At 41.4% G+C, this 144,179-nt stretch overlaps 2 protein-coding genes and 1 pseudogene across 3 annotated transcripts; all 3 read left to right on the top strand.

Moving 5' to 3' along the window:
* The first annotated feature begins 28,499 nt into the window (after window positions 1-28,499).
* Window positions 28,500-140,215, top strand: POC1B (POC1 centriolar protein B). 2 transcript variants are annotated; one of them, XM_070409608.1, is made up of 12 exons: window positions 28,501-28,640; window positions 29,224-29,308; window positions 55,191-55,362; window positions 59,381-59,560; window positions 80,921-81,028; window positions 81,158-81,273; window positions 82,390-82,523; window positions 84,696-84,764; window positions 86,006-86,158; window positions 94,881-94,961; window positions 134,325-134,543; window positions 138,720-140,215. In XM_070409608.1, exons 1-12 carry the CDS (start codon window positions 28,626-28,628, stop codon window positions 138,822-138,824), a joined length of 1,437 nt encoding a protein of 478 aa, XP_070265709.1. In that variant the 5' UTR covers window positions 28,501-28,625; the 3' UTR covers window positions 138,825-140,215. The 2 variants fall into 2 exon arrangements, with proteins under 2 accessions (XP_070265710.1, XP_070265709.1); XM_070409609.1 differs by lacking the exon at window positions 134,325-134,543 and having other exon boundaries at window positions 28,500-28,640.
* On the top strand, window positions 29,829-34,856 carry GALNT4 (polypeptide N-acetylgalactosaminyltransferase 4). The gene has a single exon (XM_070409607.1). It carries the CDS (start codon window positions 29,829-29,831, stop codon window positions 31,575-31,577), a length of 1,749 nt encoding a protein of 582 aa, XP_070265708.1. The 3' UTR covers window positions 31,578-34,856.
* On the top strand, window positions 69,744-69,846 carry LOC139007712 (small nucleolar RNA U3; annotated as a pseudogene).
* Window positions 140,216-144,179: the final 3,964 nt, after the last annotated feature.

Below are 144,179 nucleotides of genomic sequence, written 5' to 3'. Positions count from 1 at the left end.
AAGTTTAACCCAGGTTACCCAAGGGCTCTAGATAATGTATTTCTGTCAATTCAGTGACCCCGAGCCCCGAAACTGTAATTAACATGCTTAATTCTGCTTCTGTAATCTGCTTTTTTTGTGAGCCAGGTTCCTCATTCCAAACCCTAAGATGTAATCAATACCTGTGTGATTTTTTGCCTATATAATCCTGGAACTGTGACTAAATGGTTGCTATGAGATTTGGGAACGCCCCCTCATAGTCCCGGATTGCAATAAATGTGACTCTTTAATTAGACTTCTTGAGGTGTCCTTCTGTGATTCGAGGGGGTACATTACAACACAGTCACATTTTGGGTTGGCACATGCTGGTATCCGATAGCACCTAACATTAGAGTACATTTTTATTTTTTATTTATTTATTTTTTAAATATATTTTATTGATTTTTTACAGAGAGGAAGGGAGAGAGAGAGAGAGTTAGAAACATCGATGAGAGAGAAACATCGATCAGCTGCCTCCTGCACATCTCCCACTGGGGATGTGCCCGCAACCCAGGTACATGCCCTTGACCGGAATCGAACCTGGGACCCTTCAGTCCGCAGGCCGACGCTCTATCCACTGAGCCAAACCGGTTTCGGCAGAGTACATTTTTAGTTGTTGATGTATTCATTGCCCGCCTTCCTGGCAAGTAAGGAGATACTGACTTAGTTTTATTGAAAGCTCTACCTCCCATTTCTGGTACAGAAGAGACATAAATAATTGTTGAACAGACAAATGAATAAATGAATGAATGAGGATGAGAGGGTAATTCAGGTGATCAATAGAAGTTGAGGTTGCAAAGGAAAGAAATGAAGTCAGAAGGCAGCTGGCACACACTTGCTTTTATTCATTGAAAACAACTTCTTTTTTAAAAAGTGTGTTTTTTTACTTTTTATGATGATGATGATGATGATTTCAGAGAGGAAGGGAGAGGGAAAGAGAGATAGAAACATCAATAATGAGAGAGAATCATGGATTGGCTGCCTCCTGCCAACTGGGGATCGAGCCCGCAACTCAGGTATGTGAATGAATCAAACCATGACCTCCTGCTTTATAGGTCAACACTCAACCACTGAGCCACACCAGCCAGGCTTAAATATGTTTTTTATTGATTTTAGAGAAAGGAAGAGAGAGAGAGAGAGAAAATCTATGAGAAAAAGAAACATCAATTGGCTGCCTCCTGCAGGCCCCCTACTGTGGATAGAGCCCGTAACCTGGGCATGTGCCCTGACAAGGAATTGAACTGTAACCTCCTGGTTCATGGATTGACACTCAACCACTGAGCCACACTGGCCAGATTCAAAGCAATTTTTTCTTGTGCATCTATTTCATGCCTACTCCTTTATAGGTGCTGAAGCCAGATCAATGAAGACAATAGACAAAAATCCCTCTTCTCTGGGGTTTATATTCTACTGTGGGAGAGAAAACATAGCAAGATCAATAATTATGTACTGAGCTAAAATGGGAAAATAAAGCAGGGCAAAAGGAATCTAGAATGCAGGGAAGAAGGCGAGTGGTTATAATTTTAAACTGAGTAGCAGGGGAAACTACTGAAACGGTAGTGTTTCAGCATAGACTGGAAGTTGATCCAAGAAAGAATCTTGAAGCTGTCTGGGTGAAGATGTTTCCAGGCAGAAAATACAGCTAATGCAAGGGGCCTGAGGTAGGAGGATGCCTGCAGTTTACAGGAATCTCTGAGGCAGTGTGGCTGCAACAGAGCAAGACATGGGAGAAGTCCTGGACATGAGGAGGTGTATTTGTTCTGGGAGTTGCCAGCTTGTGTAAGGATTTGAGATGTAATTTTGCACAATGGGAAGCCATGCAGAATTTAGGTAGTAAAGATAACATGGTCTTGATTTTGTTTTAAACAACCTAAGCTAGAAATGTTCCCATTTTATAACTAAAAAAATGTGAAGTTCAGAGGGTGGGAGCTATTTATTCAAAATCACAAACCAAGTGGCCATCCTGGGATTAGAACCCACGACACCCTCACTCATGTTCTTAGCCAACCCACCCACTGACTCCCCAAAAGACACATGCAGCAGAGGCACCTCCCATTCTGGACAGCAACATTCCTGAGGGTGCCCAGCCAGCAGCAAGGGCTATGTTCCGCCGTCTGTCTTTGGTAGTTTGTCCTTCCAGCCTAAAGAGAGCCAGTGCCCTTGTCCACCCTCCGTCTGCCGTGTAACATGAAAAGAAGAGAATCACTCAAGCACTATCAGCCCTGGCCCCCAACTCCAGAGGAACCTCTGTCCTGGAATGACAGCTCCTGCCCCTCACACACCCATGTGAAGGGAACTGACCCAGCCCCAGCCCCAGACTTTCGGTGGCACCTTTGTATCTTGTGATCCCAGGGACAGGCACGTATGACCCAAGGGCAGCCCATCCATTGGCTAGGCTGTGACATATTACTATGACCCAGGAAAATTCTGTAACCTGTCGGAACTAGAAAATTATTTTTTTTTGTTTTTTGTTTTTTGTTGTTTTTTTTTAAAATATATTTTATTGATTTTCTACAGAGAGGAAGGGAGAGAGATAGAGAGTTAGAAACATCAATGAGAGAGGAACATCGATCAGCTGCCTCCTGCACATCTCCTAGTGGGGATGTGCCTGAAACCCAGGTACATGCCCTTGACTGGAATCGAACCTGGGACCTTTCAGTCCGCAAGCCAACGCTCTATCCACTGAGCCAAACCGGTTTCGGCAGGAACTAGAAAATTCTAAGAGATCTCTCTGATTAGTGTCCCTGCTGCTCCCAGAAGCTAATACAGAAGCAGATGACCCTGTGGAGAGAGAGAGAAAAATGGAGCAAATACTTGAGCCCAGCAGATGTGCCAAGACGGTGCCGGTCTAGGCTGGAGTTGCCTCTGATCCTGGCTGTTTCCTAAAGTAATGCACGTGTAGTCCTACAATAGTCCCTGCCTTTCCAGAGGTAACTTGAAAACTAACTAAACTAAGGTACAGCAAGATCCAGCTCACTCCTGATGTTTTCAAAATATATCACCTTCTGCTTAATGTTTGTGACCATCTCTGCCTGCCTGTGCCACCTTGGTGGCCCTCTGCTCTGTGATCGCCCAGGCTGGAGCCAAGGCCAATCCTCCTGACTCACATGGCTGGAATTCTAGATGATGCCTCCCCTTTTCTGGTCTGGAACATGATGTTCTAACCACGAGAAGCATTTAACCAAGACCCTCGCTTTTCTACCAGGTATCTTACTCTTGTTCTTACTATGACTGCTAACCTAGTCTGGAACTAGGGATCCTAAAACCATCCTAGCAAGTTAAAGCCACTTTCTAATATTCAATTCAATCCAGTAAACACAAAGTGAACATCTATAATGTGCTCATATTAGGAACAACTGTGCATAAGGCAAGTAAGATCTCTGGAAGCATCAGTCTACACGCCGCCCCCCCCCCCCCCGCCCCCGCCGCCCCCCCTCCACAAATCAACAAACCTATAGTCTTACTTTGGGCTTGGTCGCGCAGTTCTGTTGTATATAGAGTTTTGTTTTGAGGAACATAGAAAGGTAATGGTTCTCTTTCACAAGCTTCAGAATGTGAAGTGGGTCATTTGCAGACCCAGCAAACCCTTGGAACATAGTGGAGGAAAAGCGGATTAAAGCTAAAGCATGTCTCCTTGTCTTGGGGACTGAATACTTCCATTAAGGTTTGAATGTCCTCCTTGTTCCTTGAAACGCTGGCGTCAGGCCAAGTCATTAACTTTCTGATAGCCTGTCCTTTCCCCGAGCTATCTGATCCAGATCTGCACTTGATGACTCAAGTTGCAAGCATGCTTTGATGGACGTTGGGACTGAACAAACATGTAGAATATTAAATCTGAAAGTACATTGCCTGCACTGTTTTCTGTCCCAGATAAATGGAAAAGAAAAATTGAGTAAAATGATGATGTTCTGCCTGTGCAATCTTTAGTGCTTTTTCTAGTCTGATTTTTTAAATTCACATAGAGTAAAATCGACCTTTTCTGTATGTATAGTTCTGTAAGTTTTAACACCTGTATAAATTCATATGACCGCCACCAGGATTGAGATACAAAGAGTTCTATCACCCCCAAAACTCACTCACTCAGGTTATCCCTTTGTCATCACACTCTCCCTCCAATTCTCATCTCTAAAAGGTCAGTAATCATTTATCTGTTTTCTATCCCTATGATTGTGTCATTTAGAGTGTTTTATATAAGTAGAATCATTTAGTATGTAACCTTTGAGACTGGCTCCTTCTACTCAGCTTAATGCCTCTAAGGTTCATCCAAGTTGTTGTATGACTCAGTATTGTTTCATTATATTGTTGAGTAGTAGTTCATTATTTAGATGTACCACAGTTTATCTGCTCACCAGCTAAATGACATTTGGGTTGTTCCCAATTTTTTGTGATTATGGTTGGATCACTCTATAAATAATTGTGTACAAAAGTTGTGTATTTTTTCAGAAACATATTTATTTCCCTATGATAAATACCCAGGATCAGAATTGCAGGATCTGAGGAATGTAAACATGTTTGGCTTTATTAAACAGTTCCAAACATTTTCCAGAGTGCTTGTATCATTTTGCATTTCCACCAGCAAAATATGAGAGTTCCAGTTGCTCTGCATCCTTGCCACCACTTAGTATTTCAGTAATTTTTATATTAGTCATTCTAATAGATGTGTAATTGTGGTTTGCATTTGCATTTCCTTCATAGCTAATGATGCTGGACATCTTTTTATGGGCTTATTTGCCATCCATACATTCTCTTTGATGAAGTATCTAGTCAAGTCTTTTGCCAATTTAAAAAGTTGGATTCTTTTCTTTTAAAAAAATTTTAAATACATATTTTTATTGATTTCAGAGAGGAATGGAGAGACAGATGAAAGCATCAATGATGAGAGAGAATCATTGATCAGCTGCCTCAGCCCAAAACCCGGGCATGTGCCCTGACTGGGAATCAAACCGTGACCTGTTGGTTCATAGGTCGACACTCAACCATTGAGCCACACTTTCTGAACAGATTATTTTCTTATTGTTGATATTTGAAGGTTCTTTATATATTCCGGATAAAAGTTCTGTGCTGGAAATATGATTTGCAAATATTTTCTCTCAATTTGCAGCTTGTCTTTTCATGCTCTTAATGTCTTTTGCAGAGCAAAAGTTTTTATTTTGAAGTCCAATTTATTAATTTTTTTCTTTTATGAATCATGCTCTTGGTGTCATGGGTTTTTCACTCGTTAGATTGTTAATATAGTGACTTGCATTGACCGATATTCAATATTGAACTGGAGTTGACTTTGCAGGATAAATTCCATTTGGCATGGTATATATTATTCTTTTTACATATTATTAAATTTTATTTTGTTGAGGATTTTTACATTTATTTTCATGAGGAATATTGATCTCTAGTTTTCTTTTCTTGTACTATCATTGGTTTTTGTGTCAGAGCAATGCAGGAAGTATTACTTCTTCTGTTTTCTGTAAGAGATTTTGTATAATTGGTATTATTTCTTCTATAAATGTTTGGTAGAATTCACCAATGAAACCATCAGCACCTATAAATTTTCTTTTTTGAATGTTTTAAGCTGGAATTTAGTTCTTTAATAGTTATAGGACTACATATTTAGTTTTTCTTGGGCTTGTGTTGGTAGTTTTATTTATTTTTCTATGAATTGATCCACTTTTATAATTATTTGTATATGTAGATTTGCTCATAGTATTCCTTTGTTATCCTTTTAATGTCTTCAGATTCTGTAGTGATAACTTTGATAATAATAACGTCTTTTTTTCAGCTTGCTAGAGGTGTGTGTGTATATATATATGTGTGTATCTTATTTTAAAGAACTAGGTTCGGATTTCATTGACTTTTCAATTGTTTTTCTGTTTTCAAATTTTATTGATATGTACTCTTATCTTTATTATTTCTTTTCCTTCTGATTGCTTTAGATTTATTTTTCTCTTCTCTAATTTCATGAATTGGAAACTTAGATAGTTGATATGAAACCATTTTTTCCTAACATAAGGTTTTAGTGCTATAAATTTCCCTCTAACCACTGCTTTGCTGAATCTCATATATTTAAATGCATGTACTTTTTGACATTTGCTTAGAATCAATAATTTACTACTTAAAGTAGAATAGAGAAACCTGTCCACCACATGGAACACTTTTCCTCCCTGTTTTGTGTTGTAGTTGTTTAATGTACATTGAAAACATCAGCAAAAAATGTTATAATTTTTACTTTCAACCATTAAGCATGTTTTAAGTGTTCAATAAAAGAAGAATAGCATATTTTAAAAGATATTTCTTGTGTCTATTGCTTTTCCTTTATTACTGATGTTATATGTTTCCTTTGGTATCATTTCACTTGTCTGAAGAAATCCACTTAGCAGTTGTCTCCCCTCCTCTCTTAATTCCTGAAGAATATTTTCACTGGTTATAGAATTACAAATTGACAATTCTTTTCCTTCTGTGCTTTAAAATATTGTTTCATTTTCTTTTCCATGATTTCTGGTGAGAAATCTGTATTCATTCAAATCATTGTTTCTCTGTAAGTAAGGTATTATTTTTCTCTGATTTCTTTCAATATTTTTTATTGTCTTTAATTTCTAACAGTTTGATTATAATGTATCTAGGAGTGGATTTATTGGGTATTATCTTTCTTTGGAGAGAGGTTGCTGTAAGTTTATTTCACTTGTCAAATTTGGGAAGTTGTTAGCTGCTTCTTCTTCTTCTAATATTTTTTTCTGCATCACACTCTTCTTACTCTCCTTCTGAGACTTTGAGGTTTCAAATGTTAGACTTTTTACATTTTTTCTTTGTTATTCAAAATGGATAATTTCTACTAAATTATCTTCAATGAAGTTCACTTTTTTCTGTTAACCTTTTTTGCTGTTGAGACTATCCACTGAGTTTTTATTTTTAAGTTGTTATATTTTTCAGTTCAGACCTTTCAAATGATTCTTTATATATTCTATTTCTTGGCTGAAGTCATCTATCATCCCATTATACGAGTTAAATTCTTTAGTTGGTGGAGCATGTTTACAATAGCTTCTCTAAGCCTTTGTCTGATAATTCCAACATCTATGTCATCTTGGTGTTGGCATCTCTTGATTGTCTTTTCCTAAATGAGTTGTGGTCTTCCTGGTTCTTTATATGCTTCATACCTTCGGAGTACATTCCAGACATTTTGAAATTGTGATGAGTGAACACAAGAGACAGACAAGTGTGATGACAGAACGCAGAGACAGACAGAGCCGCCGCCACGTACCTCATCCCCTGGGGACCACAGAACCCCAAGCAGAGAGGAATGTTCCCCTTCCTCAGAGTTTTGGCCCCTGCACGCTCTTGTTATTGCCACCACTGAGTACTCCTTGGGGGCTAAAAGTGAAAGAGAGAATTAAGAAAAGAAAAAAATAATTAGAATAATGGTTTTCTCTAGTCCAAGCATGTCAAACTCGTGGCGGGCGGGCCACATGCCTCGTTTAAATAAATGAGTTTGACATGCTTGCTCTAGTCTCTCCAGTGTTAGGAATTATTTTTCCCATTTTTGAGTGAGAATTAGAGAAATTCTCCTGCAGTTCTCTTCACCTGTGCCTCAGTACCCACTCTGGGTTTCAGGCAGCCTTGAGTTCATGTTGGTCATCTCCAATCTACCTGCTACCATTTACTTTTCAGGTCCACAGATGCTCCACAAATTCTGTCCAGGTTTTAGAGCTGCATTTTAGGGGAAGGAGAAGGGTGGAATTAATGTGCTTTCTCTATTGTATCTACAATTGTACCTCTTCAATATTTTAAAAATTCCTTCAAGAGGCAACAAAATGATAGATGAAGTTCCATTTTCTAAATTTTCTGCCTAACTGAATGTTTTCAGACCTATTAATGCCAGGAAGAGGGAAGATGTAAGTGTGGGTGGATGAGGTGGGACTATCATGTAGTCATGTGAAACATTTTAAAGCCAAAAAAAGAAAAGAAAGTCTTTTAAGCTTTACTTTTACAGGCTTATGTTTTACCCAGTGCCATCTGTGGGAAAGGAAATAAGAAGTGAAAGGCAAGAATTAAAATAAGTTTTGGAATCAGTAAAGGGCTAAAGAAAGTTTTGCTGGGCAAGTTAGTATGGATTCAGGAAAGAAGGAAATGCATTATACTTACTGAGGTTGTTTTGTCCCATCTCCAAGCCAGGGCTTGCCAGGAATTTTCCTTTTTCCATTTACCCTGCTCATAAGCCCACCACAAAGAGCACGTCTTGGGTTTGCCTAGGCCTACGCTTGAGACAGAAATAAAACCCTTTTATCTCCTAACAGGGGACTGAGCTGTGAGACTCTGAAAGCTTTTCTTATTGCTTATCTTCTTATTTTTTTGTTCCTTTATAATGTTGTATACCCATAATATCATTACCTTTCCCCATACAAATAGCTGTTTTTGGCTCTCATGCCCATAATCCATGGAGTTAGGTCACAATAAAGATCAACCTCTACACAATGTGCCATTCTGTTAGCTGGTTTTGGTCTGAATGTATTAATTCTGGGGTGTGTGTGTGTGTACTTTGGGGACTTTTCAAAGTCAGCGTTTAACCAAGGATATAAGATCTTGAATTGGGAGTCTTCTGACAAGGGAGTGAGGGCTTCTCTCCAGACCCTTTCCTACAAGTGTCTATTAAATAAACTCCCGTCCTATAACTGGTTTGCTCAGAAATCCCATTTCCGCTACACTTCAAGGGCCAAGGTTGAGGAAAGCATTGCTGGGTATGGTTTAGGAGACAAAATACAGACTATTCATCCCAGATGAGAAGCTAAATTTACTTTGAAAATCCGCTCTGTTTGCCGGGAGATGACTCTCACTGAAAACACCCTGGAATCTCTGCTAAAATGAGGTTGTTTTTACGCAGAGCTCTGTCCTCTCTCAGGAGCCTAGCAAGAAACAGGATTTAGAGCTTTAGGAAGTGAACTGTCAGTCTTGCAGAGCAGCCTGACTCAGAGCAATCAGACTGCGGGCTTTTTGTGGACTGGGGACCACGTGTTTGTACTTTGACTCATGCTGAACATAGGTCCTTTCACAAGGTGGGTAACAAATATAATTATGTAATTCGGTGGTATCTCGACCATATCTGAGAGAGGAGATTTATTCATTGACCTTTAATGAGTTGCCTGCCATGGGTGAGGCTGTGTTCTAGATCTATATAATGAAGATAAAGAATGAAAGATTCCCTGTTCTAAAGACACTGTTTTAGTAGGAAAGGCAGAAGGTAACCAACTGTATTAGTTAACTCAGGCTGCCATAACAAAATACCACACTGGGTTGAGTACACAATAGAAATTTATTTCTTAAAGTTCTAGAGGTAGAGAAGTGTAAGATCAAGGCGTTGGCTTATTTGGTTTCTTGGAGTGTGCTCGCATGGAGAGAGAGAGAGAGAGAGAGAGAGAGAGAGAGAGAGAGACAGAGTGAGAGAGAGAGAGAGAACTGGCTCTCTGGTGTCTGTTCTTACAAGGACACTAATCCTATTGGACCAGGACTCCATCCACCCTTCTGACCTCATTTAGCCATAATTGCTTCCTCACTCTAAGTTTAGCATACTTGGGGGTAAGGCTTCAACATGAAAATTTTAGGGGGGGGATACATTAAGTCCATAGAACCAACCAAACAAATATGACAATATAACAGCAGGTACAGTCAGGGGTATAAGGAGAAAGATAAGTGGAAGACTAGTGCAATTTGAGGCTGAAGGATGGTAATTGGCTTCTCTGAAGAGGTGACTTTAAGCAGAGGTATTAGTGAAGGGAGGCAACTAGCAGTTCTCAACCTGTGGGTCACGAACAATGAAAATACATCCTGCATATCAGATATTTACATTATGATTCATAACAGTAGCAAAATTACAGTTATGAAGTAGCAACAAAAATAATTTTATGGTTGGGGGTCACCACAACATGAGGAACTGTATTAAAGGGTCGCAGCATTAGGAAGGTTGAGAACCACTGACTGTTCAAAGGGGAAATGGTCCAGACTGAGGGGCCAGCAAGCCAGAAGCTCTGGGGCAGAAGAATGTTTGATTACAGTAGAATAGATGTTTAAGGACCACAAAGAATTGATTGAGATAGAGTTTATCAGGGTGGAAGAATACATGCTTTGGGGGAAGGGAGGGAAGTAGCCTACAAGCTTCCAGCTTAATCTCAAGTAGGAACTACCTTGACCCATCTTCCCCCTGATATGCCTGGTGGCTATAAACAAGAGAAAGTCTAAATGTACTTATAATACCAAGTCTCTCTAATAAGGGCTCAAGCCTCAGGAGATTGTGGGCTATCCCCAGAGCCCTGAAATAATTCATTCAACAATTTGCAATAATTAGGAAGCTCTTCCTGTGTGCCAGGTACTCATGATCATGGCTTGGCAAAGAAACTGGAAAATGTCCTTGGACTTAATTTTCCTGGGAGGTTATTATTACAATGGTAAGTAGTGTTAAGTCAACTAGCCCTGTTGCAAGCTGGGAATACCCTAGGACAGAACGGGCTGTCCCTTCTTTCTCTCTGGCTGGGTCCTTTTACCACTATTTTATGCTCTCTTCTTGGTTATCTCACTCAGTCTTATAAATATAACTGTTGCACTTGCATCCACACATTTATCCTGGACTCCAAACCCATCCATACTTAACTGGCCACTTGACCTCTCCCTTAGGATGTCTACTGGGCATCTCAAACCTGATGTGCACAGCACTGACCTTCTGCTCTTCCCCCCTAATCCTGCTCTGTGCGCAGCCTTCCTCGTCTGAATGGGTGACAGCTTCTCCCTTGTTCAGGCTTCAAACCTCAAAGTCACACTGTGCCCCTCTTTTTACTTGAATGTCATATTCAATTCATTCTTAAATTGTGTAAAATATGTTTTTATTGATTTTAGAGACAGGGGAAAGGAGAAGGATAAAGAGATAGAAACATCAATGAAAGGGAAACATAGGTCCGCTGCCTCCTGCAACCCCCCTACTGGGGATCGAGCCCGCAACCCAGGTGTGTGCCCTGACCAAGAATCAAACCATGACCTCTTGGTTCATGGGTCGATGTTCAACTACTGAGTCACACCAGCCGGGCATATTCAAATCCTGTTGGCTCTATCTTCAAGATATAGCCAAACCTGGGCATGTCTACTGCTGCCAGCCTGGTCCCAGACACCATCACTTTTTATCTGGATTAATGCAGTAACCTCCTGATCGGCCTCCCTGCTATCACTCTTCCTCCTCAATGATCCGTGCTCAAAATTGCAGACAGATATTTTCAAAATGTAAGTCAGCTGATGCCATTCCCTGCAATGGTGCTCCATTTCATTGAGAGTAAACACCAAAATCTTGCAACAGCTACAATTATCTTTCCCCTCATTAACTTCCTGCCCTCACATCAGTTCCTTTTCCTTTTGCTCACCTCGTTCTAATCACACTGGCTTCTTTGCCTTGATTTTGTCAGGTTCTCTTCTGCCTCGCAGTTCCCTCTGCCGGATTCTCCTCCCCCAGCTATACGCATGGCTAACAGCTTCTCCTTCAAAGCTTTATGAAGGTATCACCCTCTCAGGGGTGCCTGCCTGAACATGCTATTTAAAATTGCAAACTGGCCCCCACAGCACTTCCTATCTCCCTTTCCCTGCTCCGTTTTTGTGAGTAGACTTTATCACCTTCTAACATATCATGCAATTTCCCTACTGTTTGTTGTTAATTGGGTGGCTGTCTCACTGGCCATCAGTTCCACAACGACAGGAGTTCTGCCTGTTTTGCTCACTCATGCAAGCAAACAGGTGCCTAGACTAATACGCTCAACAAGTATTTGTTTTGTGTGGATATGTAGATACGTTCCCCTCCCCACAAGGCTATAGTTTACATCTAATGCAATTCCTTGCATCTAGGCCTTGAATAAACTATTTTGATGAGCTGGCTGTTTCGCTGGAAAAATGCATTAATTGTGTAGCATTTCACAAAATTTTCTAATTTAGTTTCAAGTTCATGGAAACTTTAGCAAGAATTTTATCATTATATAAAATGTACTGAATTTTTTCTTCTCATTGAAGTATAATATACGTACGTATAGAATAGTACATCTATTAAAAGTGTACAGCTTGTGGTTTCCCATGTAACGGATACCCAGAGGAGGAAATTCAACATTAGCAGCCGTTAGATGTCCCTTTGAGCTTCCCTTCCTGACTTCTAGTATCAACGGTTAGTTTAAACACATTTTATTTTAAAGACTCCATCATGGGGCCTGCCCGGCGTGACTCAGTTGTTGAGCATCAACCTATGAACCAGGAGGTCACGGTTGGATTCCCGGTCAGGGCACATGCCCAGGTTGTGGGCTCGATTCCCAGTATGGGGCATACAGGAGGCAGCCTACAATGATTCTCTCTTATCAGTGATATTTCTATCTCTTTCTTCCTCTCCATTCCTCTCTGAAATCAATAAAAACATATACATTTTTAAAGACTCCATCTTGGGATTTCAACAGTTTCAATAATGCTTGTATAAAACTGATTTTATAGAATTGATCTGATTTTACCCCTCACTGACAAAGGAAGCATAGAACTTGTTTTTAAAAGTACACACATGAGGAATTTATCAAAATTGTACATGTCAAGATAGACTGTCTGGCAAAAGTCAATTAAGCATAGATATTGGATGTATTTTTCTTTACCTCACATACATTTAAGGAGAACTATGAAATATGTTGTCAGAAATATATGTAGAATGCCGAGATATTCCTTTATTGCCTTACTGACTTGTGATATGGATGCTGTTATATCTATAAGGATTTTTCTCACATAAAGTAAGAGGAAACTTGTTGAAGAATCATTCTATTTAAACTTAAGGGTATAGAACTTGCACATACGTGGGTGAACTGTTATTTGTTATCCCCTCACAACCCCAGTTCTATTCTCATCACTTCTCTTCCCTGCAAAAGCAGATGACTCAGACTTTCTATTACTTCCCACCTTTCCCTCAAACTGTACCTCGGGCTTTATGGGGAATTCCCAGCGAGCAATTGATGAGAAGACAGGGGGCTGCTGGCCGGTTTAAGTAAGTGTTTGTATTGGGTGGCTCCGTAAGTCAGGGGGGGATCTCCCAGTGAACAGAACTTGGGGCACTACATCTGGTTGGCCACTTGGCATGAAAGAAGAGAGAACCTGAATTTTCCTGGAATGTGCTGATTCATGGATGGTAGCTAATGAATTAGTCAACTGATCAGAGACTTGGTAAGTTTTAAACATGATTGGAAGATTGGTGCCAAGATCACCTGAAGGGAACTTGTATGATGGACCTATGAGAATTGCTACAGGATTAGAAGCTATTTGAACCTCAGGTAAATGCCCGCCCCCCCTCCCCCCTGCCCCCCAGAGTACACTCGCTGTGTGGAAAGGCAACTAAGAGGCGGCCAAGACGGCCTATGCTTTGTTGTCAGTGAGCCTCTTCCCTGCCCATCTCTGCTTGCACAGATGGCCCGTACACCAAGTAGCTATGGGAACCGAAATAGAGGTAATATATGAGCACAAAAACATGGACTTCTTGTCACCATGTTTGATCTGGTCACTGCTGTGAGTGCTCAACTTTCTAAAACAGAAGCCAACACTGAGCCCTTATGCAGCTCTGTTTCCTGGGGGCACCAGCCATCCAGGTTGATCATCTTGGACCGATTATTATGGGAGGAGCAGTAACTTGCCTTCATAAGGAGAGTTGCATATCCTGGAGAGTGATTTTCCTTTCTTACCCATGAAGTTTCTGCTAGCACTATTATTTGTGGTCGATAGATTGCCTTAGTCACCTCCATGGTATCTATCACAAACATCATTACCATTGACTAAGGAACTCATTAACAGTTAAACAACTGTGGTTTAGGGGCTCATATCATAGAATTCATTATTCTTACGTCACCTAGAACCTCTTGGTTTGATGAAACGATGGAATGGCCTATTGAAGGCTCCATTTTGGAGCCAGCACAGAGACAACATCTTATGAGGTTGGGGTGCTGGTCTTCATATGGTCAGATCAGTGGTCAATACAGGGTACTGAAGACATGAATGACTTCAGGAATACAGGCATGGAGGTAGAAATGGCTTACCTCACTTTTATACTTGATAACTCACTTCAAGAGTATCTCCTCCATGTCCCGGAAACATTATATCTAGTGAATGGATTCTCCTCTCAAACAGAGAGGAATATTTTCACCAGGAAACACTGAGAATGTCCCCTGGCCATTTTGATTGTTCGTGCCACTCATCAAGGACAGAGAATTGGGTGCCAGCAGGAGCCAGTGTGATTGATTCCACGTTTCAAGGAGCAATTGGACTGTTGCTACAACACTATGTCTGGAGCCCATGGGATTTATTACACTCCCATGTCCAATAGCAATAGTCAGTGGGAAACAGCAGCAACTCAGGACTGAACTGCTCAGCACCGGGGTCTGGTGGGAATGAACTTTTGGTGAGAACGTCTCCACTGCCAGGGTACTAGGGGGAGTAGGGAATCATGGAATGAGAGGTGCGAGAAGGAAGTCAAATTACCGGATTAGATTTGCTCAGATGTGGGACTGTGTCCGCTACATTTTACTGTAACTTTCTTTTTCTTTCTTTCCTTGCTGTCTTGCAGCCTGGTGGTGGTGGCCATGACAGTGCGGGTTCCAGGAAGGCGTATGAGAGCTCTGTCACCCCTCCGTGATGAGGCTGATTCCCAGTGTCGGGACCTGAGTTTCTTCAGCTGAGTGAAGAGGGAGCAGGGCCTGGGCCGGCTATTCTAAGATCTCTACTCTGCCTTTTCTTGCTTCGCTCTGTGGCCTGGGGGGCTGACCGCTACCAAAGCTGTCATTTCACTAAACCTGTCATTTCACTGCTTCTGCTTGCCATTTGGCAAGAGGCCAGAATGCAGGAGGCGGGGTCTGGGCTCTGTCCTTTCTCCTCCCTCTTCCCAGCAGAGGCCCTAGCTCTGCTCTTTCCCAACTCCAGCTCTTTCCAGACTGGGACAGCATTCCCTCTCCTGGGCCCTTGGCCTCCCTCGGTGAGGGCTGATGCCTGGGCGTCTCCCAGACCTTGCCGGTTCGGGTAACCCTGCCCATGCCTCTGTAAATAATCCCTGCCTGGGATGCTTTTCAGTTAAACCCCTTTCAGGCTGCCCTCTGCTCCCTGCGCAGAGTTCCGTGGACAGAGCAGGGGAAATGCTGAGAAAAGAGAGAGGCTAGAAGGCTGGCCTGTGACAACAGAATACAATGCATTTTCACAGGCTGACAGTGGCCAAGATCAAAACAATAATCTCTACTGCTCGGAGTTTATGGTTTACTTATTCATTTATTCTTTCTGAAAAGGTGTTGTCAGGTAGAAAACATTTGTGGCGCTAATTGGGTTGTGCTCCAGACTGAGGGCTTTCCTGGGATGCAGGGTTTCGGTGCTAACGGTTACCTCAATCCGTGACTATAATCAGGACCTCCAAGTCCTGCCCAGATGCCCTGCTGATGTGAACTTCCCTGGCAAAAGAACACTGTTCCAGTGCGGCTCCCTCAGTCCTCCGTCAGTGGCAGACGTCACGTATCCCTCATTCTTTCTCAGTAATTCTGCATGCAGTCTGCGGGTCTCTCTGAGTACAGTGGGTCAGGCAGCCAGAATGACTGATCACAATGCCAGGCAAGAGCCTGTCAGTCCCCTCGGAATGAGAGCTTTGACCCTAAATGCAAAAGCTGAAGTAGGCCAAACAGAGCCTCCTTATAACCTTGGGCTTTGCCAAAGCAGCAGGCAGTAATGGCCTTTTTGGTCCTTTGAGCTTGGCCAGGGACCAGATCTTGTCCCTCTCTGTGTCTCTTCACTACGGTACAAGCTTCAAAGGCTGAGTGTGTGTTATGACAGTAGCGGCTCATACATTATCAACATGCCAGTCATTGTTCTAAGTGCTTTATATTTATTTATTCCCTTATTTGAGGGATGAGGAAACAGTTACATGACGTAAGGGACTGGCCCTGGGTCACACAGATAGCATGTGTAGACTGGGACTCAGATCCACTCAGTCAAGCTCTGAAACCTCTCAGGGGCTGTGTTGGTAACGTCATTCCCCTGGTTCACCCGGGGATTCCTGGCATCTGGCTCAGAGTTTGTCAGGTGGCCAGTACTTGATCACTAAATACGTGCTTAACATTTTTAAATGAAGATAAAGCCTAGCATAGAGAGTTCACTCTTTTCTCAGGTCTTCTTTTTCCTAGAAACTGCATTTTCTTTTCTTTTCTTCTAATCCTTATGTGAGGATATGCCTTTTAATTCATTTTTAGAGAGAAAGAGAGAGAGAGGGAGAGAGAGAGAGAGAGAGAGAGAGAGAGAAAGATCAACGTGAGAGAGAAACACCGATCAGTTGCCTGCCTTAGGTGCCCGGACCAGGGATCAAACCCACAGCCATGTGGTGCACAGTCCAATGCTCCCACCAGCGGAGCCGCCAGGCCAGGACCCTGCCCTGATTCTGTCGGGCCTCCTAAGCAAAGGCAACCTTTGACCCCGTTGACCATACCAGGGAGAAAAAAAGAGCAGAGAGTGGTCTGGTGTGATGTGGGCTCAAATTGATGCTCTATCAGTCCTAATCTATAAACTGTGAATTGCAATGGTATTTACCTCCAAAAGCTGTACTAAATGAGAATCAAGAACTTGGCAGACAGCAATACTTAGTGTTAGCTTTGATTATATTAAATGCTAGTGTTACAAATCAATCCAAATGGAGTAAATATAAATAAAATTGGGTCATTTCTCATTGCGGGAACCATCCCTTTCACCTCCTGGCTCCATCCCCTCGCGGAGGGCTCTTTCCTTGGTCGGTGTGGTCCTTAGCCTCTGTCCTTGTTCTCCTCAGAGTGAAAGGAGAGGCGGAGAGAAAGCCTCGAGCGCTCTCTAGAGGCCAGAAACTTGAATGACGCCTCAGGACCACGGGCCGCTTTCTGTTCTTTTCTGTCTGTCCTTCAGCTGTTGGTCCCTCCTCTGTGCTGGGTGTTTTCTGTATGTCCCTGGACCTATCTCCACTCCCTTGCACTCTGCTCTGGGCCTGAGCCCGCTGGCCTGTGTAGACTGCACTCGGGAGCTCCCTGCCCTCTGACCTCCCGGTTATTGTAACTAGTGGATGTCACCAGCCTTGGGGGTGGGAGGTGGAGGGTGCATTTGTAGGTCAGTTTCACTCCTTCCCCTGTCGGGTGTATGGCAGCTCTTTGGGCTCTCAGGTTGCGACCTGCTCTCCCTCTGTCCCATGCGGCGCACATCTGGCCCCGAGAGACATCCCTGCACCTCCCCGCTGTCTTCGCGGGAGGCACTCTGCTCCGGGCAGTCTGGTTTCTGCTCTCTCTGCCCTCAGAGCAGCCGGCCACTCACAGGCTCTTGATTTCATAGGCGTGTGCCACCTCACAGTCACTGTGCTCAGCAAACACCCAGACGTGCGTGTCTGAAAGACAGTCCCTCCTCTCAGCAGGCCAGAGGGGGGGCGGAGACAGCCCCCCGGGCGCGGGAGGAGGCTTGACAGCACAAACACACCGATGGAGAATTTACATTCTGGTGGGAGATAGGTGGTTATTTGTGTTTGTTTAAGGAAACAAACTCCTTTTATTTTTAAGTATTAAAAGCAGTGGTTTTTAGTATATTCTTCAAGTTGTGAAACTATCACCGTTATTTAATACCAGGACATTTTCAGCAGCCCCCAAAAGAGACCCCTTTCCCATTAGTAGTCACTCTTCATTCCTCTCCCCCCCCCCGCCCCCCACTCCCCATTCCCTGGCAACCCCTAATCTACTTTCTGTCTCTATAGGTTTGTCTATTCTGAACCTTTAGTACGAATGGAATAGTGTCTGGCTTCTCTCACTTTGCATAATGTTTTCAAGTTTCATCCATGTTGTAGCATGAATCAGTACTTCATTCCTTTTTATTACCAGGTAATATTTCATTGTATGAATGTCCCGCATTTCATTTACCTATTCATCAGTTGATGGACATGTGGGTTGTTTGAGCTTTTGGCTGTTGTAGTGCTGCTATGAACATTTGTGCTCAAGTTTCTGTGTGGCCATACCTGTTTACTTATCATGGGTACATGATAACTGAGTGGGATTTCTGGGTGATATGATAACTCTATGTTTAACTTTTTGAGGAGAATCCACCTCTAGGTATGAAATAGCTGCATCATTTTACATTGTCACCATCCACTTATGAGAGTTTCAATTTCTCCACATTCTCACCAACATTTGTTATTAGCCATCTTTTTTGGTCCAGCTTTATTGAGATGTCATTGACATGTTATACTGTGTACTGGTATATGGTGTACATTGTGATGATTGATGCATGGATATATTGCAAAATGTTTACCACAATAAGGTTAACACATCCCTTTTCTTACATAATTACCATTTTGCTGTGGTGGTGGTGAGAACATGGGAGCGTTATTCTCACAGAAACTTTCAAGTATACAGTATAGTATTGTAAATTATAGTCACCATGCTGTACATCAGATCTCCAGAACTTATCACTGAAAGTTTGTACCCTCTGACCAACATCACCCCGTTTCTCCCACCCCTTAGCCCCTGACAAACGTCATTCTATACCTGTCTCTCTCTCCCTCCTACTTTTTACTTAATTTGACAATTGACATAGAATGGCTTGGTGAGAGCATAAGCAACACACCTAGGAACTTTGTATAAATGCCTGCTGAAACAGAAACTCGGGGTGGACCCAGTGGTTTCCATTTTAACAAGCCCTTCAGGTCTGTCTAATGCCCACTAAAATTTGAAAACCACTGTCCTGGCTAGGCGGCTCAGTTGGCTGGAGCATCGTCCCCTACACAAGAAGGTTGTGGGTTCCTGGTAAGAGCACACACCTGGGTTTCAGGTTCAATTTGGGGCATGTATGGAGCAGCCAATCGATGTTTCTCTCTCACATTGTTATTTTTATCTCTCTCTTTTCCTCTCTCTCTAAAAATCAATTTTTTAAAAAATCCTCTGGTGAGGATTGGGGAAAAAAGCATTTGAAAACCATTGATCAAGTCTAATCTGACCATTTTACTTTATGTTTCAATCTTTTTAAAGGCTTTTATTTTTTTGTTCCTTTTCCCCCCTTTTTATTGAATTCATTGGGGTGACACTGGTTCACAAAATTATACAGGTTTCAGGTACACAATTCTACAACACATCATCGGTACACTGTTTTGTACACCATCCCAAGTCAAGTCTCTGTCCACCACCACTTATCCCCCTTTTACCCTCCTCACCTCCCTCCGCCCCACCCCCTCCAATCACCACCCTCTTGTCCATGTTCATGAGTTTTTTCTTTTTTTGCTCAATCCGTCCACCCCCTCAATGTCCATCTTTCCCTATAATATTGCCCATCTTCTCCTATAACCTTCTCTGATACAAGCACATCATCTCCAAGGACCTCTCACACATCTTAAGAATATTTGGCACTATAAAAATACAATCTTATGTGCACAATACAGATACTTTGTAGCATTCTTGTGGTCATTGTGGACTTGCTGCTTCACATAGTTTTTACGTTGATTGGTTTCACGAATTGTTTCATGTGGGAAGTCTTGTCTTCACAATTAGATTTTAAACTGTTTGAAGGCAAAGAGAATGTTTTCTATTTCCTTTGTAGCCTTTTCCGTGAATACAGAGCTGGCCAACCAGAAAACACTGAACCTCTGGGGTTAGGAGTTGTGGTGGCTGCAGTGACACCAAGATGAGTACAACACAGTTCTTGTCTTTATGGACTTTTCACTACAGTGAGAACTGTTAGAGACAAAAATAATATAGATATAATGTAGCAACATAAAACATTGCTAAGGACCCTGGCTAGTGCTGCTCAGTGGTTAGAGCATCAGCCTGCAAACAAAAGGGCTCATACCTGGGTTGCTGGTTTGATTCCCAGCTGGGTCAGGGTGTGTGCAGGAGGTAACCAATCCATGTGTCTCTTTCACATTCTCTCTCTTTCTCCCTCCTTTCTACTCTCTCTAAAAATTAATGAGAAAAATATCCTCGGGTGATGATTAATGAAACAAAAGGAAGGAAGGAAGGAAGGAAGGAAGGAAGGAAGGAAGGAAGGAAGGAAGGAAATTACTAAGGATAATTCTAAGTACATAGCATGCTATGAGGGACCAAAGGAAGAGATGTTATCTATCCTATCTTATAAAGAGGGAATATGCAAATTGACAGTCACACTGTCACAAAGATGGCGGTGCCCACAATGGAGGCTGGGTTCCTGTAACGAGCCTTAAAGAGCAATCAGCAGGGACCTGAGGCTGTGTAGTTCTGGGCAGGGGACCTGAGGCTGTGTCCCCCGCTCAGTGGGGCTTGACAGGGGACCTCAGGCCATGCTCTCTGCCTGGTGGAGTTTGATGGGAGACCTCAAGGCACGCCCTCCCCCCCCCTCCCCCCGCCCCAGTGCCAGGCCAGGGGACTTCAGGCCATGCTGCTGCCCTGGTGCTGGGCCGAGGGACCTCAGGTTGTATCCCCCGCCCCAGCACTGAGCCGGGGACCTGAGGGTGCACTGGGAGACCTGAGGCTGTGCCCCCCACCCAGTGGGGCTTGACAAGGGTGGGGCCGGCCGGGTCTGGACCTCACCCAATGGAGGTGGGGCCAGCTGGGTCTGGGTCTTGTGCGATTTTCAGGCACCGTGGGTGGGTGGGGACTTGACTCTGGGTCCCGCGGTGTGCCCCAGACTCTGACAGGAGGAAGATTTTCATATACATTTTACTAATTTTCTTTCATCTCTGACACTTCTATTATAGAGAAAGGGTAAATAGCAATATTAAAATATTTCCTCTAATTAAACCCCTTTTAATGTGCATGAATTTCATGCACTGGGCCACTAGTCTATATATATAAAAGCCTAAATGATCTTTACGACTGGTTGCTATGATGTGTACTGACCACCAGGGGGCAGATGCTCAATGCAGAACCTGCCCCCTGGTGGTCAGTGCACTCCCACAGCCAACCTCCCCCGCTGGCCCCGATCAGCCGCAATCGGCCCTGATCTCCGGGCACCGGGTCTCTAGTGTGTGTGTGTGTGTGTGTGTGTGTGTAAGTGACTGACCGTCCATCCAACTGTCCGACTAACCAACCAGCTGGTACATATGATGCACACTGGCAATTTAAAAATAAATGTTGACTCATGCATGTGTGATACATATAAAGCTCTGAAGTATTAACAGGATCTGCAGAAGGAGAGGTTGCTCTGATTCTAAGAATTGATTTGTCCCTGTCTGACACTGGCCTCCCATTTAAATTAATTTGAAGACAGTTTCCCGTGATGCCAGCATTTGCAATGACTATTAATAAATCACAAGGACAAATTAGACAGAGTAGGAATATTCTTACATGAACCCGTTTTTGGTCATGTCAGTTATATATTGCTTTCTCTCGAGTTCGAAGGGCGTGTGACGTTAAAGTTAAAGTTGTAAATACTTTATCACAAGGGAAATTAGTTAAGCACTCTGAAAGTGTTTTACTCTTAATGTGGTATACAGGGAGTTATTAGAATAAGTTTAATCAATTTATCAGTCATTGTATCAATGTTGTTTTTATATCATGTCTTTGTTTTATCATGTTGTTATTGTTTATTTATTAATCAATTTATATATTTTCATATACATTTTACTAATTTTCCTTCATCTCTGGCACTTCTATTACAGAGAAAGCATGAATAGTGATATTATAGTACTTCTTCTAATTAATTTCCTTTCAATATACATGAATCCACGCACCAGGCCACTAGTCTACCCTAATAAAAGACAAAGATGCTAATTGACCATACCTTCACTATGCCCTAAGCCATGCCCACAGGCCAATCAGAGCGATTATATGCAAATTAACCCAACCAAGATGGCGGCAGGCAGCCACAGAGCTGGAGCAAACAAAAGGCTTGGTTGACCGGGCGATGGAGGAAGCCAAGCTTCCCGCCTGCCCTGAGCTGGCTGTGGCCTCTGCTCATGGCAACAAAGTTTCAATTATAAAAGACAAATAAATCCCAGATACCTGCTTCCAGCCAGCCTCCACTGGGAGCTTGGGTGGCTGGGGTTGTGGCCAACCTGCATACAGCCATCAGCCCCTCACCCAGGCTGGCCACACCCTCATGGGGTGAGGGTCTCTGCTGGGGGGCTTAGCCAGCCTGAAAACGGCCCTCAGCCCCTCACCCAGACTGGCCAGGCACCCCAGCAGGACCCCCCACCCTAAAGGGGCTGTGGCCAGCCTGAAAATGGCTCTCTGCCCCTCACACAGGATGGCCAGGCACCCCAGCTGGACCCCCCCCCCTCCATCCTGAAGGGGGTGTGGCCAGCCTGAAAATGGCCCTCAGCCCCTCACCCAGGCTGGCCAGGCACCCCAGGGGGAACCCCTACCCTGAAGGGGCTGTGGCCAGCCTGCAAACAGCCATCAGCCCCTCACCCAGGCTGGCCAGGCACTCTTATATAATAAATACCCTTTTATATAATAAAAGGGTAATATGCAAATTGACCCTAACAGCAGAATGACTGGGAATGACTGGTTACTATGACACACATTGACCACCAAGGGGCAGATGCTCAACACAGGAGCTTCCCACTGGTGGTCAGTGCACTCCCACAGGGGGAGCTCTGCTCAGCCACAAGACAGGCTAATGGCTGCCTGTACAGCAGTGGTGGTGGGAGCCTCTCCTGCCTCCTCAGCAGCGCTAAGGATGTCTGAATGCAGCTTAGGCCTGCTCCCCGCTGGCAAGTGGACATTCCCCAAGGGCTCCCGGGCTGCCAGACGGATGTCTGACTGCCAGCTTAGACCCAATCCCCCAGGGAGCAGGCCTAAGCCAGCAGGTGGTCATCCCCTGAGGGGTCCCAGACTGCGAGAGGGCACAGGCCGGGCTGAGGGACCCCTCCAAGTGCACAAATTTTTGTGCACTGGGCCTCTAGTCTCTATATATAAAAGTCTAAGCAACCAAACAACCGAATGACCGAACGCCCAGTCAACTGGTCGCTATGATGTGCTCTGACCACCAGGGGACAGATGCTCAACGCAGGAGCTGCCCCCTGGTGGTCAGTGCACTCTCACAGTGGGAGTGCTGCTCAGCTGACTGACCCTTCCCGGCAGCCCACCAGCCCAGCAGCAGGCACTCACTCCCTCAGTAGTCCTACAGGTCCAATCTCCAGAGAACAGGCCAGGTACTGACGAACTGGCACTGGGGGTATGATCCCGACAGCACCGCCGGGCTCCTGGAAGTCGGCCTTGGGCACCGAAGCCGATTCCCCTCCCTAGATGCTCCTCAAGGAAGAAACGATATAAAAGTGGCCACCAGGTGGCTCCAAACAACCCATGTGAACGTCAGTGGGACTTATCCGGATCCCAGGCCAGCAAGGGCGTACCACTGCCCACCCAGAGGGCCGATTGTGTCCCGGCCCCCCATCCTCTTGGGATGGGCACCAGACAAAGGGTTCTCCCGATCAGGACTGACTGGGTGAGCCTGCGGCAGGCACAGCGGAGCCGGGATGAGCAGGAGTGGCAGGCAGGAGTGGCAGGCGGCGTTGGACTGCTGGTTTCAGCCCAATCCCCGCAGGCCACGCCAAGGGACCCCACCTGTGCACAAATTCCTGCACCAGGCCTCTAGTACTTTTATGAGGGGTTAGGGGATAGGTTTCAAGAAAGGCAATTGCTCAAAATTATGGCATCTTCTCAAATCCTGAGAAGGTTTCTTTGTGCAGAAGTTGGAATTGGTAGTTGTACAGGCATTCACACTATAGGAATAGTTCTAGAAAAGGCTCCAAAGTGTGAATGTGTACAGTTGCCTGTAATGGCTTAAGAATCAGCCTGGGGAGATGTGTGGTTGAATATAAAATAGGAATTTGTTTTAAGACTCAGACAATAAAGTGACAAAGTGAATTTTAAAGAAGGCTTGTGGTATGATTTACCCAATGGCTTCCAAATCTTGATGCACATTATAACCACCTGGAAAGCCTGTTGGAGAATACAGATTCCTAGTATTCACACCAGACTTTCTAAATCAAATCTCTGAGGTGAGGCCCAATAATCAGTACTTTTTCGCAAGCTACTCTGGTGCTATTGGCAGTATGCACGACAGACAGAGGTAAGTCTTGAAGTCAGAAGTAGATTAGGGATTAATGAAATCCTTTTGGGGGGGTGGGGGTGGTGGGAGGGTGGAAGAAGAGGGCCTAGCTCTAGACTAATATAAATTCAAAGTAAACATCATTACATAAAAGGGTACAGTCTTTTTTTTTTTTTTTTTTAGTTTTATTCATTTCAAACGGCCGGATCCGGCCCGCGGGCCATAGTTTGCCCATGGCTGCTCTAGGCCCTAGAGAGAGCCCATAGGCCCAGGAACAGGAAGATGGGAAGACAAAATCAATTGTGAGGATATAGTTGATAGGATTTGAAGAATGAATGTTGATTGAAATAAATCATTGATAGTCGTAATTTAAAAAACGGTAATGATTTAGCCCTGCTGGGTGACTCAGTTAGAGCATCATCCCATACACCAAAAGGTTGCGGGTTCGATTTCCAGGCACATACCTAGGTTACAGGTTCTATCCCCGCTTGGGACACATATGGGAGGCAACCAATCTATGTTTCTCACATTGATGACCCCCTTCTCCTCTCTCTCCCTTCCTCTCTCTCTAAAAATCAATAAACATATCCTTGGGTGAGAATTTTAAAAATAAAACAGGTTAATACTTCAATGATTCAAACATATCTGGAAATACCCTGACTGGTGTGGCTCAATTGGTTGAGCATCGTCATATCAATGCATCTCTCTCTCTCTCTCTCTCTTCCTCTCTCTGAAATCAACAAAAATATATTTTTTAAAAAACATATCTGGAAAACTTTCTATGTACTCTCCTATATTTTGGAGCAACTGTGTCCAAAAGAGAGTTACACAGCCTGGAAACAGGCGACAAAATATTTTCACTCCAAGTGCCAAGTAGGACTGTGGACAGTAGATGGCACTTTTGTGCTCTGCCTGAAATTTCAATGTTTGAAAGTGAATTAATCTAGGAATGATTCGAGCTATAGTACAAACAACCCTTTTTAGTACTCAAGTATATATATATATATATATATATATTCTGATTTGAGGGGGATGTGTAAAAGGGGGGCTACTGAAAGGATCAGTTTGCCCTGCCTAGTACTTGGTTTTCAATGATACCTTGCACATTTTTAAATATTGTGAAATAGTGTGGCTCCCATACAGGTTAATAAGTTTGTAGTCTGAGGAGGTCCCTAATAATTACTGCAGCAAGTAGAATTACATGAACTCAAGCACACTTGAGGTTAGGAAAAATATCCCCAATTTGGCCATATTTCCAAATGTCCATCTGCAAAGGTGAGGAATAGCAAAAAGGAATAAAATCAAATATGGAAAAGAACCATAGGAAGGGCAGTTTGAAGTAAGAGATGAAGACAGTAGAATGAAAACAAAGCAAATGGTCTGGCTGGTGTGGCTCAGTGGGTGAGCGACCAGCCAGAGATGCAGGTCTGATTCCTGGTCAGAGCACATACCTTTGCTGCCAGCCCTATCCCCAGAAGGGGCATGCAGGAGGCGGCCGATCTATGATGTTTCTCTCTCATCAATGTGTCCCTCTATTCCTCTCTCTCTAAAAATTAATAAACATATTTAGAAAATAAAGCAAATGTTACTTTTTTTTCTTTTTGTAAAACTTACTCTTAGGCTAAGATACAGGATTCTACATATTAACAATATGCTTGCAATCATGCAAAAGGCATGATGACTTACTTAGTGATTAAGAGAGTGGAGTCTGGAGGCAGCTGTGCCACTTCCTGTGTGCGGGGCAAGTAACTCACTGTCTCTGCACATCAATTTCCTTGTCTATAAGATTGAAATGGCAATAACAGCATCTCTATAATAAGATTGTTATGAGGATTAAATGTCAGAATTTGTAAGGTACTGAGAGGAATATCTGGCATGTAGTGAGCCTACAATGAGTAGATGATGAATTTTGTAAAAGTCAACTTTAGGTGATGGGACAATAGGTGATTTTTTTCTATTTGATTAAAAACATGTATTTTTTGGTATTTGGAAAAAGTTTAATATTTTTTACTAAAAGACAGAGAAAATCTGCACTTAAAATTTTGTTTCCTTTTGAGCTAGTTTCTACATCTCCAACTGTTTCTTTTTCTGTAATCTTTTGTACCCCATATTAGACATATCTTGGCTGTGAGAAATCCTAAGGTTTGGGTTATTCCTCAGAATTCCCAGAATTATTTTTTATTGTAGTCAAATGCACATAACATAAAATTTACCATTTTAACTATGTTTAAGTGTACCGTTCACTGGCATTGAATACATTCATAGTGTTTTGCAACCATCACCATTATCAATTTCCAGAACTTTATCAGCTCAAACAGAAACTTTGCACCCATTGAACAATAACTCCCCATTTTCCCTTTCCCCAGCCCCTGGTAACTCCCATTCCACTTTTCATTTCTATGAATCTACCTATTCAAGGTACCTCATATAAGTAAATCACAGAGCATATGTTCCATTGTGTCTGGCTTAGCATGACATTTTCAAGCTTCACCTATGTTGTAGTATGTGTCAGAACTTCATTCATCTTTATGACTGAATAACAGTTCATTGTATGTATGAATCACATTTATTTTTCAACTCGTCCGTTAAACATGTGAGTTGTTCCCACTTTTTGGCTATTGTGAATAAGGCTGCTATAAACACTGGTGTACAAGCATTTGTTCCAAGCCCCTACTTTCAGCACTTGTGGGTACACATACCTAGGAGTTAACATTTTTTTTTTTAATATATTTTTATTGATTTTTTACAGAGAGGAAGGGAGAGAGATAGAGAGTTAGAAACATCGATGAGAGAGAAACATCGATCAGCCGCCTCCTGCACATCTCCCACTGGGGATGTGCCTGCAACCAAGGTACATGCCCTTGACCGGAATCGAACCTGGGACCTTCCAGTCCACAGGCCGACGCTCTATCCACTGAGCCAAACCGGTTTCGGCAGGAGTTAACATTTTTAGGAACAGCCAAACTGTTTTCCACAGTGCTATGCCATTGTATATTCCCACCAGAATCCAGCATTATTTTTAAGTATGTAAGGCTTAAAAAAAAAGTCATACCTAGATTGGGAATAAATAGCAAGGCTGAGTCTTGCCACTTTGCTGACAAGTTGCGGGTATCAGCACTCTTGATGCATCACCTCCTAGACTAGAGCAATGTTTCTCATTGTACACAGCTGAGACGCCCATAGCAATCATTAAGGGGCTTATTACATCTGAAGGACTCTGATTCCACCCCATATATGTTGAATCAGCATCTTTGGGAATGGGGTCCCCTAAATCATCGTAATGTGTGCTAAAATATGAGGCTCAGAAACCTAGATTGTTAAGTGGGCAGGGAAGATATCTCAGTCACCTTTTTATTCCTCAGATATTCAATAAATTTATATTGGAATTTAACTACTGAATGTGATAGAATTTAGTTTTAATGAACACTGTACTGAGCAATTAGGCAGATAGGAAATAGCTTTAGATTGCAGTGTTAAACTGTAATTAAGTTATGTAGTATACCTTTCATTTGCATACAGTATGTATTTTACCAGCTGTGATCTATTATGCCATCTTATACTGCCAAGAATTCTTATTTTGTATGTAATTTTCAGATTGAGTCCTTCATGCTTTAAGGCTGGGTACAAAAGATATGGACTTGGAAGAGCTGTCTCTGTGATTTTTGACAATTATATATAAAATATCTAAGAATCAAGTTTGTAATTTGTAAACTTTGGTAACATTTTGTAACTCTATCACCTGCATACTGTTGCTGAAGCTCGAGTGATATTATGTGTAAAGAAGCTTGCTGCAGAAATGGCTGTAGTTACTACGTAGCCTTAATAATTTAAACAAAACAAAAAGGTTATTCCTACGTCTTGCTAAAGACTAGATATGCTGCTGTATAAGTTGGTTGTTCTAAAACATACAAAAATGAGATTAGAATAGAAAAATAGAAAAACATTAAGTGGATGCACAACATTCACTTAATTCATTCATCACCTTTATCCACAATCTATATTTACATCACGCGGGGCATTGTGTGAAAAATAGAAATTAAGTAAATTTAAATCTGTTCTCCAGAGGCTTAGTTCCTTTGCGCACATTAAAGACTAGCAAGCTGCTCCCACTTTGATCAAATCTCTCTCCTCCGTCTTAACAAGCAATAGGGGACCCGCTAGAATTCGCGGGCGCTGTCTCTTTAAGGAGTAATAGAACTCCGATTGCATCGATCACAGACTCTTTATTTACCCTCTCGCTCCAAGCGGTTTCATTCCCATCACAGTGACTACTCTCCTTCTGGGTGCCAAGCCTGGAGGGGCGAGAGTGTGAATACATTTTGGCTTTGGCGTGTGGTCGCACCTGACCGTGGGGCGTCCGGCCTGCCAGCTGGAGGACGCCCGGCGGTGCCCGGCGCCGCGGAACCTCGGGGCTCGGCTGGCCACGCCTGGAGCGCGGGTGTGAGTGGGCCGCCGTTGTTGTAGTGACCGGGAGGCGCCGCCGCTCCCGGCGGACGGTTCCGGGCGCCGCATGGTCCCCCATCGCATCTCATCCCCTTCTTTTCCCCCGTTTCCCCACCCGCAGGAACCGGTGGCCCACCGCTCCCCCCATGGCCTGCGCCCCGGTAAGGACGGGCTGGAAGCGACTCTCCGGAGCCGGTTCTGCGGGCTGCGGGGCCCGGTCGGGGCCGCGCCCCCACCTGCGGGAGGTGGAGGCAGGTGTCCGCCGCCGGGTCCGCAATCTCTAGCCCCTCGCCCCGGGCGCCCGCGTCTCCCCCGCTGCTGCCGGGGCGGCGGGGAGCGTCCAGCCCTGGCCCGGCTCGGGACGGAGCCCACGCAGGCGCACCGCCTCCGGAATTCTCCGAGGTTCCCGTGGAGCGCCTGCGTCAGAATCACCGGGAGGTTTTAAAAAAGCGCCGAAGCCGGGGCCCCGCGCGCACCGGTGACCGCGCGCCGCCGGGGGGCCCGGGAGCCTGCATTCCCAGCGCGCGGCCCGGGCGGCTTCTCAGGTCCGCGCGGTTCTGAGCAGCGCGGACCGAGGATGTGGCCGGGAACGCCCCGCGGCTCCCCGTGGGGCCTCCCGCCCGCGGACCCACCGCCCGTGGCCGCTCCCGGGACGGACCCCGCGGGAGGGGACCGCGCGCATCCCCGACCCCCCGAGCTCGCACTCTGCACCTGCTTTCACACCTTGACAACTTTCCTTCCCAGGAGGACCCCGTTCTGGAGCGTTACTTTAAGGGCCACAAAGCTGCGATCACCTCCTTGGACTTTAGTCCCAACGGCAAACACCTGGGTAAGTTGTATTCGCGCGCGCTTTCTCTCTCTCTGTTTTTTTTTTTTTTTCCTTTTTGTGACGGGCAGCGCTCAGGTGGTTGGAAACCTTGCCTGCTGTCCACGCCGGGCCCCCCGGGGACCACCGCGGTCCTAGGTGGGGGTTGAGGGCGGCCGGGAGCGCGGGGAGCTCGGGAGCGCACGGTCCCGCCGAGGCCCCCGGGCCCTGCCCGAGACTTTCTCGAACTCGCCGCCAGGAGGAGCGAGCGGGAGGGGGAGGGCTTTGTCCGCGCCGGGAGGGAGGGCGGGCGGGTGGGTGTGGGCCGGGAGTTGGTGAAAAGTTGTGAGCGGCGCGGGAGGAAGTGCGGACCGGAGCTGGGGCTGCGCCGCGGGCGGCGACGGAGGCTCGGCGACCCCAGGAGGCCCCGGGCGCCGAGGACCCGCCTGCGGGGGAGCAGGGCCCCGCTGGGAGGTGCGCTCCGCCCCGAGCCCCGCACGCCTTGCCCCGCGCCGGGACCCGGGTCGGCGCCCGCGCCCCGGCCATGCGGATCCGGGTGGCCGCGAGGTGGACCTGGGCAGGCAAGAGCTGCCTGCTGCTGGCGCTCCTGACCGTGGCCTACGTGCTGGTGGAACTCTCGGTCTCCACGCTCCATGCCGCCCCGGGAGCGGGCCTGGCCTGGGAGCGGGGGCCGAGGCAGCTCCCGGACCCCGGGGCCGGGGCAGAAGATCTGTTCCGGCCGCTGTACGAGAAGCCGCCCGCAGACCCCCAGGCCCCGGGGGAGTGGGGCAAAGCCAGCCACCTCCAGCTGAGCGAGGCCGAACGGAAGCAGCAGGAGGAACTCATTGAGAGATATGCCATCAACATCTACCTCAGCGACAGGATCTCCCTGCACCGCCACATCGAGGACAAGAGGATGCCCGAGTGCAGGTCCAAGGCGTTCCCCTACCGGCGGCTGCCCACCACCTCCGTGATCATCGCCTTCTACAACGAGGCCTGGTCCACGCTGCTCCGCACCATCCACAGCGTGTTGGAGACCTCCCCCGCGGTCCTCCTGAAGGAGATCATCTTGGTGGATGACCTGAGCGACCGCGTGTATTTGAAGGCGCAGCTCGAAACGTACATCAGCAACCTCGAGAGAGTCCGCCTGATCCGGACCAACAAGCGGGAGGGCTTGGTCCGGGCCCGCCTGATCGGGGCCACGTTTGCCACGGGGGACGTGCTCACCTTCCTGGACTGCCACTGTGAGTGTAACTCGGGCTGGTTGGAACCCCTTTTGGAAAGGATCGGCGAGGACGAAACGGCTGTGGTTTGTCCCGTGATAGACACCATTGATTGGAATACTTTCGAATTCTATATGCAGACCGGGGAGCCCATGATTGGTGGGTTTGACTGGCGTCTGACGTTCCAGTGGCACTCTGTCCCCAAACATGAACGGGACAGGTGGAAATCGAGAATCGAGCCCATCAGGTCGCCCACCATGGCCGGGGGACTGTTTGCTGTCAGCAAGAAGTATTTTGAGTACCTTGGGACGTACGACACTGGGATGGAAGTGTGGGGCGGTGAAAACCTGGAGCTGTCTTTCAGGGTGTGGCAGTGCGGAGGGAAGCTGGAGATCCACCCGTGTTCCCACGTGGGCCACGTGTTCCCTAAGCGGGCTCCCTATGCGCGGCCCAATTTCCTACAGAACACTGCTCGGGCCGCGGAAGTGTGGATGGATGAGTACAAGGAGCACTTCTACAATCGGAACCCTCCGGCCAGGAAAGAAGCTTACGGAGATATTTCCGAAAGAAAGCTACTGCGAGAACGGCTGAAGTGCAAGAGCTTTGACTGGTATTTGAAAAACGTGTTTTCGAACTTACACGTTCCAGAGGATAGGCCAGGCTGGCACGGAGCTGTTCGCAGTATGGGGATCTCTTCTGAATGTTTAGATTATAATGCTCCTGACAACAACCCCACAGGTGCTAACCTTTCACTGTTTGGATGCCATGGTCAGGGGGGCAATCAATTCTTTGAATACACTTCAAACAAAGAAATCAGGTTTAATTCTGTGACAGAGTTATGTGCAGAGGTTCCTGAGCAAAAAAATCACGTAGGGATGCAAAATTGTCCAAAAGATGGGTTCCCTGTGCCAGCAAACATTATTTGGCATTTTAAAGAAGATGGAACCATTTTTCATCCACACTCAGGACTCTGTCTTAGTGCTTATCGGACACCTGAGGGCCGACCTGATGTGCAGATGAGAACTTGTGATGCTCTGGATAAAAATCAAATCTGGAAGTTTGAGAACTAAAAGAGCACAGCAGCACTTTGGTCCTGAGCTGACGGTATATTCCGGAAAGTCAAAGAGCCTCAATGGAGATTATATTTTATCAGAAATCACCCAGTGGTCATCTGTGAGAGGGCTGTATAACCTGTGGTTCATCTTGGCATAGAACACAAACTGATGTGCACAGAGCTGCTGTTTCACGTTTGAAAGTGCCTTACTTAGAGGTTGTTTTATTTCAGAGCTCTGTCAATATGGTTTCTTCTCCTTAAAGAAGTTGACTGTGAATTGAGATACACAAAACGCTTAGGTGCCAGATGATATTACAGACTGTAAAAGTCCCATGTAAAATAAGAGATGATTTTTGTTGATGGGTGAGTTCACTGCACATCCCCCCCCCCCCTTTTTTTTTTTTACAAACTCTTAAATGTGCAGTTTGAGCTAAAGCTGTTTTGATTATACATAGAATTTGGATTTCTTTAGCCAACACATTAACTTTTAGGGTTTGTTTATTTTTCCTAATTTTTTAAAATGAAATGGAAATCAAAGAAAGTTGATTTTAAGGAGAAAGGCCTGGTTTGAATATGTGTGTCATTAGAAGAGGGAATTAGTTTGAATGTGAGTTTGGAGGTCTTTTTTTTTTTACATATAGACATCTCAGAAAAATATACCCACATTTGAATGAAATGGGGAGATCTTTACATTCCACACTTTGTAAACTTGAGCTATTGGACTTAACTGATCTATAGTGATACCTCAGATAGCTTTGATTTCATAACCTGTCCTGTCTGTGAACTTGTTTGTGTGTTAGGGCATTTTCTGATTGCACTTCCTTAAGTTATGAATGTACTAGAGAGGGACTCACTCAGAATACTGTACTTCTTCCCTTTGTTAATGCTTAATCACTTAAAGTAAATACAATTGAGGCCTCTCTGAAGTTAAACCCAACTGTGTTTATTGAAATGTGTGAAACCGAAAGTGGGTCCTGTTTTGCAAAGGCTGTGGAACTCTTCTGTGAGTTCTTGCTGCTTAGGGCATTTCAGGATTAATCTTAAGAAGATAGGGAAAGAAGCCTGTCTTGACAGTGGTGAATGCTGCTTCCAGCTTATTTCCACTGAGCCTCGCACTTAGGCAGCTTTCCGAAAATGGGAAAATGACTGAGTGAATGAATGAATAGCTCAGCCCAGGAATGTGACTGGTCAAGTCATTTGACCAAATGACTCAGTTTGGCCCTCACTTTCCTGATCTGTAAAATGTGGATGCTGGATTAGATCGATCCTGAAGATCTCTTCCAGCTCTGAAGTGTTATGATTATACATTATATCCATCTCAATTTCAATCATTGTGCAATCTTTACAACACTTTTTATCTCTCCACTTTTAACATAGGTCATGTTTTTGAGCAACGTTCAGTCCAGTTATGAAGCTGGGAAAAAGAAGTGGTTTTATGTGAGCTGAGCTCACGTGCTGCAGTGGTTTATTTTGGGATTGAGTGGAAAGTTGTTGTATTCATTTCATTTTGACAATTGTTGAACCAATTTTTGTTTTTATCTTTAATCTTTCAAACTGTTAGTAATCTTTTGGGGCAAGGATGTAAATATTTCCCAAACTAAATAATTGGAGAAGTAAACATACTTGAACAAAAGTATTTTTACTGGTTTTATTGCAATGTTATATCTAGAAATCTAAATTTAGAATTAAATCTCAATTTGGCCTAGATTTTTGAAAAATACATGCTTGATAAAGAATTAATCTACAGTCCTTATATGAAAAGTTGTTCTCAGTGTCTATTTAATGACCTAGCAACTTTGCAAAATCTGAATTTAAGAAAAAAAATTTAGGATAGTTATTTCAAAGAGTGAAATTGCTTGGTGTCTTGAATATTTTTTTTTAATTTTGCTTCTTAAAATGAAAATGTGTTATAACTTTCTGTAAGTTATCTGGCAACCTTAAAGTTTATCAAAGAATTGCCCAGATCCCATGTGCAATTGTGCATGGCCCTGGGTATAGTTTAAAGAGGACTTATCATAGTGCTCTGAATTTTACAGAAGGGTTGACTGACAGCAGATCTCCTAAACCCACCCTCTCCCCATGCTCAGTCTGCCTCTTTTTAATTATTAAGTTACCTTTTCTTTTTTAATTTATTTTTATTATTCTTAGCTCCCTATCAAATGGGAGAACTAAAATTGATATATTCTGGAAGTACATACTGAAATTATTTTTTTCTAGTATCTTGCTGCTCATGTCAAGAGGGAAAGGGAGCATTAAAAAGTAGAGTAGTACTTAATTCTTTATTTACTTTTGGTCTAAATTTCAGGGCTTTTTGGAAGAAATTTTAGGCTAGTGCTTTATTTACATCAATAATTTGGAAGAGTTAGGTTGTTCATTCCTTACAATCCTGTACATAACTGAAGAATGAGACTTTCACTTTTCATGCATAGGCATTTCCAATTTAATTAAAAAAACACACTATAAAACTGCAAACAAAATATATTTGGATGCCCTACTTCTAATTTATTGGTACCAAAGCTCCCTTTTGTTGGGAGCAATTAAGAGTTGACCTTTTAAGTTAATTTATATGCTTAATAATAACGTTAGTAAAATATTTGCTAAACAAGTTTCAACTTTAAATGGCCAGACACTATGTCATTTAGTATATGAGTCTCTGAATAGTTAGACCATCTAACTAGGCAATTTTATAAGTCATTAAAAAAAAAAAAAGATAAGCTAATCATATGCAGGATCTCTATAACTCAAAGTAACTTGTTAATAAAAGAAAATTTGTATTCATTATACGTTGGCAAATCAAGCATTTCTAGATTGAAGACAAGGTTATTTTTAAGTTGTGTAGTCATAGTTGATTTAGGATCTCAATTTGAATTGATAGAACAGTTCTCACTTGTTTGTCTTTTTGAGTTCCTGTTTTAAGAATATTTTAAAATGAGCACAAAGAATGTTGAGATTCAGCCAGGCATGGTTGAGTGTTGACCTATGAACCAGGAGGTCCCGGTTCATTTCCCAGTAAGGGCACATGCCCAGATTTCGGGCTCAGTCCCCAGTGGAGTGCATGTAGGAGGCAGCTGATCAATGATTCTCTCTCATTTATATTTCTATCTCTCTCTCCCTCTCCCTTCTTCTCTGAAATCAATAAAAGTATATTTTTTAAAAAAGAATGTTGAAGTTCAGATTAATCTGTTTTGAATGATGAATTTTTTTCTGTGTGATGAGCAGTTTCCGTTCTTTTTTCCCCCCTTTGTTAATGTATTTGCAATATTGATTAAGACAAAATAAAATGTGTGCCTAATTATTTTTGCAAATGGATTTTGATTGTTATTTTAGTCTATGGGATCACTGTTCCTGTGTACACGTTTGTTGGTGGTGCAGAAGTAAGTTAAGCTTGTAATGCTTTAACTTAATTGGGAATGCAGGCAGTAGACTATAAAAAAGTCAAGTTTTCTATATTATTTTGCAAAGTGTCATAAACCAGCAAGTATTCTGAAATGGTGGTAGCACTATTTATGCATTAACTACTCAAACAAACTGGGAATAATTAGGGATCTCTGGGACCCACTGAGGGCACTATAAAAGAAAGCAAGTGGGCACCTGTGCACATTAGCACTAATTTCACAGCCCTGGGCTAAAAAAAAAAAGTCCTATAAACCTCGTTATGTCACACTTTCTCAACCTTCTCTCTCTCATCATCCTGTCCTTATGGGCAATTCCTGTCCAACAGTAGCATCTCTTCTTTAGTGATCCCTGCCTAACACCCTGCCCTCCTGCCTCCACCCAGCCTGACACACTGCTGAGAAATACTAGCCTAAGGATTGAGCTTTATGCATCAGGAGTCTTATAGCCACGTTGAAGATATGTATAGTTGAGCTAAACATATTTTCACTGATCTCTTGTATTTTATACTGTTTAAAAAGTTGCTATAAATACATGTGTTATAATCTTGCTTTCTTATGAGGTGGCTACAACCCTGTGCAAATCATTTCATGTCTCTATATTAGTTTCATAAATATGGAAACAAATGGGAAAATCTGTAGAGATGATACATTAGTGGTTGCCAGAGACTGGGGAAGGGAAGAATAGCAAATGATTGCTAATGAGCATGGTTTTTTGCGTTGTTGTTTTTGGGGGGGACGGGGGGGGGGGGGGGCGGAAAGTGGTGGTGATGAGAATGTTCTGGAATTAGATAGTGACAATGGCGGTACAACTTTGGGCAAAACACTGAATTGTACACTTTAAAAGGGGGAATTTACAGTATGTAAATTATATCTCAATTTAAAAAATAAACTTCAGGGTAAAAAAGAAGCTGGAGAATTTCATGTGTCCTAGAAAATATTTCTCTTTTCTGAGTCCCTCTGTGCACAATAGATTTTAAAACAGGCCAGCAGTATTTATTATTAATACTTGAATCATTTTGTGATTTAGTAAAATTGAGAACCTTATATATAATGTGAATCTCCCAGTTAAGTATTAGGCTGCAGTAGGAAATCAGTTGTTATTGGAGTTTTTCCTAAAATTCAGAAAAACCTCAATTAATCCTTTAGAACAGTAGGTAGAGATTATTATAAAAGGTGAATGAGTTCCCGAGATATACAGTCTGTTCCTGGCAGAATTGAGTAGAGAAAGAACTTGCTAGTAATCAGGTTCTACTTTTCCTTTTTACCCAGCTTGGCCATTCTATCAGGCTGGCCTGGGAGAGAGATCTGCTGCAGGCCTCATGTCCTCAGCTGTCTGCTGACCCTTCTAACCCATTTATTTGTACTTATCTAATCCTGTTCAAAGGAGAATGGGAGGTGCTGTTTTAACTCAGTACTCCTTTATTTAGTTATTGCCACTGTGCCAGGTGCTGGCCCACGCTTGGGTATAGGAAAGGAAGTTAACAAAGCAGGTGTGCCAGAAGTGGTATGAAGAATTCACAGTCCAGTGATAAGAGACAAAGAATAACAAGCAAACACACAAATTATATGCAGGTTCAACTTGGAAACAGGAAAATTAATTGAATGCTGTGAAGAAAAGGAACAAAATGCTTTGAGGGATGATAACTGTGACAGCATAAGTGTATAGGTCAAAAAACACTTCTCTGTGGAAGTTAGATTTAAGTCAAGACCTAAAGGAGGAGTTAGCTAGGCAGACTAGAGAGCATGGTATGGAATAGCATTTAGCAGAAGGATGGGAAAGAGCTTGTCCTCAATCAAGGAACTAAAAGGCAGCCAGCATCGGTAAAGCCGTGCACCAAGAAAGAGAGCTTTGGGAGATGAAGTTGCTGGGAGAGGCAGAGGCAGCGTGGGTAAGGCCTTGGAAGCTAGGAGGTTATAGTGGGTTAAATGATGGCCCTCCAAAAGATATGCCTATGTACTAATCCCCAGAACCTGTAAATGTGACAGTATCTACACTAATAAAAGAGAAACATGCAAATTGGTGTCACTCCGCTACGCTCGCCAGCCAATCAGAATGACTATCCAAATTAACCCAACAAAGATGGCGGTTAATATTTATACACAGGCACGGAGCAAAGACTGAAGGCTCCAGCCAGACTGAAGACTGAAGACTGAAGACTGAAGAGGCTTGGCTTCTCTGTTGCGGCCAGACCAAAGGCCTGGGTCCCGAGTGCCGGAGGAAAACCGGTGCCGGCAGCCAGGGGAAGGAAGGCCTATTGCGCAAATCTTCATACAATGGGCTTCTAGTTTATAAATAAAGGTCTTTGCAAATGCAATTAAGGATCTTGAGAAGAAATAATCTAGAATGACCTGGGTGGGCCCTAAGTCCAATGATTAGTGTTCTTATAAGACACAAACTAAGGAGATAAGAGAAAGCCACACGAGATAGAGAATTGGAGTAATTGCGCCACAAGCCAGGGAGATCCCAAAGGCATTAGAAGCTGGAAGAGGCAAGGAATCTCTAGTCTTTAGAGCAGGGTAGGGAACCTTTTTTCTGCCAAGGGCCATTTGGATATTTATAACATCATTTGTAGGCCATACAAAATTATCAACTTAAAAAATTAGCCTGCTGTATTTGGCCAAACATTTAATTAACTCACCCCTAACGCATTGACAGGGCCAGACCAAATGTTTTTGCATGTCTTATGAGGCCCATGAGCTGGACGTTCCCACCCCAGCTTTAGAGGGAGTGTGGTACTGCCAGCACCTTGATTTTAGACTTCCAGTCTCTAGAACTGTGAGAGAATAAATTTCTGTTGTTTTAAGCCTCCAAATTTTTGGTAATGTGTTATGGCAGCCTCAGGAAACTAAGAGGCCATGTTTTAGGATTTTTTTCTGAGAGTTGTAGGAAGCCGTTGAGAGTTGTAAGTAAGGGAATAACATGATTTGATTTATACATCAGATCACTGTGGCTACCATGGGGAGACTGAACTATTAGCAGAGAAATTAAGAGCTGTTATAGTAATATCAGCAGAAGATGATGGTGGTTTTAGCCAAAAATGGTGATCTTGAAAGTAAAGAGGTGGTCTGGGAAAGAAAGAGATTTGGGAGTTATTAGCATAGAAGGTATTTAAAGTCATGAGAATAGATAAAGTCACCTGGGAAGAACATAGAGCAATGAGGGCAAATGGCCCATATCTGAGTCCAGAAGATCTCCAACCTTTAGATCAGAAGAGGAAATAACAACAAAATCTAAGAAGGAATAATCAGAAAGATAGGAAGGAAAGCCATTATAGTAGGTTATCATGAAAGCTAGGGTCTAGAATAGGGTAAAAATGTTGAAGAGAATGTAGAAGATATCAAATAGTCATTATTGAGCACTACTGGGCAGTGTAGAAGTTCATATGAAATTAGTGATCATGAATTTGCAGTGTTCCCAATCTGGGGTTGTGTCTAGCATTTCTGACTGGCACAGATATAGTCTCAGAAAAAGGCAGAATGATTGGGATTTTGCCAGGCTAGCCTGAAGGAAGACAGGGTAGTCAAGGGATTAAATATATGTGTAAGAGGGGAATTGTAAATTGGATGGTTAAACGAAGATGGTAAAAAGAGTCTTAATGAAGAACATAGATCTATGGATGAGACTTCGGATGAGGTGAACAAGTGACCTCTAAGAAAAGCCAAGTTGTCAGAAGATATGCAAGTTTCAGGTGGTGATGAGATGTGTTCAGGTTCTGCTGGTGACAAGTTCTAGGGTGTGAGCACAAGAATAGATGATGGAGGAGGCAAAGAAAGCCTCATTATGCCCTTGGTCTGAAATGTTCTTCACCATCTCACTCTTTGCTTGACTGGCACCTTCTTACCCTTCATACCCCCCACTTAAAAATGCCTCTGATCACTTCATTTGGAGTGAGTATTCTGCCCCACACAAAATTCTCATTATGACTTCCTACTTTATCTTCCTACTTGCTTGTTTGTTTTCCTCTTCTCCGTGTGAATATAGTCTCAGATTTTGGCTATTTTTGTTACTTAGCACTTCCCCTGACCTACCCACAATGCCTTACATGTCATAGGGGTGAGATATCTATTGAATCTTCCCTATAATAATAAAAGTGTAATATGCTAATTAGACTGGTGTCCTTCTGGACGACCTTCAGAGCCGGGGCTGCTGCCTCGGCCCTCAGAGCCCCTTGCATGAATTCTGTGCATCAGTCCTCTAGTGAACTAATAATATCGAGTGTTGGAATGGAGAGGAAGACTGTCCTGCAGTAGGTGAGGTGTGAAAGAGAAAATAGTCGTTGCTTGAAAGGGTTTCGGCAATCTTAGTGTCGCCAAGCAAGGTTAAGGTTTAAATAGTTAAGGACGAGGAGGGTCTAGTGGTAACTTTTGGGAAGGAGAGAAGGCATGGTGTCAAGTTCAGCTAAGGAGATACCTAGAGCATTATGGCAGTGAGAGTACATGATCATTGATGACCAACGGGGCTTAAGGCTTAAATTTCTGGTTATGATTGGAGAAAACAGAATATGAAGCATGATGGATTTTAAAAAAAAGTTTTGTCTTTAAATTAGATTTGACACACAAAGTTATATTAGTTTCAAGTGTACAGCATAGTGATTAGATATTTATATACCTTACATAATATTACAATATTATTGACAATATTCCCTTAACTGTATTTTACATGATTAATTTCTTCTTGATAGCCTTTTCTGGGTTTCACAGGATAGGTTGAGAGGTGATCAGAGGAGAGAGGGGAGAGGGGATGGGAGAAAGCAATATCTGTGAAGTGTTATCATCCCTTTTTGTGGATGCAGAAGCTGAGAGTTCAGTAACTTTCCTGAAGCTGTGGCGCAAATGAACAGCAGGGCCTGGCTGAGCCTGGTCTGGAGCCAGACTCTGGGGGCACACTCAAATATACAAACATTAGAAGAGGTTAGAAGTATTTTCACATAGTTTTCAGAATCCGAGCTGCACTTCAGAAGTTTCCATTAAAAATTATAAAATTTTAACATTGAAGTTGTCAGTTTTCCCCCTTTTTTCCTTCAGAGTTACCGTGCATTGACTCAGTCACTGTTTAGCGTGCATGGGTTGTTTGTAGAATAAATGATTGTAACAAATAAGTTAATTTTCCCTGTTTCTGACTGAAAAGAAGCAGAATTAAATTTGGAATTTTTAAGTTATTTTCTTATCATGAAACCATAATAAAAGTTTGCCAGAAATTCTTTTCCTAATATAGTTGTTGATGGCAGCCATGTAGTGCTTGGTTGAAGCTTCTCTTATTGTTACAGTTTTAAAAATTACTCCAAGTGCTAAAGTAATCTTATGTTCTCACTGAGAGGTTGTAGCAGAGTGCAGTATTTCTCAAATTTCAATAATATACACCCAAAGAATGTAAACAACTAGAAGTATGCATTTTCAGGTCCCCAGTAATTCTAATGGAGATAATCCGTAAATCCCCAGCGCTTTGAGAAACACTGATAAATGAGAAACATTAATAAATGCCCAGGCTTTGGAGTCTGATAGGCCCCAAAATGGGCTCTACTACTTTCCTTCTGTGTGACCTTGGACAAGTTACTTAACCTCACTAAGACTCATTTCCTCATTTGTTAAAGAGGGATAATTATATCTACCAGCCCTGTTGTGAGGATTAAGTAAAAGAATGCTTATGAAGTCTTTAAAGGTACTTGGCCTTAATAACAACTCAGTAAAGGCTTGTGTTGATATGATTATCAGTCCTCATGGAGATGTGGAGTTGAGTAAGTTAGATTAAATTTCTCCGGATTGATTATTACTAAAGATTATGTTTAAAGTGCCTGTAGCTTCTTTTAGACCATGCTTAAGCTAGCAAGCTAATTACTTAGTGTGAGCTAGTAGGAAAACATGCTAATTATTCCCTCATTCAAGGCAGAGAATTTTTAAGTTTATGCCCTCATCTAATTATACTATTATACAGTTCTAGGATAGTAATAACTACTTCTGAAAGTATTAGGGTAGTAAAGTTTATATAGTTATGATTAGAATATTGTCTCTTTATTGTGCAACCCTCTTCTGTCTAGGTTTGTAGATGTGTAAGCCTGGGGATTGTATTTTATTTGAAAATATTTATAGAAAACTCCTTCTCATAGTTTTCCTTAGAAGGTTTCCTTGTTTATTTTTCCCTGAAGAAGGAAGGTAGTCTGGGGCTCTTTTGTGACCCAAAGACTAGCATGAGCCTGGAAATGGAACAGAAAGTACAGAATCAATGGTGCTTCAAACTAGAAAGCTGACATTAATTCTGGTAGGTGGCTTTTTAAAAAAAATATTTTTATTGATTTCAGAGAGGAAAGGAGAGGGAGAGAGAGTTAGAAACATCAATGATGAGAGAGAATCATTGATCGGCTTGAGCCCCCTACTGGGGATCAAGCCTGCAACCCAGGCATGTGCCCTTGACTGGAATCGAACCTGGGACCCTTCAGTCTGCAGGCTGACGCTCTATCCACTGAGCCCAACCAGCTAGGGCAGCCGTGGGCAAACTACAGCCCGCGGGCTGGATTCGGCCCGTTTGAAATGAATAAAACTAAAAAAAAAAAAAAAAAAGACCGTACCCTTTTATGTAATGTTGTTTACTTTGAATTTATATTAGTTCACACAAACACTCCATCCATGCTTTTGTTCCAGCCCTCCAGTCCAGTTTAAGAACCCATTGTGGCCCTCGAGTCAAAAAGTTTGCCCACCCCTGAGCTAGGGCCTGGTAGGTGGCTTTTAAAGCAGGGCATAATGAGGGTAGAAAATATGGAGAGGGACTTCTGAAATAACTGAAAATTCAGGAATTCTATATGAAGGTAATTGAATTATTAGGACTTCCTTGAATATGTGATGAAGACTTGAGGGGATATAATCCTGATTTATAAAGTTGTGAAAGATACTACTATATTGTGAACACAAACCTTTTTAGTAAATTCTAAAATGTTTGTTCTTTGACCCATCAATAATTCTTTTGGGAATCTGTCACAAAGATACATTTGCACATGTCAGAAATGACAAATGTACATCACAGCATCGTTTGTAAAAGCACTGTAAACAACCTAAGTAACCTAGACCAGCGGTCAGCAAACTGCAGCTCGAGAGCCACATGAGGCTCTTTGGCCTCTTAAGTGTGGCTCTTCCTAAGCCTTAGGAGTACCCTAATTAAGTTAATAACAATGTACCTACCTATATAGTTTAAGTTTAAAAAATTTGGCTCTCAAAAGAAATTTCAATCGTTGTACTGTTGATATTTGGTTCTGTTGACTAATGAGTTTGCCGACCACTGGCCTAGACTGGTTAAATTAAGGTGCACAGCAAAATACTATGCAGCTGTTAAAAAGAATAAGGCAGACCTGCCTGGAGCTATGACAGAGTAATTGATTACCAAACTTGCCCTCCAGCTGAAAACAACTGTGAACTAAGACAAAGTATATGAGACAGCTGTTTTCAGAGCAACAAAGAGTACAAAACTGGTCATTTCAAGAAGGAAGGCGTAAGGTGAGCCCCCCATTACTGGGCCTTTTTCCTAGGAGCACTCCACCTGCTACACAGCAGAGAGGTAGAGCCTAAGCAGTGAGAGCCTGGCTGCACTGAGGCAGCAGAGGTATAGTTCTGGCTGATGGGGTGACCTTTGTGTGGCAGGATACCCGAGATGTTCTTGCTGAGTCAGGTAAGCAGCCACAGAAGTCTGTGGGGGATTGTTATAGTTTTGGCTGAGGGCCTGGCACATTTGTGAAGGTTTAGAATCTGTGAAGTTTAGCAAAGATTGCTTAATGCTGGGCTGGGAGTGGATTGATGATTCCAGTGACCATGCAGGGCTGGGTGTCCTTGTATCTTTGGCTGAGACAAACTGGGGAAATCTGGTCAAGCACCACAGACATGTGGTGGAGACACCAAGGAGGCCAAGCCTTAGGAATCAGGACCACACCTGATATAAAAGGCATGCCCTAAACCTATATTCAAAACTGAAGTAGATCCACTTTCAAAGAATAAAACCAAGTCTGACAAGACCAGAAAGGAGCAAAACTGAATTCTGAACTACTGATAGTGAGAGTGCTATTTGCAGAGGTGTGGGTTAGTGATGATCACCCTACTATTTGTGTATTCTAGATTTTAATAAAATATATTGAGCATAATGAGAGCCAAGTTTTTTTGTGCGGGAAGAGTTATGAAAAGAAGTGGGGCGCCGAAACCGGTTTGGCTCAGTGGATAGAGCGTCGGCCTGCGGACTGAGGGGTCCCGGGTTCAATTCTGGTCCAAGGCATGTACCTGGGTTGCGGGCACATCCCCAGTGGGGGGTGTGCAGGAGGCAGCTGGTCGATGTTTCTCTCTCATCGATTTTTCTAACTCTCTATCTCTCTCCCTTCCTCTCTGTAAAAAATCAATAAAATATATTTAAAAAAAAATAAAAATAAAAGAAGTGGGGCTAGAATGTATTCTGTAGTTTTAGGTTGGAATTGGAGTTATGATTATGAACTCATGGTTTTTAATATTTTTATATTTACACTAGGGTCCCAGTGCAGGAATTTGTGCACCTTGAAAGGAACTGTGGGCCGAGAGGCTGTGGTGGGCATAGGGGTGGGTATCGACCCATCCTCTGTGCCTCCACCCGGCCCCTCCCGCTGTGGTCCCTGGTCCCCTGCCTGCCGGCAGCCCCGCCCCCACTGCTGTCGCTCCCACATGCTGACGGTGCTGACCCTGCTTGCACTTGCTGATGGCGCAGAGCGATTGGGGCCAGCGCCAGCAACAGGTGTGAGCAGGGCCGGCACCAGCTGAGGGTGTGAGCAGTGGCTGCCAGCCCCAGTCGCCCCTCAGGAGCGGGGGGAGGTGGAAAAACCTTGAGGGGCGATTGGGGCCGGCAGCCGCCGCTTGCACCTGCTGACGGCACTGAGCGATCCGGGCCGGTGCCAGGCACCAGCAGTGGGTGCAAATGGTGGCTCCAGTGCCAGCAGTAGGTGTGAGCAGGGCGGGTCCTGGCAACAGGTGCGAGCACCTGGCGGGACCGCGGTAAGCAGGAGCAAAGAATTTTCAGTAACCACCAGAGGCTTGCCCCAATGACAGTGACTGGTGCCCCGCCTTGTTCTGGTGCCCCCGCTCACCTGCTCCACCATCCTGCCTCGGCCCATGCCCTCCATGTTCCACGCTCTGCTGCCTGCTGCCAAAACCTGCCATGTTCTGTGCGCACCCCCTGGTGGTCAGCACATGTCATAGCGACTGGTTGTTTGGTTGTTCCACCATTCGGTCTATTTGCATATTAGACTTTTATATATATAGATAGTACAGCCTTCTATTTCTATCTAATCTCTTAGTTCTGCCCACTGAAACTTCCACTTATATCTTATTTCTTAGCTCTGTTCTCTGACACACTGGTAGCAATAAGCAAACATAATCCTCAGATCTTGGTTTCTAAATGTCATTCTCCACTAATAGGCATCAGAGCATCTTGGGGGAAAAGGCCAATTCTAGGGTTGGGGCAGAGAAAATGCATCTTGGAACATTGTGTAATTGTAGAAATAAGGAAATACTCAAAGAATGATGAATTTATATCAGAAGGTCAGCTTTAAGGACGCTTACTAGCCAAATATGGAACTATATAAGAGTAAAAATAAATGTTAATAAGGATGGATTACAACCCCAGTAAAATAATCTTGAGTTCACACCGATATAAATGAATGAATAAATAGATAAATGGATAAGGAAAGGTTTTACCTTATAATAACAAATTAAGAAATTAAATATTAGTTCATTAAATAATTACTAATTAGTAAATTATAGAAATAATAATGGGTTGGAAAATTATTAAAGGATACTAAAATTAGTGTGTGATAAGTTTGTTGAGGAAGAGGATATTTATATAGTCTTAAAGTATGTCCCCACAAACTACTTATTAATTATTAACTTTATAAGGAAAAGCTCACCTAAACCAAGTGATTAAAGTGAATCTCATCAATATTGGGACAGAGAGATATCACATGCATCCTAATATGATGCACTGATAAGAGAACAATATAAACTTCATGGATTTCTTATTAAAAAATATATCATGAATCTGACCCACAAGGTAACATCAGGGGAAAAAAATTGTTAAACATATTACAAAAATAACAGGTCTAATCTTCAAGAGTATCAAGGTCAATAAAGACAAAGAATGACTTAGGAAATCTTTCTAATTCACATGAGACTAAAGATTCATGGAAGTTAATGCAGTGCATATCTGGCTTACATGGTGGGCGGGGAAATCGCTGTAATTGGCAAATCCATATATAGACTATGGATAATAAAAACATATTAAATAGTACTTAATTTCCTGACAATTTGTTAATTGTACTATGGTTTATGTCAGTTAATGTCTTTGTTCTTAGGAAATACATACTGATGTATGTGGTGGTAAAAAAATGTTTCTAACGTTCCAGTTAGCTAAGGAAAAATATCCTATATAATAAACAGGGAATATGCAAATTGGCCATCACTTCATTGCAAAGATGGCGGCTCCCACAGCAGAGGCAGGGTTTCTGTAACACAAGATGGCTGCACTCACAGCAGAGGCCGAGTTCCTGTATGAGCCTTAACGAGCAATCAGCAGGGACCTGAGGCTGTACCCCCCAACCCTGGCAGGGCTTGACGGGGGACCTCAGGCCACACCCCCCACCACAGCAGGGCTTGACGAGAGACCTCAAGGTGCGCCCCCCACCCGGCGGGGCTTGACGGGGGACCTTAGTCCATGCCACCTGCCCTAGCCCCAGGCCAGGGGAACTCAGGCTGCGCCCCCTGCCCAGCGGGCTTGATGGGGAACCTCAGGCCGCGCCCCCTGCCCTGGCACCAGGCGAGGGGACCTGAGGCCGCACCCCCCACCTGGAGGGGCTTGACAGGACCTCAAGGTGCACCCCCCCGCCCCAGTGCTGGGCCGGGGGACCTCAGGCCGTGCTCCCCACCCAGCAGGGCTTGACGGGGGGTCTCAGACTGCGTCCCCCACCCAGCGGGGCTTGATGGGGGACCTCAAGGCATGCCCCCTGCCCCAGCACCAGGCCAGGGGACCTCAGGCCACGCCCCCCACCTGGTGGGGCTTGACAGGGGACCTCAGGCTGCGCCCCCCACCCGGCACCGGGCCAGGGGACCTGAGGCTGCGACCCTGCCTGGTGGGGCTTGACAAGGGTGGGACCGGCTGGGTCTAGATCTAGCCCAATGAGGGTGGGGCTGGCCGTGTCTGGGTCTCGCACGATTCCGTGGCACACATGGGTGGGCGGGGACTTGACTCTGGGTCCCATGGTGTGCCCCAGACTCTGACAAGGAGGAAGATTTTCATATATATTTTACTAATTTTCTTTCATCTCTGGCACTTCTATTATAGAGAAAGGGCAAATAGCAATATTAAACTACTTCCTCTAATTAATCCCCTTTTAATGTGCACGAATTTCGTGCACCAGCCTCTAGTGCATGTATAAAAGTGTTTATATATAGAGAGAATGATAAAACAAATGGACAAAATGTCAACAAGAGCAAAATCTAAAGTAGAGAATATAAGGATGTTTTTATTAAATGTATTGAGGTACATTGGTTAATAACATATAAATTTCTTGTGCTACATTGTAATTGTATTATAAGCTTGAAATTGTCAAAATAAAAATTTATTAAAAATGGGGTGGGGAGAATAAGGCAGCTCTATGTACTAATAAAGCATAATCTCCAATCTATATATATAAAAGGCTAATGTGCAAAGTGTCCCCTCAGAGGTTCGACTGGGAGACTGGGAGTTTGATCGCTTGCTATGATGTGTGCTGACCACCAGGGGGTGGCATGGAATGAAGGGAGGCCCCAGCCAGCAGTTGGCAGCTTGGGGAAGGAAGGCCACAGGGACCCTACCTGTGCATGAATTTTGTGCACCGGGCCTCTAATGTATTATATATTAAGCAGGCTGGACAACTGGAGGATGGAGAGGCCAAATGCAGAATAGTCGGAGTAGCATGCTGCTATTTGTATAAGGAATACATGTGAATTAACACACATTTGTTTAAGCATGTAGGAAGATACTCAAGAAAATGGTTAACACTGGTTGTCTCTAGGAAAGGAATCAGGGGCCAAGGGCTGGAAGGAGATTTTGATAAATACTTTTTAGTAATATTAGAATTCTATACCATGTAAATGTATTTACAATTGAAAAGATAATTTAACTACAAATCCAAAAATGGGAGACAGTACCATTTCTTTTCAGAAAATACTGGTAGTATTCTTGACAGAGCAGATCTCTAAGTAGTTGATTTTGGTTAAATTAACAAGTAAGAGAGCTTGTGTTGACTACAGAAAGTTATTGCTACTTAGGGTAACACAGTAACTGTTGGCTTTTTGACATTATGGAGAGCAAACATGTTCTCCATTAGTATGTTCCTTGTGCTATCTCCAGAGCCTAGTTGAACATTGTTTTGTTCTTTCTTTTGTCCTAATGTAGATGTCTTGAAACAATGAATTACTTCATTCAGACAATAAATGTTTTTTTAAAATGGGTAGGTAACCTTTTCTCTTAACTTCCCCCTTTGACATTTTATCTTGAAATAGGCCAGCCAGATGACCAATTGTATGCTTTGACATTTTAAATTACGTGGTAATGTTTATATAGGGTGTTGCTCAATGGAAATGTATGAAAGCAAATTCCAAGTTGGCACTATACAGCATTGACATTGGTAATCAAACACCTTTCATTATCATGGTATTAGGGTTTGGTGGTAAGAGATTAAGGAAGTAAGGAGGAAAATTCAGTGTTAGTTTTCACAGTTTTTAATAAAAATGCATTCATGGGGTTTTTAGAGATTTTTGGTCCATTTTTCTGTTTTTCTAAAATTTTCAAAAAAAAAAAAAGTAGAGTCTACCCTGGGCCACGCAGTTGTAATTGGGACATCTATGCTTCTGGTGTTTTATAATTAGTAGGCCCCTGGAATGCCACCTTACCCTAAGGTTAGGTTGTCTCTGTCCTTTAAACTATTTGTTCATCCTGCTCTCTGTCACTTCTCTTTAGCAGGCCTCATTGCTAATAATAGCAAGTATTGCTTTAATGTGGGTAATGTGCCATCAACTCTAAAGTTATGTTTTGAGTGTCCACTCTAGGTCAGTTGTCCTTTTCCTCTTTTGACAAAACATGACAAAGCCCCTCTTCCATTTACATTTTACAGTAGGCCCCACATTATGTAGACGGTCCTGTCCAGGCCTGATCTTAATAAATCTCTTGGCAGCATTTGACACAGCTCATCACCCTCTGGGAATACTTCCTGAACCTCTGGACACCACAGTCTCCTCCCTTCTTCCTACTTCATTTATGGCTCCAACCTTTGGTCTTTCTTCTCTCAAGGGTGAGTACCTTCACCTTCTTCTTATCTATACTCACTTCCTGGGTGATCCCACTCAGGCCCCAGTCTTTAATATATTATCTAGACCGCTGCTGCTGCTAACAGCAACAAAAACTCTAGTAATCATGGCCACATGAATTCCAAGTGTTATTTCACTTGATACTTTAAATACTTCAGTTTGCAGATGAGTGTCCCAGTCATAGAAAGTTTGGATAGCTTATTCAAGGGCACACAGCTGGTAAGCCTGGATTTCAGTCACAAGTTGAGTTCTATCATTTTCTTTTTAAACCACCACACTGTACACTTAAAACCTCTTCCTGAGCTCCAGGTGAGTATGTCCAACACCCTACTTGGCATTTCAACTTTTAGGTCAAATGGGCATCTTAAACTTTATATTCTAAAAAGAACTCTTAATTCTCCACTCCATTCTGCCTCACTCTCAACCTTTTCCTCTTCTGGTCTTTCCAATCTCATTAAATGGCTCTGAAATTTACCTGGGTGGCCAGGCCAGAAGCCTGGTATCTTTGCTGCTTCTCTTTGCTTCTCCCTCACATCTAATTCATCAGCAAGCCTCATAGGCTCCACCTTGACCATGTACCTTCCCCTTCCACGGTCTCTAATCCAGACCACCACCTTCCCCTGACTTGATTATTGCAGTAGCAACACCCAGAGAAGAGACACAAGATTACCGTATCCTCAGAGGCCCCCATTGTGTTCCTTCCAGCTACTGTCCTCCCTTCCTGCCACTCAAATAATCTCTATGCGGACTTCTGACTCCATAGATCAGTTTACTACTTCTTGAATTTTATATAAATGAACTTTAATTACACAGTAGGTACATAGTGTCAACGTATCACAATTTATATATCCATTTTACTTTGATGGATATTTGAGTTTCTAGTTTTGGTCTATTTTTAATAGTACTGCCACAAACATTATTGTACGTCTTTTGCTAAACGTATCTTCTATACATATAAAAGGCTAAGCAACCGCCCGATCGTCCGACGGGCCAGTAGGTATGACGTGTACTGACCGCTAGGGGGCAGATGCTTAACACAGGAGGTGCTGAGCTGCAGTGACTTGGCAGCAGCTATTCTCGGGTAACGCACCTTGGAACCAGAGGAGGAATCCTGATTCTTTGCGTGGTCACGTGATTCCACCTTTGCCTGTGGGTTATGTTGTTGCTGGGGCACTGCCGGCTCTGATTCTGGTTTACTGCTGAGATGTGGTGACCGCAGACGCCCTTCGAGCCACGGTGCTGCCCCAGGTACTGTGGCTGGGGAGGGACCGCTGGAGGTTGGCTCTAGGGCGTGTCCGGGCCTGTCTTGCCTAGTCCTGCCCCACAGACCATCTTCTAATTAATTTCCTTTCGATGTGCACGAATCTGTGCACTGGGCCACTAGTCTACACTAATAAAAGAGAAACACGGTAATTAGCATACGACCGCTACCCTTCCCATTGGCTAATCAGCATATCCTTATGCAAATTAACTGTCAGCCAAGATGGCGGCCGGCAGCCAGGCAGCTGGAAGCGAACATGAGGCTTGCTTGCTCCAGTGACTGCAGACTCCAACGTTCCCCGCCTGACTTGCCAGCCTCTGAGCTGGCAGTTTGAAACATTCTAACAACTATAGAAGCTAAACAAAACCCCAGAAACCAGCTTTCAGCCAGCCTGGATCTCAGAGCTGGAGTTATACATTGTTTCGATTATAGAACGCAAACAAACCAGATATCTGCTTTCAGCAGCGGAAGCCTCAGAGCTAGAGCCAGAGCTAAAGCTGGCCCAGAATAAAATTTTAAAAAAGAGAAAAAAAAAGGAGCGGTTGGGAGCTTCAGTCAACAACCGCCAGCCTGAAAGCAGCCCTCAGCCCCTCACGCAGACTGGCCAGGCACCCCAGTGGGGACCCCCACCCTGAAGGGGGTGTGACCAGCTGCAAACAGCCATCATCCCCTCATCCAGGCTGGCCAGGCACCCCAGTGGGGACCCCCACCCTGATCCAGGACACCATTCAGGGCAAAGCAGCCAGCCCCCAGGCCTCTATCCTATATAGTAAAAGGGTAATATGCCTCCCAGCACCGGGATCAGCAGAGCTGCGAGGCCTCCTGGCACTGGATCAGCGTGACAGGGGGCAGCGCCCAAACCCCTGATCGCCCTGCGGCTCTGTGTGTGACAGGGTGTGGCGTCCCAACCTCCCCCCCACACACACACACACACAAGTCCTGCTCTGTGTGTGAGAGGGTAGAGCCATAACCTCCCCATCGGCCCTGCCCTGAGTGTGATAGTGGCGGCGCCCCAACCCCCTGATCGGCCCTGCTCTGTGGGTGATAGAGGGCGGCGCCCCAACCCCCTGATCCGCCCTGTTCTGTGTGTGACAGGGGGCGGTGCCCCAACTCCCCTATCGGCCCTACTCTGTGCGTGACAGGGGGAGCACCCCAACCCCTTGATTGGCCCTGCTCTGTGCGTGACAGGGGGAGCACCCCAACCCCCTGATTGTCCCTGCTGACACGGGGCGGCGCCCCAACTCCCCAATCAGCCCTGCTCTGAGCCCGACCAGGGGCTGCACCTAGGGATTAGGCCTGCCCTCTGCCACCCAGGAGCAGGCTTAAGCCAGCAGATCGTTATCTCCCGAGGGGTCCCACACTGCGAGAGGGCACAGGCCGGACTAAGGGACCCCCCCCCCCCCCAGTGCACAAATTTTTGTGCACCGGGCCTCTAGTATTATATAAGAGTTTTTGTCAGGTATGTGCCTAGGAGTGGAATTGCTTAATCAGATGGTAAGTGTATATTCAGCTTTAGTAGATATCTCAAAAACAATTTTTCTAAGTGGTTATAACCATCAGCATTATATGAGAGTTCCAATTGTCACATCCTCACCAAGATTTGGTATTGCTTTTATTATTATTATTATTTTATTATTATAGCCATTATGATGAGTGTGTAGTAATATCTCATTGGGGTTTTAATTTGCATCTTTTTCTGGTGACTAATGGAATTGAGTACCTTTTTATGTTTATTGGCCATTTGGATATTTTCTTTAATGAAGTGCCTATTTAAGCTGTTTGCCTATTTTCCTGCCTTTTCTAATTGATTTGTAGGAATCTTTATAGATTCTTTGTTAGATGTTGGCTGTATGTATTGTAAATATCTTCTTCCACTCTGTGGCCTGCCTTGTCAGTTACTTAGTGGTATTCTTCCATGAGCAAAATTTCTTAATTTAGTGTAGTACCAATTATTATTCCTTTCCTTTAGTAATTTAGTAATTTTCGTGTCCTGTTTAAGTAATTGACTATCACAACGGCCATGGAAATACTCTCCTATGTTCTCATCTAAAAGCTTATTGTTTTACCTATCACATTTAAATGATTTTTTTTTTTTTTGTCGTATGGATAGCATAAAATGTAGGAGTCAAGTTCCTTAAAAATATATATATCCAGTTGACCCAACACTATTTTTTTGAAAAGACCATCTTTTTCTCATTGTCAGAGAGGCAATTTTCTTAGATCCGTTCATGAGATCTCTCTGATTAAAATCCTTCAATGGTTTCCCCTTGCACTTAGGACAAATATAATAGTACACCTGTTACCATGGCTCCTTGGCTGGCATCTTGCTTGCTTGCTTCTCCGCTTTCATCTCAATGTTCTCTTTTCCTCCCCTCCATTATGGACACCCTGGCCTCCTGACTGCTCCTTGGCCTTCAAGTGCATTATTGTATCAGGCCCTTACATGTGGGGTTTCCTCTGCCCAGTGTGCTATTTCTCCATTTCTTTGCCCAGATCACACCTCCTTTCACTCAAATGTCTGCTCATGTGTCCTTTCCTTGGAAAGGACCACTACCCACCTCTTGTAATATTAAGACTGAATAATATATAAAAGTCCTTTGAACATGTATGATATTACTAATGAACTTTCTCCCCTACAATATTGTGATTCCTTGAGGATTGTGTCCTATTTTCCTTTTGTAAATCTTTTTTTTTTTTTTTTTATTTTTTACAGAGAGGAAGGGAGAGGGATAGAGAGTTAGAAACATCGATGAGAGAGAAACATCGACCAGCTGCCTCCCGCACACCCCCCACTGGGGATGTGCCCGCAACCCAGGTACATGCCCTTGACTGGAATCGAACCTGGGACCCTTCAGTCCACAGGCCGATGCTCTATCCACTGAGCCAAACCGGTCTTGGCTCCTTCTGTAAATCTTATTTGCAACATAATACACTAGAACTCAAATAGGGCCCTAAGTATAAAGCATATGATAAGTCATTGTTTTCCCTATTTTGTCTACATTTGCCTCAGATAATTCAGACCCTGATATAAATATTTAATAATTTGATGAGCTGTGGTGGAAGATCAACTCTTTTTTTTTTTTTTTTTTTTTAATATATTTTATTGATTTTTTACAGAGAGGAAGGGAGAGAGATAGAGAGTTAGAAACATCGATGAGTGAGAAACATCGATCAGCTGCCTCCTGCACATCTCCCACTGGGGATGTGCCCGCAACCCAGGTACATGCCCTTGACCGGAATCGAACCCGGGACCCCCCAGTCCGCAGGCCGACGCTCCATCCACTGAGCCAAACCGGTTTCGGCAACTCTTTGTACTTTTTAAAAAGGAAATAGTAGACAGCATTACAGTTTGAAACTTATAAAGTCACTTTCATTATTTTATGTCTTACATGAAAGCAATACATAGGCTAAGTAAGCCCAAATGAATTTTATCTGCAGCTAAAGAATTTAGAAGGTTTTTAGTGACTTTATATATTCCATCTGCAATAATATTAATTGCATCTAACTTTTATAAAGTTGCATTTTTTTCTAAGCATTCTATAGTCTAGACTTAGTGATGCTCATTGAGCTGGTTGCTATTGTTGGGGCTATTTGGGGGGTTACATGTATATGTAAAATTTAGTTTTGGGCCAAGAGTTAGACTGAACTTTTATTTTTTTATTTGTTCCTTCTTCTTTTTTTTTAAATCCTCACCCAAGGATATGTTTTTATTAATTTTAGAGAGAGAGGGAGAAACATCGATGAGAGAGGAATATTGATTGGTTGCCTCCCTTACTCACCCACACTAGGGATCAAACCCACAATCTAGGTATGTGCCCTGACTGGGAATTGAACCCCAACTGTTTCTTGGTGCACAAGACGATGCTCCAGCCAGCTGAGCCACCCGGCCAAGGCTATTTGTTCATTCTTTGTCTAAGGCATCTAGTTCCACCATTGATTGCATTTGTTTTCCTTTTCCTAAAGCTGTAAGGTAATGTCTGACACATAATTCTTTTATTAATAGTAGAATGTCATAAACTAACAGAGCAGAAAGAGACTTTAAACTTAATCTTGTCTAGCTATAAAAGACATTAAGGGCCCTGGTTGGGTGGCTCAGTTGGTTGGAGAGTCGTCCCATGTATCAAAAGGTAGTGGGTTTGATTCCTGGTCAGGGCACATACCTACCTACGTTGCAGGTTTTATCCCCGGTTAAGGTGCTCATGGGAGGTGACTGATCAATGTTTCTCTTTCATCTCTCTCTCTCTCTCTCTCTCTCTCTCTCTCTCTCTCTCTCTCTTCCTCTCTCTCTCTGTTCCTCCCTTCCTCCCTCTCTCTATACATATCCTCACATGGTGATTGCAGGGGTGGGGGTGGAGGGTGGAGGTGGAAGAGGCCATAGAGAGTATAAATGGTGATGGGAGGGGAAAAAAGACATTAGTGGGTCAACTGACAAAATTGGAATACAGTTGGCAGATTAAAGTATTGTCAATGATAAATTTCCTGAAGTTGATAACTGTGCTATGTAAGAGAATACCCTTATTCTTAGAAAAACACACTGAAGTATTTAGGAATCAAAGTGCCATGATGATGTATATACTTACTCCCAGATGGTTCGGGGGAAAAACCTGTGTTTGTGTGCATACTTGAGGAGAGAGAGAGAGAGAGAGAGAGAGAGAGAGAGAGAGAGAGAGAGAACACAAGCAAATTATAAACGAAACCAGAGGCCTAATGCATGAATTCGTGCACCAGTGGGGTCCCTGGGACTGGCCCGCGGGATTGGGCTGAAACCAGCTTGCTTACATCCCCCGAGGGGTCCCAGATTGTGAGAGGGCTCAGGCCAGGCTGAGGGACCCCACCGGTGCACAATTGGGGCTGGGGAGGGATGCAGGAGGTTGGCCAGCCGGGAGGGACTATGGGAGGGCTCCAGGGTGTGTCTGGCCCATCTCACTCAGTCCCAATCGGCCGGACCCCAGCAGCAAGCTAACCTACCGGTGGGAGTATATACCCCTTGGTGGTCAGTGCACATAATAGCGAGCGGTTGAGCAGCCTTAGCATATCATTAGCATATTACACTTTGATTGGTTGAACCTCAAACCGGAGGACCAGACACTTAGCATATTAGGCTTTTATTATATAGGATATGTCAAAATATTAACAAGAGGTGGATCTGGTAGTTTGTATTTAATGTTCTTTATATTCTTTTAACTTTTTATAAATGTGAAATTATTTCCACATTAAAAAAAACAAAAAACAGTTTTAAAAGAATCATCTCATCCAGCTCTCTCCAGAAAACCATTCAGTCCTCATGACAGAGAGGTTAAGTAACTTTCATCAGTAACTCTGGGAGTTAGAGACAGCACTGACTCCTAGTCCTGTGTTCTCTGTTACGCTGTGCTGTGTTCTCTGCTATGCTGTGCTGCGTTCTTCTAATCATTGAACTCTAACCCAACACGGGCAGGGACACAGCCACGCTTGCATATTCATGGCGTAGCTTTCCGTTTCTGTTAAAAATATTTTTGCCCTTACCCTGTCAGCCTTTCAACCTTCAGCCCCTCTATTACCTGGACATCTTGTTATTACTCTGCCCATTATAACGAGACATGCCTACGTGTTACGTTTTAACAAACAATGTTTTTATTCTTCTGTTTCTTGATAGCTACTGCTTCTTGGGATACATTTCTCATGCTATGGAATTTCAAGCCACAAGCTAGAGCTTTCAGATACGTGGGTCACAAGGACGTTGTAACCAGCGTGCAGTTTTCTCCACTTGGAAACTTACTGGCGTCTGCTTCACGAGACAGAACGGTTAGACTCTGGATTCCTGATAAGTAAGGAAACAAACACCTGGTATGCTCTGGGTTTAGAAATGTGAAGGAAAGCTGGCCCCGGCTGCTCCTGGTGCACCTCTCGGGCCGGGCCGGCCAGACTCCCGGTTACCTGTACTCAGTCCGAGTCACACCCGAGCTGTCAAGTCAGACTGCTTCAAAGTGCTTTTTTTCTCATCTTTAACTCTTAATTAGGTCTTCTATTTGAAAACTATTTCTAACCATGAAAATATGCTTAATATGTATTAAGTTATTGGTGGGGGAGGTGGTAGTTATCAATCCCTTAGTAAATTTGATGTAAGCTTTGGACTATCTCCCCAGAAAGATACACATTGGCATGTATAACCAAAAATTGTACAGGTTATTAACCTCCTAAAAGCCCCTTCATGGATCTTTAGGGACCTTTGGATCCTCATTAAAAACCCTCGGGCCAGAACTGTTCTTTGATTCATATCATTCATTATTAGGCTCCAGAATGTTCTTGTTAAAATTTCCTACAAAAGTGTAAATCATTCTTTTGTTTTAAGGTCCTATCCCATTATAACCTCTCTGTAAGAGACTTTTCAAACCTTAGTTGATATTTTAAGCAATTATTATTAAGCCATGAATTTTTTTAAAGTTTTAAAATCTTAATTATGCATTTTTTTAGACATACTTGAAAAGAGAAACAATAGCACAAAGACCCCTAAACCCATAATCATGGATCAGATTCAACAGTTATCAATATTCAGTCAACTTTATTTCATCTATCCCCACCCTCCACCCTTTTTTTTTTTTTTTTTTTGCTATAGTATTTTTAGAACAAATCCCACACATAACATCATTTCCCCCTGTAAATACTTCAGAGAGTAAGAATTGAGCATTTTCTGACTATTGTGGCAGGATTTGATTGTTGGTTTGTGCCTGAACAGGCACTCCCAAATGAAAGAAAGTTCACAGGGCATTTCCCGTCCACCACCCAATGGAAACTCCATGCTCAGAAATCTGAATGTTATCCTGATAGCAGCAAAAACTCTTGAAGAGAAATGACATGTTATAATGACACTGTGGATGACAATATAGAGGGAAATTGTAAGGGAGAGAGACTGGTTTGTGGTTTAAAAGGGAAGCATTTTCTAAAATCCTTAATTTTGGAAATTGAGAACCAGCACAACACAGCCTCAGTTACCTATTACTAACTCAAGGTAACCTCAGTGAACAAACTATAAAGGGGTATCTGAGCTAAAAGCACACTGCATCATTAATCTTCACTGGCTAATCTAAGTACAATGATTATGCTTGTGTAGCTATCTCTTGTTCCTCTTTGTAAATCATAGTGGGGCCAGGACAATAGCGGATCATGGCAATGGGAAGGGAACTCATGCATCAAGTTCTGTTGCTGCATAACAATATTCAAAACAGAGTAGCTAAATACAGTAACTATCATTTCTCACAATTTTATGGGTTGTCCGGATGATTCTTCTGCCCTTGCTATTAGCGAGGTTGGCTATTACTTTTGCGGCTTCACTAAGCTGACAGTAGGGCTGGCAGATCCAACACCTCGCTCGTAGGCCAAGGGCCTTGGTGCTGGCTATTGGCTGGGCCACCTTGGTCCTCCATATGCCCTCTCCCTGACAGGATAGGGACTTCTGTATAGCACGGTAGGACCTTGTAAGGGCTAGGCCTGAAACTTGCACAGTGTTACTTCTGCCACATTCTGTTGGTCAAAGTAATTCACATCAGCCCAGATTCAAAGGGTGGACAAATCAGCAGATTCCACCTCCTGTGGGGAGGAGTGGCGTGTGTGTTCAGAGATGAGAGAAATTGTGGGCAGCCATATTTTTAGGCAGACAACTTCAGGTGACTGGGAGGCTAAAAAAGAATAGTGGAAGCAGGTCTGGCCAGGAGTTTGTCATGGTAGACAATCAAGGGAATGTGGGCAGAGAGGACAGGTAAGTATGTAGGAGGCAGAGTGTCTACGTTAAGGCAAGGTAAGGAACTAGAAACCACTTGAGCACTGGCACAATAAACAAGGCTCTCTTATCTCGTGGATTTTTTTCAAACATGCTTCCTGTTGAGACAGGATACAGGCAAGGCCAGCCTATACTGAGAGGAGGGCCTTTAGAAAGAAGGCAAGCAGGCTAGCCTGCTGGAGTGCACAGTGTAGAACTAAAGAGCAGGGCCGATTTTGATGATACTGGCTGTCTCTTGGCTTCCTGGTCATAGCAGATGTCAAGGCTTTTCTTTGTTTTCTCTGAGTCTTATACCTGAATTGAGCCCCAACTGTATTCTGACCTCTACTCAACAAACTTTCTCTGAAACCTCACTGAACTAGTCCCTGAATGCTACCTCCTATCTTTTTAAATACTGATTTTAGTTATTCCTGCTGTAGAATCATGGCAGTCACCTAGGCCACTAGAAGTATAAGCCAGGATGGATCTAAGGACCTTTAAGTATTGCCTCTTTGCAGTGGAATTCAACAAAACACATTGAGCTCTTTTCATGTGTCTGACATTACGCTAGATTCTGGTCTTATAGAGATGAATAAACCATCATTCCTATCCTCAAAAACTTACTGCTTAATAGGAGAGAAACAGGTCTATTAAAAAAAAAAAGCTACATAATGTAATAAGCAAAATAGATGGAGGAGATGGGGCAATTCAGCCTGTCCGGCTGGTCCAGGAGGCCTGGGGTGGGGAAGTAGTTCAGGCTGAGAAAACAGTGATTTCAGGTGTGTATTCAGCGCTGTGGCTGTTCTCAGAGTACAAAGTTCAGAGCAGTGGCAGGATGTCTGCCAAAGACCTTGAGTGCTGTGCCTTTTTCTGGAGGGTGGCCAGTGACACATTGACGCTGGGATCTACTAGTACATGCTTGGAGTTAACAAGGTAGTAAGTACAGTGTGTAGGTGACTGGAGGGGGATAAAAAATTAGAGCAGGGAGACCAGCTAAGAGGCTTTTGCAATCATCACGGTGAAGGATATTGAAGGCATATCAACCTTAAAGCAAGCATAGCTGGGACCGAAAGAGGAGGAGGGATTCAAAAGATACTTGGGCAGTGACAGTGATAGCACTATTGCTCAGTAGGTGTGTGGACCTACTGGGTGTGGGAGGAGATGCAGTGGGTGGCACTGAATGTGACTTCCAGACTTCTGCAAATTCTGTTCCTGATCTTTCACAGTTATGGTGAATATCCTTCTAAGGTATCACCTGTATAGATATGACTTTATAATGGGAAAATGACTAAGTCTGGATGTGGTGTAAAGTGGAAGTGCCTCGGAAACTTCGGAACACCGGCACAAAGTAGTATTTCCCAAATGTCACCTTGTAACTCCAGTGCTATCTACTCGCCTGCTCTGAGCTGTTTTAACATTTTTTCCCTGCTTCTTAAATGCCACATGTTATTTTCTCCATCTATTTTTCATACCCTAGCCAAGAAAAAAAATAGCACCTGAAATTTCAAGGTGTTGAGAATGGAAGTGCTATGTTGTTACCATTTATTCTTTGTTTTGCTTCTGAGGTAAGACTGGGCCTGAGCCAGCCAGGCCTTACATCCACCCAGATCTTAGTTCTCATTGCTGGTGGTGGAAACAGGAAAGTTGGAGGCAAATCTCCCCCTTCCCAGACTTGTGACCCCAGTTTTAAAACATTGCCTTGGTGCTATTCATTTCATCAATCATTAGCTTTTCGAGGGTTCAGGTTCTTTAAACTATATATTGCTATTTTTAGTGGAACAGTGGAATGGCAGGAACTTAAAAGGCACGGTAGAGATTTGTTTACAGTATTATTTTCCTAGCTTCCAATGAAAACATAAAGAGCAAATGCATTTCCAGGGTCTCTCTTATTAAGTAACAGTTGTGACCTCAGTTGACAAAAGCAGCTTGAAACAGTATTGATGAAGAGTGCATACAGTACAACACAACCTTTTCATACTGGTGTTAGTTTTACAAGAGTTAAGCTGTTTTATGTTTCAGAGTCTATATACTGGTTAGCTATTGATTATACTTAAATCAAATGTTGTAAATATTGAACTGTTTCTTTCCAGGAGAGGGAAGTCCTCTGAATTTAAAGCTCATACAGCTCCAGTTCGAAGTGTGGACTTTTCTGCTGATGGGCAGTATCTAGCTACAGCTTCTGAAGACAAATCCATCAAAGTATGGAACATGTATCGCCAGCGCTTCTTATATTCCTTGTGCCGACATACACACTGGGTACGCTGTGCCAAGTAAGTGCATAAAGTTTCATAAGATTTCCACATTTTCCCTGCCATAGTCTATGTTTGCCCTCTACCTCCCAGAAAAGGAGTTAGTTTTCCTTCTTTCCTCCCTCCCTCCCTCCCTCCCATCCAGCAAACATTTATTGTGTGCCTGGGAACACAACAGGGATGAGGACAATGGTAACAAAACAGTCACAAACTCGTGCTCTCATGAAGCTTACATTCTAGAGAGGGGAGACAGGCAGCAAACAAATAGGAAAATGGATGTGGTAGGTGAGATGGTGCTAAGTTTGAGAGAACAAAACAACTGGATTAGAAGGGAAGCTGCGATTTTAAACAGGGTGTTAGGCCGTCCTCACAAAAGGCTGGGGGGGGAGAACTTTGAGCCGAGACCTAAAGGAAGGGAGAGAAGGAGGCTTGACGATACTTGGGAAGAGAGGGTCTTGGATAGAGGAGCAAGTGCCACAGCCCTGAGGCTGGAGCCTGGGGGCTGGTTGAGGACTAGTAGGAGACTAGTGGGGGGCAGAGCTGGGGAAGGAGTAGGAGAGATCCAGAGGAAAATCAGGCCAATCAGGAGTGGCTCTGACGTACACCCTGAGAGAGATGAGATGCCACTGGACCAGATTCATTTTCTCAGTTACACTTTAATGGAATCACTAGGAGTGCTATATGAAGAAGAGACTCTAAAGTCAGGGCAGAAGCAAGGAGGTGTTGGGAGACTTTTGCAATAGTTCCCATCCTGGCCTGGACCGTCCCAGCTGGTGGCACTGGAGATTTTGAGAAGTAGCTGGATTCTAGATGTAGTAGTTTGAAGGTACAGACAACAATACGTGCCGTCACTTTGGATGTGACAGAGAAAGAGAGGAACCAAGGATGACTCCATAATCTTGGCAGTGTTCTATTGGGAGAAGTGCTGCTATAGATGTTACTGTCAGCTGACAGCCACGCACAAGGGGGACTTATATCCCTACCACAAACAATCATACTACTGGGCAAAGTAAACTAAACAGCTGTTTTTAGACACTGTACAGAAACAACACAGGGTTTTGAATCCTGACACATGGAAACAAATGAGATGAGCACCAAATCCAAACCAGATTTCTACCTGGGAGCATTTTTCAGTCCATGGCACAAGGACTTAGAGCCCAAGGAGACAGCAGCAATCTTGCTGGGCAAAGAAAACAGAAATTAGAATTCAGAACTGCTACGGGGCTGGAGTTTAGAGGGCAGGAAGTGAGAAAGACACTATGAACAGCAGAACCCCCAAAAGATCTGCCTATGAATTCCACTGAGTCTTTGGTCAAATACAAAGCTGCTTATGCACAGGGGACTGAGGCTTGGCAGAGAACAATTACTGGGAGACTGGGAGCTGAACAGATTACATATAAGGGGAGTATCAATAAAAATGATCTCCACCTTCATATTAAAAAATGCAAACCAGAAGACACTGGGATGACATATTTAAAGTCCTAAAGAAAAAGTACCCACTGAACTAGAATTCAACATCTCAGCAAAAATATCCTTTAAAGAGGATCAACAAAAAGTTGAGAGAATTTATTACCAATAGACCTGCACTACAAGAATAGTAAATAAAGTTTGTTAGGCTGAAGGGAAATGATACCAAATGGAGACCTGGATCTACACAAGGGAATAAAGAGAGCTAGAAAAGGTAAATATGGGGGTACATACTATTAATAGACTTTTTGTTTCTTATTTCTTTGAAAAATGGTTGCTTAATGTATTGTGGGCTGATAGATATAAGAGGTAGGTAAATGGAGTATATTTTGGTAAGTTCTAACATTAGAACTTTTAGAAGTTCTGACATATATATAATGGCATAAAATTAATTCAAGAGTACAGGGTGATACATTAAGGATGTATATTATAACTTCTAGAGATTACCAATAAAAAAACACACAACATGGACAAAGAGTAAAGCTAAAAAGCCTGCAGAGGAAATAAATGGGATACTATGAAATACTCAATCCAAAAGAAAAGGAGGGAAAAGAAATAAACAAATGAGATAAATAGAAAACAAAAAGCAGAAGAATTTATGAAAGGTTGAAAGGTCACCAATTAAGTGAAATTTTGGTCTTCAAAGTATTCCCGTAGTAAGCATAATCCCCAGTCTGTATCACATATCTGTGCTAGGTCTAGAGTTGAAAGAAACAGTATTAGCCTCAAGGAGCTTTTACAGTTCAAGGGTAGGAATAATATACCAAATAATTATAAAATGGTGTGTCCTATAAGAAGGTGATACACAAGATGATAAGGGAATCTCTGAGTGGGGCATTGAACTAGACTTGTGTGAGGAAAAGTCAAGGAAGGTATTCCTGGCTCAAAACTGAGGAAAGGAAAGGGGAAGGGGAGACAGCAGCTTATTATCAAATGGGAAGAGGGTGTTAAACCGGTTCATGGAAGGAATCAACAGGAGTAAGCACTGTATGTAGCCTGGGAGTTCAGAGTGTGCTCTGGGAACATGTATTATTCATTCAGCTATGGCTAGACACAGGAAGCAAAGTGGGACAAGGTCGGGGAGGAGGTGGAGAAGGCTCAGGTTCACTGGATGACATGAAAAGATTTTACTTCATCCTACAGGGAATACAAAGACACGAGGGCTTGGAATTGGGAAGAAACATGATCATTTCTGAGCTCTTTACTAATTGGTCTATTAACCAGCATGACTACAGTAAGAGGGTCCATGCCAAGATTCGCATGCCTATCTGCACCGCCTTGTTACCACTGGGCAAGTTAGGTTATGGCTCTCAGCCTCTGCAGACTGTTGTGAGGATGATAAATGCAAGTTGACTGTGTTGGGGACTGAGTGGAGCCCTGGGGCTGCCATTCCTCCAGCTTGGCCCCTTTCGATAGGGAGCAGCTTGGGAATGGGAAGGAGCCACTGCAAATGTTGTTATTCCTTATCTATTCATGAAAAGGAAGCGATGGTGGGACTCTTCATGGCTGTCTGCCTGGCATCCATTCCCCATAGGGTGGTAATGGTGCCCGAGTTTTCTCTGAGGAACCAGCCCTCACCCACGGCCCATTCCCCTGTTACGCCTGTGCCGGAGGGGCCCTATCTCCAGCTCCAGCAGTAGGCTTTCATCTCAGGCCTGCCATGCAGATCAGAGCATCTCCTTCCTCTAGGAGTTAGTGAGTTGGGACCGCAGGTCTTTCCTCTGGGATTGCTTTCTCTGGGCTCAGTTAAGCCTGTAGCTGCTGAGGGATGCCATGGGAATGATGCTGATTCCCAGGAGAGCAGAACTGTGAGATAAAGCAGAATGAATGGCTGTCTAGTTGCATAGTGTAGTTTCTGGATACAGCTATACCTTGAATTATTAGCACGTGTGTGGGAGAGGGGAGATATGAACCTGGAAAAAAATTTCCTTTTGCTTTTATTTTTTAAAGGCACTTTCCAGTTCTAGCCGGTTTGGCTCAGTGGATAAAGTGTTGGCCCATGGACTGAAGGGCCTCGGATTCAATTCCAGTCAAGGGCACCAGGCTCCATCCCCAGCCCAAGTCCGGACATGTGCGGGAGGGCAACCAGTCGATGTCTTCCACATCGATGTTTCTCTCTCCCTGTCTCTCCCCCTCCCACTCTCTAAAAATCAATGGAAAAAGTATCCTCCAGTGAGAATTAACAAAAAATAAAATAAAGGCACTTTCCATCGGAAGTGATAGTTTTGTACAAGTGGGAGTTGTCATGTGCACTCAAGACACCTGCTTTATCTCCAGGCCAACACCACTGCCTTAATTTTTAGCATCACTGGTTCTAGTAGAGACTTCTGTAGTAACCTCCTAAATGTTCTCCTTGACTACAGATTTGCCTTCATTCAGCCTTTCTCCCCACCCCCCACTGGCCTACTGTCTCCAAAGAGACCTTCTGAAATGTAAATCCCATCATGCTGCTCCTCAGCTTAAAAGCATTCTGACTCCTTGGACTGGCACATCTGCTTGCCTTCTGTTTCAGCCTCATCTTTTGTCCCTTTCACCATTCACCTTGTTACAGCTACCCATGTGTGTGAGGTTCCATTATGATCTGTGCCTTTCCACATGCTGCCTGAAACACCTGGAATAACCCAGATCCCACCTTCCCTTCACAACCCTGTCCTGCATCTCTTCCTCCAAGAAGTGTTTGGACTCTCCCAGGCTGAGTTTGTTGATTCCTTACGCTGCCACATTGCTCCGTTTATGAGGTCTGTCAGTTTAGGCCTCCCTTTCCTATTTGAATTACAGATATTTTATTCAGGTTGTATTCTCTTTTCAGGCACTAGTCTAAATTGTATAGATACTACAGGGAGCAAAGTACAAAATTCCTGTGCTCATGGAGCACCTTCTACCAAAGGGAGATCAGACAGTAAACAAACATATTAGTGATATGTGCTCTGCAGGAAAATACTGTAGGGTAACGTGCTAGGAAGTGATGGGGGTGGTCTTTTACGGATGGTGGTTGGGGAAGTGTCTTTTCTAAGGAACATTGACTGAAGTGAGGTAGCTAGCGAGGCAGAGTGGGGAATAGTGTTCCAAGGTAGAATCAGATATGGTGGAGGAGCACTGTAGAGTTAGTTATAGAGTGGGGAAGGCTCATAGTTGTACAAAAACGTGGTTTGAATAAATCGATGAATCGGTGACCAGGTAGCTTTGGTGGGCGTTCTCTTGAGGCAGGAGTCATTTTTGTGAATTCTTTGTATAAAATTCAGGATACATCTTGCATGGAGAATGTTTACATGGCTTCGCTAATTTCTTTTTCCATTTTGGTCTACCTCTGTTCAGGTTGGTAATTTTTATACTCAGCACACCTGGTCTTAATAGAATGCCTGTATCTTGCTGGTACATTGTGGTTCTGAGGTTTGTTTTTAAAAATCATTTGCTTTCTTACTGTTTGAAGGCAGTGATTCATATGAAATACTCCAGAGAACTCTCTGGGAGAATGTTCTTAGATAAATAATTGGGTTAAATTGAATGAATAAAGATTTCATCTTCTTGGCAACTTTCCTTATAGGTGCTCTACAACAAGCTTAGAGATTCTTCTCACGTATTTATTACAGTGTTTTTTCTTGGCTCAACTTACTGCTGTGAGAGACAAAGAGAATTGAGAGGATCCAATTGACCGCTCAGGCTCAGCCTCTCAGAGTGTTTGTGCAACTTCCTGTGAAAATACAGCCTTGATAGGGTCATCCTAGTCCAGGACTTTCTTCCAAAGTCCGAAGGACTAGAAGTCCTGTTTCTGCTCTTTACCCAGAGATGAGAAAGCTCAGAGGGAATCTAAGCCCACTTAAGAAATTTAGGAAACATAAACCAGATGCCAGTTTACTTATTTACAGTGACAGCACTAACTTTCAAGTGGACTAGAAGATTTGTGTGCCTCAGCCAGAGTCTTCCTTTGCCAAGAAAGTCACAGTAAGACTTCAGTGGGCCCTGGAACCAAAGCAAGAGAGTTTGTTGAAACAAATCTTGATGGATGGTTTCCTCAGGTTGGGATAGTGAGGTGGACCTATCTTTGCCACATACACACCTGCCAAGGAATCAGCAGGATCAGTTCTGCTGGCCAGGTGCTCTCTCCCTGGGCCTGACAGGAGACATGCTGTTGCTCTGGCCTCTTGAGTTGCTGGGCACCTCCCTCTTTCAGGTAGTGCAGTTTTGTTGCTTCGTTTCAGCAAAGAGAGAGCAGAATGTAGCCAAGAGCATGGGCTTACCAGCATGTGATCATGGGAACATGACATAACCTCTCAGGGCCTTTGTCTGCTCTTTTGTAATTGAGTACAAAGGGGTACCTTACCTTCTTCATAGTCATCATGAATAAACAGGTTAATGAATGTAACTAATGTCAGCTATTAATTACCCTCACATTCCAATTTTTCCTCCTAAGGATTATACTGGAGTCATGTTTAGGTTGTGTCTAAAAGTCATTTCACATATCTGTACATAGTTTTAGAGGTTGCTACTATATATAGTAACTACTATCCTCCTTTGAATGCATTTTATATATTTAACTATCAGAGGATAACTTTATTTTCAAGTACTTGGGTCTGAAAGTCTCTGTCTTTTCATTGGCATGTGTATTCTGTTTAACTTTATGTAACTAGTACTATGATTAGGTTAAAGTCTACCATTTTGCTCTTTGTTTTCTATTTTTTTTTTCGCTTAAAGTATTACAAAGGGTATTACATAAGTGTCCTTTTTTCCCCCCCGCCCTTGACAAGCCCCTGCCCTCCCTTACCCCCCAGTGTCTTATGTCCATTAGTTATGGTTATATGGGTGCATACAAGTCCTTCGGTTGATCTCTTACTCCCCTCCCTCCTGTCCCCCATCCCTCCCTGGCCTTCCCACTGCAGTCCGACAATCAGTTTGAGGCAGCTCTGCCACTGTATTTATTATTGTTCAAAAGTTTGTAATGGTCTTAATTATCCATGAAAGAGTGAGATCATGTGGTATTTTTCCTTCATTGACTGGCTTGTTTCACTTAGCATAATGCTTTCCAGTTCCATCCATGCTGTTGCAAATGGTAGGAGTTCCTTCTTTTTAACAGCAGCATATTATTCCATCGTGTAGATGTACCACAGTTTTCTAATCCATTCATCTACTGATGGGCACTTAGGCTGTTTCCAGATCTTAGCTATGGTGAATTGTGCTGCTATGAACATCTGGGTACATATATCCTTTCTGATTGGTGTTTCTGATTTCTTGGGATATATTCCTAGAAGTGGGATCACAGGGTCAAATGGGAGTTCCATTTCCAATTTTTTGAGGAACCTCCATACTGCCTTCCATAGTGGCTGCACCAGTCTGCATTCCCACCAGCAGTGCACAAGTGTTCCTTTTTCTCCACATCCTCTTCAGCACTTGTCGTTTGTTGATTTGTTGATGATGGCCATTCTGACAGGTGTGAGATGGTACCTCATTGTTGTTTTGATTTGCATCTCTCGGATGATTAGTGACTTTGAGCATGTTTTCATATGTCTCTTGGCTTTCTGAATGTCCTCTTTTGAAAGGTGTCTATTTAGATCCTTTGCCCATTTTTTGATTGGATTGTTTATCTTCTTTTTGTTAAGTTGTATGAGTTCCCTATAAATTTTGGAGATTAAGCCCTTATCAGATATGACGTTGGCAAATATGTTTTCCCACGAGGTGGGTTTTCTTGTTGTTTTGTTGATGGTTTCTTTTGCTGTGCAGAAGCTTTTTATTTTGATGTAGTCCCATTTGTTCAGTTTCTCTTTAGTTGCAACTGCCCTAGGAGCTGTATCAGTGAAGAAATTGTTTTGGCATATGTCTGAGATTTTGTTGCCTTTGTGTTCTTCTAGAATTTTTATGGTTTCCTGTCGTACATTTAAGTCCTTTATCCATTTTGAGTTTATTCTTGTGTATGGTGTAAGTTGGTGGTCTAGTTTCATTTTCTTGCATATATCTGTCCAATTTTCCCAACACCATTTATTGAAGAGACTATCTTGGCTCCATTGTATGTTCATGCCTCCTTTGTCAAAAATTAATTGAGCATATTGGTTCGGGCTAATTTCTGGACTCTCTATTCTATTCCACTGATCTATATGTCTGTTCTTGTGCCAGTACCAGGCAGTTTTGAGAACAGTGGCTTTGTAATACAGCTTGATATCTGGCATTGAGATCCCACCTACTTTGTTCTTTCTCAGGATCGTTGCAGCTATTCGGGGTCTTTTTTTATTCCAGATGAATTTTTGGAGAGTTCGTTCTAGATCTTTGAAGAAGGCCATTGGTATTTTAATGGGAAGTGCGTTGAATTTATAGATTGCTTTGGGTAGTATGGACATTTTAATGATGTTGATTCTACCAATCCAAGAACATGGTATGTTCTTCCATCTGTTTATGTCTTCCTCTATCTCTTTTTTCAACGTCCTGTAGTTTTCTGAGTAGAGGTCTTTAACCTCTTTAGTTAAGTTTATTCCTAGGTATCTTAATTTTTTTGGTGCGATGGTAAATGGGATTGTTTTTCTGATCTCTCTTTCTGAAAGTTCACTATTGGTGTATAGAAATGCCTCAGATTTCTTGGGGTTAATTTTGTATCCTGCTACATTGCCAAATTCATGTATTAAGTCTAGTAGCTTTTTGATGGAGTCTCTAGGGTTTTGTGTATAATATCATGTCATCTGCAAATAAGGACAGTTTTACTTCCTCTTTTCCAATTTGGATGCCTTTTATTTCTTCTTCTTGCCTAATTGCAATGGCTAATACTTCCAGTACTATGTTGAACAGGAGTGGTGAGAGTGGGCATCCCTGTCTTGTTCCTGTTCTTAGGGGAAATGGTGTTAGTTTTTGTCTATTCAGTATGATGTTGGCTGTGGGCCTGTCATATATGGCTTTTATTATGTTGAGGTATGATCCTTCTATTCCCACCTTGCTGAGAGTTTTTATCAGAAATGGGTGTTGGATTTTGTCGAATGCTTTTTCTGCATCAATTGATATGACCATGTGGTTTTTTTCTTTCAATTTGTTTATGTGATGTATCACATTTATTGATTTACGGATGTTGTACCATCCTTGCATCTCTGGGATAAATCCTACTTGGTCATGGTGTATGATCCTTCTGATGTACTGCTGGATCCGATTTGCTAAGATTTTGTTGAGGATTTTGGCATCTACGTTCATGAGGGATATTGGCCTGTAATTCTCTTTCATTGTGATGTCTTTACCTGGTTTTGGTATTAGGGTGATGCTGGCTTCATAGAATGAGCATGGAAGTGTTCCTTCCTCTTGAATTTTTTGTAGTAGTCTGAGGAGGGTAGGTTTTAGTTCTTCCTTGAATGATTGGTAAAACTCCCCTGTGAAGCCGTCTGGCCCTGGGCTTTTGTTTGCTGGAAGCTTTCTGATGACTGCTTCAATTTCTTCCATAGTTATTGGCCTATTGAGGTTTTTAGATTCTTCCTGATTGAGTTTTGGAATGTTGTATTTTTCTAGGAATTTGTCCATTTCCTCCAGGTTGTCTAGTTTGTTGGAGTAGAGTTGCCCGTAGTATTGTTTAACAATCATTTGTATTTCTGTGGGGTCTGTTGTTATTTCGCCTCTATCGTTTCTGCTTTGGTTTATTTGGGACCTCTCTCTTTGCTTCTTGGTGAGCCTGGCTAGAGGTTTGTCAATCTTGTTTATCCTTTCAAAGAACCAGTTCTTGGTTTCATTGATTTTCTGTATTGTTTTTTTGGTCTCTATTTCATTGATTTCTGCTCTAATCTTTATTATCTTCTTCCTTCTGCTCACTCTGGGGTTTTCTTGTTGCTCTCTTTCTAATTCTTTGAGTTGTAGAGTTAGATGATTAACTACCATTTTTTCTTGTTTTTTGAGATAGGCCTGTAGAGCTATAAACTTCCCTCTCAGGACTGCTTTCATTGTGTCCCATAGGTTTTGGATTGTTGTTTTTTCATTGTCATTAGTGTCCAGGATGTTTTTAATTTCTTCTTTGATGTCATCGGTAACCCAATCAATATTTAATAACATGCTATTCAGCTTCCAAGTGTTTGAGTATTTTGGGTTGTTTTTATTGTAGTTTATTTCTAACATTATGCCATCGTGGTCTGAGAAGATGCTTTTTATGATTTCAATCTTCTTGAATTTGTGGAGACTTTGCTTGTGACCCAATATGTGGTCTATTTTTGAATATGTCCCATGAGCACCTGAGAGGAATGTATATTCTGCAGCTGTGGGGTGAAGTGTTCTGAAGATGTCAATTAAGTCCATCTGATCTAGTGAGTCATTTAGGATTGCTGTTTCTTTGCTGATTGTTTGTCTAGCAGATTTATCCAGTGATGTCAGTGGTGTATTAAAGTCCCCTACTATGATTGTATTATTGTCGATCTCTCCCCTGATATCTTCCAGAAGTTTTCTTATGTATGTGGGTGCTCCTGCATTGGGTGCATATATGTTTACCAGGGTTATATCTTCTTGTTGTATTGATCCCTTTAGTATTATGAAGTGGCCTTCCTTATCTCTGGTTATGGCCTTCACTTTGAGATGTATTTTGTCAGATATAAGTATTGCTACCCCAGCTTTCTTTTCCTTTCCATTTGCGTGAAAGATATTTTTCCATCCCTTCACTTTCAGTCTGTGTGAGTCCCTTCTAATGAGGTGGGTCTCTTGTAGACAGCAGATGTATGGGTCATGTTTTTTTATCCATTCAGCCACTCGATGTCTTTTGGTTGGAGCATTTAGTCCATTTACATTTAAAGTTATTAAGACTATACTTTCAGGGATCATTTCTATAGTTCGTTACATTTAAAGTTATTATTGAAAGGTACTTGTTTGTAGCCATTTCTTTTTTTGTGTGTGTGTGTGGCTGTTTTCTTTCTGAGCTTGATATTTCTTCTTTTTACACCAGTCCCTTTAGCATTTCTTGCATGGCTGGCTTGGTGGTGATAAACTCCCTTAGCCCTTTTTTGTCTGTGAAGCTTCTTATTTCCCCTTCAATTTTGAATGATAGCCTTGCTGGATAGAGTATTCTTGGATTCAGTCCTTTGCTTTGCATCACTTTGTAGATTTCCGTCCATTCTTTTCTGGCCTGATGTGTTTCTGTTGAGAAATCATTTGATAATCTAATGGGAGATCCCTTGTATGTTACTTTCCGTCTCTCTCTTGCAGCCTGTAAGATTCTCTCTTTATCCTGAACATTTGCCATGGTAATTATGATGTGTCTTGGTGTGGGTCTTTTCGGGTTCACCTTGTTTGGGACTCTCTGGGCTTGTGTGACTTTTTTCTTCCCCACCTCAGGGAAGTTTTCTGATATTATTTCTTCGAATAGGTTTTCTAATCCATGTTCATCATTCTGTTGTTCTGGCACCCCTATTATTCGTATGTTGTTTCGTTTCATGTTCTCCCAAAGTTCCCTTAGGCTCTCCTCCTGTCTTTTAATTTTTTTCTCCATTTGCAGTACAGTTTGAGTGTGTTTTGCTTCCTTGTCTTCTAATTCACTAATTCGGTCCTCCGCTTCTCCCAGTCTACTGTTGATACTTTCAATGGTGTTTTTTATTGCAGCTATGTCGCTCTTCATTTCTTCTTGGGACTTACTTAAGTTGTTGATTTTTTCATCTGTTTCTTCTAGCTTCTTGCATAAGTAGTTGAGTTTTTCATCTGTTTCTTCTTGCTTCTTGAACATCTGGTGCATGTACTCTAGGAACCTTATTCTGAATTCTTTTTCCGTCATGTTGCATATCTCTGTCTCACTTAGCTGCTTTTCTGGCGAGTCCTCCTTTTCTTTCCTTTGGGGGTTTCTTTGTCTACCCATGTTTGATCTCAGTGACATGACTAGTTGTTGAGTCGTTCAGTGGCTGGACCCTGGGTGGCAGTGGCTGCTCCCTGGGTGGCAGTGGCTCCTCGGGCTGTGGTTGCTCCTTGGGCGGTTGTGGTAGCAGCGGCTCCTCTGTTGATAGCAGGGCCTCTGGTGGGTGCTGTTCACAGTTGTGGTGGCTCTTCTGGCTGGTGGAGGGAGGCTTCACACACAGCAACTGTTCCCCAGGCAGAGCGTGTGGTGATCAGGAGGCCACTGTTGCTTGAATCTGCTGCGTTGATTTAAAGGCACAAAATACAACACAACAAGGCACAACGTACCAGGCACTGAACACTATTGTATTTACAATATTACTAACCCCAAATAAAGGTGGCCACCCGAGCTAAGAGAGTTGGGAGATAAGGGGGAAAGAAGAGAAAAAGGTAGAAGAGAAAAAAGAAAGAAAGAAAAAAAGGAGTGCAAAAATGAAATTGGAAAAAGGGAGGGGGAAAAGAGGAGGAAAAAAAAAAGTAAGAGAGAAAAGAGAATGAAGTATAAAAGGGGAAGAGACTATTTATATGAGGAGAAAACTCCTATAGGTCCGCCACTAATACCAGCAAATTACAGCAACAGATTCCTGGAGATGAATACAAACTACAAACAACCAATAATATCAAGTGACGCAAGGGGAAACAGAAGCACAGAAATAACCGGGGGGGGAGGGGGGGAGAGGGAGGGGCAGGAAAATAAAAAGAATAAGCAGTCTAACCTCACAAACAATCCTAAAAAAAAACAAAACAAAACCCCAATATACTCGTCAATCAAGCAAACAACAATAAAACAATAGAGAGAGAAAAAAAGAAGAAGAAGAGAAAAAAAAAATTGGATAGTGAAGGAAGATAAGGGAAAGGTGTATAAGGATTTAGAACAGGGGATTGGACGTAGGATATATAAGCAGGGTTAAATTTTGACAGGGGGTAAAAAGAATAGGGAAAATCAAAAGCTGGAGTAGGGTAAGAGAAACAGGACAGCAAAAGGGAAAAAGTGGGGAAGATTGTTTAGCGCAGAGGCAAATTGAGGTAGAGAAAAATGTTGCTAAAGGAACGATGAAAATAGAATGGAGAACATTAGTCCCAAAATAAAATAAAGACAAAATAAAATGACACTTTAAAAAATGGTAAAATGGTAGCGGTAATAATACTAGTTAAAAATAAAAATGTAGTAGCTGAAAGGGCAAAATCAGGTGATGGAGAAAAAGAAAAAAGAAAAAAAAGCAAAAAAAATGTTTTCTTAGTTAAAAGGAGAAAAAGTAATTTAAAAAAATAAAAATAAAAATGTGCAGTAATGCAGGTGCTTCAGATCTTCTACTCTTCTTACTGGCACGCCCGGAATTCAGGAGAATGTTGAATTTCCCTCTGATACACTGTTCCTCCGTGTTGTAAGCCACAGTCCTGATTTTAAGGCCGGCTGTAAAATCCCCTTATTGCCTTATCTGTATTTACAGAAGAGTCAGTTCGTGGCTCTGCCTCTGGGTGGCAGTGTGTTTGGATTGACCTCCGAGGCTATAAGTTCTCTCTGACCAGGAGCTCTCTATTGTACCTGAACCAGCTCAGCCCAGAGCTGGTTCCCCAGGTGCCACTCCCAGCTCTGTTTCCCAGGCTCCCCCAAAACAATCTTCCCCTACAAGCTCTGCTAGTGACCCCAACTGGACAATCACATGTACTGGGGTCAACAATCAAACTCACAGAAGTAAGAGGAAGTGTGCAAACAAGAGCCTGGGAAGCTGTTTGAACTCGCAGGGTTCCACCCTCCAGAACCGCGCGGAGTGTCTGCGCGCGCTCAAGCCCCTGGCAACAAGTAGCTGGCTATCAGGGAAACTCTGAGGCAGCCCTTTTGCATCCAGTCCAACTATGGGCTCATTTATAGTGTTACCTTCTGGCAGCAGCCCTGCGGGAGCCCTCCCCACTTGCGAGTCACGCTGGCCTCTATGGGCGCGGATTTTGGAGGGCGCAGATTTCCCCCTGCGCCCGCGCGCGCGTTCCTCGCTCCAACCTGAACTGCAAACCGCACCTTTGGGGTAAGTCTAACCTTTCCGTGGAGGGGTGCAGGTCTCCTCTGGGCTCTTGCAGTCGCGCTGCTTGCAAGTCTTTGCCTCCGGGTTAGTAGCCTCCGGGTTAGTAGCCGATCTCTGGATGCCGGTAACCGCTACCCAAGATGGTGCGGTCTCGCCGCTGTGCTGGAGCCCAGGGGGAGGTTTCAGCCTCAATCTCTAACCATCCGCATTTTTTAGGAGTTCTCTGTCTTTCCTGGCTGCAGACTGTCTCTCAGCTGAACCTCCCCAGCTTGATCGGGCTGCTTGTTACCCGTTTCAGCTGCTCGCCCCTATCTGCTCCGGGACAAAGCACCAACACGTCCGTCTAAGCCTCCGCCATTTTTTCTCCTCTCTTTGTTTTCTATTTATCTCATTTGTTTCTTTCTTTTCCCTGCTTTTCTTTTGGATTACTTGAGTATTTCTTAGTATCCCATTTTATTTCCTCTGCAGGCTTTTTAGCTTTATTCTTTGTCCATGTTGTGTGTGTTTTTATTGGTAATTTCTAAAAGTTACAATATACTTTCTTAACATATCACTCTGTACTCTTGAATTAATTTTATATGTGTCAGAACTTGTAAAAGTTCTAATGTTAGAACTTACCAAAATATACTTCATTTACCCACCTCTTATATCTATATATGATATCAGCCCACAATACATTAAGCAACCATTTTTCAAAGAAATAAGAAACAAAAAATCTATTAATAGTATGTACCCCCATATTTGCCTTTTCTAGCTCTCTTTATTCCTTTGTGTAGATCCAGGTCTCCATCTGGTATCATTTCCCTTCAGCCTAACAAACTTTATTTACTATTCTTGTAGTGCAGGTCTATTGGTAATAAATTCTCTCAACTTTTTGTTGATCCTCTTTAAAGGATATTTTTGCTGAGATGTTGAATTCTAGTTCAGTGGGTACTTTTTCTTTAGGACTTTAAATATGTCATCCCAGTGTCTTCTGGTTTGCATTTTTTAATATGAAGGTGGAGATCATTTTTATTGATACTCCCCTTATATGTAATCTGTTCAGCTCCCAGTCTCCCAGTAATTGTTCTCTGCCAAGCCTCAGTCCCCTGTGCATAAGCAGCTTTGTATTTGACCAAAGACTCAGTGGAATTCATAGGCAGATCTTTTGGGGGTTCTGCTCTTCATAGTGTCTTTCTCACTTCCTGCCCTCTAAACTCCAGCCCCGTAGCAGTTCTGAATTCTAATTTCTGTTTTCTTTGCCCAGCAAGATTGCTGCTGTCTCCTTGGGCTCTATGTCCTTGTGCCATGGACTGAAAAATGCTCCCAGGTAGAAATCTGGTTTGGATTTGGTGCTCATCTCATTTGTTTCCATGTGTCAGGATTCAAAACCCTGTGTTGTTTCTGTACAGTGTCTAAAAACAGCTGTTTAGTTTACTTTGCCCAGCAGTATGATTGTTTGTGGTAGGGATATAAGTCCCCCTTGTCCAGAACTGAAAGTTCTGCCAAAGGAATTTAGTGGAACCTGACTAGCTAATTTCAATATTCATAAGGATGAGATAAATGTGCAAGAATAATCAAGAAACAGTGACAGGAAAAAAATTAGAACGAACTCAGTATAAAACTATGGAAATTAAAATATGATGATAATGGTACTAGTTAAGATAGTTGGATTTCTATTTGGAAAAATGTAAAGTAGGATTTGTATTGCATACCATACATTTAGAAAAATTGTAGATGAATTAAGCAATTAAATTCTAAAAATAGTCTAAATGATACTGTTCTTCCTCCAAATGCATGGACAGTGTATTTAAATGAATATAGAGGGTCATTAGAGCAATTGTTTCTCCCTTTAGTCATTGAATTTTGAATATATGCCATGTACTTAATTAATAAAAATTCTGTGTGCCCAGTACTTATGAGCTTTTCCCTGAAGCCCAGACTTACTCCACAGGGCGCAGAGGTGGTGTGGTCCCCATTGGTGTAAAAAGAGATGAACAGTTATGTTCTCTGTACTAACCATTGTTTATGACCATTCATCTTAATTTACAGAAATATTTTTAAGATATACCAGCTATTGGGAAATATATTAATGCTTTTAAAATATAAGTTTAGTCTTTTTAGAAATCCGTGTGCAAAATATATCAGGAGTCTTTGTTACAGCAATTCCACAACTAGAAATTTATTCTAAATACCCTTTTGTATTCAAAGGAAAATGCCTTATACTCAAAAATACTGCTTTCAGGATAATTTATAATGGTGAAATATTGTAAACAAGCATTTTTTTCTGAATAAAGAAAACTGGTTAAATAGTTTAGATTATTATGTAGCCATAAAAAAGGGAAATATAAGCAAGTAATTACATTAAAACATGTTTATCTTAGGGGAAGAGGGCAGACAAAATTCAGAACTTATGATTATAATATGGAAGGAGTATACATGAACAAAGGTAAAGTACCTATTACACACAAAATATTAACTGGAACTTGGGTGATGGAACTATGAACTTTTTTACTTACTATATTTCCTAGTTTTTTTTATCTTTTTAAAATGTTTATTATTAAAAGTATTACAGATGTCCCCTTTCCTAGATTTTTAAACGAAGTAATTTTCCTTTAATTAGTAATGGAGAAAAAACATTTATCTTTTGAAATATATATATATATATATGGGTGAGAATTATTACCTATTTTGGGGGCAAAATAATGCTTTTAAAAGTTAGGATTCACAGACAGTAGAGGGGGTGAAGGCCTTTGCTGGGGGGTGGGAGTGGGCAGGTAGAGGTCAATGGGGGAAAAAGGAGACATATGTAATACTTTCAACAATAAAGTATTTTAAAAGATAAATAAAAAGACTCTATTAAAATAAATAGATAAATAAGTAAATGTTAGGATTATTGTAGCCCTGAGTTTTAAAAAATAATGTATAATGTGAGATAACTTAGTTATCTTTATGGTATTCTTAGTCAAAAATAAGTAGAACTTAATGAGACTTTTCCAACATTATTGCTTTTAATTTTTAGGGGGAAAATCTGCCTTTAATTTTCAGTTGTTGGTAGTGTTACATGAGATCGTTAGCCATCTAAATTGAAGGTATTTTTGTTATTATGCTAAAATATATATAAGATAAAATTTACCATTTTCAATATATAGTTCAGTGGCATTAAGTATGTTCATATTGTGTGACAAATTGCAAAGATTTTAAGTATAAGCTCTCATTGGCTGTAATTCTAAGTTAGTGCGAATTCCCTTAGAAAGTTTTTTTTCTTGTGCCGTAAATGTTTACTGAGGATGTAGTCAGTACTGTGCACTGTGCCTAGGGACACAACTGTGAATAAGACAGATGTGGTCTTGGAGCTCACATTTTGTTAGGGAAGTAAACAGAACACGTGGCTGTAAGGGAGGCGTGTGCATATGAGTAATGTTAAGAACACCTCCTGAGGAGTTAACGTGGGGGAAGGGGAAATTCAGGAAGGCTTTTCATGAAAAAGTGAGGGGAGCAGAGACTTGAAGGAGTAAGATCCTTTTAGGTAATTCAAACTAGATAAAGAGTAGGGGGTGGGTATTTGAGGCATAGGGAACAAACGTCTGTGAGGAAACAGCCGAGGCAGGAGCAAGGTCCTGAGAAAAAAGAGGGGTGTGGTGTCAGAAAGAGGGGGGGTGATGAAGATGAAGAGACAGGAGGGCAGATCCAAGGGTGTCAGACTTTTTCCCAAGGGAAATGTGAAACCACCAAATGGTTTTAATTTGAAAAATTTGATTTCCAATTTAAAGATCAATTTTCTTGCATGTAGAGAATGACACAGCGGGGCCATTGTGGTTTGAAGAGATGGGGCTAATCATGGATTACAATGTAGGGGAGTGGAAGGGAAAGAGGAATCCAGCATGATTGCTAGGTTTCTGACTTCAGAAACTGTTTATTCAGAAAGTAACACTGGAGAAGAAGCTGTCTGAGGAGGAAGGTGAGTTTAGATTTGGATAAGTTCAGAGTCAGGGGTACCTAGGGCTATCCAAGAGGAGACACCCAGTAGGCAATTGTACTTAAGGGTGGAGATCCAGGAGAGAAGTCTGGGCACATAAATGATGGATGACCCAACAAATAATTATCATACTTAAATGTTTTTGTACCTTTTTTATCTGTTTTTTGTCTCTCAACAGTTGCAGGAGTGAATCCTGTTACTGCAACAGATGGTTTCTCTTCTAATGCTGACCAGCACTTAAAAAAACATAAATATTTTGCTTATTGTCTTGAACTTCAACTTCAATATGTAAACACAACCCCATTAAAGCAAACTGAAACTGCTTGTTTTTTGAGTCTATGAAAGTTTGAGGTCTGAATGCAATCGAAAGTCTCACATTATCTAAATAGAAAGTGGTGGCCAGGGGGCTTATGAGTTTCACAAGGTTACAGAGCTGGGCAGTTGCAAAACTCTGTATTAACTGGGCAGTCTTATTTCCACTGCTTTTTGCTGCTTCCCTCTCCTGTTGAATACTGCTGACTTCAGAGTACCACATACTAATGATTTGTTTCTTAAAGGACATGGACAATGCCCACTCTGGTCTCACAATCCTGAGGGCTATTAATTTGTTTTTATAGAATTCTTATCTAATGATAAATATTTAAATGAATATTTTGATTTCTTATGAAACCACTTTAAAACGTCTCATGGTTCATGGGCCCATTTGGCTGTGTAATGAATGAATAACTATTTATGTACATATAGACATGCAGTTTTACATACAGTTTTGGGAACTCCATAGATTCCAAGTTAAAGATCTATTATATAACTCTTAGGCTGCTTTCAAGGAAATGTGAACCAGTTTTTCTGGAAAGTGTTCAAGAATTTCCTCATTCTCTCAAATGAGTACCAATACATTTTAAAGGATTGAATAGTAACTAGTTCAATTAACTTTTCAAATGCCTTATAGACAGTCCACATCTCCTGATCCATTAGTCACCATTGACTAATATAATATCCATCTTGGTGACACAGTCTCTGGAAATTTTAAAAGGCTGTTGATGGTACTGAATTAGAGAATTAGAAATCTATTAATGTCTCAGAGCCCTGATCAAAGTCAGGGCAAAGAAAAGCCCATTTTATTGGTGCTTACTTATTTTTTTATGAATCTAATTAAAAGTGAAAGGGAAGGAGAAGATACAAGCCACCATCTTTACTTTTAACCCCTCCAAAGGCAAAAAACATACACAGAAAGCAGGAATTATAATATAGTGTCCAGAGGAGGGGCAGGGCCTTTACCTGAGTCCCCCTCTGGTCATGTGGAGTTGGAGGTAGAAACCTCTCCCTCTGCTGCCAGCTTCTTCCCACTACCTCCTCTGTTCTCTATCGGATGTTTGCCCTCCCTTCCTTCCTTTAGCATGGGGAAGCTTCTCTCAGACTATAACCCATCCTGCTCAAGATAAATTTCTAGTTTGAAAAATGTCTCTTATTTATAGCCCCTCCTTCTTAGGATGAATTCTATCTGGCCAGTATACCTCCTTTCTCTTTTTCACAAGTTGCTTTAAAAACATGTTTCTTCGATGGAGTTTCTAATGATAAATTGGCACATTTTTTGTTTTATCACTGTCTACAACATATTATTTGTGTGCCCTCCCTTCTGTTAACGCCCTAGATTGAAAGCTTCCTGGACACAGGGATCTCCATTTCATTTGCCACTATATTCCTGTGACCCAGCACGTTGTCCAGTGCCTGGTTCTGGCAGGTGCTCAGTGAATATTTGAATGAATGAATGAATGAATGAATTAATGTCCTTCCCATAAACTCGTCTGGAACACTGACAGTGTATGGTAATGCAAGCGGATTTTTATTAAAGGATAGTCCAGTGGTTACCTGTCAGAGCCGATCACGGAGTGTCTGAGGAGCACTGCCTCAAGCTTCTCCACTTTAGGGCCTTTTGTGGTCACACAGGAGCCACACAGAACTTTATGTGTCCCAAATCCTTTGGCCAGGAGAAGACACTTCCCTTTCAGTAGGGACCCAGCAGAGTGACTGAGAGTTTAGCTATGGAACCAGATTGTCTGGTTCTCATCTTCCTGGTCGCGTGACTCTGGCAGTTACTGATCCTTTATGTGCCCCGTTTATACATCTGTAAATTGAGGCTAGCAGTAGCACCTGTTTTGTAGGGTTGATTGAGGATTAAAAGAGTTGCTATAGGGTTAGCAGGATAGTGATGATGGTGGTGGTGGTAGGATTTAGTCAATAATGTAGGGTGAGGATTTCTGTACTTTGTTTTTAATCTGATCATTCCATTTTATTACTTTTTTTTCATCATTGCTCTCTTAAAATGTAAGAATCAAGTCATCTCAGAAATATTCTTACCATTTGAAGAAATATTCACATTAGGTAATATTTTTTAAAGATAGCTTCTTAAGAGATGCAATTTAATTCATTGAATTAGTTGTTTACATTATTATGTAAAATTTATCCCCAGGGTCTGTGTAAAATAAATTTCATCTGTTTGGAGCATTTCTAGAATACTGTCCTTCATATTTGAATCTTCATCACATATTTTCTGCTGAAAAAGATTAATAATATATTACATTATTATAAAATCACCCTGAACTACCATCATGGAAGATATTTTCTTACAAGATTATTTTCTTGAATTTTAAAGATTATTTTATGTAGAATTTAATTGTGCTTCTGTGTCTTTTCTTTTTTTAATGGTGAATCCATAGGCCTCAGATCCCAAGTTTTCTGTCAGGAAGAATTATTCTTAGGTCAGCCTTAAGAACAGGAAGGGAGGAGAGGATCAAATGAGAGAGAATAAAAAGAAAAGCCTTTAATTATAATCCACACCCACAATTGATGACTTATAGCAATCTGGGCCTAGAGAGAAATACCAATAAGATTGAAACATAATCAGTCTGTGACCTAAATTTGTCTTTTGGGGGGTTTTGTTATCACTAAAATATTAATGACAAAAATACTATTCATAATTTTCTAGTAGTCTAAAAAAAATTTTTTTTGGTCTTCTGCTCTTCTATCCTAGAAAGGCACTTAGGGTAGGGGGAAACTTTGAAAAGGATCTTAAAATGAAAAGAGAGCATAGAAACAGTAGACAAGCCATGTGAGAGTTTAGTCATTTGCTTTTTAATGGGGCATGTGGATGATAGGTGTGTCCGTGAAGGAGTTTCCGTCCCATGTTAATGAGTTGTTCTACTTTCAGTCCAGTGGAGCTCTCTGGCCTCCTCATGTCCAGAAACTTATGGGTTTGGGGAGCTGGTTCTTTTGTTGATGATATCATTTAATTTTAATTCTAAACACACAAGTCCTTTTCTTATAAAAAACTTAACTACAGGGTTGAGGGGGGTGAACAATAAAGGCTCTCTTGGGTCATATGGATAACACCAAAAAAATGACAGATATAGGAGAAAGAAATAAAGATGTTTTAAAAAGCAAGGTACATGGCAAAAAGAAAAAAGGCAAGGTACTTGGCTTGGAAGGAGTGCAGAGATGAACCAAAAAATTACAACAGGTGCCATAAAGCTAAATTATTTAAATAAAAGAATGAAAGGAGAAGAACCTTGGTTAATCTATATCAGCGGTTCTCAGCCTGTGGGTCGCGACCCTTTGGGGGTCGAATGACCCGTTCACAGGGTTCGCCTAAGACCATCGGAAAACATGTATATAATTACATATTGTTTCTGTGATTAATCACTACGCTTTATGTTCAATTTGTAACAATGAAAATACGTCCTGCATATCAGATATTTACATAATGATTCATAACAGTAGCAAAATTACAGTTATGAAGTAGCAACGAAAATAATTTTATGCTTGGGGGTCACCACAACATGAACTGTATTAAACGGTCGCGGCATTAGGAAGGTTGAGAACCACTGATCTATATGGTGTGATTTGATCTTTTAATGGCCTATCAGTGTCCTTTGTCGTGCTTATTTTTAGTTGAAAAGATGGTGGTTGCAGAATAAGACTTTGCTGCACCGTGTGGTAACAGTGGTCTCCAATATTTAATATGTACAGCCTGACTTGTTTACGGTGGGAGTGGGATGGCTGTGATTGTGATTATCGGGAGCCTTTCACAGAAACAGTCTTCTTTCTTGTGCTTTCCAGATTTTCCCCCGATGGAAGACTAATTGTATCATGTAGTGAGGATAAAACTATAAAAATTTGGGATACCACAAGTAAGCAGTGTGTCAGTAATTTCTCAGATTCTATAGGGTAAGTCCATTCTATTTGTGCATTTATGTGATGTGGTTTAATAAGGAGACATTTAATTCATTACAGTTCAAATAAAGAAATGAAAGTAAAGAAATAAAAATATGAGACCATCTTATCCTTTCCTCCTAGGTTTGCAAATTTTGTGGATTTTAGCCCTAATGGTACATGCATAGCTTCAGCAGGTTCTGATCATACTGTGAAAATCTGGGATATACGATTAAACAAATTACTCCAGCATTATCAAGGTACAATTTCTATAACAAAAGAATTCAGTTGTTGAGTGGGCTCCTGGGAAACTCTTCAACTGACAGACTACCCTTCTCAGTGTGGCCTGGCCCTCTTAACAAGAGCCACAGGCTGCCTTGAACTGACTGAAAGACAGTCAGCCCCCTCAGCAGCATGGTCTGAGAAGCTGGGGTAGATGCCAGAGTGGAGAGGGAGGTGGAGGCACCTTAAAAATGATGCCAGGACTATAAAGAAAAAAGAAAGAGATTACTGTGAGACTTGCAAACTCTGGTTATTTGCTGGAGTAACTCTGATTATATAATTATGAGAAGTCGGGGATAGAAATTGGCACAAATACTTGTTATAACTGGTAGAAAACAACATCTGACTGTGCCTATGTATTAAAGTTAAAAGAGAAATAAATCAGTTTCTTGGTTTATATTGGGTTTACATTAAGTCCACATTTCTCAGACTTAAGTGTAATATTTACCATGTAGCTATACTGATAAATCTCTTCACAACAGCCCCAAGAGGCGGTATTATTATTATTACTCCCATTTAAAGATAAGGAAATTGAGGCTTAAAGAGGCTTTAAGCGACCTCCTAAAAGAATTGAAAATTGACCTGGGTCTTTCTGTTTACACTTTCCATCACTGTGTTATACTGCCTCCTATTGGAAAGATGGTGAAATGAGAAATGATTGCTCAAACTGGCAAGATTGTGCCCTTCTCCAAATATATCTCCACACTCTTTACCCCTTAGTGCCAAGCTATAATTGATTACTAAATTTAGCTTAAGGCAAGGTTGTATACCTTTTGTGAGCTGGTAATAATTAACTGTTGGTTATATTGGTAATATATCTGAAGACTTTTAGTTATATGGTTAACAAGATCATTTTTCCATGACATATTCTCATATTGAAAGCTATTCTTTCTCATTAGCAGGATACTCAAGCTATATGATGCCAAACTACTTATTTGTTTTAGTAAGCTACTTAGAAATTTGCTGTTGTGGAGACATTGCCTCTAATTGATTTTTGTTTTCAACCAAATATTGCTAATAGATCCAAGGGGCATCTTTACCGATAGAATTAAGAATTGTTCTCTAAAGTTTTTGCTTTATTTTCTACAAATCAGTTCACAGTGGCGGAGTTAATTGTGTATCATTCCATCCTTCGGGTAACTATCTCATCACTGCTTCTTCAGATGGTACACTTAAGATTTTGGACCTACTAGAAGGAAGGCTCATATATACACTTCAAGGACATTCGGTACTAACACTGAGATTTTTGTTTTTTAAATGATATATATTTTAAAGTTTTGATCCATTTTATTATATGCTTTTATTACTTTTCCAAGTATAACATACATTGCTGCTGTCATAAAAAAATATTTTTGCCTCCAAGATAATGCTTTCATCCTCTAGAAGCAACTATTAGAAATAATATTTATTATAATTCTTGTCAAAATTAATGTGTATCTTTTATAGCCATTAAATTAATCTTTCATTATTATCTTCATCAGGATGTAGTTTAGGTTTAACTGGTTAAGTGGTGATAGATACATTTTTTCCCAACCTCTGATCTTTCTTCTCATGTGGAGGCTGTCCCACTAGCTCTGACACTCAGCCTCTCACACCCCCGCAGTCATTTCTTTCACTAGTCTGGTGAGATTAAAAGGAGAAATTTAACAACAAGTAGAGCCCAATGACCTCTACTCTTGGAAGTAAGCCTGCCCTTACTTTTCCTCTGATACTTATTGTGGGGAGGCCTGCCCTTGTCCAGTCTTGCCTATGACTGGGAACTCAGATCTGACTCATTCTGGTATTCAGATCTAGAAAGCCCATTTGCACACATAAAGCCACATTCTTTCTTTGCAAACCTTTATCAGTATGAAAGGTGATATTTGGCTCTCATGTGCCTTATTTTTTTGTGTTATTTCTCAGTTGGTTTATAACCCAGTGGGGAAGTGAGGTCCTATTATTGAGCTTGTTCAATTACACACACACTCATACACACACACACACACACACACACACACACACCGGCATATAACACCCGAAAGAAAAACTTTTTAAGTATGTAAACTAGTCCTCCTTTCTGGGTAAATATTCAAACTCCTCTAAATTTTTTAGAATGCATCCTTTAAAAAAAGTACTAGATACTTCCTTTTAACCAAGTATAAGCAGTTTATATCCAGAAATAGAATAGGCTCAGTGGTCTAGGGGAGAAGGGTTTTTTTCTGCCTTCATATATCTTGCTTGGCTTCCTGCTTGCTTTGTCATTTGCTCTGCAGCTGTGTTAGTGTGAAGCAGAAATAGACACGAACCAGCTCGTGTGTGTATTTAAGCTGAATAAATAACCAATAAAAGTAGCCAAGGATTAAAATACCCATGGAAATAGATTAATAGAAAAAAAGATAAACAATATTTTAGAAGAAAAATTTATACACAAAGGTGGAATTTTTCACAATGTGGAGGAAAAAGATGTTTATGGGGCTACAATAACCTAAATCTGTGGGGTTGTCTACTTAAAAATATAAGGTGTTTTCCCCCAGAAGTTTTCTTGTATAGATTAAGGGCACATTAACAGAACAGAATATACTGGTATTTTGAAATACCAGTACTCTTATCTGGATTGAAAAGTTGACCCAGAGGCTATGAATGTTGTGACTGTGCCTAGTGTAGTCTTATCCAACTTCACAGTCATTGCTCAATTTCAAGTTCTCATTACCTCTCACCCAAATAATTGCAGTAACTTCCTAACTGGCCTCCAACCATTCATTCTTACTTCAGTCCATCATCTCACAATTGCAAGATCAGTTTTCACTCAATATTATTTTGTTTTAGTTTCAGGTGCACAGTATAGTGGTTATAGTCATATGCTTTACAAAGTGTTTGTGACATCAATTTTCATCACAACTCTCCTCCTGTCTATATCCTGCTTTTAAAACTATTAGTGGCTCACTGTTGCCCACATGAAGGGTGACTCAATGAAGCCTGTTGAAGTCAGAAAATGGAATATGGCCTTTTTTTCATGTAGCTTCATTCTTAATCACTCTCAGAGTTATCATTTAGTTTCTGCTAGTGATTTGTTGAATAAAGAGTCCAAAGCCAGACAAGTCTTAACAGAAATTCTGTAATTGGAAAAGCTTGTAATTACATATGTACAAGCTTTTCTTTAAAAGGAAAAAGAGGTGTTTTTTAAATTTTTATTAGAATTTCTTTTTCATTTAATATCATTTATATGTGTTTTAATATAATTGGGTTGGTTCTTTGATTACCTGCTCTCTACCTGCATTAGTTGCTAGCAGTTGGATATGTTCTCTCAGACTTATTGCATCAGTAGTCTACATAAATTAGAAAAAAATTAATATTCACAGTATGCTTGGCCATAAGAAAACATCACCAAGTAACTTTTTTTAAATTTCCATTTATATTTTAGGGACCTGTCTTTACTGTTTCATTTTCAAAAGGTGGAGAGCTATTTTCATCAGGAGGCGCAGATATGCAGGTTTGTACGTCTTTCAGCTCCCTCTTTGATTAGGTTAGGACAAAGGAGTCCAAGACCTCAGCACAGATTTTCACAACCAGCTAGTTTGTATATGTTCCAATGAATTTATATTTTAACTTAATGCCAGGACGTCTGTTATTTCATAGCTGAAATTGTGACAGTTTTGAAAATTCTTGGAACTCAAATAGCAATTATTTTCTTTGCTTGTCTCTACACTTATACATGTAACTGACACTTATTGTATGCCAAATATTAATGTGGCACTTTCACTTGAATTGTTGCCTAATATTTTGACTGTATCTTGTGTTTGAAATGTTAAGGTTCTTGAGGATTGTAAATATAAATTGTTTATGTAGCAATTTTGCATTTACTTAAAATAACCAAAAGTCATTCATAGTCAGATTTATTGACTATGGTAGACAACATGGTTTTGGGCTTTGGGGAAAAAAAAGAGGATTTTAAGGTAATGTTATTTTCTTAATATGAATTTTAAACGACATGAAGGCAATTCAGATGGCTAGATCTCTCACCCTTAAAAAAGTATTGAGAAGTAGTAATGTTGAAATATTTATCTAGCCTTCCTATTTTGAGAGGCATTTTTGTATATTCATTTTTTTTAAATCCACTCTATTGCTTGTATATGCAAGTAAATAAATTGCCAACTTGTTTAATTTTTTGTTTGTTTGTTGTTTTTTTTTTTTTTTTTTTTTCGCTTAAAGTATTACAAAGGGTATTACATAAGTGTCCTTTTTTCCCCCCCGCCCTTGACAAACCCCTACCCTCCCTTACCCCCCAGTGTCTTATGTCCATTAGTTATGCTTATATGCATGCATACAAGTCCTTCGGTTGATCTCTTACTCCCCTCCCTCCTGCCCCCCAACTCTCTCTGGCCTTCCCACTGCAGTTTGACAATCAGTTTGAGGCAGCTCTGCCTCTGTATCTATTATTGTTCAAAAGTTTGTAATGGTCTTTATTATCCATGAATGAGTGAGATCATGTGGTATTTTTCCTTCATTGACTGGCTTGTTTCACTTAGCATAATGCTCTCCAGTTCCATCCATGATGTTGCAAATGGTAGGAGTTCCTTCTTTTTAACAGCAGCATAGTATTCCATCGTGTAGATGTACCACAGTTTTCTAATCCATTCATCTACTGATGGGCACTTAGGCTGTTTCCAGATCTTAGCTATGGTGAATTGTGCTGCTATGAACATCTGGGTGTTGTTTAATTTTTTTAAACAGATTTTATTATGGAGGACTAACTTTGATGAACTGAATTCTAAAGATGTTCTTAAAAGAAATCTCAAAAGATTACATTTTGATTCACCACCACATCTTTTGGACATCTATCCAAGAACACCACATTGTCATGAAGGGAAAATAGAGACTGTTGAAGTGAGTACTTTGTACATATTTGTCCTGCTATTTGTAAGTGCAGATTTTGGGGCTACTGGTCAACTAGATGCTTGAAATCATACTTAATTATAGAAAACCTAGTTCTGCCTTACAACAGCAGAACTTTGAGAAACAATTATTTTTACTCGTAAAACTTTAAATATGACAGTATGTAATCGATCTAAGCCTCTCCTATTTGCTTCTTGAAGACTTAGAAATAAAACTTAAAAACTGTGTTAATAGTAATAGGAAATGACAAATCTAAGGCTTTAGTGACTGAAGTCTGAGAAAGTTTCTTATTCTAGGCATGTGTAGAAAGCTCAGGTGATGGCTGCCATGAGAATAGTGCTAAAGGGCAATACTTATGACAGTTATTGAAATAAATATCTTGAAGTCCTTTCATAACAGAGAAGAAAATCTTATGGACAATAAAAAGAAGAGATTTGGGCATTAAACCTCATAATTGGTACTATTTTACTATTTGCTTACATATATTTTCAAATATATAATTGTTTAGATGTGTTTTTTGTTGACAAGTTTCTTTAAGTGCTATAGATTTAAATGTTCTCTCTTCAAAAAAAATCATCATTGTTCAATACTTTCCATTTTGCATGATTCTCCATAAGCCCCTTTCTCTTCCAAGAGTTAATATTAAATCATTATTTCCCATTCATCTGAATTTTTGATCATTAACAGAGCCTCTCTTTGCTTTTAGAGGAGCTATTTTGAGTTCCTAAGTGCAAGTTTTTAAAACTTTTACGTTTTTTGGACTATTTTCTATATTTTGTTTAATCTAGCCACATTTGGGGGTTTCTATCCTAGTTTTTCCTTGGTAATGTTTATTTTCAGTTCTTTGATATAATTTTGGTCCTTTCCAACTTTGACCTTCTTTCCAGTTCTTCTAAATAAAGTATTTACATTATGCTTTACTACTCCTCTTATTTTTTTGAAAGTATATAATGTAATTTTTGGCTCATCACATTTGTGTTTCAGTTTCTACAATGATAGATGTATTTTGATCCCTTGTGATTACAAGTGTTCACATAAAATATATGTGAAGTATATTTTAATTTGCATTCCCTTTCCTTGTTTAACTCCAGCTGGTTTTGCTAACACTCTCAGTGTTTTCTGTTCTAGCATTACTGTGGTGTGACTGAGCCTAACCATCTATGTAGTTGCTGCCCTGTCATCCGTCCAGCCACCTTTTCAAAGGGATGGCTGGCTGGCTGGGCTGCAGGCCGAGCTCTGCTCTCCTTACTCCTAATTCAGTGCTATTTCCATGATTCCACACTACCTCAGTGCTGGCACTTCAAGCCATTTTCTCTGTGATTTACTGCCAGTCCCAGGTCATTTAAGAGTGCTGACCCTTCTTCAGAACATCAACAAGTTGTCTGAATAGCTCTGCTCTGACTGCAGCCAGAAAGTGAACTGGCCGGTTGCTCTGTATGGCAAGGTCAGGATGACCCAGGCCATGCAAGGCACACTCAACCGTATTTTTCACATACACACTTAAGAATCCTATTAAAAGCTGACTTTTCATCTTGGAATCAGAGTTCAGTTACAGAATGTTAAGCAGTGTGACTGAATTATATTTGTGGCTCTGTTGCAGGCTCGATCCCTGAGTGCAGGAAACAACTAATTGATGTGTTTCTCTCTGTCTCTCCTCCTTCCTTCCACTCTCTAAAAATCAATGGAAAATTTTTAAAACCACTTAAAAAAATCTCTTATAATAAAATAAGTTTTCTAGACAGAGAACATATTTAATATTATTAATAAATAATTATTAAATATCAAATTATTTTTAAACACTTTAAATATCACCTAGAATAGAATAGTATGAATCAGACTAGATATTATGCAGTGTATTCACTTAGATTAAAGTACATTTTACTTTGAAAGACAAAATTTTGTGGATTGAGTTATTTTTCAAGCCTTTAGGCAAACTCAACTTACATGTTACTTTGGAAATGTTTGAAAATTAGCAAAAAACATTTTTGAGGTTGGAATTCATGATTAAAAGAACAAAATTGTATTATGAAAGGATATGGAATAAATGGCATCTATAATCTGATTAATTTCACTAACTTTTTCTTTCTGCAGTAACCATGAAAGTTTCCTTTCCAAGTTTGAAGCAACATTGCATTTCTGTGATTTAAATTTTATTCTGTTTTCCATGAAACTCATTTGAATTGCATAATTTCAATCTCCTGGGTGAGATTATTTGGCCTTTTTTGCAAAAGCCACCCATTTGCAAGCCTTAAGTGCTCCACTCCTTTGAAGGTGGGGGATCCTGCGGAGTCTTAAACCTTGAGTACCAGCTGACTAAATATATAAATTACTGATTTCTACATGGGTAGACAGGAGGATAGCAGTTTGCTTTTAGAATACATGAGAGAAGAAGGTCACATGAAAGAAGGTATGAGACATAAAATCCTTACCCCGCTGTGTGAAGCAGACCCCTCCTGTGTCCTCTCTGTTGATCTAACTGCAGATCCTTTGTACCACTCCTGTCCTAGGCACTCCATCTTAATTAAAAACATGAGAACAACTTCTTTCTTTTTTTGGTGGGAAAGAAGCCTAATTTCTAAATAACGTGTCTTAGCCCTGCCCACACTGTGCTGTGGCACATCACTAGGTCATGCTGACTTCAAGCTGTCAGGGGCTACTATAAATTGCCCAGCCCTGCTCCCAAACAAAAGCAGACTTCACATCTTGGAGAAGGAACTTAATGTGAGTGCATGACGCTTTATCCTGAGCAATCCCCAACTCTTGTGCATATTTTCATTGGAAGACAATAGAGTCATTCTAAGGGATGGTGTTAGATCTTGGTGACAGTAAGGCATCAAAATAGTTATTCTGGGAGAATTGTATAATATTATAGGAAGGGATGGTGGTTAATCAGTTTAAGAGTATTAATAAAATAATTGCTCCATTGGCCTTTAATTTTATAATGGCTCTTTAGGACTATCTTAATCTATAAATTGCATTGGAAGTTCTGTATGATATTTAGTAGGAAGGAAAACTTCTTTTAATGTAACCAAATATTTGTATAAAAATCTGGACATGATTCACTGTTGAAAACTACAAGTGATCAATTTAAGTCTTCAAGTCTGAGATTGAGCTTTATTTCAATCTTGTATAAAAGTAGAAAACATAATTTATGGTAAAAAAAACAAAAACATTTCTCTACCAATCTTGTATTTTAGTTCTAGCTGGAGTATATATGGCTATATTATTTTGTTCTGTATTCAATTGAATTGTTCTTCAGAGATTACATGATAATAATTCTAATAATATCTAACACATACAACATTATTTTAATTCCTTCACATAAATTAAGTCATTTAATCTTCCTAAAAACTCTATGAAGTAGTACCATTTTTATTCCATGAGAAATCGAGGCAGTTAAATCATAAAGCTAGTAGATGGGAACACTAGAATTCAACCCATGCACTCTGGTTCTGTTCTGTACTTTTAACCATTTTGATATAATGCCTCAATATAATCAAAGTTAACATATCTATGTGTTGGACATTGTAGTATCTTTAGGGTGTGCAACAGGGGACAAAGTGGGCAGATTCCTTGCCCTTCAGAATTTGTTAGTAGCGGTGTTTGTGTTCATGAATTCCTAAGTATGATGGATACAGAGAACCTCAGAGTGGGTTCTCCCTCTGCGGTCATATAGACTAACCTCTCCCTCTAGCATGAATCTCTCAATTATATGCCCTGTGTTCAGTGATAGAGAGCATTCAGCCTCTCCTAAGGGCCCACTTCATTTTGAGGCAATTAATTATTAAAGGTTTCTCCTTTTAATAAAAATGGAAAGCTAGAAGGCAGTGTTGGTATTCCTGAAGGTCAGCTAGCAAAGAACTTAACTGTGACTATCACCCTCCCCCCTCCATCCCCAGCATATTTTCTTTATGGAGAAGAATGTGAACTTTTACTTAAGAAGAATTTCCTGCTCTGTTTAACGTATATGTCAGTAACTTGTGCCACAATACAATAAAATGCTGTTACAGCAACAGTTTCCCAACTTATATCAGCTCAAGGATTTCTCAATGAGAGATGCTGACCATTTATTTCCATGTGATTTAGATTTTTAGAGCAGTTCCAGGTTCAGGTGGTAAAGCCAGATTGTATTTTTCATAGGGAAACAATTTCATATCTACACTAGGTGGCAGTAGATAAAAGAGAATAGAACATTTGCAAGCAATTTCTTAGGACAGCTTGTCTTAAGATGGAAAGGAACGCTGTCATCCTCAGATTTCTTGTCTTGCGCCTTAACTCTGGCCTCAGAACTCATAGGATGGGCTGTATGTTCTGCTCTATGGACAGCCAGGAAGGAGCATGGGTGTTGAGAGACTAGTCCCCCTTCTCACCCTGAAGCTCTAATCGCTTCTTTACTGTACCATGGCGATTACTGGGTGTATATTCCTCTGCCTCTAACACCATTGGCTGAATGACTATAAAAGTTTCTTCATGTTTCCAAAACTACAGCTATACCCTTTAAATTGGATAAGAGCTTTTAAAATCATTCCACTCCTCTAACCTCTGGCTCAGTCCTCACCTCCACTGCCCAGGACTGTTACAATAGTGTCCTCACTCTTATCCCTGCTTTATTCTTGATACTCTGCATGTCTCTGTCCCATTAATCTTTCTAAAGCACATTTTAGCTTCCAGTTTTTTTGTGCCTTCCTAAATTCCTCCGCCCTTCACAATTTGACCTTTGCCAACCTCTCTTATTGCTACCCTGTGCAAAAGTCAGCATTCACCTGTCTGCCCAGAAATGTTTCTTACCTCATTGCTGTGTTTTCTGTGTGTGTGTGTGTGTGTGTGTGTGTGTGTTTTCGAAACCTTCTGTAAAGGAGCCGTCTTCAGCTCTGTGTCCATAGGAGGCCTTTCTCACCAGGTGCTCAGACAACAGGTTCTTCTTTGCAGTTCTTCAGAGTCCTTACTCCTATTATTCATTTCATAACAAGTTCTGCTGTCTTTGGTGCCCTTTGTTCACTTCTATTCATAATGTGTAATAAATAGTTGGTGGTGATGTGGTTTAATTTTATTTTCTCAAATTCGGAAATAACCTCCCTCAAAAGTAGTTGCCACTCTAGTTAATTATTATGTTTCACATAAAAGTATGGTTTGATGGTTTTAAACTTTATACAAATGAAATCATACTGAGTCTATTTTTCTGTAATCTGCTTTTTAATATAATATTAAAATCCTGAGAATCATGTATGCACTCTGTATTTGTACATTTACATATTGTTGCATGTAGTTGTAGTTCATTTTTTTCACTGCTGTGTGGGATTCTGATGAATTTACCACAGCAGTAATCTCCATGATTTATGTATCTACCCTACTGTTGATAAACATTTGGGACTTTCAGCCATGGTTATTTTTTTCTTTTTTGCATTACAAACAATGCTGAGATTGATGTTGGCATCATTGAGTTTTTGAGTATGTTCGGTTTAATAGGTGTCAAGTACTATTTTCCTTTAATCTTTTCTAATTACTAACGTTTCTAAAAACCTCTTTATATGCTGGTAAGCTGTCAGGTTTTCTTATAATTTTTTTCTTGGGATTTCTGTCTTTTTCAGGTTGATTTGTAGGTTTTTCTTATGGATTTTAGATACTTGCCTTTTTTAGTTTTAGACATCATAACTACCTCCTTCTGTTCCATCATCTGAGTGTTAACTTTGTGATGTTCATTGTTAAACAGAAATCCTTAATTTGATATAATCAGATGCATTAATATGTTTTTTCTTTTTCCTTGTGGTTTTGCTTTTGCAGCTTTTGTGTAAGTACTAGTAGTCCTTCTCGACCCTGGCTTGCAAAGATATTCTTATATATTTATCTTTATTAACTTTGTAACGACATAACACTTAGATTTCTAGTTGATATGTTATCTACTTTTGTATGTAGTATATTAGTCAGGGGCCCATATAATGAGCCAGTTTTTTCAACTATAAATCATCTTTCCTCTATTGATTTGAGGTACCATTTTCCTTTTATATTTATTTTCCATACATACAGGGCTCTCCATCTGAGCTCCTTATGTTAGAAATTTTTATTTTGTGTCTTTACATGAGTTTGATTATTTTTTCCTATATAGGTCATATCCATTTTCTTAAAAATATATTTTATTGATTTTTTACAGAGAGGAAGGGAGAGGGATAGAGAGTTAGAAACATCGATGAGAGAGAAATATTGATCAACTACCTCCTGCACACCCCCTACTGGGGATGTGCTCGCAACCAAGGTACATCCCCTTGACTGGAATCGAACCTGGGACCCTTCAGTCCGCAGGCCAACGCTCTATCCACTGAGCCAAACCAGTCAGGGCTATATCCGTTTTTATATGTTTACTAGTGGCCCAGTGCACGGATTCGTTCACATTAAAAGGGAATCTGGTGCAGCAAGCTAACCCACAGCCGATTCCATGAGGAATTGGCTCCCTCCCCACTCCTCTCTGGGTCTGGTGTACAGGTGAATCAGTTTCGGGGCCGACAGGGCCCCAGCAACAAACTAATCCACGGCCAATTCCGTGAGGAATCAGGCTCCCTCTCCCTCCTCTCTGGGTCCAGGGTGCGGTTGAACCAGATTCGGGATTGACAGGACCCCAGGAACAACCTAACCTACCAGTCGGAGCGTCTGTCCCCTGGTGGTCATTGCGTATCATAGCTACTGGCCGAATGGTCACTTAGGCTTTTATATATATACTAGAGGCCCGGTGCACAAAAATTTGTGCACTCGGCGGGGGGGGGGGGGGGGGGGGTTCCCCAGCCCGGCCTGTGCCCTCTCGCAGTCTGGGACCCCTCAGGAGATAATGACCTTCTGGCTTAGGCCTGCTCCCGGGTGGCAGAGGGCAGGCCCAATCCCTAGGTGCAGCCCCTGGTCAGGCTCAGAGCAGGGCCGATTAGGGAGTTGGGGCACCGCCCCGTCATGCACAGAGCAGGGTGGATCGGGAAGTTGCAATGCCACCCTCAGTCATGCTCAGGGTAGACTGATTGGGGGGTTGGGGCATCGCCCCCTGTCACACTCAAGGCAGGGTCAATGGGGAGGTTGTGGCGCCACCCCCTGTCACGCAAAGAGCAGGGCCGATCAGGGGGTTGGGGCGCTGCCCCCAGTCACTAACAGAGCAGGGTCCATCAGGGGGGTTGGGGCGCTGCCCCCTGTCACAGAGCAAGGCCCATCAGGGGGTTGAGGAGCTCCCCCCTGTCACTCACAGAGTAGGGCCGATAGGGGAGCTGGGGCACCGCCCCCTGTCACACACAGAGCAGGGCGGATCAGGGGGTTGGGGCGCTGCACCCTGTCACACTCAGGGCAGGGCCAATGGGGAGGTTATGGCTCTACCCCGTCACACATGAGCAGGGCCCGTGGAGGGGGGTTGAGGCGCCACCCTCTATTACCCACAGAGCAGGGCCAATCAGGGGGTTGGGGCACCGCCACTGTCACACTCAGGGCAGGGCCGATGGAGAGGTTATGGTTCTACCCTGTCACACACAGAGCAGGGTCGATCAGGGGATTGGGGAGCTCCCCCCCTATCAGGCACAGAGCAGGGCTGATCAGGGGGTTTGGGCGCTCCCCCCTGTCACGCTGATCCCGGTGCCGGGAGGCATATTACCCTTTTACTATATAGAATAGAGGCCTGGTGCATGGGTGGGGGCCGGCTGGTTTGCCCTGAAGGGTGTCCTGGATCAGGGTGGGGGTCCCCACTGGGGTGCCTGGCCAGGCTGGCTGAGGGGCTGAGGGCTGTTTTCCCGCTGGCAGTTGACTAAAAGCTCCCAACCGCTCCTTGTTTTCTTTATTTTTTTTTTATTCTGGGCCAGCTTTAGCTCTGAGGCCTCGCTGCTGAAAACATGGATACAATGTTGTGGTCCGGGGCTGACTGACAGCCGGTTTTGTTTAGCTTCTTATTTGCAACATAGTAATAGTTGCTTAGAGTTGCAGTTGAGAGGCTGGCAAGTGAGGCGGGGAACGTTGGAGTCTGCAGTTCCTGGAGGAAGCAAGCCTCCCTGCTCGCTGCAGTGCATGGCTGCCGGCCGCCATCTTGGCTGACAGTTAATTTGCATAAGGATACGCTAATTAGCCAATGGGAAGGGTAGCGGTCGTACGCCAATTACCAAGTTTCTCTTTTATTAGTGTAGATAGATAGATTCTGATGTATTTATTTTATGGTATTGTAAATATCTTTTCGAAATTTATATTTCTAACTATCTTGAAGTGCAGACATACAATTTATTTTCAATTTAGTAAACTTTCTCTTAGCTTTAATGATGTAGCAGTAGATTCTTTGGGGATTTTTCCATAGACAGTTATATAATATATGATGACAATTTTATTTCTTCTATTCCAATTCTTATATCTTAACAACTTTTGTTTCCTTTTCTTGTGTTAATAAACTGGCTAGGATTTTTTCTGCATTTTGAGGTGGGTCATTTTATTTTGTTTTTAAATCCCCTTATTAGGTGAATTATATTGATTTTCTAATGTAAAATTAACTTTTTATTTCTGGAATAAATTCAACTTGGTCATGATCTTATACATTGATAAATTCAATAGGCTAGTATTTTGTTTAAAATTTTTATATCCATGTTAATGAATATACCAATGTACTTTAAATTTAGAATATATTAGGAAATGCTCTCTAAGTTTTACAAATGTCCTCCAGTTTCTTATAATATAAATTTCTAATACTAACTTTTCTTATGTGTATACACAGATTAATCCAAAGCTTGAGGTAACTGACTTGCGGACCTCTACTCCCCCTGTTGTGGACATCCTTTCTTTTGGTTCTACCACCGTAAGTTTTCTTTGACATTTAAGTGGCATTTCAGTATTTGGCACAATCCATTTTTCTTTAAAAGAGAGGTGATAAAAAGTGGGCTAATAAGTAGCCTAACATTTTAGCATAGAAAAACTTTATACAAAAAGTCATTTACAGCTCTCTCTGCTTCCTGCTGCTGTGTCGGCAAGGTGGGGGAGCCGAGCTAGCTCGAATAAAGACTCTTATGCTTTTGCATCGGACATGGCTGGCTCCCTGATGTGGTTTCTTGGGGATCCTGAAATCTGGGCATAACATTTGGGGGCTCGTCCGGGATTCCCAAGACCATCCAGGGACCCCCAGTTTGAAGAGTCTGACTGGCCGCGACATAGGTCAAGAATCCTGTCCTGGAATGTGGGAAAGAGAAGACCCCCACATCTGTTCCTGTCAGGCCCCCATCAGGGGACTTGGGCGATGTTCCTGTTATCAGCTCAAGAGCCCAAGACTGTAAAAATACTTGTTCACTGAAAAGGTTTGAATGTGTGCTGGCTGTCCTGGAAGGGAACTATGTGGGGTGACCCCCAAAAGTAAAGAATGGCTAGCTGCCAAGAGGACAGGTGCCCAAATGGGCAGGAACAGTGCCCATCAGGTTTTGGTCTCTGTTGAGAGACAGCTAACAGTTGGCAGCCTGTAATACTGTCTTGCAGGCCTTTGTGACGATGCCCATGTCAGGGGTAGTAAGCTGGAAAAGGCCAGTTTAGAATAGAAGGTCTAAGGTATGATTATGCATAGAAAGAAAATTTAATGCCAACAATTACTGTTTTACCAAAAAGAATTGGCAAGGAAAGTCAGAAAATCTTAGAGTAGATCAGTATGTCTTTCTTCTTATGTAATTCCTCCGAAATTTGGCAATGCTAACATGGCAATACATTTCTTTGCATAGATTCAATAAGACCGGTTCCTAATAGTGGTTTTATTAACGGAAAACTTTGACTGGAGTATCATGTTTTAAAGAGCCCTGTCTGAGCTCTAAAGACTTGAAGCCAGTAAGAATGCCACAAAGAAAGCCTGGTATCCTGCTTGGAAGCCCTGAAGATGGCTGGCGCTGGAGCGTCAGGCCAATGCCCTACCATCACTGGTGGTTGGTAAGAGTAGAAGGGGAGCAGTAAAGATGCCTCTGCATCCCTGCGGAACCCCCACACACTCTGGGCCGCAACAAGTAGGAGGGCTACTGAGATGGGCCTTAAAGCCTGGAGCGTGGGCTTAGGTGGAGTTGCTACAGGTGAGGGATTCACCTAACTCAGCAGATACTGCAGGCGGGCCTGATGGCAGCTAGGTGGCGTGGCTTCCTGGCCCTACGGGGCACGTTAAGATTCAACCATGAGATTCCAGCAAAGGTAATCAGTTACCATTCTTGTTGTGTTTATGCAAACATAATCTTAATTCAGTTTTTTTGATAGCCATGGAGGAATTTTAAGAAGAAAAATCCTATTTCAATAGAAGTTGTTAAAGCTAAAATGGTTTCTTTCCCTTCCACCAGACCATTTGTTAAGATATGCCCAGTACAGGCCTCTAGCAACGGTGGAATAGAAATGCAGTCCGTCTCATGATTGAGCTGGAAGTTCCAAGACAAAGGGGGGAATGAAAGGGCGAGGGCTAGGCCCTCCACCTTGCCCCAGGGTAAGGGCTACGCCCTCCATCTTGCCCCAGGGTAAGTGCTCCATCTTACCTTGGCCACGTGCTTGGCAAGGAGCTTCTTCCCAGAAGTCTAAGCCTCTGCTAGCCACACCCAGGAACAAGACACCGACTCTTGCCTGGCCAATCGGCAGAGCACAGTCCTTTCTCCTCCCCTTACTCCAACTCCCCCTATATAACCCGTCTCCACACAGAGTTATCTCTCTCTCTGCTTCCTGCTGCTGTGTCGGCAAGGTGGGGGAGCCGAGCTAGCTCGAATAAAGACTCTTATGCTTTTGCATCGGAAAAAAAAAAAAAAAAAAAAAAAAAAAAAAAAAAAAGTCATTTACAATGTGTCTACATAGCCACAAGGGGGAGCAGCCCAATTTCTTAAAAAGCCTTCATTTTAAGGACCTCAAACTCAGTCTAATCCATACTCACTGTTTCATCTCCTCTCAAGGTGCTACTCAGATGACATTTCACTTGCTGTCACAGAACAGACTTTCTTCTTTGTTAATTGCCTTTCAGAGGTGTTACACTTACTTGTAGTCTCCTTAAAAGCAGTTTTTTACCTTTGTTAATTCCTCCTGGAGGACTAAGCAGACATTCAAAAGTATTCCTAATACTTGCAATTTTGTTTGTAAAAATTCCATACAGATAACTTATTTACTCAGTATAGCCAAAGTCTTCAAAAATTGAGTGTCTCAGCATATTAATTTGAGTCTGTTAGTCATTGCAAGGCTGATCATTGTTGGTGTCAATTCTGCTAGTCAGTGCAACTAATCATAAGAACAAATGAGAGGGGTGACATGGTCTTGGTGACACTCCTGTGATGGTGTCACTACTGAAAGGTGTGCTGAAATTCACAAATTCTGGTGAGTGGGGTTTGGTCCCTGAAGTGAGAGAAGGAAAAAGTAGGTGGTTTGGAGATGTGCTGCCTTTTTAGACTACACTTGTGCATTCCTGACTTAGCAAACAGTCCACACTTTGAGACTCACTCTTGCTGCCATTACCCTTCCAGCTTTGCAGAGCTTCTCATGGCCCGAGGAGTCCAGGTGTTCTCGGTGGACTGTGCTATGGAAGTGGCATAACTGCCACCTAGCAGTTGATAGCAGGGAGTCATCCATCCTTGGATGGTAATCCACAGGTGCCAAAGTCAGCTAGTCTATGTTATAGGCCAGTGATGGCGAACCTTTTGAGCTCGGCGTGTCAGCATTTTGAAAAACCCTAACTTAACTCTGGTGCCGTGTCACATATAGAAATTTTTTGATATTTGCAACCATAGTAAAACAGAGACTTATATTTTTGATATTTATTTTATATATTTAAATGCCATTTAACAAAGAAAAATCAACCAAAAAAATGAGTTCACGTGTCACCTTTGACACACGTGTCATAGGTTCGCCATCACTGTTATAGGCCCCTCACTCGGGAATGCAGTGTATGTGGGGCTTCTAGAGGACAATTCTGTGTAATAAACACATGACATGTCTGCAGTTGTGATACAAAACAGAATAATAAACCCAAAGAGTATAATTATTATCCATGGAATGATAATATTATGTGAAATTGCCATTTGTAAGCAAAATGGGCTAATATCAGTGATTTCCCATGGTTCAACCCAATATGTAAGCATTAAAAGGAAGAAGACTCCACAGTTACTTTGAGTTGTGTGCCTGATGATACATAAAAATGAAACAAACAAGAAAACAGGATAAAAACTTGTTGCTATAAATTGGTTTGGGATTTGGTTTATGAAGTCCCATATTCTTTTATAATCTGGAGGATCATTGCTTGTCCCCAGGTAAGGTGTCACGACTCCTGATTTTATGTATATATATTAGGGCATTTTTCTGAAGGAATAGATGCTCATAAAGCATTTAGATTTTATAAAGAATATCTCTAAAGTGCTTTTCTTTAATTTTTTTTCCTTTTATTTTTTAACTTTTTTAAAGTTTTGTTTTTTTTAATTGCCATCCCTCCCACATCCTCCCCTTTGACAACCACCAGCTCATTCTCTGTATTTGTGGTCTGTTTCTGTTTTCTTTATTCATTTATTTTGTTTCATTTGGAATTCATATGTAAGTGATACCATGTAAACTATTTGTCTTTCTGTGACTTATTTCACTTAGCATAATACTCTCTAGGTCAGTGATGGCGAACCTTTTGAGCTCGGTGTGTCAGCATTTTGAAAAATCCTAACTTAACTCTGGTGCCGTGTCACATATAGAAATTTTTTGATATTTGCAACTATAGTGAAACAAAGACTTATATTTTTGATATTTATTTTATATACTTAAATGCCATTTAACAAAGAAAAATCAACCAAAAAAATGAGTTTGTGTGTCACCTCTGACACGCATGTCATAGGTTCGCCATCACTGCTCTAGGTCCATGTTGTCACACGTGGCACAATATCATTCTTTTTCATTGCTGAATAATTTTCCATTGTGTGGGTGTGTGTGTGGGTGTGTGTGTACCAAATCTTATTTTTCCATTCACCTATTGATGGACATCTAGATTGCTTCCATATCTTGGCTGTTACTAGTAATGCTGCAGTGAATGTAGAGGTGCATATATATTTTCAAATTGGTGTTTTTATTTCTTTTTGATAAATACCCAGAAGTGGAATTTCAGGACCATATGGCAGCTCTTATTTTTAATATTTTCAGGAATCTCCATACTGTTTTCTGTAGTGGCTGCACTAATTTACAATCTCACCAGCAGTGCACGAAAGGGTTCCCTTTTCTCCACATCCTCTCCAGCACTTGTTATTTGTTGATTTAGTGATGATAGCCACTCTGACAGGTGTGAGGTGGTAGCTCATTGTGCTTCTAATTTGCATTTCCCTAATGATTAGTGATATTGAGCATCTTCTCATATGTCTGTTGGCCATCTGTATGCCCTCTTGGTAGAAATGTCTATTCTGGATTGTTGGTTTGTTTTTGTTTTTGGTGTCATGTTGTATGAGTTCCTTATGTATTTTGGATATTGACCCCTTATTGGATAATCATTTACAAATATCTTCTCACATCCAGGTTGGCTCTTCAATGTGAATATGTAATATTTTTAGCTCAGTGATAGATAATTGGTTAGAAAACTAAAGTGAAATCACTTTGAACTGTTTGCTTTCCCATTTATCTTCTGGTAAGTAATTCATATTCTGTGTCTTAACTGCTTTTCTTTTGCTTCTCCACAACAAATCAGACACAATTGTGAAGGAGATTTGTTTCTGCTCTGGCATGAAGCATAATTGCATTAAATATTTATGGTGTGGACTTTGCCTGTGATTATAATTTAAAAACTCAGAGAACTATTGGAATTCAATAAGAGCAGGGCTTAAAGATGGGGTTGGCTTTTGTTATTGTGGTTATTGTTTATTTTGCAATTTGTTTGGTTTTTGTAAACTGGAAGAAAGTTTTCCTTAGAAATTTAATCAAGATGGGACATAAAAAGGTTACTCTAAACCTTAATTCGTCAAGTTTCTTAGGATAAAAGCAGGTTTGTTGTGGTATAAGAAACAGTTGGTTTCCATTTCTACCTTGGCTTGAGTTAATATTATGTGCAGGATGAGTTGAAGATCTAAGTGTACTGATATCTTACCTACACTCTGATGCCTTTTTGCTACACAGAAGGAATTATGGCATGCAGTGTGCCAATTGGTATTTTTGTGGCTTGCACATATGTCTCTAATGCCAGGCAGTAAATTTGATACAATATTTTGGGATCAAAATAAGCTGTTACCAGTCTGCATTTTTAAAGTGTTGTGTGTAAAATAGTGTTTCTGTAAAGGCATATACTGGCTGTCATATAGACATAGTTTAATAATATGGATCTCAAATTTTTGAACCTTTATTGCAATTATGTTGTCACTTATATGCTGATTTTTTTAAAGATTATTTAATTAAATAATCCAGTGACACTTTTTAATGTTTTCAAATATTCAGTTACAATGAGACCAGGGTTTTGTCATCAAAATTGTACAAGGGCATTTATTGACATGATATAGCTACATAAGATGTTCTAGCATTGCCCCACACCACCCAAAAGGCAAGCAGCAAATGAGAATTTCTCTTCTGTATCCTAATATAAAGTGTTTCAAAAAATACTGACTGTAAATAAAATGTATTTATAATACTCTGGGATTATTTAAATGTTTTTATATTTAGATAAACCATATTCCTAAGTTTTGAAGTATTAATTTTGTTATTTGTCCCATAAATGAACAAAATGAAATTGACAATCTTGCCAGTGTTGCTCTGATTGTCAAAACACTGCAGTCTTCTAAGAGAACTGAAACGGTGTTCTCATCTTCATTATGGCCACTGTGTAGAGAATATGAATGTAATGTGTATACCTTTAGAATTAGGGTCAGTATTTCAGGTCAAATGAATTCTCTACCATAAATGGAGAATTTGCAATTACATCATAGAAGAATATCAGTGTCTATAGTTTTTTGCGCTCATCAATCAAAATTCTTAAAGCCATACTGCATGAAGCAATTGCATGAGATGCGGAGGGGACTCAAGCTGACCACCTGACCTCAAGAAATGCCCAACCTCACCAGGCAGAAATCACAGCGTAGGAAACAAGTGGCAGTTTCAGTAGACTAGATTGCCACGTGTACGTGATTGTCAATTGAAAGGTTGCTAATGAGAGTATTCAGAAAAGACCATTAATGGACTGGAGGAAACAAGGACTTCCCTAGAACCGTGGTCGGCAAACTGCGGCTCTTTGGCCCCTTGAGTGTGGCTCTTCCTAAGCCTTAGGAGTACCCTAATTAAGTTAATAACAATATTCCTACCTATATAGTTTAAGTTTAAAAAATTTGGCTCTCAAAAGAAATTTCAATCATTGTACTGTTGATATTTGGCTCTGTTGACTAATGACTTTGCCGACCACTGCCCTAAAACTGTGGTAGGCAAACTGTGGCTTGCGAGCCACATGTGGCTCTTTGGCCTCTTGAGCTTGGCTCTTCCACAAAATACCACGTGCGGGCGTGCACGTACAGTGCGATTGAAACTTCGTGGCCCATGCGCAGAAGTCGGTATTTTGTGGAAGAGCCGCACTCAAGAGGCCAAAAAGCCACATGTGTCTCGCGAGCCGCAGTTTACCAAGCCGCAGTTTGCCAACCACTGCCCTAGAAGAAAACCTTTGGCCAATTCTTGCCCCGACCAGAGATGGGTAGACTTTTGATAGGGGCATTCCTGGTGGGGACAGCAAGGTATAATTAGATGCCTCCAAAGCCATTGGGCCCTGGCCTGTGTGCTCAGTGGTTAGAGTGTTGGCCCTTGCACTGAAGATTCCCAGTCAAGGACACGTACCTGGGTTGCAGGTTAGATGCCCACCCGGTGGGGTGTGTGTGGGAGGCAGCCAATTGATGTGTCTCTTCCACCTCTCTCTCTCTTTCTCTCCCCCTTCCTCCCTTCCTCCCTCCCTCCCTCCCTTCCACTCTCTCTAAAAATCAATGGAAAAAATATATATCCTCAGTGAGGATTAACAGAACAAAACAAAATGAGTAATTGAAACTACAACGTGGTAGTAAAAGTGCATCAGTCTAGCTTGTGGTCTTTAGGTTACTTAACTCAATGGGTAATGGATGTGGCAGACTGCAGGGAGCATGGCCACTCACAGTTTTGGCTCTCAGTCAGTATTTCTTGAGTAACTATTCTGTGCCACTTACTGTTCTCGACTTTAGAAAAAGTGAACAAAAGAAAAACACCTGCCCTTGAGAAGACTACATTCAAATTCTGGTGGGGGAGGCAAGCAATTCACAAATTTAAAAATAGACTGTGTAGTAAAGTAGACCAAAAACGCAGAGATGGAAAAAGCGCTGCAGGCAGGAAGCGGGTGTGTTTTAGATAGAGGGCCAAGACAAGAATCATGTTGTGGTGACATTTGAGTAAAGGACTGAAGGAATGAAAGGAACAAGTCACGTGAATGTCCGGAAAGAGCAGGCAAGCAGGAGCAATGCTAGATGGCCAGATGGAGAATGAGATAGGAGTCACCAAGGGTCACCTTCAGAGGAGGGACTGATCTGACATGTTTTAAAGCTTCATTTTGGCTACTGTGTGGAGAATTGGCTGCGGGGGCGGGGTGGGTAGTGGACAGGGAACGAGGAGACCAATTAGAAAGCTAGTGAAATACTCAGACAGGAGGCAATGACCTGGGGTGCTCACAGAGGAGGTGATGCTAAGTGATGGAAATCTGGATGTATTTTGAAGGCAGAGCCAAAAGGATTTCCTGACAGATTGGATGTCAGCAGTGGGATTCCCTATGTCCTTTCCCCAGGGACAATACGGTGTAACCCTGAGTAATCTCAGGATGGCCCAGATAATCTCCTGGTTTGGCCTTGTTTGCCAGTGGGGTTGCTGAGAGAAAAAGAACTGTGATGTTTCTGTCTTCTTTTCTGGGATCAGTGAAGTGATGAGCTGAATCAGTGCAAGAGGTACTGTGCTGTTTCTGTGCCTTTGGGAAGTAAAGTGGTAAAACACACCCCTTCCTAGATGTCATTTCACTGATCCCAGATTCGTATTTTTCAGCAAAGTGTATTGGTTTCCCTTTGGAAAGATTTCTGCATAAGTCTACTTTTAGGAAGAAAAGGGTTTTACATTTCATGGAGGTTGTCATATGGAATATGCTATCTGAAAAATATTAATGTGTTGACAAAACACAGGGACATATAAAGAGTAAACTTGCAGATACAGAGAGAATGTCTCCACGGATGTTGTGGCAACCGTTTGTCCTGGTTGCTAAACAACATTGCATAACTAGTTCAGTTATTCCAGTTCTCAACTGCTTATGTAAGCAAAGATTTGGAAAGACTTACTTGAAAGAACACAGTGTATGCAAAACTAAATGCCCTAAAACTAAAATTTATAACTTTGAAAGTGTAAGATGGCAGTATACAATTTATTGTCCCCAAATCTCTATTTCCTTTCCCAGGAAAATGAGTAAAAAAAAATGTTGCACAAACCTTTTGCTTTCACTATTTTTCTGTAAGCTAACATTCCTGGACTTACATATAAACAGACTCTAATTTTAGAGGTAGGTGAGGTTCTTCCTTAAATGTCTAAACTTTGCAACGGTTTATAAGGTGGCATTTAAGTTGTAAATGATTTCTGAAACTAGGTATGTTTGTTTATAACTTTGTTGCTGCTTACTAAGCTTTAGGAAACATTTTTGTGGCATCTTCAGGAATTGGTTCAGTGGCCCTGCAGTAGCTGCCTCCTGTTCCTGCTTTAAGCATTTGAAAGGAAATGAACATAGGCATTTGTAGAATCCATCTCTATTGCCTTCCACAATACTTTTAGTCTGAATTTCAAACCATAGTGAATATGTCAAGTGATCAGACACAGTAATTTTTTTTAATCCGGTGAACAAAAAAGTTGTGTTTCTAAAATGCTTAGTAGGAGTAAAAGACGAATTCTTATCAGAGCTGAAAAATAATTTAAAAACTGACCAGGAAAAAAATTCTGAGATGTTTAAATTAAATTATGGAGGCAGGAGCGTGAGAGAAAGAGGCAGAGCATTTAGGTGGTTTGCCTATTAATAACTGGGGACCAGCTGACAAGACTGCTCACATTCCTGTTTGTGTTGGAATTTTGAGTTAATTTCCAGGTGGCTATCTCCACAGTTATCTGAAAGAGAATAGCCCAGGTGCCCCGAACCCCAGGAGTCTCAGATTCTTCCTTATACATGAACTTTCCAGGATATTGCCTGTAACCAGCCCAAAGTAGCAAGCACTTCTTCCTTATGGACTCTGCACCAGTCCTGAACGCGCCCCCCTCACTTTATCCCATCCCTTTATCTGTAGCCAATGTAAATTACTATAGAACAACTTATATCTTCCTTCCCCAAAACGTAGTGTATAAAAGTGCTCCCCAACTCTGGGCCGGTGGGCATGTTGCCTTTTCTACCGATGCTGTAGCCACCGCCACTGGTGGTCTAGACCTTTTGGACCTCAGACCACTGGTTGGCGACCGCTGGTCTGGACTTCATGCCCCTCGACCTGGTCCTTCCTGGCTCAATGAGCCCTTCTGAAAAGGCTTGCAGCGAGTTCAGAAGTTAAGTTTTTGTGTTTAACATATCATTGCCCTTTGAATTTTTAAGAAATGAGGTAATTAAATTGTCAAATGCATTTTTAAAATAAGACATACATGATAACAAAAGTAAAAGATGAAAAATACATTTTCACAAATTTCTTACCATTTCCAAATGAGTTCTATCCTTGCTTTTGAAGTACATCAGGCCCCATATGTTCTAAAAAGTACCAACAGTTGTGAATGTGATAGCTGACCTTTAAAAAACATGTTTTAAGATTGTAAAATAAAAAAAATAAAAAAACCCACTAAAACTTTTTCGTTTCTTAAAGGGACATGTTCTTTTGTTTCTTAGAAGATAGAGATCTGGAAATCTATAAAATGTAATGTGAGTCAGAGGCTTTCTTATATTCTCCAAATAAAAGATACTTTTTAATAAAAATCATAATTACTAAGTTCCATGTTTGATGTAGCCATACTGAAAATTTTACTAATTTGAGCTTGATTCCCTTTAAGTCTCAAGGTCACAGGGGGCAAAAAGCTTATGTTAATGTTTTCTTTCACTAAAAATTGTATGCTAATTCAAGTTTTAAAAATAACCCTAGTTAAATAATACTTTATGCAGTGCAACTGTTACTGAAGTTAGCCAGCTATTAATAGGAAGAGAGCAAGGGGAGTTGGACATTGCTGAGCACCTTCAGCTGGGGAGCGGGGGCCTGTGTGCTTCACTAGGAAGCTACAGCTTCACACCTCCTGCTCCCCACAGATTAATTAGGGATGGGGGCGCTGTGCAATAGCAGTCAAATGAGCACTGTCAGACTAGCCTAGGAAAAAGATCATTGACCCAATGCAAACCCGCAAAAGCTTGGGAAGATGATTGGCTACTTTGAAAAATCTGGTTATAATCCCAGAACACAAAGAGAGCGCACACTCTCTCTCTCCCCCTCTCTGTCTCCCTCTTTCTTTCCCTCTTCTCCTCCCTCCTTCTCTTTCTTCCTCTTCCCCCCCACTCTCTCCCCCTATCTGTCTCCCTCTCTTTCTCTCCCTCTCCCCAACCTACCTCTCCCCAAATCCCTTTTGCTTCATGACCCAAACTCACCTCATTCATTGGCAAACCCGCCTCCCTCCTGCCAGGAACGTGTGACCATGCGGGTCTAACAGCTGGGGGGGGGGGGTGTGAGGGGGGGGAGGGGGGGCAGGCGGCAGACCACATGGGCTCCAAAAGGACTAGCTTTAATATGAAGCAGAAACTGGACACTCACCTTTGTCATGGCCTTGCTTAAGACACAGTTGGACTTTTTTCATGGCCAGATGGATGGAGATTAGACATTGAAAATCCAAGAGGGGAACTCCTTTGATTTTGCATCACAAATAAACCTTGCCACACCACAATCTCCCATATGTGGATCAGTGAAATGCTCTTCTCACTATCTCATGGAAGAGCCTGTTTTCCACCAACAACAAAACTGGTCCCTAGGAGAAACCAAGATGGCGGCATAGGTAAACACCGGAGTTTGCTGCCTTGAACAACCACTTCAAAAATACAACTAAAAGACGGATCGGACGTCACCCAGAACCACAGGAAGGCTGGCTGAGGAGAGATTCTTCAACTAGAAGGAAAGAGAACAGTATACCGAGGCTCAGAGGAGGCGCAGTGTGGAAAATACAAAGGTACGGAGGTGCGCGCGGAGTGGGCTGGTGGCTGAGGGCGCGGTTGTCATTTTCAATCAGGAGGGAGTCTCAGACTCTGAGCTCCAGATCCGGGTGAGTCTCTAGGGACCCAGACTCAAACGGGAGAAGCGGGACTGTCTGGCATCGGTCGGCAGCTTTCTCTCTGAGGTTTGCAGCAGTTGCTGGGATTCTGAGAAGCAGAGCCTCTGGGAACGGGACTGAGAGCAGCCATAACTGCTCCCTCCACCTGCCCTGTTGATCCCCTGCGACCCGCCCCGCCCAAGCCCTGCGCAGGGCCATTTGCAGGATAGCCTCAGGCAAAGGCTAGATTAGCACCTCTCCAGAGGACAGAAGTTTTCCCACTGCAGACACAGCTGATTCTCACAGCCAATGGGCCTGGAGGTCAAATCCCTCTAGTATTAACTACAACAATCAAGGCTTAACCACAACAAGACTGTGCACAAAGACCACTAGGGGATGCACCAAGAAAGCGTACAAAATGTGGAGACAAAGAAACAGGACAAAACTATCAAGGGAGGTTATTGAGTTCAGAACCACACTTTTAAGGTCTCAAGAACTGTCTAGAAGCCGCCGATAAACTTATTGAAATCTACAAGAAATCTAATGAAACCCTCGATGCTGTGATAAAGAACCAACTAGAAATTAAGCATACACGGACTGAAATAAAGAATATTATACAGACTCCCAATAGCAGACCAGAGGAGCGCAAGAATCAAGTCAAAGATTTGAAATGCGAAGAAGGAAAAAACACCCAACCGGAAAAGCAAAATGAAAAAAGAACCCGAAAATACGAAGATAGTGTAAGAAGCCTCTAGGACAGCGTCAAACGTACCAACATCAGAATTATAGGGATGCCAGAAGATGAGAGAGAGCAAGATATTGAAAACCTATTTGAAGAAATAATGACAGAAAACTTCCCCCACCTGGTGAAAGAGATAGACTTCCAAGTCCAGGAAGCGAAGAGAACCCCAAAGGAATCCAAAGAGGACCACACCAAGACACATCATAATTAAAATGCCAAGAGCAAAAGACAAAGAGAGAATCTTAAAAGCAGCAAGAGAAAGAAACTCAGTTACCTACAAGGGAATACCCATACGACTGTCAGCTGATTTCTCAACAGAAACTTTGTAAGCCAGAAGGGAGTGGCAAGAAATATTCAAAGTGATGAATGCCACGAACCTACAACCAAGATTACTTTACCCAGCAAAGCTATCATTCAGAATTGAAGGTCAGATAAAGAGCTTCACAGATAAGGAAAAGCTAAAGGAGTTCATCACCACCAAACCAGTATTATATGAAATGCTGAAAGGTATCCTTTAAGAAGAGGAAGAAGAATAAAAAGGTAAAGATACAAATTATGAACAACAAATATGCATCTATCAACAAATGAATCTAAGAATCAAGTGAATAAATAATCTGAGGAACAGAATGAACTGGTGATTATAATAGAATCAGGGACATAGAAAGGGAATGGACTGACTATTCTTGGGGGAGAAAGGGGAGTGGGAGATACGGGAAGAGACTGGACAAAAATCGTGCACCTATGGATGAGGACAGTGGGTGGGGAGTGAGGGCGGAGGGTGGGGTGGGAGCTGGAAGGAGGGGAGTTATGGGGGGAAAAAGAGGAACAAATGTAATAATCTGAAAAATAAAGATTTAATTTAAAAAAAAGACTGGTCCCTATACTTATTGAGGAAAGTGATTTAGAACTTGTGGGGTCACAAGAGGCCCATTGCACGAAATTCATGCTCAGGTAAGGTCCCTAGCAGCTGCTGGCTGCCAACCAGGGCCTCCCTTCCCCGGCTGCCTACTGCCACCAGCAGGGGCAGGGCCAGCCTGAGGAAGGGACTGTAGGCATTTGGCCAGCTGGCCCTGCCCCCCTGGTCGAACTCCCAGTCGAGGGGACAATTTGCGTATTGGGCTTTTATTATATAGGATGCTATTTGGGAGCCCAACAGAGTAGATACTTTTTAGAATTTCCTTTAGAAAATTAGCACATTTCTGGAAACTGGAAGTGTTGAAGTTCTAAGTATTATTTCTGCCTTCCAACTTCCTGCGATACTGTATTTCTAAACCGTGACTCCCAACTGCTGCCGTAATCTCTATCCACTGTCCCAGGGCTGGGAACCTAAGCCGCATCCCCAGTTCCCACAGCTGAGGCATGCTGAAAATGCCTGACAGCTCTCAGCCCACACATCCAGTAACAACTGGTTCCTTCCTCTTCCTGGGGAAGAGCAACATCCTCTGAGATGATAAGAAATGCACCCTGAGGAATGCAGAACAGCAGTGAGCTTTTCACACAGGAAATTACTACAGTAGCACTCTGAAAAGTGTGTCTGTCTTCTGGACTGTCAGCCCGTAATGGGCTTTCTGCTGACCTACAGGACGTTCACTGTGGAGCTAAATGCCATTTGCGGTTCTTTCAAATGTTGGAGTTTCTTGGAAAATAGTGAACTTAGCTTGCAGCTGTTCCGTACATCTGTACCCATCTGGCTTAGAGTTATTTGGTACTGCTTATACAGTGCAGCTAAGTTACCTGTGCTTTCTTTATTTAGCCACTTGGCAGCTAATGATTTGGTGGAAGTAGTCAGCAAGTCTGCTAAAGTGAATTTTTCAGTCAGTTCTTTGTGCTTTATGAAGTCAGGTTATGTCAAATATATTAAATCTTCAGAAAGATTAAAAACCTCATAACCTGAGTGAACTGGCAGCCCAGTGTTGGTCCTTTTCTAGTTCTTTCTGTATGTAGTTTTCATTGTCTTTGTTTTTACTTTCTTAGTTTGTCAGATATCAGTAGAAGATATCATACTGTGTACACAATCATACATGCTCAAGAATACATAAAGCTCTGTTGCTTTAAATCCACCAACCCCTGTCATTTAAAAGTTCAAACTGACTTTAATTGACTTACAGTTGAAAAATGGTCTGGTATAATTTGCCCTCCTTCCCTCCTCTCCCTCCCCCCCCCCCCCAGTTCCTACAGTATTTTCTTTTACTTTTGCTGGAGATAATGATGGCCACTACAAAGCCCAGTTTTTATTTTGTATGTACTTTTTAAATCGCTTTTCAAATCTCTGCAGAATTTTGGTAGGTTTCAGTGTTTATGGTGGCAAAATTCTTTTTTTTTGGACTGCTTTACCAAAGCACATAAGAGTTACTTGTTGTTTGTTTTCTGTTGAAGGGGGGAAGGAGAAGGAATGCCAGGCATTTCCTCTTCTTTTTCAGAATGTCTTATTAATGTACATTCCTCTTTCCTCCTAGGAACAAACCATCTCAACTCAGTGCGGAGCCTTTAATTGTCTAACTTCTAATATTCCAGCCTCTTTCCACCCCAGACCTAGAGAGGCAGTTGCTTCATGTGTTTACTGTTCTCACCTCAGGGCTCCCTGTTAGCCTTTACAAACTTCCAAACCTGTTTAGCTGGTTCCCTGCATTAAATTCATTCTCTCTGTGAAAATAACTGTTTGGTTTCTGTTTTCCTGCTGGATCCTCAATGATCATCCTAAAGATCCTAAACTATCCTAAAGAAATAAGATGCACAGACAAAGACTTCTACTCAAGGATGCTTATTCTAGCATTATTTAAAATTAAATGGACACAAACCAAATGTCCTTTAAGACAGTGTTGTTTTGATGGGGTGTCCTCTTCGTCCCCACCCACCTGTTGCCAGTAGAAGTGGAACTCTTGGGATGCCACGGGAATAGGAAATTCCTGAGGCCTCTGTGGGAGGATGGCGATTGTGGGAAGCTTTATTGAATGATGAGGTAACATTAAGGGAGTTCCTCTCCAAGGTCCCATCTTCCTCCGTGCCCCGGTGGAAAAGTCCCATGTGTCTTCAGCAGGGCTAAGATAAAGCCACTGCCCAGTGTTTCGCTCCATATGTGCACAGTCCGGTCCAGCATCTGGCTAGGTTAGCTTGTGTTCCAGCTGCAGTCCGTTGTGTATGGAGTCTGCATGGCCCACGTGTGGCTTCTGGGACCACATGGCTATGGAGATGCACACGAGGTGCATCATGGAGCAAGTGAGAAACAGGAACACAAACGGCAAGAGAGAGAATTCCTTTATCTATGGGGATTTTAGCTAGGAGCTTATCCAATGAATCCGGTGGGGTTTTTGAGCTTGCCACCCTCTTTAGCCAGTTATCTTTTTCCCAGGTTAGACTGCTTTAATAAAAAAAGGTGGGGCAGGGAGGGGGGGAAGACAAGTAATGACCTCCCCTACAGCACCTCGACTTCACTGCAAATGCATCCATCTTCCCCTTTGTTGGACCCCTTTCCCGGTTATTTGCAGGGAATGGACCGGTGAGCCCCTGGGGAGCATGAAGGTGTAGCTTTCTGGTGAAGCTGCCCAGATGACCATGCTTATAGTGTCTGGCCTCCCCTTTGCTCCTTTCCTATTATTAATACCTAGTGAGTTACAATGGTAACAGTACTAGTTAAATAAAAGTATAGTATATGAATAGATGGAATATTATGTAGCCATACCATCTTGACCAACAATTAAATGCAATGTGTGAGATTCTGGATTTGACCCTGGGTTAGTGGAAAAATTGACAGAAAGAAAACCATAGTACCCCAGGTTGAGGTTGTGGATCAGAGAGCCTATACAGCGGTTCTCAACCTGTGGGTCACGAACAATGAAAATACATCCTGCATATCAGATATTTACATTACGATTCATAACAGTAGCAAAATTAGTTATGAAGTAGCAACAAAAATAATTTTATGGTTGGGGGTCACCATAACATGAGGAACTGTATTAAAGAGTCGCGGCATTAGGAAGGTTGAGAACCACTGCAAGAGAAGAGGCCCTGTCCTCCATCTGCTGCAGCACAGAGGACAGACTTCATGGAGCTGGACCTAACCACTGAGGAGCCTGGGCCAGCTGGTTCTGGTATATTTGAGGAGAGTGAAAACTGTTGCTGGGAGTGGCTGACAGGAGCAGCAGCAAACTTGCAGCAATTCCATTCTGGGCTTCTGGTTTCCCTCTCTGTGTCTTCTATTGACAGAGCCTAATAGAACCAACTGGCAAGAGAAAACTGTAGATTGCAGAGTCCAGGTCTCCGTATCACAAAACAGATTTTGAAGGGTGGATATGGAATCAAGAGGAATTATTGAATTAAAGGATAGAAACTTAAGAAAAAAAAGGCTTTATAAGGCAAATTCACTCTAGAATATGTATACAAGTTTGAATTTTCACTGGTAATATATAAGCAAATATATTTTCTACATTGTAATATATATATGTGTATATATATATATATATATATATTGAGTGTTATATTTATTTAGTTATTGATTATTTAATTTTTAAAGCGTTTAAAATGTAATAAGCAAGAAATATTAAGTTAATATATTTTTAGTGACTTGTGAGCTTTAAACATTTTTGACAAAATAAAAATTGGATCTATTTAAGGTGTATAAAGTAACTTGTGTAGATATACCACAGTCCAACTAATTAACATATCTGTTACCTGTTATTGCACTGACTTGTGAACTTTGACTTTTTCTCATAATTGCTGTTCCTTATATTTTTGAGCCTATTTGTATACTCTGCTCATTTTTCTATTTTATTTTAAAATTGAATTTTAAACTGTCATTATAATTTAGAAGGTTAACACCCTTTACCATATACTACAAATATATTTTCCTTGTTTGTCATTTCCCTTGATTTTTGTTTCTGATTGTTGATCAATTTAGTTGCATTCATTTCTTAAAAGATATAATTAATTTTATGACTTCATTGGAGTCTATACAAAGAAAATCACTTCCTATTCTCCAAAGATATCTTCAGCTACTTTTCCTAAGGTTCTGTTTTTTACAATTAAATCTTAAATCTTAGATGAATTACTTTTAGGTATAAGGTACAGATTTATGGTTAACAAAGTACCCTCAATTTGTGTTGTTTTTTTCTTTACTTGTTTGATTTACCTTCAAAAAACATTAAATTCTTATGTTCTTGTATATGTTCAGAGACTTTTACTTCTGTCTTATTGATCCCCTTGTTCTTAATCCATTATCATACCTTGTTAATTATTGTAGCTTTAAAATATTTTTTTAAAATATAGTAAGTACATTGCCCTGGCAGGTGTTGCTCAGTGGTTAAAATGTCAGCTGGCCCAGGCACCGAAGGGTCGTGGGTTCAATTCCCAGTCAAAGACACATACCTGGGACCTGGGTTGCAGGTTCATTCCCCAGTGCATGAGGGAGGCATCCCACCAGTGTTGTGTCTCTCTCACATCGATGTTTCTCTCTCTCTCTCTTTCTCCGTCCTTTTCTCCATCCCTCGCTCCCTTCCACTCTCTAAAACAAATCAATGGAAAAGAATATCCTCTGGTGAGGATTAAAAAAAAAAAAAAAATATATATATATATATATATATATATATATATATATCTTAGAGGCCCAGTGCACGGATTTGTGCCCAGGTGGGGTCCCTCAGCCTGGCCTGCACCCTCTCACAATCCTGGACCCCTGGGGGGATGTAGCAGTGCCGAAGCGGCAGGTGGCTGCGGAGGAGCCCTAGCCAGGGCCAGGCACAGCTCCGTTGCCACTCATCCTGGCCCTGCTGTGCCGCTGCTACCGCCGCCCAATAGTGCTGCCACAGAGGCAGGAGAGGTGCCCGCTGCCTCAGCTGTGCTTGCCAGCCGTGAGCCTGGCTTGAGGCTGAGCGGCACTCCCGCTGTGGGAGTGCACTGATCACTAGGGGGCAGCTCCTGCGCTGAGGGTCTGCCCTCTGGTGGTCAGTGCACATCATAGTGACCGGATGTTCCGGTCAGACTTTTACAAACACACACACACACACACACACACACACACACACAAGTTTTCCTTCAAAAGTTTCTTGGATAGTTTGGCCTATTATTTACCTGCATGAACTGTAGAATTATTTTTTCATGTTCTTTATAAACATTGCAATGTTGATTGACATTGCATTAGATTTATAAAATAATTTGAGAATTGCCAACTTTACTATCCTGCGCTTGCTTTTAAAGTTTAACTGAATTAAATTTAGGAGCATTCTCATTTCATGCCTATGGTTCCCATAAAATAGCCACCTTTTTTAATACTAGTACTACTAAGGAGGTATACTTTACCTCCTTACTAAAGATGCACATAGATTCCACAAGTTAGCCTTAGAGAGGTAAGGTAACTTGCCCAAAGTCACACCAGCTAGGAAGTGATAGAGGCCAGCTAGGGCCTAGACTGGACTAAGTTCAGAGCCCAAACCATAAGCCCCTGCACTGTACTGCTCCCCAGATGCCTAAGATGCCTTGTCTCTGAATGCTGGCTTTAGCCTCCTTGTTATCTGCATGGCTTAGCCTAAGTGAATATTTCTTCACCACAGCGTAGTATAGTAACCAAAGGGACTTGATCAGTAGCTCTGCTTAAAAAAAAGAGAGAGAAGACAAGTAATGACCAATTTGGGAGCACATGAGGAAAACGGCTCTAGAGTCAGTACTTGTGATTGGTTGTAGAGGCTGCTTTGGGATTTTATACATTGCCTATTCCCACTTGCCAAGTACTCAAATCTTTGGCATGTACCAGACTTTTGTAAGCACAAATCCTTTTTTAAAAATTCATCTTTTTTAAATTGAATTTATTGGCGTGACATTGGTTAATAAAATTACATAGGTTTCAGATGTACAATTCTATAATACTCATCTATATTGCATTGTCTGTTCACCACCCCAAGCCAATCAGTATTTATGATCCTCATAAAAAAAGAATTGAGTTTAAGACACACTTGTCTCTTACTGATTATCCAGAAGGTGTTCCATATGGTGTGTTCATCATAGGTTGTTCAAGCCTAATTGTGGGGATATGGCTTCCTCATATGAATAGTTATTTGATCTATCATATCTGTAAATCCGTTTCTTAATGATATAATGGCTTTACCATCTTGACAGGACTTTGTCATTACTTTTCTTTCACTGCTCCCCATAGACCTCCAACCTCACCCTCTCACTAATTTTCAATTTTTGTTTGTTTGTTGTTGTTGTTGTTTTTAATCCTCACCCAAAGATATGTTCCATTGATTTGCAAGAGGGAGAGGGAGAGAGAGAGAAAGAGAGCAAGAAACATTGATGTGAGAAGCAGCAATTGCCCCTCCCCCCCCCAGCCTCTCATATGCACCCCGACTGGGGATCAAACCCACAACATAAGTATGTACTCTGACTGGGAATCGAACCCACAACCTTTTGGTGTATGGGACAACACTCCAACCAACTAAGCCAGGGCTGTTTGTTGTTTTTAAGAAATTATATTCTTTATAGCAAGAATTGTGTGGGCTTGCGTTTTCTTTGGTGATGTTATTGTTATTAGTTCTGGTTTGTGCAGGCATTATTTCCTTTGTGGTATAGATGATAACATAAATTTTTATCAGATTTGGTTACAGTGTGATTTTTACAAAGTGAGTTCTATTTTCCATTGGCTTTTATTTTAAACAGAGCTATGTTTGGGTTTGTGTGTGTGTGTGGTTTTGGGGGGGGGGGGTGTTGGTAAATATTCTCAATATAATGGGCTAGAAATCTTGTGGGCAAGATTCAAAAACATAGCCAAACCCATAATATTTAGGGGTTTTTTTCTGGTGATTTGAGACAATTTTATGGCTATGTGTCTATTTGCAAAATCCAGGCCATCTCCTCCAACCTTTCTTTCTCTCTTGATATTCCTCAAATCACAAGTACCCACAGTTCCAGGGGATCCAGTCCTCCCATGTTCATGGCCCCGTGGACTCAGTCCCATCTCTCCTTTGGGAGTGATTATGTAGTAGAGCTGTGTTACAGGGTAACACCTTGTCCCCGTAAGTGGAATGTTCAAAGAATTTTCATAGTTCGCTTGGACAGTTCTTCTGTATGAAGCTTCATGTTCAGTAAAATGAATCTGTGCACTTATTCTCTAAGGCTGACATTATGTAAAATAAATTTATTTTAAATGACATCTGGCATTAGACAAAGTACCATGCTGACTGAGTAAATGTTATTCTAGATCAGTGGTTCTCAACCTTCTGGCCCTTTAAATACAGTTCCTCATGTTGTGACCCAACCACAAAACTATTTTCGTTGCTACTTCATAACTGTAATGTTGCTACTGTTATGAATCGTAATGTAAATATCTGATATGCAGGATGGTCTTAGGCGACCCCTGTGAAAGGGTCGTTCGACCGCCAAAGGGGTCGCAACCCACAGGTTGAGAACCACTGTTCTAGATTCAGAAATATGCATGTTGGGAATGATAATAATTTAATGAAATTTCAGGATATAAATAACTTAAATAATTATTCATTTTAAATAGAACTAGAAATATATTATTAAGATAAAGTGAAGGCAATTGTGTGCTTTGGAAATGAGTTGAAAAGTTGAATTTAACTAGGAAATGTACTCCCCCAGATTTGTACTTTTAGAAGATTCTGTGTACTTTTTGTACAATTCAGTACATAGTAAAGTTACTGAAAAAAAATTCATGACTTTAACACTATTTAAAAAGTTATGTTGTCCTTTTTTTAAGAAATCATTTATAAAACGTAAGTGTTCTATGAATTATACATGCCATAAAACTCTGGCTGCTTTACATTTTGGGGACTGAAGTATCAGAGGGTCAGTATCCTCTTTCTCCCACCTCTGGAAAAAACCATCTCTTTCTGATATATCATTAAATGACATGAAAAATTTCAAGCAAATAAGATTATGTGGAAAAAAATAAATGTCACCATTTTTTAATTGAGTATACTGACAGATTTGCCAAACACAATTGAGAAAAATAACTTCAGAATAAATGACCTGTCCCCTTAAGTATACTTAAAACTTTTTGTTTAGAGAGCAGTTTTCTCCAAGATATTACTAATATTTTAATCAAGTGTTAAGATCTTTTTTTATTTCTGCTAATATGTGCTGTGACTATTTTTATGTATTTATTAATCAAGGAAAATGACATTTGTGGAGTTTATATCTCAAACTGTGTTTTATCTGTTTATTTTTAGTTTTTACTTTGGCACTCTTTCCAGGCAGTTTTCTTGGCAACGGTGGTATTGCTTCTGCCTGTCATGTGGTTTTTGCAACTAATATCTTTCATTATATTCCCCATCACAACTTTTTTCTTACAAATGCTGTAGCTCTTGTATCTAGCGCTTAACTTATATATTTTTCCTACAGTATTTTAGTCAAAATTCTTTTCCTAAACATAAAAGTATGTATTTTATGAGAATTTTGGCAATGAATTTTGAATAGAAAAATATCTGACTGTACTAGAAGTCTTTGTCTTTTCAACCCACCTCTACCCTTCCTGGTGTCATTTCTTACACCAGGGTGGGATATTTGGATCCCACTCCAATAACCAGGATTTGCTTTTTATACTGTTCCTTGTATACCTGGCATAAGAGAACCTGGAGTACCAGGGGCTGCCCAAGGAGACTGTGGCCAACCAGCTTGCTAGAGTAGGAAAGCCAGTACATATGGAATCAATTTCTCTCTGACCATAGTTCTTCAGCCCCCAGATGAGTGAATCTTGGCGGGAATAGGAAACCTCTGGGAGTGCTAGTCACAGATGAGCTCGGGTTCTTCAGGAGCTTGTGCTGTCATCGTGAAAGGAAGTGACTCGACCTAATTTAGGGGCTGGCTCAGCAGACATTGTTCATTCATTTCTCAAAAATGAACATGCCAGGCGCTAGGTAGAAGCAGGGGTCAGGGAAGGAGGCGTATGGGCTGTAATGGTAAGCAGAAGCCATCATGGAGATTTACATGGTACAATAAGAGTGAATTTGGGGCATTTGACTAAATCAGGAGTGTGGGTGAGGTGGAATCAGAGAAAATTTTCCTGAAAAAACATTTGAGCTAAGATCTAAAACCTCGATATTCAAAATGTGGTCCACACATGGATGGTTTGTCTGGGCATCACTTGAGAGCTTGTTAGAGATGCAGATTCTCAGCTATCACCCCGGATCTCCTGAATCAGACCCTGCATTTAGTATAAGACCACCAGGCAAGTCATGTGTACACTGAAGTGTGGGAAGCGCTGATCTAAAGTCCCAGTAGGAGTTGCGGTGAGGAGATGGAGGGGTGCTGGAGTGTCCTAGGCAGAGGGAACTGTGTGTACAAAGAATGTATCTTACGGGAGACCTGACTATGCTCTAGAGCAGTGATGGTGAACCTATGACACGCGTGTCAGAGGTGACACACAAACTCATTTTTTGGTTGATTTTTCTTTGTTAAATAGCATTTAAATATATAAAATAAATATCAAAAATAAATATGAGTCTTTGTTTTACTATGGTTGCAAATATCAAAAAATTTCTATATGTGACACAGCACCAGAGTTAAGTTAGGGTTTTTCAAAATGCTGACACGCCGAGCTCAAAAGGTTCGCCATCACTGCTCTAGGGACCCAGAAGATGGGAGCCCAGGGATGGGAGAAGAAGGTGGTGTCATGGCAGCCAAGAGAGGAGTGTTTCAAGAATATGGGAGTAGTCCCCATTGCGAGAGCCAAGAGAAATGTCGAATAATGGTTAGTGAATTTAGCAGATTTGTAGTTAATTGCTGAAGAGCTTTTTTGGTTTAGTAATACAGGTGCAAGCCAGTATGTGGTAGGATGAAGGGGAGCGGTGAGCAAAAGAGACAGCTAAAATTCTTCCTTTTATTCAGTACATTTGCTGAGTATCTTTATATGCCAAGCAATGAAAATGTACAGATGAAAGAATAAGCCCTGTAATAGTGATATATGTGTAAGTAGCTATGGGAGTACATCAGTGAAATAGTTAAATAAGGAGTGTGTGTGTGTGTGTGTGTGTGTGTGTGTGTAGATAAATTATCACGATTCTTAACCACTCTTTTTACAAAGCTGTGAATCTAGTTCTCATTCTCTTTGACTCATGGCATCTGTGATAAATTTTTTTTTAATTTTATGGTAGTATTTGAATGTTATTTCCCCTGGACCATTATTCCCCATGATAATTGGTTTTAAAAAAAACAATATTTATAAACACACTGATTGTTTTTATTATCTTTGGTTTCTGAGTTTCTTTCACCAGCAAAATGAAGAGGGGAAAAAACTCTACACTTTTCTGCACACAAAAATGTAAGAAAGAAAAACCTAGTATCACTATCAAATAGTATACTGTTATCATAGCATCTTATTTTCAATTATTTGTAATTATCTATTACTGATTTTCTACTCATAAGCTATTCTTCCTGGAGAATTTATGCCATAATTTTCTAACTATGTCCAGTTACATAATCTTTATCAAGGGGTTAAGTATTTTAGATGAGATTCATAGGTTTAAATGCTTGATGTTAGATTGGCCTCCTGTTTGATTATTAGAAAATTATTTTTCATCCATTAAAATAAGACCAGAATTTTTAAATAGATGTTGGGTCTTTGTCTACTAAGTACTTTTAAAAAGTATTACATATATTTTTCAGGTAGTTGCCTGAAAACAGAAACTTGTTTTCCTTTTAAAACCTACATCTGAAAATGTCTTTTAACATTTTGTTTTGGATTGGTTCAACAGCAATTTTCATTTTAAATGTATAGTTAGTATATATGTATTCATTTATTAGTTAACATTTAGTACAGCTGATTCATTTACTCATTGAACTGCCACCTACCATTAAATAGCTTATTAATGTGAGAAATCAGATACAGAATGGGGAGAGTTTTTAAAAACTTAGAATATAAAGGATAGAGAAATATTTTTAATGCAAAAAAATGTATTAATTACTTTGAATGCCTTACACATAGGCATGTTGTCAGCATGTTGTCAACTCTCTGAAAGAAGGTAAGCATTGGCTTCTGCCTTCTAGAAAGATGCAATTTAGATTTCAGTGGCATGGACGTAGGACACAATATGATGATGATAGGTAATTGAATATAAACTGTAGATTAAACTCTTATATTCTCAGAACAACCTCATAATATAGATCAGAATTATCTTCTCCATTTTATAGGTGAGGAAATTCAACTTAGAGGTCAAGTAATTTGTCCAAGGTCACATAGTTAACACAGGAAAAGACAGGATTAAACCCAAGTCATTGTGACTTGATGTGCCATTCCTGTAGCCACCATATTATATGATAACATAAATGTATGACATCACAAATAGCAGAAATCCAACAAAAAATTGATAATTGCCTTAAGAAGCAAAATTGAATTTTTATAGAGATTTAAATGAGTGGTAAATTGCATCTACTTAGGGAAGAAAAGACTTCATTATTTTGCAAATGCAAATTAAAGTCAACTAATATAATGTACACTGTATACTGCATTCACATAGAAAGCTTTCACTCTCCGTTTCATGAATGGTTTAATGAATCATAAATAGACAGAAGGGTGGTTCTCAGCACCCAGCTATGAATATGCATTACTGTTTTAACCACAGTTTTCATTAATCAGACTAGAATATTCATATTATTCTAGATGGTGACTAAAACAATGAATATAATATTTGCCCTCTAAAAGATGTTTCATAAAGCATGCCAGTTTTCTGAATGTAGCTTTGTTAAATGACTGGTTGAATCTTTGCCTTAAAATTGCTTCTTCATAGCATTAAAACAAATACAATAAGGATGCTAAAGTCGTATTTAAATGAGGAAACCATGATTTACTTTGTGTGTATAATTTAAAATAATTATCTCATGACTTTTAATACACAGCTTATTTCATTTGAACTTGGAATTTGAAGTTTCAAGCAACAGAAAATAGAGTCTATTAGGAAGGCTAAAGAAAGGCATTATTTATCTCAGAGAATAAGCAAGACCAGGAAATAATTTTTCAGAATGTTATATATCATGCTTCTGATTCTGTGATAATTTTATGTTTCATAAAAATAGCAAGGATCATTGTTTGAGGATGTAATTTAACTCGATTTGGTTGGCTTTCTGTATATATACATTGTTATGATACTAAAATAGTGGTAGTGTGTTTGCTTTGAAAGTACATATATTAAAATTGAAATGATGCAGAAGATACTAGAGGAGCCTCAATGTGAGGAAAACATGAAATTTATAAAATAGTTCACATTTATTTTTTGGAATTTTATATTTGTAGATAAGGAAGCTCAATGTTATCAAGATGATAGTTCTCCTCAAATAAATCAACAAACCCAATGCAATTCCAATAACTTCCCAGTAAGAATTCTAATCACACCTAAAGAGTTCATTTTAAAGCTTATATCAAGGACAGAGGGCCCAAAATAGCCAGGACAATTTTTAAGAAATTTGAAGGTTGTGGATTCGTTCAACACTAAGTGTGATGGTGTTACATTTTCTGTCCATAATTTTGTTAAAATTTGAAATGTCTAACAATTGAATATTGTTGACTTTGTAGAAAAGGGGAGATTTTCTTCTGCTCATAGAACAAGTTGATTCTACCATTTTGGACAATATCTGGTAAAACTATGACTTAACTATTCCATGCTAGGGAAACTCATACCTGTATGCAGGAGACATTTATGAGAATGCTTACTGTAACATTCAATACTCGTTAACAGTAGAAGGGACACACAAATTGTGGAATAGTCAATGGAATACTATCTGGCAGTGAAAGGAAATGAACTAGACTTACCTGCATCACCATGGACAAGTCTAAAAATGTTAATTAACAGAAAATACCAAAGGGACCTAATATAATACTAATTACATGTTCTTAAACATGTAAAAGCAATACTACTGTTTAGGGGTGTCTACATGTGTGATAAAAGTAAAGGGACATAGATTGTAATGATAGATACCGTATTCGAGATGTGGTATGCTTTATGAGGGAAAGAATGGGAGATCAATCAGAAAATGGTACACTTTATAACTTAGGATGGGGAGAGGATTGCTTTATTATTCTTTATCCCCTTTCATTGATTTTTTTTCAGTGAATAAGTATAATTGAAACTTTAAAAATCAGTTGTTATTAGATTTTTTTTTTAAGGTTGAAGTTTGTTTTTTTTTTGTTGTTTTTTTTTTAAATAATTAAATCTTTATTGTTCAGATTATTACATTTGTTCCTCTTTTTCCCCCCATAACTCCCCTCCTCCCAGTTCCCACCCCACCCTCCGCCCTCACTCCCCACCCACTGTCCTCATCCATAGGTGCATGATTTTTGTCCAGTCTCTTCCCGCATTTCCCACACCCCTTTCCCCCCCAAGCATAGTCAGTCCATTCCCTTTCTATGTCCCTGATTCTATTATAATCACCAGTTCATTCTGTTCATCAGATTATTTATTCACTTGATTCTTAGATTCACTTGTTGATAGATGCGTATTTGTTGTTCACAATTTGTATCTTTACCTTCTTCTTCCTCTTCTTAAAGGATACCTTTAAGCATTTCATATAATGCTGGTTTGGTGGTGATGAACTCCTTTAGCTTTTCCTTATCTGTGAAGCTCTTTATCTGACCTTCAATTCTGAATGATAGCTTTGCTGGATAAAGTAATCTTGGTTGTAGTTTCTTGGTATTCATCACTTTGAATATTTCTTGCCACTCCCTTCTGGCCTGCAAAGTTTCTGTTGAGAAATCAGCTGACAGTCATATGGGTACTCCCTTGTAGGTAACTGACTTTTTTTCTCTTGCTGCTTTTAAGATTCTCTCTTTGTCTTTTGCTCTTGGCATTTTAATTATGATGTGTCTTGGTGTGGTCCTCTTTGGATTCCTTTGGTTTGGGGTTCTCTGCGCTTCCTGGACTTGTAAATCTATTTCTTTCACCAAGTAGGGGAAGTTTTCTGCCATTATTTCTTCAAATAGGTTTTCAATATCTTGCTCTCTCTCATCTTCTGGCACCCCTATAATTCTGATGTTGGTACGCTTGTAGCTGTCCCAGAGGCTCCTTACACTATCTTCACACTGTCGTCTTCTTTTTTCATTTTGCTTTTCCGGTTGGATGTTTTTTGCTTCCTTGCATTTCAAATCTTTGACTTGATTCTTGCGCTCCTCTGGTCTGCTGTTGGGAGTCTGTATAATATTCTTTATTTCAGTCAGTGTATGCTTACTTTCTAGTTGGTCCTTTATCACACCATCAAGGGTCTCATTAAATTTCCTGTACATTTCATCAAGTTTATCGACAGCCTCTAGAAGCCTCTTGAGAGACCTCCAAAGTGTGCTTTTGAATTCTATATCCAGTAGCCTGCTTTCCTCCAGTTCTGTCCTTTGTGGCCTGTTTCTTTGTCTTGGCATTTTTTTATGCTTCGCTGTGTTGATAGAGTGGCTTTCCGTGTTAAGTGTCCCAATTACCTGAGGTAGACACTCTTGGTGCACCCCCTTGTGGTCTCTGTGAGCAGTCTTGTAGTCAAGCCTTGAGTGTTGTAGGTAATTACTACTTGACCTCCAGGCCAACTGGCTGTGAGAATCAGCTGTGTTTGCAGTGGGAGAACTTCTGTCCTCTAGGGAGGTGCTAATCTAGCCTTTGCCTGAGGCTATCCGGCAACTGGCTCTGTGCAGGGCTTGAGCGGGGCAGGTCACACGGGATCAACAGGGCGGAGGAGGGAGCAGTTATGGCTGCTCTCAGTCCGTCCCCAGGGGCTCTGCCTCTCTGTCCCAGCAACCGCTGCAAACCTCGGAGGGACCGAAGCCAGACAGTCCCGCTTCTCCCGTTTGAGTCTGGGTCCCTAGAGACTCGCCTGAATCTGGAGCTCAGAGTCTGAGGCTCCCTCCGGATTGAAACAGACAACCGCGCCCTCAGCCACTCCGCACCTTAGTATTTTACTTCTGCACTGCGCCTTCTCTGATTCTCGGTTCCTCCTAGTTGTAGAACTTCCACTCAGCCAGCCTTCCTGTGGTTCTGGATGATGTCCATTCCGTCTTTTAGTTGTATTTTTGAAGTGGTTGTTCGAGACAGCAAACTCCAGCATTAACCTATGCCGCCATCTTGGTTTCTCCTCTCTATTAGATTTTTTTAAAGTATTGTTGATTCATTCAAAATTGTTAGTGTTGCAGTGAGATTGCTTTTCTTATTCACTCATAAATTTCACTTGATTGCTCTTGTACATGCAAAGAAGGGGCAGCTTTCTGAGAGGTGCACAGATGGCTTTTTCGAGGTAAAACTAAACCAAATATGGCTTTCAAAGTCTAACTTCCATTTTTTTCATGAGGTAGTACTTACTTGAATATAAAATATTATTTCAAAATACATCATTATGTGATATCAGCTATTAACTGCCTCAGAATTTAGATTCTCACACACATACACCTTTTTTGGGCAAAGAGTGAAGTATAACTGTTTGTTTCCACCCTAGTCATGTCAGCATGCTGCATAAATTATTCTTGTTGAATTCTATAAGAAAGAGATCATAAGAATGAATCCCTTAGTCTGTACCCCTTTGTGGTGTAACAGTAGGATTCACACAACAATTAATAGCTACTTGTTTTCCTTTTTTAATTTACAGAAAGTTTTGTTATTATTATATTTGACTAGACCAGAGGTGGGGAACCTTTTTTCTGCCAAGAGCCATTGGATATTTATAACATCATTTGCAGGCCATACAAAATTGTCAACTTAAAAATTAGCCTGCTATATTTGGTCAAACATTTAATAAACTCACCCATAATGTCTTGGCATGGCCAAACCAAATGATTTTGTGGGCCTTATATGGCCCGTGGGCCAGACATTTCCCACCCCTGTTCTAAATTCGGCAATAATACATACTTGTAGCATTTCTAGTTTAGTATCAATGCAAAAGAGAAAGCACTAATTTTATTTCACTGATTACCTACTCTACCACTCATCCCCCAACAATTCTGGTCAGAACTTTATCATTAATCAGGACTTGTCTGATGGGGTACACTATTCTAGATTAGCATGGGGCATTAGGAGACAGAGCTTCTTTTAAGGAATTTATTGTTTATGTTTGCCTAATTATATCAGAAGTGAAACATAGAAAGCCATTTTTGTACAGATCTTATTTGTCCTTGTTGTGTCCTACCCACTCGTGGCTTCAAAATTAATAAGCTTCTGTAGAGATAAGTATAAAGATTAAAGACAAAGACAGACAGATTTGTGACCTCAGCTGTCTTTTCCAAGGGGAGTGAATTAATCATTCAGATATTCCAGTTGATAGCTGCATAAGGATGTGTTTATTAAGTCCTGACAAAAATGAAATTTCTAATGTTGTTTGAAGAAGAAAAATCAAAGCTCTATGTAAAACCTTATCCCCAAAGCCTGAAGGTTTTCTCTTTGAGAAAAAGATTCTTTATTTCTCCTAGGGACAAACAGAGGCTTTCTTAGTTCTGCAAATTTAGTTTGGGAGACACAGATTTCACATGACATTCTCTCATTTTATCCTAGAAAACTTTTGAATCAATCAGACTTGATCAGGTAGATATGTCCTTAGAAGGATACACCATGCATTGTGGCAATATACAAAATGGGAGAGATGGGATTCTCTCCTTCAGGATCAGCAGCCTTTTGTTCCTAAAAATTTTAGAAATTGAAAATGAATTCTGTATGGTGGGCCTGTGATAACCCTGTACAGATGACTCTAACTCTTATTTCTATTTCCCCGATCTGTCTATCCACTTCTTGGTTAGCACTGGCTTTTGATCTCAAGGAAGGAACCAAAGACAGAGCAACACTCTGAGTCACTTCTGAAAGACAGACATCCTCTCCCTGTCAGGATTCTCAGATGAACTCAGAGACTGTCTGAGTCCTTTGTGCTAATGGTAAACTTAGTGTAAAGCCTCCCACTCTTTGGCCACCACTTCCTCTAGTTCTCCAATTTTGATAGTTCCTGAAAGGCTTCTAATTCATTGAGTTTCCTGCCTTTTTACTGCCCACCACCTGTCTGTGTATCTCCTTTATGTGGCTTACATTCTATATTTCATCAGTACAGCCATGCTCTTGCCTCTTTCTCCCGTTATTGTACTCACCAAAAAAAACTTTAACTTGGTTAAATCTGTGTCTCTGCCTCATCTATGCCTACACCTAAACAACTGATTTTGACTAGGCAGTCATGCTGACTGATCTCACCTTAAATTTATTTATACAAATCTCACCTTAAATTTATTTACACAAAGCCTACCCAACCCGTTTACCTAGCAGTTTTTGCCTCACTATCTTGTGACATCAAGGCTCTCTATAGTCTTCCCATCAGTACACATTTGTAATGTATTTCCCATCATTAAAAAGGAAAATGACATTTGATCCCTCTTCCCTTTCTATCTCTTCTGTTGTTCTGCTGCTCCCTTTTATAGCCAACCTAGAGGCCCGGTGCATGAATTTGTGTACATTGAAAGGAAATTAATTGGAAGAAATATTTTAATACTGCTATTCACCCTTTCTCTATAATAGAAGTGTCAACCAAATTCACGATCAACAATGACAGATGGAAACACACGTGTGTGATTGGTGCCAGCGAGGGCTTTATATATAGTTAATCTTGCTTAATTAGATCTGCTTTCTGATTTAGCTAAACTTTTTCCAGCCCAGTGAAGCACCCCAACTTCTCTTTCCGGGATTTGTCAGCAACACAGCAGTAAATATCAACACGAAGCAGATTATTATTGTAGATCACACAGGGAGAACAAAGGGTAAAATATTTAACTGCAGCAGTGTTTGACTATATTCTGCACAGTGAGAAAACCTGAAGTCATTTTCAAGGTCCATCATGTCTTATTTCTTTTCATTTGGGTCAAGTTTCTAAGCTTTCTAAATCTCAGTTTTCCAGCTAATGAAAAGAAAATAGAATTCCACCGAGTCTCCTATCTACCTACTCCAGTAGTTCTGTGAGGATCGATTGAGTTGAGGCACGGGAAAACACTTCACAGACATTTGGTTAAAGTGTAAAATGTTTGTACCTGGCTATAAAGCAAGTCGTGTTCCTGGGCTGAAGAAACTGCAAGGAGGCTAGTCGCTAGGGAGAGGAAGCCAGGCGTTGCTACGTGGTGTCATTACCCAGCACTCACAGCGACCATTTCCCGGCTAGGCTGGGCTGCATTTTGTGCCATGGGGTCTCGGCAGCATTGGCTGCGATTTGGTGGGGTGTCACTCCGGGGTGGTGGCAGGGCCTGTATCCCACTTGGGGGAAGCTGAGTGTTGCTTTGTCAGTGCCAGGTCCATGGTGCCGTTTCTTTGTAAATGGCCAGTGTGCGTCATGGCAGCTCCTGCATTGAGCGTCTGCCCCCTGGTGGTCAGTGTGCATCATAACAACTGGTCAGAGGGACACTTAGCATATTAGCCTTTTATATATCGATTCCCCCAAAGAGTTGCCGATATTCAGTCTTCATTTCTTCAGTTTCCACTTTTCTGAATTAACTTGAATTAAGCTTTTGTCCCCACCAACCTACTCATGTCAAGGTCCCAGTGACTCATCTGAATCAGCCTCTCTCTACTTTGTGGTCCTGGTGATTACTCCCTTCTCCTTGTAACTTTTTTCTCATTTGGCTTTTGGGCCACTGCCCCGCCTATCTCACACACCACTAGTCACTATTCCTGCTCCTTCTCTCCCTGTTTCTAAAGTCCTTGCAACTCTTCTCTGTTCTCCTCCCCCATGGTTGACCATAGACCCATGGCTGTAAATGTTTATATGCCCAGCACTCCAACTCCAATAGACAAAAACTCCTGTACTTGGGATCTTTCCATACCTTGTCCTGTGTACTTCTTCATCTAGCTAGTCATTTGTATCTTTTATATAAACTAGTGTATATATCCTAATAACTCTCCACAACCTCACCACAGAAATCTAGAATCCTATATTTCCAAATGCATTCATGACTTTGTCCCTTGGAAGTTGAATAGACATTTCAAATTTAAAATGCCCAAAACTTATTCTCCATCTTCCCATTAAAAAATGCATCATCAATGAAGCTACATCTTAATATAACAACTTACCCAGCTTTATTTTTCTTTATAACCTTTGTCACTACCTGATATTGTATTACATATTTACATATTTATTTTTCTACTTCATCCACTGGAATGTAACCTTATGTCAACAGGATCTCTTTTGTTTATTCATTCCTTATAGTAGGCAGTAAAGATGGCCATGTCCCCATCCCTCAGAATCTCGAAATATGTTTCCTTTTATGGTGAAGGAGACTTTGCAAATGTGATAAAGTTAAGGATCTTGAGCTGGGGAGACAATCTGGATTACCCAGGTGGACCCAAGGGTCCTTATAAGGGAAATAATGGAGGCTTGGGAATTAGAGGAGATATGACAATGGAATAGGGATTGGAATACGTCTATGAGCCGAGGAATGTGGAAAAGGCAAGGAACACATTTCCTCCTAGAGCCTCTAGAACAGTGGTTCTCAACCTGTGGGTCACGACCCCTTTGGGGCTTGAATGACCCTTTCACAGAGGTCGCCTAAGACCATCGGAAAACACATATATAATTACATATTGTTTCTGTGATTAATCACTATGCTTTAATTATGTTCAACTTGTAACAATGAAAATACATCCTGCATATCAGATATTTACATTACGATTCATAACAGTAGCAAAATTACAGTTATGAAGTAGCAACAAAAATAATTTTATGGTTGGGGGTCACCACAACATGAGGAACTGTATTAAAGGGTCGTGGCATTAGGAAGGTTGAGAACCACTGCTCTAGAAGGAACACAGCTCTGCCAGCACCTTCATTTTAGTCCCATAAAATCTGCTTTGGACCTCTGACCTTCAGAACTTGAAGATAGTAAATTTGTGTTGTTTGAAGCCAGTAGACTTGTAATTTGTTATAGCAGTGGTAAGAAATTAATACACTTCTGTATCTCTGGCACCTAGAATTTTCCTGGCATGTAGGTGATGATTCTGTCTTAAATGCCTCTCCAGAGGCACAATGGGGGAGCAATGCAAGTGGTTATCACTTAACTACAATGATTCTGTTTGGATGAGTGATAAATCTTCGTTATTTTAGTATAGAGATTATTGAAGTTTCTAATCCCTATTTTAAATGTTATTTTTAAAAATAAATGATCCATTCTTTCTTTGAAAAATAATATTTGCTTTTATTTTTTCTAGGCAAAAGATATTTTTTTGTTATCCTAGTCTATTTCAGGCAGGCATTTTATAAGTCTCTCTGTCTGTAGTGACTTAGAAATCTCAGAATGTCAGGAATGGAAAGGACTTTAAAGGGCATTCAGTTGAATTTCCTGATCTAATGTTTGTGTATTTCTCACAATATCCCTGACAAGTGACCATCCCAAGTCTATTTTAGAACCTTCAATGCTGGGAAACTCACTTTAGCTGGAAGGGTCAAGACCACTCTGGATAGACTTTTCTGACTTTTGTCTGTTTTGTTCCCTACTTAAAGAATTAAACCAAGAATAGAAATGTTAGGTTTTAGCTAACACTGACTTATTTAAACCCATTTATTAAGGATATATCTGATATTTAAGTCACTGATTATCTTTACATGTGAAATGCCTACTTTGCCTTCACATTTGTCAGAAAATCCTGATGCTTTTCGATCAGAAATCATCAAATATGATTTTAGGGGATAAAAACTAAGAACTGATTTGTAGTTGAGTGATAACCGCTTGCTTTGCTCCCCCTTTGTGCCTCTGTGGAGGCAATTAAGACAGTAATTTTTAGTAGAGAATGATATTGATTTCACCTTGGGTTTATACTTCTCTCCAAACACTGTCAGTTATTTCTATTTTGTGAATGGCTCAGCTGATGTAGGACGTCCATTGAACAGTTCAATAAATGTTGAGCCCTGTCTGTGTCTCATGCACTATGTTATGAGGAAAAAAGATGATAAATGTTTGGCTCATGCCCTGTAAGATAAGAGAGTATGCCTTACTACTATAGTTTAGTAGGGAATATAGACATGTAGACACAAATATAACAAGGAGTTATAAATGCTCTTCTGATGGCATGAACAAAGACTTCTGTGAGTCATGGGCAACAGTGATTAGTTCTGCCATCCCAGCCCTGACAGTGGGAGGGTAGAAGAAGGCGCAGAGAAGCGAAGAAGAAAGGACATAAATATAACATGTGAGTGCGCATGTAATTGAGCCCCACCGTATCTTGAATGGACCATTGTTAATAATATAAATACTAATAGTTTACATGTGGAAACCCTGATACAGTGTTGAATGGTTAATTTCCTAATAAAAATTTGCTTTCAAATGCCACAATTTTCACTTTCTACTGATGCATTAAAAGAATTCATTCTCTATTATAAGTGACATATGAAAAATTATTCATTAAAATTAACCATGGCATTTAAACAACCTGTTGAGAGTCATTTGTCCACAGAAGGTCACAGGTTTTATATGTAGCTCTCAGGATTATCGGAGCTGTTTGCATCAGTCAGCTCTGTAGTTTTTTACACTATTTCTTATGTTCAGATGGAAAGGGAAGCTTTTTAGCCTGCAGAGATAAGGATTTCTCGGTCACTTAGACTCATTCCTGCATTTGGTGAGGGTGCGTTTCCCAACTTTGAGGTGGCAGCCATGGCTTACGCAAGAAGAGCTGACTTGTTCTCCACTGTAAGTTGAACACCTGCCATCAGAGGCCTTTGTTGCATAAATTAATGAATGAATTCTTGGTACTCCACTGTACTTCAAGTGTCAACAGTAAAAGAACGAGATGAAGGAACACAGTGTGATTTGGCTGCTAGTGTTTCTTGTTCATGCAGCAGTTCATTCGGTGTGCCAGGCACTGCCGGGGATCTCAGCCTTGCTCTGTCTTCCTTCTCTCACCACAGCAGAGAACGCTCCAGTGCAGGCTTCACATCCTATTCAATCTAACCCTGGCAAATGCTTCATATGATGGCATACTCAGTAAGCATTCACCCAAACAATGAGTATTAGCAACTTTGAAATTGGGAGCAGCAGGTACTGAAGCCTCATTTGCCGGATCCCTAATAATAGCCCAAAATCTTAAACATATTTTTTCCTTCCTCAGTTGTTTTGTGTTGTTGTTTTTTATGAATGAGTGCATTGAAACTTCCCAAGGTTCTACATCTCACTCCTTCCCTGTATAGACAGGATGTAAAGGCTGGGTTGGTTGGTGAGAAAGAATCTCCTAATATCTAGATTCCAAAACCTTTGAGAGACAGAAAGAAAGATATGTCAATTGGCTAATGTGGGGTGGAGATCTAGCCCCTTTTATTCTCTCTGCCTATACTCTCTCCCCTTTTTTCAACTCCATATGTCATAAGATATTAATGTATTTGTTGTTGGTCACAGCAAGAAAACCACTATTAAGGTGTATTGAAGTTTAGACTGTGATCTTAAATCTTCTTTTTGCCCTTCCTTCACTAACTGCCTTGACTGCAAACCACAGAGTTTAATAGCTGATTGTTAACTAGATTTAGGGTTTTCCCAGGAACAGCTGCAGCTGCTACTACAACACGACTATATTTGCAGCCATGTGTGCACATACTTAGGTATGTTGTGATTGTGTAAAGAAAGACTGTCTTGGTTATAGTTTGGTTTTCGTATGTGAGAGTGATAGTAAAATCTGCATGTTAGTGGCTAACATATTAAAAAATATTCAAGTTCCTGCGAAGTCCAGAGGATGCAGTGGTGAGAAGAGTAGGTGTAGCTCAGTCTAGTGAAGGAGACAGTAAGACAAGGAACAAATATATAAACACAAACTCTGATCAGTTCTGGCAGAAGCATCAGGATGCCGTGGTAGAGAAGGGAACGGCTTCAGGAGGGGGTCAGGGACTGCTGTTCTGGAGTTGTGACAATCATGCTGAAATGGAGCGAACAAAAAGATGCCCTCGTGCTAGGAAGGCAGAGAAGGCCAGTGCAGGCAGAGAAGAATTGTTTGTTTTGGGGGATGGTTGTGCACGGCCATCTCGGCATTGTCCACAGGCAGTGAAGTGGCTGCTGGGATCAACAATGCAGACAGTGATAGTGAGGCAGGGCTTCTTGGCGAATCCTTTGTATATTCTGCACTCTATTAAACCTGCTGCTGTTTCAGTCTTTGCCACAGCCAGTAGCTGGGCAGGTAAGTAGGTGCTGTATGTTATTTCCTGGTTCCTTTAGCTCAGAGAATGAATAGGTAGAGGCCATGGGTGCTTCTGGGTATGTCTGATGAGAAGCATCTAAAATCCTTTAGGGTAACTTGTGTTTTCATGATCTGTGCTTGATGAGATTCTGCTTCTGGACTTTTTAAGGACATTGTTAGCTTTTCTTTCTCATGTGGAGCTGAGTAATTGCAAGTGATAGTAATGGTATTGTTTTGGGGTGTGGGTTTTAATGAGTGCTTCATCCCCTAAAAAGGCATTCTCTCACAGATATTTTAGGTTCACTCTCTAACATTTCAGGCATATCACAGACGTGGAAAATTTGGGAGTACAAAGTATAACTTCTAAGAGACCAGGATGAATTTTAGAGGTAAATATAGCCTGCTAGACAATAAAACAAAAATATAAGTTAATAAATCTCTGAGGAAGAAAAGATATCAAAAGACTGAAGGCACCAGAAGCTAAATTTCGGGGGAGCAGGGTCTAGGGTTGTGCTGCCCACTGTTAGGTCCTCGCCACTCAAAACAGTGCCCGGCACGGAGCTGGCTCCAGAAATGTCCATTGAGTGAACAGACTAGAAGACCCTGAGTAGATGCACATGGCTAAGTAGACATACTAAAATGTATTTTATACATATATTAAAAATCAGCTTGCATTCTGAATGTGGATTTTGACTGTTTTTATTGTTGTCAAAAAATGGTGAATTAATAAGATTATGAGAGAGGGAAACTTGAAAGTTTTTACTTTCTTAAAAAATGATCAGAAGGATCATGGGGAACAGTGGTGTGATCCCAAAGTTACAGTACCCGGAGTCCTAGCATCTCTTAAATTAGTTGTTTCCTGCCTGTGTGCCCTTGAATAAGTGATTAACAGAACTGTATCTCTGTTTTCTCATTTATGAAGTGGGAATAATAGTAGAACCTTCCTGATAGGATTATTGTGAGGATTAAACCAGTTAAGATGTGTAAAGCAATTGAAATAGTTCACGTGCATATATGGTAAGCTCTATAGCAGTGGTTCTCAACCTTCCTAATGCCGCGACCCTTTAATATAGTTCCTCATGTTGTGGTGACCCCCAACCATAAAATTATTTTTGTTGCTACTTCATAACTGTAATTTTGCTACTGTTATGAATCGTAATGTAAATATCTGATATGCAGGATGTATTTTCATTGTTACAAGTTGAACATAATTAAAGCATAGTGATTAATCACAGAAACAATATGTAATTATATATGTGTTTTCTGATGGTCTTAGGCAACCCCTGTGAAAGGGTCGGTCGACCCCCAAAGGGGTCGCGACCCACAGGTTGAGAACCGATGCTCTATGTACTCTAAGGTTAGAGAAAATTTTACTTCTGTGTTTTCTTTTAATACTTTTATAGTTTTTTCCTTATATATAAGTCTATGATCCATTGTGTTATATGGATAAATGAGTCAATTTTGTGAATGAGTTAACTTTGTATATGATGTGAGGTAAGGGCCCAAATCCATTCTTTTCCCAGCACCATTTGTTGAAAAGACAACATTTGTCCCATTAAATTGTCTGGCACCTTTGTCAAAAATCAAATGACCGTAAATGGAAGGTTTTATTTTTAGACTCTGAATCCATTGATCTGTATGTCTATTTTTATGCCAGTGCCACACTGTCTTGAGTACTGTAGTTTTGTAGTAAGTTTTGAAATTAGGAAGTATGAGTTCTCTAACTTTGTTATTTGGTTCTATGGTGGCTGTTCTGGGAACCTTGCATTGCCATGTGAATTTTAAGATCAGTTTGCCAATTTCTTTTAGAAAGGCAGCTGGGATTCTGATAAGGATTGGATTGAATCTGTATATATTAATTTGGGGAGTATTGCCATTTTAACAATACTAAGTCTAGTGGTCTATGAACAAGGGATATGGGATGTCTTTCCATTTCTTTAGATCTTCAGTTTCTTTCAATGATGGTTTATAGTTTTCAGTGTACAAGTCTTGTACTTTTTTTATTAAATTTATTTGTAAGTACTTTTTTATGCTATTGTAAGTGGAATTGTTTTCTTAATTGTATTTGCAGATTGCTCACTGACATATTTGGAGGGTTTTTTTCTGCATCTTTATTTTATTGTGGTAAAATATACATAACATAAAACTTACCATTTTAACCATTTCTAAGTGTAATTCACTGGCATTAAGTATTCACAATGCTATGTAACCATTCCCAGTATCTATTTTAAGAACGTTTTCATCATTCCAAACAGAAACTCTGTACCCATTAAACAATAGGTACATAACTCCACATTTCCCTCCTCCCAGCTCATAGTAACCTCTACTCTACTTTCTGTCTCTCAATTTGCTTATTCTAGGTACCACATGTATGTAGAATTATACAGTATTTTCTTTTGTTCTGGCTTATTTCACTTAGAATAATGTTCTTAAGGTTCATCCATGTCGTAGCATATATCAGAATTCCATTTATGTTTATGGCTAAGTAGTAGTCTATTGTTTATACATTTATCTGATGATGGATATTGGGTTGTCTCCATCTTTGGCTATTTTGAGTAATGATACTATTCACATTGGTGTACAAATATCTGTTCAAGTTCCTGCTTTCAATTATTTTAGATATAAACCTAGGAGTGGAATTGATCATATGGTAATTCTATGCTTAACTTTGCAAGGAACAGTGAAACTGTTTTTACAGGAACTGCAGTATTTTATATTCACACCAGCAATACACGAGGGTTCCAATTTCTCTACATCCTCACCAATATTTGTTATTTTCCACTTTTTAAAAATAATAATCACCTTAATGAATGTGATATTTGATTAAGAATTAGAGTGCATCTAACAGTCTTTGAATGATGGAATAGCTAATCCCTCAGACAAATACATGCAAAATGCAGTTTTTCCTTGAAAAAAAATCAAGGAAAATTGTAAATTTTCTGTGTTTATTTTTAGCTTTATTTCCTTGTTATAATTGTAATTTCCATACTTTGTCATAGTTGAAGATAAACAATTAAAGGAAAGCTGGGTTTTTAGGAGAATATTGAAAACTTTTACGTATATATCATTTTAAAGTTTGGGCAATGTAACAGTTTCTCTTCTTTCTATGATGTCAAAGACAACGGACACTGTTGTTAGAACTCTGCCAGACAAGGATGAAGAGCTGTGCAAGTATTTCTTGAATCCTTCTTTAATGTCATCAGAATATCCACGAACAACCTTGAAAAAGAAATCAGAAGACATGAGCGACTTCCCTTCTGAGAGTCAAAGAAGCATACCACTCGCTGTGACTGAAGCTTTAGAGCATATTATGGAACAGCTCAATGTTTTGACACAGGTGAATTGCTATGCTTTGTACTGGAGGACAAGATATGAGGAACAGTCCTGGTTACAGCAAGCTGTAGAATTAGCAGAGTAGGGGGAAATTCTTTTTTCTTAGAAAGGCAAGCTCATGGTGGCAGTCAGTATAATAAGGAATGCTCTGCTGAGCTGCTCTAGTAAGATCTTGTGGAGATAAAGTCAGAGCATCTCTCTTCTCTCTCCCCTCTCCCCTCTCTCCTCTCCCCTTTCCCCTCTCCCCTCTCCTCTCTCCCCTCTCCCCTCTCTCCTCTCCCCTTTCCCCTCTCCCCTCTCCTCTCTCCCCCTCTCCCCTCTCCTCTCTCCCCCTCTCCCCTCTCCTCTCTCCCCCTCTCCCCCTCTCTCCTGTATCTTGCATCTTGCATCCAGAGGCCAGAAGGGAGCAGTAGAGACTATGAAGAATAGAGGTGGCAGCATTTTGATCTGGGCAGTAGAAGTTTTGATATGTTCAGATTAGGACATTTTCAGTGGCATGTTTAAGGCCATAAGACAAATGTATTGGGATTAATTATTTCTGGTTAGAAAGAACTATTGGCAGTGTTTACAGTTCTTCACTCTGAGGATATTCTTGCTATCCCCTATTTGCAGAGCTGCTTGCATTGATGCTGAGTTTTTCTGCAGGTGATGGGGTTTGCATTCCCATTTTAGAATCTTACCAGTTTACCTTTGCGAAGAAGGAACACCATGGATGTTAATATACCAAAGGTCTTCCGACTCTTGCTCAAGAGATATAGATGTCATTTAAGGGGAGTGTTGTGTGGAAAGCACCAAAGGTTTCTCTTCCAGCTTTGCTGATTCAATGTTGCCTTTGAAGAAGTTTTCTGTAGTTCCTCTTTGATACATAGACTAAGAATACCAGTATTCGTCAGAGCGGACTTGTCACAGTTATAAGAAAGGGGGCTTTAATGTGATCTAGAGATGTCAAATACTTTTACAGAATAAATATTTTAAGTTGTAATAGGTCTTACATAGAAATAATCTAATTCTGTTCTCAGCCCTGTCTGTACATTATAATCACCTGCGTAGTTTATAAGCATTCAGATGTCCTATTCTCATCTCCAGAGAATTCATTTACATTGGTCTAGGATAAGGTCTTTCAATCACCCCGTATGATTTTGTATGATAGCCAGGGTTTAGAGCCACTAACTACAGAGTGAAAACATTCAGCTCCATGCAGATTCCGTCCTGGCTGGCGCTTGTTCCCACGCTGCCACGACTGCCTCAGCTGCACTCTTGCCTGCAGGGTTGAGTCCTTATGCGTCTCTCCCACGTGAATCTTTTCATTCTCCACTCTTTCAGCTTCACAATCCATTTCTACTTCCTTTGGCCTGATTCACAGATAAATGATTCACTTACAGCTTTATTGAATGGCTGTATGATTTTTTTATCTTCAGTTTTGAAGAGCTGGCTGGCTTTTACGTATGAAAGTGGTTAAAAGCAGGCACAGCACACTTGCAAAACACGAACAGTGAATCTGTGGGCCAGTACCAAGTAACACAGACATGTTCTGATTCACTTTATTTACAGATGACTGGACTTTTAACTCAGCTGCAGTGTTACTATCTTTACTGAACTATAATTAGAAATAAATTAAAATGAAATTATGTTTAGATGGTAGATAAATGGAGTCTATTGTTAAAGGTGTTGATAATATTTTTAACAGGTGAAAATGTATGTAAAGTATCTGGTAAAATGCTTGACTCATAGTAGGCACTCAAGAAATAGAATATATTACCAGCATCACTGTTATTTTTAACTTGTCATGATCTGTAGTATCAAATATGAAAGCAAAAGCTATAAATAATGACAGTTTTAAAAATTGGTTACCTTCAAAGGATAATAGGGCACTAATTCATTATCTTGAAACTTGCTCCTGAAATAACCAAGCATTTCCCCAGCCTTTCCCCTATGAACTCTACCACTGCATAACCAAATAGTAGATGAGGGAAATTCCTCTTATTTATAAATTATCCTAACTAATATATTTTTATCTTTTTTTAAAATATATTTTGTTGATTTTACAGAGAGGAAGGGATAGAGATAGTTAGAAACATCAATGAGAGAGAAACATCGATCAGCTGCCTCCTGCACACCTCCTACTGGGGATGTGCCCACAACCAAGGTACATGCCCTTGACCAGAATCGAACCTGGGACCTTTCAGTCCGCAGGCCGATGCTCTATCCCAGAGTGGGCAAACTTTTTGACTCGAGGGCCACAATGGGTTCTTAAACTGGACCGGAGGGCCGGAACAAAAGCATGGATGGAGTGTTTGTGTGAACTAATATAAATTCAAAATAAACATCATTACATAAAAGGGTATGGTCTTTTTTTTTTTTTTTTAGTTTTACTCATTTCAAATGGGCCGGATCCGGCCCGCGGGCTGTAGTTTGCCCACGGCTGCTCTATCCACTGAGCCAAACCGGTTACAGCAACTAATATATTTTTAAAGATGGAATTAGAATATCATCATTTACAACTCCCAAGAATTAAAGAGCTCTCAGCATTGAGTAGTTACTAACATTATGAAAAGAGAAACAACCAAACCTTAGTAATGTGCCTTCTAATGAAAGAACAGACCACCACTTATAGTCTTACCAAGGGATCTAGCCGAAGTCTTATCAGCCTTTGAGTCCAACTGCCAAATAACTGAAGATAAGGAGGGTAGAAGAGCAGACTGTGCTGGACCTGGGTGTTCTATTCCTAAAGTCCAGACTGGTGGGAACTCTGCCTTCACGTGGCCTGAGCCTGACAGAAAACAACTTGTAAAGAAAAGGAGGGGAAGGGATAGCAGCCTATCCTGTATAATAAAAGGCTAATATGCAAATTGTCCCCTCTACCAGGAGTTAGTCCAGTTCAACCAGGGGGCGGGGCCAGCTGGCCAACCACCCTTGGCCCCTCCCCCCAGCCAGCCCCGCCCCCAACCCCCCCTCCTGAGGTCAAGGGCAGGGCCCCCAATCGGTCCCTCCACCCCGATCGGGGTGGGCTGGCCGGACCCCACCTGTGCACGAATTCATACACCAGGCCTCTAGTTGATTAATAAAAGATGAAATGCATATCAACTCTTGAAAATGGGTAGGACAAAATTAAAGTGTCTAGGGATATACACCCAAAAGATAAAATGATAAAGAAATAAAAGAAAGTAATACTGTAATGGTCAGGATAGTAACTGTTAAGAGGGTAGACAGGAGTGGTGATTCTGACAGCCGGGCTCACGGCTGGCACAGCAGTGGGCAGGAGCCTCTCTGTCCTCTGTGGCAGCACTAAGGATGTCGAACTGATGGCTTAGGCCTACTCCCCAATCCCCATGGGGAGCGGGCCTAAGCCGTCAGTCAGACATCCCCCAAGGGCTCCCAGACTGCGAGAGTGCACAGGCCAGGCTGAGGGACCCCACCCCCACCCCCAAGCGCACAAATTTCGTGCACTGGGCCTCTAGTTTTATAATAAAAGTTGTTTTAAAAGATGTAAAAGACTGAAGATGAAGTCAATATCACAAAAAATTAGATTTCCCAAATTTAAGAGTAGTCATTGTGTGTGTGTGTGTGTGTGTGTGTGTGTGTGTGTAGTCATATACTTATTTATTAGCTGAAGGGGTTAGACTAGCTAAGATTCATCATTTCCTGTATGCCAGGCACTAGCTGAGGCATTTTTGATGCATCATTTCATTCAGTCTTCCTAACAACCCTTTGAAGTGCTATTATCATCTTTGGGGCATGAGAACTAGAGACAATTATTATGGTTTTTTCAAAGTAAACTAGATAGCCAGCTGTCTAAGGTGGTATAGATATGATCTATCATTGACTGTGATGGAATGACCAATGATGGCATTAAAAGTAGCACCTGGGCTAGGCATGTGACATTGTACCCCCACCCCACTCCCCATACCACTTAGATCTCCACATGTGGCCTCTTTCCTGGCATCGATGCTTTGGAAGATCTTTTCTGTTTTTCCTCAAATGCATCAGTTTTTGTTTTTTTCTTCAAACTGCTTGACAGTGCTTTGCCCTGGAGTAGAGCCAGAGGCAGAGCAAGTTCTGGGGCCCATTTTTGAGCCAACTTCCTGGTGAAAGGGTAGGCATTCTAGTTCTAAAAGAATCTCCTCTGCAGAGATTATCATCATTGTCCTTATCATCATTGATTATTTTGTTCTTTTTGTAGACTGTTTCAATCTTGGAGCAGCGATTGACTTTGACAGAGGATAAACTGAAAGACTGCCTTGAAAATCAGCAAAGGCTTTGCAACGCCATGCAACAAAAAATGTAAATAGAAAAGTGTGAGCAGAGGCACGTTGAATGAGCACATGTGTATATACACAGGAAGGCAGTACAGGAGTCTCCATGGGACACAACCATGCGCTAATCATCATGGCATTTCTTACAAGAGTGAGCAACAGAAGAAAAGGCATAATAAATGATGAACTTAAATTCACAAATCAATGTCAAGGACTGTTTCAAATCATTACCATTTCTGATTGCAGCAATAAAGCGATACGCGTTCAAGTGGCTCTGTATTTTCCCCATATTATTCTAAATGTCAGTTTTCGTTTGTAGTCTAAACCCCACCAGAAAAGTAACCAAGTCTTTGGGTTGCATTGTTAAATCATTTCAGATTAACCATGTTCATGCAATTCCTTAAAGCAATTAATGTATTTTTTTAGTGAGCACTTTTAGGGTGAAATAACTCACCTCTAAAATAGCATACTATATATTCAAAGAAAACATTTATCCTTTCTTACCAATACCTTGAAAAGATGACCGTATAAATATTTCCAAAATACAGAATTTCCACAGCAAGAGTACACTTATTTTAATTAGCAACAGTACATGTATGACATAGGTCAGTGGGATTTTATTTAATGTATATTTTATATTGTTTATCTTTGACCAACCTGAAAGAAAATGAAGTTAAAAATATGTGGTGAAGCACACATCTTTCTTTCATAGCTGAATGCAGTGAATGATTTGAATTGTATTTTAACTTGTAATCCCAGTTTACAAAGATTATGTTACTGTGATTTCATTCAGCTCAAAAGCCAGAATGATGCAGCAGCAATACTTACAGATATACACCATGTATGTTCACATGCTTCAGAAATGTTGCTTAGTATGATCTTGGCAGCTGAATAATGGGTACTTTAAAAAATACATTCACATCATCACAGTTAAATGAATTGTGATTTGAAACTAAATGAAAATGAGCCAGGTGTGCTAAAAGATCTTGGTTACAAGTTAAGAATTTTGTTTTAGCTTAAGCAAAATAAGAGATTAAATTGGAAAAAAAAGCAACATGAATTTTAGCTTGCTTTTCTATTAACCTATATCAAGGACAAAGAAGGTGTGAGAAGATGGTCTGTAGGCAACGTGGGGAAAATGCTCTGTATGTGTTGGAAAACAAGAAAAAGTGAAGTCCTATTTATGTAGGAGTCTGTCTATATGTAGAAATTTTTCTCAAAGCAACTTCAGTTGTATCAGTGAGGTAGTTTTTTATTATCTCATGTTTTAAGTGCCTTTTTATATCATATATAAACGTCTAGACATTTTCAAGAGTCTATAGACTAAGTGGCAAGTATTTTTATAAACTCATTGAGAAGACTAAGAAATGAAATGTCATACTGGCTTTGTTCACTCTTTTTTATGCTTCAAACAATAAAGACATTTTACCCATAAAAAATGTTGTTTCTTTTTTTTTTTTAATGATTGAAACCTGGAAATATTAAACTTGTTATTATCTGGCTGATTCCATTTTAATGTGCATAACAGCCTCCTGGAAAACCTGTCAAAACGGTTTCCTGGGCCGCATTCCCAGAGTTGATGATTCAGTAGGTCGCTGGGGCCAATAACGTGCATCTCTAAGAATCTCACGGGTGAGGCAGATGTTTGTTGGCCTGAAGCCCACACTTTAGAAACCATTGATCTAGCTATAGCCACTGCTTACAGCATGATGCTGCCACACATTTCACAGTCATCACAGGCCTTTATGAGTAAAATGCCTTGAAACTTTTTCAAGAGAGTCATTTAATTGCCCCCCACCCCCACCCCATTTTTTAAGCTTTTGCAGATTCTCCTTGGTGTTTACCGGATTCCAGCCTCTCATCTTTTTTGACTTGTATATTCAGCTGCCTGATGAACATCTCCACTTAGAAGATTAGTAGGCATCTCTAAATATGTCCAAAACTAAACTCTGCTGCCCACAGTCCCACCTTCCCCACCAGCCAGTTCCTCTCTAGTCGTCCCATCTCAATAAGTGGCAACCCCGCTTCCCGGTGCTCAGGCTGAAGACCTGGAAATGAGTCATCCTCGACTCTTCTCTCACACCCCATGTTCCACTCCTTCAGCCCATCTTGTCAGAACAGATGAAAACCCAACCTATATCACTACCTATATCACCCACCATCACCTCTTACCTGGATGACTGCAGTTCCCTTCCAGCTGGTTTCCCCCCTGTCACCTTGTACAGCTGGCCAGAGTGGTTCTGGAAAACCCGAGTTAAAACCGTGGCTCTTTGCCCCCAAACCCTTCAGGTCTTCCCATCATAATAGCCCAGGACGTCGTACGTGATGTGCTCTCTTTCCAGCTCCTCTTGGACCTGCACCCCTCCCCCTTGAGTCAGTGAAGCCTGATGGCTGGGGGGAGGGGAGAGGAGGATCTGGCCGGAGCCCAGCCAGACCGAAGGCCTGGGTCCCCGGTGCCAGAGGAAAACTGGTGCCAGCAGCCAAGGGAAGGGAAGGCCTATTGCACGAATCTCTTCGTGCAACAGGCCTCTAGTCCTATCTAATAAAAGAGAAACATGGTAATTAGCCGTACGGCCACTTCCCTTCCCATTGGCTAATCACTGAGATATGCAAATTAACTGCCAACCAAGATTGCGGCCGCCAGCCAGGCAACTGACGTGAACAGGGAGGCTTGCTTGCTTCAGTGACAGAGGAAGCCAAGCTTCCCCACCTGCCTTGCCGTCCTCTCAGCTGCACTCTAAGCAACATTGTAACAAATATAGAAGCTAAACAAAACCCCGAGCTTCAGCCAGCAGGATCGCAACATTGTTTCAAATACAGAAGGTAAACAAAGGCCAGAAACCTGCTTTCAGCAGGGGAGGTCTCATAGCTGGAGCCAAGCCTCAGAGCTAAAGCTGGCCCAGAATTTTAAAAAAAGGAAAAAAGGACAGGTTGGGAGTTTCAGTCACCCGCCAGCCTGAAAACGGCCCTCAGCCCCTCACCCAGGCTGGCCAGGCACCCCAGTGGGGAACCCCACCCTAAAGGGGGTGTGACCAGATGCAAACAGCCATCATCCCCTCACCCAGGCTGGCCAGGCACCCAAGTGGGACCCCCACCCTGATCCAGGACACCCTTCAGGGCAAACCAGCCGGCCCCCACCCATGCACCAGGCCTCTATCCTATATAGTAAAAGGGTAATATGCGTCCAAGCACCGGGATCAGCGGAGCAGCGAGGCCTCCTGGCACCGGGATCAGCGTGACGGAGGGCAGAAACCAAACCCCCTGATCACCCTGCGGCTCTGTGTGTGACAGGGAGCGGGGCCACAACCTCCCTATCTGCCCTGCTCTGTTCGTGACAGGGGGGAGCTCCTCAACCCCCTTATCGGCCCTGCTCTGTGTGTGACAGGGTGTGGCGCCCCAACCCCTCCCCCCCCATCGACCCTGCCCTGAGTGTGACAGTGGTGGTGCCCCAACCCCCTGATCGGCCCTGCTCTGTGTGTGACAGGGGATGGTGCCCAAATCCCCTATCGGCCCTGCTCTGTGAGTGACAGGGGGCAGTGCCCCAACCCCCTGATGGGCCCTGCTCTGTGCGTGACAGGAGGGAGCTCCTCAACCCCCTGATCGGCCCTGCTCTGTGTGTGACAGTGAGTGGCACCACAACCTCCCTATGGACCCTGCCTTGAGTGTGACAGGGGGCGGTGCCCCAACCCCCCAATCGGCCCTACCCTGAGCGTGACTGAGGGTGGCATCCCACCTCCTGATCCGCCCTGCTCTGTGCATGACGGGGCGGCGCCCCAACTCCCCAATAGTCCCTGCTCTGAGCCCGACCAGGGGCTGCACCTAGGGATTGGGCCTGCCCTCTGCCACCCGGGAGCAGGCCTAAGCCAGCAGGTCGTTATCTCCCGAGGGGTCCCAGACTGCGAGAGGGCACAGGCCAGGCTGAGGGACCCCCCCCCACCCCCCGAGTGCACAAATTTTTGTGCACCGGGCCTCTAGTTATATATATAAAAGGCTAATATGCTAAGTGTCCAACCGTCCAACTGGTCGCTATGATGCGCACTGACCACCAAGGGGCAGATGCTCAACGCAGGAGCTGCCAAGTTGCAGTGACTTGGCAGCAGCAGTTCTCAAGTGATGCACCCCAGAAGCAGAAAGGAGGGAGCCCGATTCCTTGCAGAGTCACGCAATTCCAGCTTTGGCCGTGGGTTATGTTGCTGGGGCACTGTCAGCCCCGAATCTGGTTTACTGCACACTTGTGTTTGCGTTCCACACCCTGTACCACAGCAACTTTGCAGAGTGCCCTCTAGCACTCTGGGACCCCCTAGGGAATGTTGGAGAGCCGATTTCAGCCTGATCCCCGCAGGCCAGGCCAAGGGACCTCACCTGCTGGAGGGACCCCGCTCACTCCGAAGACGCCGGAGAGGTTGGCTCCAGGGTGTGTCTGGCCCATCTTGCCCAGTCCTTCTAATTAATTTCCTTTCAATGTGCATGAATCCATGCACTGGGTCACTAGTCCTAAATAAAGATAAGGCAAAAACAGGAAGTAGGAGAAGGGCCTGGAATGTGAACCAGCTTATGACCCCTACCATCCTGGCCCTTTGGCCACTTGGAGAACAGGTATTATTATTATTATTACTGCCTTTTCTCTAAAGACAAGGCAGTCCAGATCCTCACTTAACTCTTCATTCATATTTAGAGCAAACTTGGGAGTTTATTATTCCCAAGATAAATTCTATATATCTAAAAGAATTGGGAGATAAACCATCTATCTCTGGGTAGCTGATAAAAAAAATTACTCTAATATTCGGAAGTATTGACAAATAATCATGCTCAATTCAATAGCAAATTTAATTATTAAAACAGATGGGTCTATCTTAGTATTCACATGGAATTATACTATCAATACACTATATGTTTCATTTCCCCTTATGGCTTACTCAATGTTTTGCCTTAGCAAGTCACGAGATTTCAACATCATGCACCAGAGGATTTATGAATGTACATTGAATCTAGGAACACAGTGTGATTGCCAGGTTGTCCTCTATTAGCCCTAACTGTGACTCAGCCAGGTACACAATGGCAGCCTGGGTTTAGGAAAATAGGTCGATGTTTTGCCAAGAGACAGAGGTTAATGGGGGTGAGGAGGGTGTGCACAGCTCCTTTTTTCTTTGCGGAATACTACATCCTTTGCATTTTCTTTTGGGTTAAATCTGAAACTTGTTCTTATTAAAAAATAAAGACTCTGATTTAATATTTTGTTCATACTAAAGTACATTTCACAACAAAAGCAGTAGGAGAAATAACTTGATCAGCTAAAACTTCTAAAGGCATAAAGCAAAAAGTACATGAATAGAAAAAAATGACAGAAATACAACACTATTGGGAATATCAACAGTTTCTAAGTAGAA

This window comes from Myotis yumanensis, unplaced genomic scaffold (assembly GCF_028538775.1).
Source record: "Myotis yumanensis isolate MYYU_CA2020_CCGP unplaced genomic scaffold, mMyoYum1.0.hap1 SCAF_3, whole genome shotgun sequence".
In the NCBI taxonomy this organism is placed as follows: Eukaryota; Metazoa; Chordata; class Mammalia; order Chiroptera; family Vespertilionidae; genus Myotis; species Myotis yumanensis.
Note: the sequence above shows the minus strand (reverse complement) of the source record. Positions and strands in the feature narration are given on the sequence as shown.

What these genes read in the sequence shown, in the direction of transcription:
- POC1B (XM_070409608.1), top strand. An exon ending in ATTACTCCAGCATTATCAAG is followed by an intron (nt 81,274 to 82,389) that starts GTACAATTTCTA and finishes TCTACAAATCAG; the next exon opens with TTCACAGTGGCGGAGTTAAT. An exon ending in TTTCTTTTGGTTCTACCACC is followed by an intron (nt 94,962 to 134,324) that starts GTAAGTTTTCTT and finishes ATGATGTCAAAG; the next exon opens with ACAACGGACACTGTTGTTAG.
- GALNT4 (XM_070409607.1), top strand. Translation starts at nt 29,829, where the DNA reads ATGCGGATCCGGGTGGCCGCGAGGTGGACCTGGGCAGGCAAGAGCTGC.